At 33.1% G+C, this 143,256-nt stretch overlaps 3 protein-coding genes across 3 annotated transcripts; 2 read left to right on the forward strand and 1 right to left on the reverse strand.

The window, feature by feature from the left end:
* The first annotated feature begins 11,668 nt into the window (after positions 1 to 11,668).
* Positions 11,669 to 14,277, forward strand: LOC131841562 (zinc finger protein 782-like). The gene is made up of 2 exons (XM_059189881.1): positions 11,669 to 12,069; positions 12,726 to 14,277. Exons 1-2 carry the CDS (start codon positions 11,890 to 11,892, stop codon positions 14,112 to 14,114), a joined length of 1,569 nt encoding a protein of 522 aa, XP_059045864.1. The 5' UTR covers positions 11,669 to 11,889; the 3' UTR covers positions 14,115 to 14,277.
* A 409-nt stretch (positions 14,278 to 14,686) lies between these two features.
* On the forward strand, positions 14,687 to 21,360 carry LOC131841554 (Golgi pH regulator). Its single transcript, XM_059189872.1, has 9 exons — positions 14,687 to 14,813; positions 15,598 to 15,761; positions 16,282 to 16,388; positions 16,619 to 16,722; positions 17,259 to 17,380; positions 18,198 to 18,421; positions 19,105 to 19,286; positions 19,840 to 20,025; positions 20,631 to 21,360. The coding sequence occupies exons 1-9, from the start codon at positions 14,772 to 14,774 to the stop codon at positions 20,889 to 20,891; spliced, it is 1,392 nt and encodes a 463-aa protein (XP_059045855.1). The 5' UTR covers positions 14,687 to 14,771; the 3' UTR covers positions 20,892 to 21,360.
* A 2,587-nt stretch (positions 21,361 to 23,947) lies between these two features.
* On the reverse strand, positions 23,948 to 90,903 carry LOC131841603 (ryanodine receptor). The gene is made up of 83 exons (XM_059189924.1): positions 90,837 to 90,903; positions 90,436 to 90,548; positions 89,796 to 89,907; positions 89,558 to 89,694; positions 88,852 to 88,977; positions 88,164 to 88,275; positions 87,079 to 87,217; positions 85,789 to 85,967; positions 84,899 to 85,042; positions 84,100 to 84,271; positions 83,620 to 83,817; positions 83,225 to 83,330; positions 82,978 to 83,089; positions 82,255 to 82,395; positions 81,152 to 81,289; positions 80,473 to 80,625; positions 80,149 to 80,264; positions 79,578 to 79,752; positions 78,881 to 78,984; positions 77,825 to 77,958; positions 77,187 to 77,276; positions 76,170 to 76,294; positions 75,861 to 76,043; positions 75,603 to 75,650; positions 75,021 to 75,138; positions 74,631 to 74,845; positions 74,013 to 74,160; positions 73,126 to 73,320; positions 72,384 to 72,515; positions 71,542 to 71,671; positions 71,114 to 71,262; positions 69,629 to 69,777; positions 69,258 to 69,420; positions 68,665 to 68,857; positions 68,164 to 68,241; positions 67,596 to 67,719; positions 67,274 to 67,367; positions 66,610 to 66,747; positions 65,684 to 65,701; positions 63,929 to 64,085; positions 63,204 to 63,529; positions 61,364 to 61,518; positions 60,695 to 60,872; positions 60,105 to 60,240; positions 55,466 to 55,590; positions 54,850 to 54,970; positions 54,555 to 54,744; positions 53,681 to 53,930; positions 53,448 to 53,592; positions 52,862 to 52,974; positions 52,237 to 52,308; positions 51,589 to 51,747; positions 51,032 to 51,259; positions 50,580 to 50,692; positions 49,049 to 49,142; positions 48,101 to 48,229; positions 47,272 to 47,406; positions 46,098 to 46,277; positions 45,569 to 45,689; positions 44,968 to 45,078; positions 44,067 to 44,194; positions 43,382 to 43,512; positions 42,975 to 43,135; positions 42,461 to 42,662; positions 41,710 to 41,871; positions 41,073 to 41,229; positions 40,364 to 40,566; positions 39,783 to 39,986; positions 36,874 to 36,992; positions 33,803 to 33,902; positions 33,231 to 33,362; positions 32,498 to 32,591; positions 30,924 to 31,079; positions 30,405 to 30,501; positions 29,849 to 30,000; positions 29,509 to 29,639; positions 28,508 to 28,666; positions 28,109 to 28,316; positions 27,465 to 27,596; positions 26,694 to 26,850; positions 26,026 to 26,135; positions 25,143 to 25,245; positions 23,948 to 24,686 (listed from the first exon to the last, which is right to left on the reverse strand). The coding sequence occupies exons 2-83, from the start codon at positions 90,542 to 90,544 to the stop codon at positions 24,583 to 24,585; spliced, it is 11,637 nt and encodes a 3,878-aa protein (XP_059045907.1). The 5' UTR covers positions 90,545 to 90,548; positions 90,837 to 90,903; the 3' UTR covers positions 23,948 to 24,582.
* Positions 90,904 to 143,256: the final 52,353 nt, after the last annotated feature.

Consider the following 143,256-nt stretch of genomic DNA (forward strand, 5'->3'; position numbering starts at 1 on the left):
AACCGACTTAGTTATTAGATACCAACGATCCACCCGACTTCACACGGGTGTCCTTTTGTAGTTTGTATTATATATACACATAATTCAAATGCTACAATATAACAACAATTTTAAAAAATTTTAAATAGATACCTACTATACGAAGTAAAACAACCGATGTTAATGTAATATTATAAATGACATATGAATATTTTTACTTCGAAAACTATAACACTATATCCTATAAAGGATAATATTTTAATAAACTCTCGTGTTACTCATATAATACATGATTTTTTAGATTTTTTATAGGTTGGTTTTTTTTTTAATGAATGATAATGGAAAGGTCAGCCGTCTGCGCTGACGGTTTAGGCAGGCGGGACATCAGTGGAGGATGAAAAGATGAGAATGAGGTCAGGTCAGTTTGTCCATAGTGATTAAATAACCAGGAATTAACCACGATAATTTAAATGACAAGGGGAACCGCGGGGAAGTTGACCTAACATGGTATATTACTAGCAATGGGGACACTAGACCCCATTACTAACAATCCCCTTCCCCCTCAGGTTGGTACTATTGCTCTCATGTTACTCCTATACATGATGATTATTTTTTTAGGTTGGTACTATTGAATTTTGACCTATACCAACATCCCAATTAAACATGTATATATGTACTTTCGTTCGCGTCAATGTCCATCGCGACGACCGTATTTTACGTCATCACCATAATCATTCATTGATAATATTTCGATAGTAAAACCGTGCTCGCCCCCACCATATGATTGGGACATACTATAAATAAGTTGGATATTGGAAGCTTTTATATCTATCGTTGAGGACAAGTATAGTTTAGAATTGCATGACATATGAGATAGTGACGCATATAATATTTATATACAGTTACAAATAATAAAATTTGACTGGATTTGCTTTTATAAGATTAACCTTAAAAAATGTGAACCTAAACCTAAACACGGTTTAGAGTTTATAATAGCTAAATTAAGTTGAATGAATAATGAATTGAATGGAAAAAATATCTTACACTGTACATACTACACAAAAACTGTTTTCTTATGTATTCCTAACATAGCTTACTATTTGTGAAAGATTTTTAATTTAAGTAACTATTTTTAAGTTTATCCATTCTGTCGATCATCAACAATTTGTTCTTCTAAACTACGCAACAGATTTTAATGCAGTTTTTAGCAACAGATAGTGACTCAAAAGAAAGGTTTAATATGTATAATACATGTACCGTGCGCAGCCGGGGCGAGTAGCTAGTTATAAGTAATATGCGTTAAGACAGAGACAATATATTCTAAAATGTAGTCTCTGGTTAAGACAAAGTATTATAACGCGAAGGTCCCCTAGTATCCATGCACGGATGGCGCAATAAAGGTCGAAGGTCGAGATGAGACAATGTATGCATTTGCACTAAGACTGCGTATATCCGGATATAGGGTTGTATCAAAATATATAAATATTAAAGAAATATATTTTTATGTAACTGTCAAACAAGATGAAGTGTCAACAATTTTATATAAATGAGCAGTACCTCAGATATCACGAAATCGTGTGACGGCTCACGTGGTAGCCCTCATGTTTTGCCATATTGGAAGACTCAGATGTCATATCTACGCACACTGTAATTTTACTGCCATATCTCCCCTTTCAAACCGAAAAAGCTTGGACAAGAAAGAATTTAATCTTAAAAATTTTTAAATGGCGAGCATTTCTGACGGCCTTGATGGTCGCACATCGCTTTACTTCTGATGGTCACGAGTCCGATTCCTCGCACCGTTAAAGATTTGTGTTCATGAGTATAATTGTTTGCATTAGTCTGGGTATTTTCTTAAGTATGTATTTACTAAAAAAAAGTATATAAGTATAACAGTTGTCTAGTGCCCATAACACATGCTCTGCTTATCATAGGTTATGTGAACTGTCCAGAGGTATTAGAATAGAATAGAAAATAAACTTACATTGAAGCACTTTTGAATATTCATAACATTTTTTTCTTTCTACCGCTCATTCGGAAAGTTGTCTCATCACAAAAAGAATGACCAAGAAACGTGCGTGTTGCTCTTTAAAATAATTTTGTTGTTACATTTTTAAGTTGATGTGTGTGAATACAAACTTTGAACTAGCACGAATTCAATTAAATACTCAAATAGAGAAAATATTAAATATACAACCAACTGGTTGAGAACTATATGATAGTGAATTAGTCGAAGTGCAGACCAGTTCATACAAGCACGTATGTCGTTCACGAGTACGACTGTATTAAAAACATATATAGGTACAGTTTAATAAATTGATCTGGGTGTTTTCTATGTATATTATGTATATATTTACAAAATTGTATATACGTATATATAACATATGCTCTGTTTAGCATGGTTTTATGAATTGTACAGGGTTATGAAAAACATATATATATGTTTTAATAATATATTACCTATTTTATGTATAGCCTCAAACAGCTTCCTCCATAATAATTTGAAATTCTTCATAATGCACTTTTAATACATTCACAAACTACACTAACAAGAACGGCCAACGAATATGATAATACTAATCACCTGATGTTTGGCTAAAATCAGTCATAGTTATTGTATAAAAGGTTAAATGAGGATATAAATAGATGTATGTAGTATTGAATGGGATGGCACGTTGCGTGATGCGTCTTGCGTGACAAATTGACTCATTATTTACTAGCTGAAGCGAGATCATTAATAAATTAACCTAAGCAACCACTACCAATTTACACAGCGCCATCTAGTACTAAACTTAGCAGAGCTTATACTGATCAATTGATAGATATACTTAAATATAAACTTATAAATAAATAAATAGACTTGTGGGGGCTAGTCTGTTCTGATAACTATGACTGATTTTTTGTTATACAAGTAACTATTATACATTTACTTCTGTCAATCTTGCTATTTGGTAGTTTGTATTCATACAAAATCCTAAATATATGAACAATATTTATTTAAAATAACAACACGCAAGTATGTATTTTAATGTATTACAAAAAAAATATTCAGGGTATCAGTAACTCATTGCACATATTTTAGAAGGATGGAGTTTTTCAACCTAAATACCACACAAGGGAAAATAGTTTGGGAATAGTACTCTCGGGTGCCGATCCTATTTAATATTTTTATTTTTGTTTTTTAATGCAGGTTATTGAAATGGTAAACAAACTGACGCATGACGACCCCCTGATAAGTAGTAATAGATAACCATCGCCTACAAGAATAACACTACCCATGTGTTGCCATTCCGGAGGATATATAATATACATTTATATCACCATATTCACATATATATTCAAAAGTGCGTGTATTAAGTTTATTTTAATAAAGATTATTGATATTTTTATTTAGGTAATTTAATACAAAATATATATGTATTGATACATAAGGTAATAAGGTAATAAAAAAATATTACCAACAAATTAATTATTATTCTTTAGTTAATGTTTGTATAATTATAATGACCACATTGTCCTATAAATTGAATGATGTTTCCTGTCGCAAATAGTTCCATGAAATAACTTTTTATTACTAACAGTAGGATAAAAATAAAACACAGCTTATCTAAGCATATTTAAAAGAGAAACGTACAAATTTTTGGTGGTTCTTTTTGTGAAGAGACAGCTTTCGGAATGAGCAGTAGATAAGTATAAGATAAAAAACTATATGACCATTCAAAAGTGCTAAAATTTAAGATTTTTTTATTCTATTCTGAAAAAGTTAAGTGCTTAAATTTAAGTTAATTTGAATAAAGAATTTTCTACTTATAATTTACACGTATAATTCCCTGTCTTACAACAAACTTACTAAGGTTCATTTTTAAATAGGTCATCTGATCCTAGACTATGCTTAATTTTCATAAAATTTGAGATATTGTGTCGCCTATATCCATTTGTCTGTGATTTGCTACTTGTCTATGCCCTTTTGATTACGGGAATCAGCCCACCAAATTATTCAGTAAACAACATATCCAAATTGGTTAGAAGCCTTACTATTGTAGCATCGTATTCATTTCGGGGGTAACGAAATTTTGATTAGACTGATGCCAACCGGGCCAACTGAGGCCTAATTTTTTTTTTATAATGAGATGGTGTATGTAGTACCTGGCTGCTCCAACGGTATAGGCAGGATGATGCCCATCCAGAGCATCGTCCTACGTATGACCAGAGACTACATAGTAAGGTCAGGTGGCCCATCGTAGTGAATTCATTAGAAATTAACTTCAATGATTTCTAGAGGGATTGCGTGGAGGTCGAGGATGATCCATTTAAGGCCAATTATTTATTTAAAATAAGATGTAGTTATTTTTTTAGAAAAATCTTCTTCAAAGAGCATGGCCTTCTAGGAGCACTATCAAAATTTATTCGTGGTGTTTGGGTTCGAATCCGAAATTGCAGTATTATACCACTAAACCATGTAGGCTGAGTATCTGCATTTATCAATTGTGACTTAATACATAAACGTAACGTATCTAGTTATTTACGATCGATATCGGATCAGGTATAAAATGGATTAAATGAATTATGTTAACGATAATAAATACATAATGTAGCAATAAACCGTTGTACGAACTACTAGTTAGGAATGTTTAAAAAACATCAATGTTTTAACATTGTTATCAAGTATTCAATGTTAATAATCTGGACATTTATTGGCGATATTATTAACATGGATAGTTGGCGATCGACCATCACCTTATGTATTTTTTTTTGTTTTTTAATTATATTTATTATATTATTATTATTTATAATCTTAGATAAAAAAAAAAGAATTTGGTGATCAGACGCCACATCAATATTGCGATGTCATTGAATACCTACATGATATCCATGTTTATAAAAATCCTTCTAGTTTGTGTGGCTGCTTATTGTGTAATTCGATACATAAAATCATTTTATAATAAATTTATTTCATAATATTAGGCTATGCAAAATCAATTTTTGTCTGTTTGTCTGTGTGTTTGTGCGCGCTAATCTCATAAACGGCTTAAACTATTTGGGTGCGATTTTCACTTAAAATTTATTATTTATTTTATTCCAATCAAATATGATATACAAAGTGGCCAGTTCACTTAGTCTAAGATATTTCAGAAACTAATGTAGTAATTTCCACAGAATTCCAGACAATAATTAATCAATAAATCTAACCTTTGAATTATACTTAACGGATACAAAAAAACCGCCGACTCAAAGTTTGGTTAGATTAGATAATACTAATCTAAAGTATAATCACATCTACTAAAAAATCTTTAGAACGTTCATTTATTTATGTCTGTTCTTTTCTTTATACTTTATATCTAAACGAATTGATAAATATTAATAGCAAAGTCATTTGAATTGGTTGTTACAATCAAAGCAACAGGCAACAACAACCCTGGACATTTTACACAGCGCCATCTAGTACCAAGCTAGGAACAACTTGTGGTAAGCATAGTAGATAACTGTTATCCCTTTTTTTGTAAATACATAATAAACATAGAAAATACTAGATCCATACAAACAACTCTTTTTTTTAATGGTTGATAACGGTATGGTTCTCCCTCCCGCCTGCGCTATCAGTTTACGCTGGAGGGGCACTAGTGGAGGATGATAGGATGAACATGAGGTCAGGTCAGTTAGCGCATTGTTAGTTCACAAGGAATTTATCACGATAGTTTTACAGGGGGAACCGCGTGGAGGTCAACCTGATATGGTACATCACTAACAATCGCCTTTCCCCCTGAATGCAAATATTTGCACAGTTCAATAAATCGAACCCGCGGCCATCGGAAATAATGCGATGTGCTATTACCACCAAGGCCGTCAAGGTTAAGTCTATCTATACACCATATAATTGATCTATAGTTAACCACTTAAATAACTTTAATGGACTGCTATGTACTAACTGCATACTCTGTTTTTATGGCAAACTTAGGTCTATATACAACGAATATCTACAGATTTTGCCAAACTGAAGAGGAAACGCCACTACACATCCTATGTGGTTTTAGCCCACTCATGTATAAACGTAACATCTCCTTTGGAAAGTTTTCACAGGGCGAGCACAATAGATCTATGTAGGTCGCAGTGCTACAGGTCCAAGCACTAAACATTTGCTCAAACCCCCAATAAAAAAAATAACAGTATTCCTTTGAAGGTTAAATTATATCGGGAGCAAAACCACGATTTTCGGCTAGTGAACACATAAAATACCTAATCAGTATTAGTAGCAGATGTGTTTCCTACACACTTCCCCGGCCACACCTTTAATGACAAAGTCTCCGATCAATTTAATCAGTTGTTTACGTATTTACTACAAAGATATTTATTTATCAATTGTTTTCAAATGCAACTGAAATATATATACGGCTATAATCATAACAATCACCGTAATAAACCTAAAGAAAGATTAATTTCACAATTACTAGGAATTTCGGCTAAACCCACAATACTTAGAATACCGATAAAACAATAATAATGGACAAAACAATAATAAAATACTTAATTGTTAAGTATATTAATAACAGATAAAGTAACGAAATAACGGTACTCAATTATATTTTAAATAATGTTTCTTTAATTAAATATTTTTATATATCAAAAATATAAAGATAATAATCATAAGAAGTCAATTTTAATTAATAAAAAATGTCCTGAATTATATCAACTTACGTAAATGTAACAATACATTATAATAAGTATATAAAACTACTCCCACATATCAATAAGCATTTACACTCGTAATTAATTATCGTATGCCAAATTATATCTATTCCATATGTCACATTTACCTCCATTTTACATTTTAAACGCAGCTTTATAATATCACGCTCACCAGAAGGAGCCTATTATATAGAAATGTCGACGGCCCGAGCCGACGTTCGAACCCTTAGAAGTGCCCTCAGATTTAAGGACGGCCTTAAGGCCTAAAGCATCCTGACTTTGTACCCTGTAATCTGACAATCACATCTACCTTTCAACTGCTTTGTTTGACGACAGAAATGCGACTGAAGTGAGACGTGCTGCATTCTTTGGTAGTGGAACCATAATTTTTTAGTGAATTCAAATAAATTAAAATTTAAAAATCATTAATTCGTGTAGAGTATTTTAACCGCTTATGAACGTCAAGTTGTAAATGTAAATGTAAGTTGGACTGCATTTTCCGCAATAAGCCTTCGTTGTGCGTGTAGAACGTTAAGTTTTTTATAATTAATATTTTTTCTCTACCGTCCAATTCAGTATACAGACTGACTGACTGTCAGACTATTTGGTATATATCTATGTTATATATTATTGTATCTCTTAAGTATATATACGTATATTGTATATTTTTTTTGTTCTGTTTATATTTTGTTGCATTTTGTTTACGTTTATAATTTTGCACCAGGGACAACCAGGCACAATCACCAGTTTATAATTTTACCCTATCTGTATATTTTTATTTATTTTTTGTAATATTTTTGTTTTGGGGAAGAGCATTGTTAGTAATGTGGACTAATAACCCCATTGCTATCAATGTACCATGTCAGGTTGAACTCCACGTGGTGGTCCTGGAAAACATCGTGATAAATTCATGGTGAATTTACCACGATGGGCTAACTGACCTGACCGCTCATCTTGTTATCCTGCACTGGTGCCCCGCCAAGGTATTCCATTAACGCAGGCGGATGCATCATTTCATTATCATTATCATCCATAACAAAAATAGACAGAGATAGAAACAATGAAGTACGTTCATATATTAGAATAGATCATTCAACAAGTCATTGCATTCAAGACATTTTTGGCTCGCTCTTTGTGCGCCCATAATATAAACAAGTCTAACTTTAATATTATAAACAACTGACATTTATTTATGTGGACTTGTCTTGAATTTGTCTTCACATTAAGCCTTTTACGGATCACGGATTTTTTCACTTTGACTGACTTTGGTAAAACGAGTAAAAATGAGATGCATGAGTGGCCAAAACTATCTTATATGCTATAATAATTTTCACTTCGACTGGCTTTGGTAAAACGATTAAAAAGTATTTTTAAATACACATACATATGTATTGTACAGATGCGCCATGTTTACGATTATACTATATGCAAGATGACGACATTAAACAGAAACAAAATTGCATGACGGTGTGTCACATAAATTACAATGTAATAAACTTACATTTATATTGTTATAAAAATAAACATCGCAACAAATGTGCAACATATATTTTGATAATATTAGTAGATCGTCGTTCCTATAGAGCCATGATACTGGTCTTTCGGAATAGCAATGCATGAACGGTACTCGTGGCGTCGCATGATAACGTGATATCTGTGATGCTGATCTTGTATGTATGAGACAAGAGCTACCTCTACCTATCAGGTTCCCACGGAGCTATGACACTGGTCTTTCGGAATAGCAATGCATGAACGGTACCCCTGGTGTCGCATGATAACGTGATATCTGTGATGCTGATCTTGTATGTATGAGACAAGAGCTACCTCTACCTATCAGGTAAGCATCAATTATTTAGAATTTGGTTTCAGATCACTGATTAGAATATTTTCTTTCAATAAAAATGCATTATACATATGCTTGAGGTCTTTATTCTCCCTAATTAAATGAAATTAATGAATGTATTACTATAATTATGTACAAGCTCATTTGAAAATAATGAGCTAAGTTTCTTCTTAGCTCAAAAGCACGCCAAACTGCTTATAGATTTATGTCTAATATATATATAATATAAGAGTTACACAATTAAAGATAATTAGAGTTCCAATTAGCTATACATATTTTAAAACAAAATCCCCGGCCACATCTGTATGTACATATCTTCATGATAATGCCAAAAACTACTTGGATTTTCTGTTTTCATGCAACATATATATTGTTGAGAAAGGTACATTCATTAAAAATTTAATATTAATGCTAAACTTGGGCAGGATACTAATTTACCTTTAAAAAAATATAAACTATATATTGGCTTACCTACTATATTTTATAAAATAATAATTCATTTTTTATTTCAGATTATTTATCAATTTTATTTTTAATTGATAGATTTTATATATACAGTATACAGATTTTCAATAATTTACTAGTAAAGTAATACCTACCTAATCAACTTCTTAATTTGTTCAAAGTTAAAACTCAATTACAATAACACAGTCTGCAAGTGATTAAATTTTAATATAACAGTACTGGAACTGTTGGGGAGATTAAAATTTAATCTCCTTATCACTACATAATAAACTTACACAAATTAATTCTAAGTTTCTTCACTTATTGGTAGTGTCGTGGTAGTGGTCACTACACCGAGTGGTTTATTACTCTAACTTGCAGCCATAAGGTTATAAATACAAATTTGGCCATTAATTATAACTTTACATGTCAATTTGTAGCAATCTGGTGAGCCATTGTTGAGAAACTATTTTGATATTAATATATTCAAAGTTTATTTCTTTGTATTCTCTAATTAAAATTATAAAACATAATTATATGTATGTCAATATTAAAATATTTATAAATAGTACCCTTTATAAATAGTTTTACTACATATTTCTACAACAGCTATTCCATTTGAATGATATGCTAACATTATCTTATAAAATTTTCTAGATTAGCTGAAAGAAATCTCTTTTTATAAACTCATCCTTGTACTTTACATTTATCATACTACTGCATATTTTTACTGTGTTTACAATAAACAATAAAGAACATTGTGTGCTGGTGAAGCACCAGCTAAGGATGACAGAACAGGCACAAGAATATCTTTAAAAGTAGTACCACATTTTCATATTTATATATAAAGGATTGTTAGTATTTGAGATGAATTCTACCATCTACCAGTTCTAGAATTCTACCATATTCCATACTACATACTTGGAATAGATCATAGTTCATATCTGTTGATTATGCCACAATGGGCTTGAATTATCTGACTGTTGTCCTGCCAGCGTGTTTCTGTAGCACAAACGAGTGCACATGTATAAAAAATATTTAAAAAAAAGAAAACCCATTTTATACTCTAGTAGAAAATGTAGAAAATAACATATTAATTAATCTATACAGATTGCTATTGGTTGATTCATGTTTACAGATTATAATGTTAAATAATAAGTCACGAATATTTTAATAGTAGTAATTAATGAGGCCAAAGAATAAATGTGTGTGTGTAAAACAGCCGAGTAGATAATTCACATGTTAAACGCAATAAGTCGTTTCAGCTAATTGTAATTCATAAGGTTTAATTTATTAAAAACTATGTAAATTTATTTTTAAAACGAATTATTTACTTATTCGATGTTTAACGTAATATTTTTACTTACCTTGTAGCGATTTCTTGGCTTTTTATTCAGCACTCAATATTTTCTTATTATTAATTAACATTAACACAAATTCTTTGTTCTCTGTGAACTATAAAACTTTAAGTAGGCCAGTAACAAAAAGAAAACTTGTTACGTCTTTAGATTTAAATATTGCAAATTTCACAATTCAGAAAATATCATTAATACTCGTTTCAGTTTCGCACTGCAAGGTTTCCAGCTTTAAAAATATTTCCAAATTTTAGCCTTAAATTGAGCACATGTAAATAACCTGTAAAATAATGTGATTTAACTAATAAAAAAAACATTATAAGAACAAAAGAAAATTTATTGTATTTTGTTATAACAATTAACACCTACAAACTTTATTTTCACGCTTTGGTGTTTTAATCTGTTTCATAAGATTGCCATGCATTCATCATCAGCAATAATATATTTAAAATTTATTGATGACAAACGTCATTTTATTGACTCTATTATTAAACTTTCATAAATTTACACAATTTTAATAGATAATTTGAACCACTAATAATATAAATATATATGAATTTTAATTAGATATGAAACGGCTGTACTTATAATCTTTATAGAGATACTCTAATATTATAATATAAAAGTTAAAAAATATAATTTGTACTAAATAAAAAAAAATCTGCATGTTAAAAATTTATCTGGAATCCTATTGTAATAATTTTTCCATAGATAAGCGTATAAGTCCCTATGTTGGGAACCCTGTCACAAATACTACATTGAATCTTCGTCTGTCACGTGTGACTGTCAAACTATCTGTCAGTCAAGCTAATAGGTGTTGTCATTTAAATGCATATTGGACATTTATTTAAGGGTTAAATTGGTTTAGAAATTAAGATAGTACGAATGTATGATGTTAAATCGATCTTCTGTCTCATTCCAACAGAGATCAATATCATGATTTTGTTTAGAGCGGCGCTGTATGTCCTTCCGCGAATTGGAGTAACCTCTACATTCGCCCCATTTTACATCCGATGTCTCTGTAAATGCTGTAGTCGACAGCCAATTGTTCGAAAAACATTATGTAGGTATTTTAATTTTTCAAAAGAAATTATTAAAAAATGCCTAAGTAGAATCTACTTACCCCGTGTTTCTTTGCATATTTGTATGTTTAGTTTAGTAAAGTAAAAGGAAACATCCTTTTACTTTGTTGTCTTTAAAATACTTTTATGCTATCTAAAACTAAAAAATCTACAAATTCGTTATACAGATCTAGCAACTTTATTTTAAAATACTTGGTTTGACAACTGACTGACAAGTCGGTTTTCAATAAGTACAGTCAAAAGTCTGCAAATAAAGGTAGAATCTAATCCTAAACATTTCTTTTTTGAATAAATTTTTTCATTCTTGTTTTAGTTTTTTTTTGGCTTGGATATACAGATATTTTTTAGTTTACTATTTTTTTTCCCTCTATATAATATAAATTATTTTAAGTAAGGCCGAGGGCCATAAAGTGATAAAGATATTTCCCAAGTTTTATTTATATCAGATATCGCTTTAATTAATGTGTTTTTCATGATTTATACCATTTAATTTACAGTTAATATGACGTTAAACAATGCAATAAGAAAAATACTATCAAGGAGCAGCGACTTTTGTTGCCTTTGCTTTGAGACAATAAATGGTACGGCCTTTTCGCCTACCAATGAAGTTGTAGTTAATGTGAATCAAACCCAAAACAGCTTTTCAATGTCCGATGTATTATCTACTGTTGTAGGAAAAGAAGTAAGTGAATTCTATAGTATAACTTCCTTAAGCTACATAATTCCATATTAGACTCTAAATTGTATTGTTACACAAATATTACGTCTCAATGTACCTGAGCGTCACTAGTAACTTTTAGAACTATTATAAAATAAATAAGTATTACTATCAAATAATTTTCTTTATTTAAAAGAATATAACGAAACACTAGAATATATATAATATCAGTATGGTTTTAGTTTTATGTTTGAGATTTTATATTAGTAGAATGCAATTTATATATTTAAACAAAGTATAGTTAATAGCAGGGGCTGCTCCCTGCAGTGGGGAGGGATGGCTTGTTGGATAATAATAAAATATTAAATAGATAATTGTATAAGTAATTTTAAATTGCAAAATTATTTAATATTTTGTCTTAAACTATTTAAATATGTGATTGTGTAGGAGTCACCTACAGACTGTTAGTAATTGAGACTAGATCCAGGCTCCATATAGAAGCTTATTTGCTAGGAATTTAGTATTTCAGAAAAGCTGTTGAATTTACTATGGTGGTTTAACTGAACTATCTATTTAGCCATCTCAGTCTTTTAGCATGTTACCTACTATCATACAACACAATTACATTACCATCAATTAAAAAAATATAATTCACATGCCTCTACATAATTTTGTTACAGATATTGAACTATGTATCTACATTTGAAACCCTATGCACCAAATGCACACAATCTGCAATTAACAGTTACACATTTATGGTACAAAGTAAAGAGAATTCGGAGTTACTATGTAAGGTGTTGAACACACTCAAACAAAATATTGATGACACTATTGAAGAACAATTGAATTGCAAAACACTGTTTGTGTCTGTGAACACAGAAACATTTACTGGTAACCAACATTATGACAATAAAAGACCTGTGTATAATGCAAGTTCAGCTGTGCGGAGATATCGGTCCTTGATCAATAATAAACAAAAACTTATAATGGGTATGTTTTGCCCTCGGCGCATAAAGAAAGAAGTAAAGAAAGAAAAACTAAGACATACAGTTCCAATAGCAACTTCAGATATGTTGTACGATAAAAATGATCAACAAACTATAAAATGTAAAGAATGTCTCAAAATTTATCCTACAGTTTTGAAATTACGTACTCATTATATAAGAGTGCATGCTCCAAAAGTATTCAAATGCACAGAGTGTCCAAGAAAATATGGGTCTTTATCATTTTTACAGGCTCACAAAGAGGAAAGTCACTGTACTATTGTATGCAGTGAGTGTGGCAAGACTTTCCACAATCGGAATACACTAAGAATGCATGAAATGGGTCATCATATGCGATTTGTGTGTCAACACTGTGGCAGAATTTATAAAAATAAAAATACATTCAAGAAGCATATAGAACTTGATGTGTGCAGTAAAAAAACTAGAGCATCTCCGTCAGAAGCAAAGTTTACATGTGATTATTGTAATAAGAAATACACTCAGAAAGTCTCATTACGTGTTCATATACAATTTGAACATGGGAACTATAAGGTGCATGAATGTAAATGGTGTAAGAAGAGATTTTGGGCGCAAAGCAGACTTAAAGCTCATATAGTGAAACACACTCAGGAAAAGAACTTTCACTGTAGTACATGCAATAGAAATTTCGTCACAAAGGAGTCATTACTCTATCATACACGTATCCATACTGGAGAGAAGCCGTATGAGTGTTCAGAATGTGACTCCAGATTTTTATCTGCTTCTCGACGAGCTGAGCATGTCAAAAGACATCATAGAGGCGCGACAATTCAGTGTGATATATGCAATAGCAAATTTAACTCTATGAATTTTTTGCAAAAGCATAGACGGACACATTTCAAGAATGAAAAAAGTACACAACAAAGTTTACTCTTAAGTAAGGAGAAAAATCAATTAGGTGATGATGTAAAGTCATTTGTGATGACCCAAGAGGAATATCAGACGCACCAGTTACTTCCAGCAGTTTTTGATAACGACTTTGATAGCCGCATGCCATCTGATGAAGAAATATATCTTGAAATATCAAATCAGTACATTAATAAATGATGCAGTAGATCAGTACATTAATATATAGTAATAGATGTGAAGTAAGAATTAATAACTTATTAAATATTATGCATAAAATTATCAAATGTAATAAAAATATACCTATTTCATAATATATTCTTGATCTCATAATATATTCACAATGTAATCGAATGAAATAAAATCTAAGGTTTTTACAGGGTTTTGTTATTTTATTTAAAACTACCTTAAGTTTGAACAGACATTATTTGTCTTTGGAAATTATCAATAACAAGAATATGTTATACTACTCAAATATTATCATTAAAAAATCTAATAAGCTCTCATAGCTTATAGAATTCCAAATTATTTCTGTCAATTGTGTCTGAACATAATTACTTCAACTGAGCATTTTAACCCTGTAAAGATAAAAGTAAATGTGGACATGAGAATATTTCGCAAAATAAAGGACCATAGCACATAACAACGTGTAAATTTATTTCAGCTAGGCTGTATATACGTGTTTCTTTGCTGTGCCTGTTAGAATCACTGTCACGGACTATCACCGGTCACCGTCTGTCAATCTGTCAGTTGTTTACAATCAATGTGTTTAAACTGCCAGATGTTTATATTATTTTCTATTCAGTTTATAATATAAATTAAATTTGTATTTTGGTATCTTTTAATTCAAAATGCAATATGACTTTCCTGGAAGACACATCAATAATTCTTATATCTCAAGTAAGTAGATATTATTTATGATTAAAGAATAAAATAACCCAAAAGCCAATGAGTATTGAGTCTTACCAGTGTATTGCCGGAAGACCTCTAGGGTCTGAAAATGCTAGTTACTTATTTATAGTAATTCGTAGTGGATGACGATGTGAAAAATGTGAAAAACCATGTTACGTCGGTTTGAGCATGTGGAAAGGATATCGGGTATAAGATTAACGTAATAGAATACAATGCTAAAGTGGATGCTGGTACAGACAGGTACGGTTTACCCATTAGATAGATTTGGCAACTGCCTAGGTACTTCGCGATGCCTAGAGTGGTCAATGAAAAGCTCCTATATGGTTAATTCGACCCTAGGTATAGAGTGAGGCTTAAGCTAACCTACCTTGATCAGATTGATTGTGTTTGTCACTGGATGGACTATCTCTCTGATGTCTCCTAAACCTGAGTACTTGTATGAGAGATTTTATGAACATAAATGAAGCTAATTTATTAAAAGGCTAGTCAATGGCACTCATCATTCTCTGCCTACTCTGCAAGGCATCTGGTGTGATGATAATAATGGTTCCATTGTAAGAGTAGGATGGTTATTATGTAAAAAATGCAATATGCAATGGCTAAATAAAACTACCATAGTGTGTCAAAGTACATAATGTAGTAAGAAATTATCCAAGGTAGACTTTGTAAAAACTGTTCCTCTTCTTCTATTTTCTTATATGGCAATCGGTTGTTATTGTAAAAAGAAAAGAAAGAAATTGAAGTAACTGAGCAATCTTTTTTTTAATTTTAGATATTCTTTTTTGTGGGTGGCTGGATATTCTTTGTGAAACAGCTGTTCCGTGACTATGAAGTCCACCATACCCTTGTACAGCTGATATTCTCAGTAACATTTGCACTCAGCTGCACCATGTTTGAACTAATTATATTCGAGATCATAGGCTACTTGGATTCAAGGTATGTACGTATGTATGTAATCATTTGTAATTATATACCTTAAGTATATAGAAAATACCAATACAAACAATTATGTTAATGAATACAAATGTTTGCACAGTGTAAGAAAATAAACTCATAACCATTGGAAGTAAGGTAATATGCTAAACAGCTAGACCACAGAGAACATTAAAATAATTCAATGTCATATCTTCAATATTAATTGAATTGTCTTAATTAAAAAAAATCAGAGTCATAATGTTGTCCATTGTCCGTTGACCGTAACATCTGTCCCTCGCACAGATGTTACAGCCTATAAATTAATGACATTGTGTAAAAATTAATAAATATATTATTATTATTATAATAAACATTTTTTTTCTGCAATAAACAAAGTTATGTGGATTGATTTGTAATGTAAAACAGTTCAATTTCTAGAAGTTCCTTAGACATCATCATTACTTAAAGATGTTTCCATGATGATAAAGGTTCCTATAGTACATGTATAGGAGAAATAATTTATAAATTAATTATTTTTCAGCTCACGATACTTCCATTGGAACCTAGGATTGTATTCACTTCTTTTCATGGTGATAGCTCTTATACCATTCTATATAGCATACTTTTGTATAAGTAATGTAAGATTTGGTAAGTTTTTTTTTAAATAGCATGAAATATATTGAATTTATTCAAATATTAAATTCCTTTGCATTGGGCATACAATTTTTTTAATCTATTACTCATTGGGAAAGCTGTCTCATTACAAGAATAATATGCAAGAAACTTAATGTACTGAATGTGTGCATTATTGTATTATAATTTTATAAAATACAAACTGTATACAAAAAAATAATTTAATTATTTTACATCTCTTTCAGTATCGCAAAATGCAATAAGACCACTGACAATGTTTGTGTGGTTTATATACCTATATTTCTTCTGGAAGATTGGTGATCCCTTTCCTATATTAAGTCCCAAACAGGTGAGTGAGTATGTTGCATTAATTAATAATAATACAGTAATTGTACATAAGAACAGGTCATTAAATACTGATTTTAATACATGATTAGCATCATGTCTTGGCATTGATATGTCGTTAATTGTCTGTGCAAGTAACTGACTCTGGTTATCTTTTAAATCTGCACACCCCTAGGGTGAAGGTGAATGGGGGACTCGGGGTTAATCACTTTGCTCCGGCATCAGGTTTTTAGCCGGTAAGAATCTGGCAGTCCCTGTCGGTCTCTAAGTCAACGGAACTGTAAGAAGATTTTTCTGATGAAAAAAAAGGGACTATTAAAAGACAAAGATATTTTCAATTCTATTAAACTTATCTTAACTACAGAGCTAGTGCCATACTTGGGAACTGTTCTTTTTTTTGTTATCTATTGCTATCATTTGCTATCTATCTTTATGACACATTAGTGTATATGTATTGTGAAAGCTGAGCGAAATAATTATATTAACTTTATTAGATGTTACTCTACTAAATTTCACACTGTAAAATTTCTTTTTCCTTAGGGTATATTCTCAATTGAGCAGGGAGTGTCTCGAATAGGCGTCATAGGAGTGACAGTGATGGCTCTACTTTCCGGTTTTGGTGCAGTCAACTACCCATACACATCTATGGCTATTTTTATAAGGTACATTAAAATTAATTTATTTTTAAATATATTATTTATCTAATATATAAATATATATTATTGTATATCGCTATTTTTTAAATAAATAATATATAAAATTTCATTTATTACTCTATAACTAATATTTAATAAACTAATAATTATTAATTATTTTTGTAAATGTCTGTCTGTGTGTCTAACGGTATTCATTGGTTGTACTCCAGTGCAGGATAGAAAAATATAGAATGGTGTCTTCTTCACCTGCACAAACGGTATACATAAGTAGGACTCCAATGGTGGATAATAGGATATGATTTCAGTTAGGTCAGCCAGCCTAATATGACGAATACGTTAGGAATTAATCACGATAGTTTTCAGAGAGTACTATGTGTGGTGGATTGCTAGTAATGGGGCCTCTAGGTCCCATTAGGAACAATCCTCTCATTTCCCTATAACTAGCAGTCGTTAGTTCTCGTCATCTCATCTCTTCGAGAGCTAGCGACGTGATAGGAAGAGATTCCGGCGACCATGGATATTCTAGATTGTTTCGTTGTACAGTTTATACAGTTATGTTGTCCTCTCTTTTCTTCAAATTAACTTGTTATGCGTGGAAAAGTGAGGAGTATAGGAAATGCAATGTTAATATAATGAATGAACACACTTTTTTAATGTGAATGTGTCTTTAATGTTATTTTTATCTCTTTTCTATAACATAACCAAAATGTAGAAGAACATAGGCTACTTTTATCCTGGTAAATATCACATGCATTCAGATGAAGTTGTGGGTCAAAACTATATTTGTTATTATAGTCAATTTATATAAAACTTTTTTTTCTAGACCAGTAACTCAATCGGATGTATTATCGGTAGAGAAGAAATTGCTTCAAACAATGGATATGATTTTGGTGAAGAAGAAAAGGATAGCACTAGCTGAAGCCAACAGTGTGGGTGGTAGACAGCAGTATAACATGTTGGACCAATCAAACGTGAAGAATAGAGGATTTTGGACAAATATTTTGTCCAGTGTTGGAAGTATTGCCAATCCGCTAAGTGGATCAGAAAGTTAGTATAAATTATCTAGATCTGGTTGTCGTAATACGCAGATTCTGTGCATTGGTGTATTACACACGTATCCGAATATTTTTTTAAGAACTCAAAGTCCTATATGATAAAAGAAAATTCCGTTCTCTATCTGTACAATAGAAAAAGACTAGTAGCAGATTTTCTGATAGTAGTCTGTGTAGTTTCCTCTGTCTTACTAAATTCATAAATACGTAAATGTTTTTGTAAATGATTTTTTTTAACTTTGTATGCTTAATGAGGCATAACATAATGGGTTTTAATACTTATATTTAGTATTAACATAATAATAATTTACGGACAATTCACACAGCGCCATCTAGACCCAAACGAAGCTAGCTAAAGTTTGTGTTATGGGTACTAGATAACTGATACAAATATATAGAAATTTTATTTTTTCGTAATTACATATTATACATAGAAAACACCCAGACCGATACAAACAATCATACTCATGAATACAAATGTTTGTGCCGTGCGAGGAATCGAACCCGCGACCATCGGACGTAAAGCGGTGTGCTAGACCGCTAGATACAGCTATGGCAACGCATACGTGTGTCAAATGATAACTGTTGTTGTTTATATATACGAGGCCGATACAGCTTCCCACCAGATGGGCCACCAGCTAGTTTACTATTCGTAATACATAAAAAAACCTTTTTCAGATATAAACCAACTCAGGCAAGAAATATCCGGGTTGGAAGAGTTGAGTCGCCAACTGTTCCTGGAGGCGTACGACGCCAGGACAATGCGGGAGAAGATAGAGTGGTCCAAAACCTTCCAGGGGAAGTACTTCAACTTCCTGGGGTACTTTTTCTCCCTGTACTGCATATGGAAGATATTTATTGTGAGTATAGTAAATAATATTTTTTTTTTTATGCATAATTTTCTAACAATTATATATTCAATCAAGATTTTCTGTAAACTAAAACAGTTTATAATGTCGTATGTAATTCCGCCAGTGTATTATCTTTATAATGATTATGTTTATATACGGTATACTGTTTTAAGTATACATGAATTAAGAACTGAGCCCTAAGAACATCATGTCATCCGGTGAAGCCTGCGGTACTACTCATGCGTTGCCATTCCATGCGACTAAGGTGTCATACCCAAAGGATGCATGCCCTACACCTTGTAATTCCACTGAACTATCTCACCAACCGAAAAACTTTTTTAAAAATATATTTTCACTCAAATTTTATACGAAAGTAAACCTATATAACAAACCGCAAAACTGCTTAGCAGCTTTGTTTATCTTACACAACTGCTTATTAGCTAAAATAGATTCGAAAGGTACCCCTGACTTTGTACAAAGTCTACTTCAATAAGCTAACTCCGGAATAATACATAAATTCTGCGAAGAAACCCATTTTTGATCTAATATAATATTGTTCCAGTCAACAATTAATATAGTGTTTGACCGTGTGGGGAAGAAGGACCCTGTCACTCGAGGGTTGGAGCTGGTGGTGAACTGGCTGGGCTGGCACATAGACGTCAGTTTCTGGTCGCAGCATGTCTCCTTCATACTCGTTGGTTGCATCGTACTCACCAGTATTAGGGGCCTGCTGCTCACACTTACAAAGGCGAGTAATTCTTACCTTAGTAAGAGTCTTCATTAATCACGTGACGTTTTCTTAGCAATATCCTAATTTTTAAAGAGATTATTCCTTCTAAAATGGTTGGCAACGCTCTTGTAATTCCTCTCGTGTATGGATGCTCCTGGGCGGCAATAATCACTTACCATCAGGTGAGCCGTAAGCTCGTTTTTTTTACTATGTAGGTAGTAAACAAGCATACGGCACTATCTGTAAACGGTTACCATATCCTATGGACCAGGCGTGTGATGTGCGCGTTGCCGACCCTTAAAAAACCTTACTATAACCTTCTTGAAAAACCCTATGCTGTAGTCACTCGAGAAAACTTCAGCAGGTATTTATTCTAAGTGCACGGCTAGAAGTTTCTATTGTTTCTCCCCTATGCTATAAAAAAAAACTATACAATTTACTTTACAATTTACGCGATAAATAAATTTGATCGTGTATCGCTATATCGTATACAAGTGGCTACCTTAAGGTCGGTGAAAAGTTTGCTTTCAGCAATAGGGCCGCTTAATTGTAACGATACATGTATCCTTTAATATATTGTTTATGTCTTTTCTTTACTCTATGTTACTTAATTTAATTTACAGTTCTTCAACAAGATATCATCATCGAAATCATCGAACATCATCGTGTTGATTCTCGCTCAGATCATGGGTATGTACTTCTGCTCGTCCGTGCTGCTGATGCGCATGAACATGCCGCCGGAGTATCGCATCATCATCACCCAAGTGCTCGGTGATCTGCAGTTCAACTTCTATCACCGGTGGTTCGACGTGATATTCCTTGTGAGTGCCTTAACTAGTATATTCACATTGTATTTAGCACACAAGCAGCCGTCTGTCAGTTGATGTTTCGACTGTGATTTGTGTTAATTGGAGTCATTCTATGCATATATATATATAAATCTATATTTGTTTGTCTGTTCATATTTTGGGATCATTCGATTACGACAAAATTTTGTCAACGTATACCTCGCAATAGAATAAATAAATAAATAACCTCAGAACAATTAACACAGCACCATCTAGTACCACGGTACGCAGAGCTTGTGTTATGGATACTAGACAACTGATTTAAATATTTAAACATATATTTTTTTGTAAATACATACATAATATAACACCCAGACCAATACAAATAATCATACTCATGAATACAAATGTTTGTACCGTGCGAGGAATCGAACCCGCAACCATCGAAAGTAAAGCGGTGTGCTAAACCGCTAGACCACCGAGGCCGTCGAAATATTATTTATTCAAATAAACTTAATATAAGTATTTAAAAATAGTCATTTTTCATAAGCAGACTCGGTACAAGAATAAGTTGCGTTGTTCATCACATTTTTAAGATTTGAATGTGTTTAGTAAAAGGTGCACTGACAAAATAGCACTATATTTTATTAGTGATATATTTATGTATGTCATATTTTTATTTATTATATATTTACATGCTGAGATTATTTTATTTTTTTCTTTAGTATAGTGATATATTTAGCTTATATAACCTGAGATTTTTTTTTCTTTATTAATAATAGTTTCATTATTTATGTTCAAATAATCTCCTAGACATACGTGTAATTAATATACCACTGTTTTCTAAATCAAAATCTAAAATTAAACCTTTAAAATCGCTACAACGATATCTTATGGACTGCTTTTGAAAAGTCACTAACATGCTATATTTTTATGCATAAAAAAGAATAATTCGCAGTTTGAAAAAGGGTTTAAAGTTGTAACTCAACAATACAGGTCTAAAAGGGATATATGTATGTTTGTATATATGCAGTGCAATAAATATTTCGATGCAATTTCAAAATATATAGATTTTTAAATTATAAAAGTGGTACTTAAAAAATATCAAACGCACAATCAAAAACACTAGTGTAATGATAAATAAATTATTTTAAAGTTAAGTTTCATAAATTAGAGAAAATGTTATGAAAAATAAATTAGAGACAAAATATATTGTAAGGTGCCCGTTAAACGACCAAACTGTTTATTATTTAATAATTGTTTCTTATTGTAAACGTTGATATTTGAAATTCAACACGATGACAATGATGATGATGATGATGATGATGATAATATTCTATGATTTTACAATCAATTTGCGTTTATTATCAAGCCAGGATATGTAAACTATTGTAACTTACGAAAGCGATTGATCGTTTAAAGGACACCTCAGGATTGTTAGCTTTTCAAAAGACTGATGATCGGTATATATATTTAAGGATAAAATGAATGAATGATTTTAGAAATATAATAAAATGCTAGTCGAAAATGTGTCTACTTATGCCAATAATTGCAATAGATGTTTTTAAGGTTTAAATAGAAATAATCTTTATTTAATAGAAATTTAATTCAGGATATAAAAAATTTAATTCTTCTGAATGATAAAATAGCTTTTATTTGGTATATCTACATTTATAAATTAGTATTTTCCCTTAAATAATGAAATTCATTGAAGAATCCATGTGATTTAATTACTGGCACTTATGATAAGTTAAAAATAACATCAGTTCATAATACAGTATAAGAGAGAAATGCTCTTTTCAAATACGATTGTACATAATTATAATAATAGCTTAAGTATAGATGAATACATTACATACATACATTGAATAAAAAAAATCAGCAGCTATACTATACCAGTTTTACAAGCAGCGCCCGTTCACGAGTATGACGGCTAAAAAGTAATTTTGTTTACTTCATTTAGTTTGTACATTAAACATTCCATACTATCAACAACTCAGAAAAAAAATGTTTATGTAGAAAATTTGTATATTTTCTAACGCCCAATAAAATCTAAATATTATATAAGCGTTTTATTTTTACACTTGAAAAACAATATAATTAAATACTAGCGTGCCGTCCCTGCTTCGCACGAGAGGATATTTTCTAACACATTGGGGTTACATTAAGGAGTTTTAGTAGGATCTCTATTATATAGCCTATGTTACTCATGGATTCAATCTAATGGTGAAGGAATTTTTGAAATTTGGGTATCCAATGGGACAGATTTTTGTATAGTTTGAATCGTTTGCTTTCCTCTTTATATTATAGTACTAGTGTAGATGTAGACAAGTATTTAATGTGCCTAAAGCATAAGGCATAATTATAATAGTTACACGTCACAGGTGTATGCACTGATACCATGTCGACTTATTATAGTTGTCCATTTAACAATCATAAAAACAATAAATATAGCGTGAAGTATTGATATCTATACCAATATTATAATTACGAAGGTGAGCTTGTCTGCATTTGTTTCCTTTAACAGCTGATTTTAATGAAATTGGACGTAAATATAGATTGGGTATCACACACATAGACTGTTATAGTGTTGATATAAAAACTTAAAAGCTATATTCAGTCCGGGATAAACAAAGTGAACCGATATTAAACATAACCAGAAGGATATTTGAATTAAAAGAAATTTAATTAATTAAATAGATTTAATTAACAATTTATAATATCTTACATAAACTATATCGTAATAAATAGAAAAGTTTACTTGGAAAGGCCACCTTAATTTTTAATTACAGACAGAATCGAGATATGCGCCATCCGATGACGTCATTAAATATATTAAATATATCGAGTTTTAGTTGAAGCTAATAAGTAGTTTATTACCTACGGACTTCGAATTCAAAATTTATACTAAACAAAAGAATTTTTTTTATACATGTGGTACTAAAACATATTCTATTTGTTTTGGTACACAAAATAGTTTAGTACACTTTTGTACAACTTAGAAATTTGTCACAACATTTTAACTAGTGTTTTAGTTAGCCAGAACCTTTAAAATAGATTTGGAGTTAGGTTGAAACATTAATTTATAAAATATTTCAAACAATTTATAAAAATGCAAAATAAAATTCTGGTGTTAATCTGAATTCATAAAATCTGATATTTTTACTTAATGTTAAATTGATCATTTATCTATCTATCAGGTACCACTTATAGATATAAAGGTATAAGCAGTTAACGTGCATTTAATATCCACATTTTTGAAGTGGGTATACGCGTGCTCATATTGTATGAAATTAAACATTTTTATATTAAGTTTAATTTTTGCAAACGATTGGGTGCTATTTAATATTGGTGTTATATTTTGAGCAATACATAATTTTAATAAATTTGTAGCCCCTTTAGTTTATATATTTTGTACTTATTAATAATATATAGAAAACTACAACCGGATTTTAACTTAGCTACATTACCAATACATTGCATGGTAGTACATTATTCAAGTTTTACGAATTACTGTTTTAGTTATTTTAGTGTACTAGATTTTAGATGTAATAAAAAATGCAGTGTTATTTGTACACTTCGAAAACGACAGTTTAAAAATCCTATTGATAGAATAAATGGTAATACTTTGAACTTTCTATTAATATATTTAGATAAATAGTCATCAAATATTTTCCTAAACAATGTAGTATATTTGAAATATAAATCAATTTGAGATCTTATTTAGATATAAATAAAGTTCATTATATAACTTGGCTAACAAATTTCATAGATCTAGTATGTACATTTATTCTCCCATTACATCCTCGTATTGCTTTCTGAAGCAGTCACCGACGGGGAAGAAGTCCCAGCATCTCTGTGTATACATGTTCCACACGAACGTCTCTTGACCTGTATGATAAAAACATAATTTATCTTTAGTTTAAGATACTAAATTATATAATAATAAATAGTCAGAAAATTTTTTTTTCAAATAGATCGTACCGATAGTACTATGTATATTCACGTAAAAGTAAGATTGCTATATACTTGGCTCAGGCCCGTACATAGCATAAATAAAGCCGAGAAAAAAGTAATGACAACAATAAGCTGAGTTAATGAGACTACAGTAATAATGAAAAATAGTGAAAATAATAATAACAGTTCACATAACGCCATCTAGTCTCAAGCTAAGCACAGCTTGTGTTATGGGCACTAGACAACTGATATAAATACTAGGATACTTTTTTTTTTCGTAAATACATAACGTAAACAACTTATCAACTATGTTAGTAAAATAATCGCGATTTTTATTTTATTTAATGGTCCAAGTAGATTTTTTTTGACACAATCTGAAATATACCATACCTGTGTACTCCGTGTCCGGTTTATTGATGAGATGCATCAAGAAGAACATGTAGTTCGCCAGATTATGTTCTCTCTGTACGTGCGTGTCGAACCCGTGTGGTACCTGCAAATGTAATAATATAACAATAATATCCTTGGATAATCCACACAGCGTCACGTAGTCCCAAGTTAAGCAGAGCTTGTATTATGGGTACTAGACAACTGATATAAATACATAGATACTTTTTTTTGTACGTAGATAGAAAACACTGAGACCGACACAAACAATCTTCCTCATGAATACAAATGTTTGTACCGTGCGAGGAATGTAACCCGCGATCATCGGAAGTAAAGAGCGACTGTGCTAAACTGATAAAGCACCGAGGGCGTCAAAATGTAACATTTTATATTTACTTCTACCCGAGTATATGTCTGTTTGTTTACCATTGATTGGCATAAATCTATTTATGACTGATTAGCGGGACCGCTAGGCAATACAATACGGGGACAACCCGAGGAATAATGTTTTAAAAAAGATTGAAAAGGTGGTTAGTGTTATTTTATATTTGTGTCGAAAAAAGCAATTACGATGCCTAATATCACAGAATAAAAAATTCAATTGGACGTCTCACGTTGGGCGTCAATGCCAGGGCAAGCTCCAGTTTACGTGAATATAATTACCGGAAGTACGAAACTGTCACTGGAACTTGCGATATCGGTTGGCAACTTAGTGGTGCGTTTAGGGCTGCGCTTGTTATAAGCTATAGTTTTTAATATTTTTGGATCGCTTTGGCGCAGCAAGGCCCTTAACCATTTGCCTTCCCTTAGCCGTTTTTTATTAATGTTCGATCTGGCCCTATGTATGCTAATTTAAAAAAGTATTTTTAGGATTTGGGAACCGTACCTTATCAAAGTAGTCTTTATTAATGCCGCATATAAAGCAGTTGGACTCCATATCCTCCTTCACAGACTCCAGCTGGTCACGGAGTTCACCGAACGCGTCGATGATCAAACCTGAATTTCGAGGAATAATCAAAAATTATTTTAGATTTTAACCGTTTCTCATATCTATCACCAACCCCATTCCAGAGATCAAAATGACGACGGCGCTAGCCTTTGATCGAACTTCTAGCGTACTATCTCTAACCTGAGGTATACGACTGGAATATCTACAGTCGTATACCTCAGGCGAGCAGGATGACGATGATGAAGAAGAAGAAGGAGATGTCAAAGATGATGCCGGTTCACAAGTCCTTTCCCTGGTAAAATACCCTTAGCGCTCTATTTGTGTCCAGTGCAATTGTAAAAATCAGTTGCGATCAACAGCATTAGAAAAATTCTCAAAAAAGAAGAAAAAGTTATAAGTTCATACTCGGTCCTATTTCCTTGAGTGAAAATACTTATATCGGAGAATATATGTTTTAGCACTCTTTTGTTTTTTAAATCTTGTTTTCTAGATGCCATAAGAATCAACTACAGGAATTCAGTTATACAAAAAAAAAAATCTTCTAATTACATTTTAAGCAGGATTTTATGTACATGTTACTTTACTTAACTTTATTTAGTACTTACCCTGCAGGATAGCGAGCAGGATGACGATGATGAAGAAGAAGAAGGAGATGTCAAAGATGATGCGGTACACCTCGGAGTCATCACCGTCCGGTGGCTCCAGTTCATCACCAATGCCACCGCCCGCTCTTACGCCTTTGTACAGATTGAACACGAAGCACTGCGGATAATATACATTTATTTATTTTTTACTCTATTTTACCTGAAATAATATATATAAGAAACAAAATTTATAGTGAATGAAGGTACAAAAGGCAGTCTTAATGTTTAAGTAATCTCTTCCAGACTACCATTGGGTAGAGTAGAAAAGACAAGGTGATAGATAGCGCAAGAATGGAATGGAAGAATCGTAAGTAATAATAAAAATATCTAATATATAAATATACACATTATACACATACAGTACGAAACAGTGTTAAGCGGTGTCTTATAGTATTATCAAAGAGTGTAAGAATAGATATTTGTGACTCTTTCTTTCGTTTCTTGAACTATTTCCTCGACGTCTTTCCGTTATGAACATATTTGGAAACCTAGCGCTGCGCACAATTTCGGGGATTCCTTGGGTTGAAAAAAAAGAGCGCTAAACGAAACAACAATAAGCGGGTTTTAATGTAATATTAAAAATTAAAGGAAAATTGAATAAATGTTGAGCATGATACATGTTGAAAACTGATAAATGATGAAAATTGATTGAATATACATCGAGGTCAACCTTTTTAAACAAAGCAGACGAAGTCGCGAGTAGCAGTTAGTATATATACTTTGGTTTCTCACCGTGAGCATGTCGTGGCAGTTCCTATTGACCTCGTCGTCCTCCTCTTGGACGTAGAACTTGCGGAAGAAGTTGAACGCGATCACCGTGTATATATATACTATTATAGTCAACAGCATCACAGTCAACACCAGCTGCAAATGAAATACTCGTATTTATATCTATATTGTTTGCTTGCCGCAGTCTTATTTTGTAGGTACAGTCAACTTCATATATATTTACTTATTATTATATTAATACGTGAAAAAAAATTTGTATCCCTTTTTAGGAAAATGCTGCGGACGGATGAGTATGAAATTTCGCACACTTATAGTTTATATAGAGAAGGAGTGAAGAATGCTATTGCATGCTGCATTGGTATATGCATAAAAATCTGTTAAATCAATAAATACACTACCATGTATTTGACACACACACATATATATACTCTATTTTATTATTTTGCTTTGTAAGTTCGTGGTCAAATTAAGAATAGATTAATATTGTTTGTCTTTAATATCATGTCTCTATTCTTACTGAATATTAATTATTTATGGTCGAATTTCGTTTACTGTCGCCCAATAGTTGAAATTCGACTGTAATTAATTTAACTAATATATAATAATGAATACAGTAATAATACTAATATATATAAATATATATGTACCTGTTTCCCGTTGTGCGTGACGGACTGCAGAATGGTCCTCAGTGTCTTGAAGCCAACGGCGACGTCCAGCAGATGCGCGGCGAAGAAGAAGTTGTTGAAGTTGCCCATGACGGAGAAGGAGAAGTACCACAGAGAGTACAGGAACGAGTTGTCGGTGATCGTGACGCCCGCCTTCCACACCTGGTAGCGCCAGTCGATGTTGATGATGCTTTACGAGTAAACAGGAAAAATCATTTAATCAATTTTCTATATATATGACAGCGTCAAGGGTCTAGTGGTTTAGCACGTTTTACTTCCGATGGTCGCGGGTTCGATTCCTCGCACGGTACAAACATTTGTATTCATGAGTGTGACGAAAAAAAAATATAACTATGTATTTGTATAGAATTCAATACTCACTAGTGGAATAGTCCTTTGCTGCCTTCCTCCTCTTGTGCGGAGAATGATGTCTTCTCCATGCCCAACATGTTTGATATGCTGTCGAAGTCATAAGTTTCTGAATACTTGGCACGAACTTTCTTCTTCACGAACTTGTCCCAATAGTTCACGGGGAAGGATCTGGAATTAAAAATGTTAAAGTATTGTTAGTAATAAGAATTAGTACTTCCATTGGTTGCTACGATACATCGCTAGCATTTGGGCGACTAAATCAGTCCGGTCGACCTCCACGCGGTAGTACCACAAGTGGTCGACTAATTAAACCCACTACCATATATGCCTTAATAAATTTTATATATGCCTTAATAAACTTTACAATTGCTGTCTTTTCGTAATTAAATTACTGTAATAAATAATTTCTTGTATTGTACACGTGTGTATTTTAATTTCTCATTTCAGTATTTTGTTTTATATAAGAATAATATAATACTGCATATTTTTTAACATTATTTATTATTATATAATTATACTAGGGACCCAAGGATACATTATAAATATTTGAATTACTCTGCTTGTTCTGTATTAAAACACGCATATCTTATATATAAAATTCTCGTGTCACAGTTTTCGTTCCCATACTTCTCCGAAATGGCTTGACCGATTCTCTTGAAATTTTGTGAGCATATTGAGTAGGTCTGAGAATCGACCAACATCTATTTCATCCCCCTAAATGTTAAGAGTAGTCCACCCCATCATTTTATTTTAAGGCAAAACAGCGTTTGCCGGGACAGCTAGTATTATATAAACCTTCCTCTTAAATCACTCAATATTGCTGAAGACTGCATTAAAACCTGTTGCGTAATTTAAAATATATAAGTGAACAGAGGTGGCGACATTCTTTGTAAAGATTTTAAAAGAATTAACGAACATGACTATGTGGTTAATTTATAAGCGGTCGAAATAGGAGGTAGAGGTATACCAGCGAAATCAACTATTACAGAAATATGTGAATTGTAACTCACTTGGCAGATATGACGAGTTTGTCCCAATGACTCTTGAGATCGTCATCCTCGGGTTGCTCCGCGATGTACAGACCGTCGAACTCAAGTTTACGAGCTATTTCCTTCTCACGTTTGAAGATAGCTAGTGGCACCTGACAACAATCAATGTGGGTTTCTCGAGAACATCATTCATATCTATAGGACATTTTTAGCTACTAACTATATATAGGACATTTCTTGCTACATTCCGTGAATTTGTGCTCGTGGTATTTGTAACAATACTCACAACTTATTTATTTGGAATATAAAACAAATCCTTAATTTCTAATTACCTACACAAAAAAAGCTAGATCCTATTTACCTTAAGATGATAGTATCCTATAAGTATAGCGAGCGACACGATGGAGTGGAGTACAGCGGCGGCTTTGATCACGTGCTCCATGTAGAAGAAGTCTTCATCTATATGCACCACTTCTAGACTGTCATCATCTTCACCTGATTCACCGCTGCCACCTGAGAGGAACACATACCGTCACTACTGTTATACCGCAACTTTTGACACATAAAGCACTGTGGTTCGTTCACTATTAAAGGAGTTTTTCAATGACTTCGAAAAGTGCTAAAAAACGTCAACTGCAATGGGGAGTAAAAGTTTTTTAATCAGACTTATCACGGATGGGGTAATCAAAGGCATTATCATGTAAATTCAACGTGGTAAAACTATGTTTTTACAAAAAATAAAACAAGTATTATAGTCTGCTTAGCATTAGGATAATTCATTCTACAAAACACGTGCAAATTTTAAATTAAATTAAATTACAAGTTGTTCGGATTCCATCACAGGGTGACTACTAATAATAAATAACGTTTCGCCATTTTATACTACCCACGTCGGTAGAATTTTATATAAAACTTACCATCACCACTTCCGGAGCCCTGTCCAGACCCTGAACCGGCAATGATGTCAGCCAGGCCAGAACCTTCTCCGTCCTCTTCAGAGTCAAGCGTCGATACCTGAAACACAAAACATTTGCTCCTTTTAGATTAGTCCCAACGATTTTAGTGCAACCTTAGCCTTTTTTAAATTATTATGCACGCTCCCCCCTATGTAACACACTTTATAACATTAAACAATTTTATTGTTCACTTAAGAAATTTAAATAATAGATTTTAAGAAGAAATTACTAGGAAATTGTTAATGAAACAGTAAGTAAATTTTCAAAACATAATGAAAAATAATGGTGTCGTTTCCTCTTTATCTTGGCAAAAAAAGAAATATCAGAAGCAAAAGGCATGTATTATATACATATTTAAATTTTGTAATGGACACGCATCATAAAGAAAGGTAACACATGTATTTCACGATAACATTAATGATAGTTCATATATATAATGATTGTCATTTGAGTTATAAAAGAAGTATTAAAAAAACTGACCTTATAGAAGAGCAGCACGAAGTTGATGCAGAAAGCCAAGACGAGAGCGACGTACTTCAGGTTGTAGAAGTTACGGGCGAGGAAGGAAACCGCGCGGCGAGTATACTGCGAAAGGTCCACCTGCGATAGGGCTGATGGGGCCGGCCCTTGCACTGCCTACAATGAAATACAGTTTTAATTTTTAAGATAGTTTACAATTGTATATATTATATAAGATTTACCTTCAAATACAGGACAATAAATAATTAAATCTAGAATTCACCGGAGATTTGAAACCCGTAAGTAGGCATCGATATATTTCGACACATATTATAAGGGGAAAATGGGGCCGACAAAGTGTGACTTTATAATAATAATAATAATAAACTCAATTAATATTATTTAGCTTTCATAAAACAACTGAATATTATATATGTATAAATCATATATGTACATACAATTGTGTTACTTAGTGCGCCGTAGATTAGTTAGGTTTGCCTCCTGACGTCGACTCCAAAAGCCGCGTGTTCAAATTTGGCCGAAACACCAAAAACCGAGTTGTAAGCTCGAATGTTGTTAATTAATAAATAAAAACTTTCGCGTTATAATATTAATAATATAATAAGTATCTACAATGACATGTTATAAGCACTTACTTTCCTGCGATAGTATCCTCGCTGCATTAAAACGTTATGAATTATGAATCAAGCTTGATTGATAAACAACGCATGTTTAGCTCTACAAATGGCATAATAATACTTACAAGTATAAGCTTATAACTATAAAATTAGATACATATTAAAAGCGAAAATGTTTCTGTTTGTTTATAGCACTATTCTAAACCCATTGGCTGTATCTGGTACCTTTACAACTTCAACGAACGATATGCGAGGGTAGAAGGTATTCGACGTCCGTGGAAGGATTTCTAGAGCGGTAGAAGACCAATTCCGGTCACTAAAAGTACGAACTTCGGCTCAGTGTCGTAATTTGCATGCCTTTTTCAATTGGCCAGGCTGTTGATTAAAGGGGGGTGGGGGGGGGGGGGGGGGGGGGGAGTGTGAAGCAGGTCTATCTGTTAGTCTATTTGCTATTTTTTCAGTACTGGCTGAATATGAATATGACTGACCGCATCATAATGAAATGTGAATATAGATTGTATGCAGTACTGAATAGTACCTAAGGTCCGAATAGTCTTGAGGCGATATATCAGTTAGTAACATTATTTAATAACTTGTCCCTTTTAACTTAGCTAATTATAGTTTAATCTCGTTTCAATGAGATTAAAGATATTTGTATAACAACTATTATTATTACAATAATGTCTATAAATATAAGGTTGTCTGGAAGAAATCCCTCATTTGGGATAATTTCGCCATTGTACATACAGTACATACAATTTAAATGTATTATTTATTGTGCAATAAAGTGTTACAAACAAAACAAACACTAATGACTTTACATTATTTTCATATGTCAAATATGAAAATTCACTTTCTAATTTACTATTTTGTTCTAGACTATGTACAAGATAACATGCTTTAAATGTATTTTGTTTCAGTTGAATTAACAATTAAATAAAATGATAGTGGCCTAACCTTCTTGCTCTCAGCTTCGATGGCAGACATGGCAGCTTGTTGGGCAGCCTGCGCCTCCATTCTTTCTTGTGCCTGTTTCTTTGCCTGCTCACCACTGGTCAAAATGAAATGGGTATATTGAAACAGTTAAATTATATTGAAATGTAAGTAAAAAATGACAGAGTATATTTTACGTAATGAATAAGCTGCCGGTGTTATATGGCAATGGCAACCGTCTAAGCGTTGCCATTCCAAAGGACTGAGATGTCATATATCTTATTCTGTATTTTCATTACCTAATCTCAAACTTCGTACATCCGAAACACATGTTACAAAGCAAGCTGCTTAATAGGTGAGACTGAGGTATCGACTGTAGACAACTTTTTACATTCTACCTCTGGTCTTATCTAAATAAAATTGGAGTGTCTGTTTGTAATTTTGAAATAACCGTTTCTTACTACTGGCATATGAACATAAATACGGTACATACACCAAAATAACATTTTTTACAATTTTTGTCTATCTGTCTGACTGTCTGTTTGTTCCGGCTAATCTCTGACCGATTTTGACGGGACTTTTTTTTGGCAGGTAGCTTATTAATAAGGAGTAACTTATGCTATCTTTATTTTAGAAAAATAAAGTTAAATTCCACGCGAACGAAGTGGCGTGTACAGCTAGTCATAAATATAAAAAGTTGACGACAAAGCAATACGACACGATAGTCAATGGAAAGATTATAAAGACAGGTACATACCCCAGTAGGTCGATCAGTGATGGTGGTCGTTGTTCCTCAGCATGTTCCGCCCCTTCGTCCAGGGACGCGTCTGCTTCTTCGCCTGAAGATGGTGTGGAGGTGCTTGGAGACTCGTGCGGTTTCACTTGGATTCTGCAAAGAACATGTTATTCATCAATCAAAGAACATTATAGTATTCGACCACATTTTCAGGGTTCTTTTCATTTCAAATCGAAATAGCAAACAACGGTGGCCCACCAGATGGAAAATAGTAACCGTTGCCTCTATTTATTGAAATAGAGTTTGTACAAATTTATCTACGTAGGATTCTCTGTTAATTCAGATGTTTAGTGATGCTCAAGATATTTTCCAAGCGTTGCTAAATTGTTCCAGACTAAATTGTTACAAGTAACTTTATATCCCATGTAATTTCATATGGATAGATGAGACAGAGCAACACACGGAGACGACTTTGTATAGTCTCCCTATATATTAAGAAATAAATTGTAGTCATAAGCTAAAGACTAGTCTACGAGTAACCTTTCCCGAGTATGACGGATGACGTTTATCATTTCAAGTAATACGATACTCACTGCCCATTGTCTTCTTTTGTGATATCCAGACCAAATGCCTGAACTTGCATTTGTCCAGTATCGTCAGCTGGTGGCAATGCTGGCAGATGTCTTGTTGGACCTGCATAGAAGATCAGCTTAGAAAATAGGCATCGAATATTTGTAAACAATACCTTCCGGATAGTCAGTCATGAAAGCTGAGAGTATCATTGTTAGCAAAGTACCCAATGAGGTTTGCCTTTGGAAACCAAACAAAACTATAAAATGTACCGTCACGGTTCTAAATAGGATACATTATTTATATTATTAACCGGATCTTAACACTAATAAATAAAGAGAAACTATTTAGATAGGGTAGTCAAAATAGCTAGCAATGTTCAGTCAGCGAAAACTGTAGCATTCATCAGGTTCTCTTAGGAAACTAAACAAAACAACAAACGTCGCCGCGATTGTTATTTATGGGGTAGTCAGAGGTATTTCGACTGTTGTTTCGTTAAACGCAACACTTGAAATGCTCATATTTCGTTCGGTATATTTGAATCCAACCCTTGGAGAACATAGCGGTTAATTGCTAGTGAATTGGCCAAACAGTCTTCGAGATGAACTGAACTGAACTGAACTAATGATGAACCAGATATCATTCATTTTGGCAAATCGGGAGCTTATTTGTGTAACGCTATTAATAACGATTAAATCGTAACAGATTAAAATTCTAGAGTCGCTATTTTTACCCGATTACGAAGCAAAAGGAACAGTTCTGATTTTAAGGTAATATTAAATATTTTACTTTAACTTCAAATCATATACACATACCTGTTTATATATATATAAATATATATATAAACAGGTCTTTGTAGGTATGTTACTTCATCTGTACCATCATAATTACTTATCAGAATTTGTGGTATTTTATTATTATTTGGTATCACTAGAAGAGTTTTGATTGTCGGTTGTTGTAGGCAATGTGAGGTCATGTTAAATTGACCAGGGCGCCCTCAAGAGAACATTTTTTGTTTTATCATAAGTAGTTAGATATTATAATGTATAGGCACGTAAAATTTACAGATATAAGCTAAGTTGCAGGTTTCATCATTGCAACTGAAATGATCCATACATAATTGATAATAGAAATTTTAATCTGATGATAATTGTTAATAACAGAGTCACATAATTAAGCCCCGGTGGTCTCTGTATATTAAAAATTTACTTCTTTGAATATAATATATTACCATCAGTTCTCTTACAGAATAGGCAGAGAGATACTGAAGTGTCATGATAAGGATTTCCAAAACTATAGAATATATCTCGAAAGTAGTATATTAAATGGATATTTCAATATATATTATATAAACGACAACACCAACGTGTTAAATTTATATACATAATTATGTTGACTTTATTTCCATACGTGCTTTGTTACTAGTACATAACAGCACATGTTTTTATGTATTTTAGTGTGTATAGAAAATTTAAGCTGTTTACACATTTAACTGGATTACTTGTGCTAAATTTATGCCAAGTGCGTATGTGTAAATCGCTTAAGAGGCCGTCTTCGACATGTATCACGACATTATATAATGTTTAAAATGTAAATATACAAAATATATATAGCACATTTTTAATTGTGTATTCTTTTAAAGGATTTTATTATCTAACAGTTTTATATAGGATATTATTTCTACATACATATTATTACAGTAAAAATTAAGACTAACGATTTCAGTAATCAACACTGTGCCTAGAATCTAATGTTCGCAAATTCGTTTTCGGTACAATACATGCGTTTGTATTCCCAAGTGTGTTTGGGTGTGTTTTTATACATATATGTATAAAAGAGAAATATAAAATAATTATATATCTAAAATAATTATATTCTATCAGTCGTCTTACTATTCATAGGTTTTAACTTTGCAATATTCGGGACTCGATTTTTAACCATTGATAATCATCATTCAATCATTCATTCAATCATTGATAATCATTCAGGGTTGATAATCATCCTATTAAAAAATCGAAAAATATATGTTATATATTTTTCGAAAAATTATATATAATAAGTCGTGATAATATGCGTTTCTGAGCACGACGGCCTCTTAATGTTACCTGCGATATTAACATCCAAAAGCAGATTTATGTTACAACAGTGTTACGAATGTTACATATTAAATGTTACAGTTCACTTACAATTATTGTAATTTGGAAAATAAACATCAAATGTTACATTGTTAAACCTGCGTTTGGCGGTTTAGTTTATGTTGAAGTTGTGATTGCGTTTGGTCACTTCAATGGACATTCTATGAGACTTGCTGTATAAGGCACTTACATACGGCTAACAGAATACGAATAGCTTGAAACGAAATCGTTCGGGGTACAATGCACGTTACCTACCCTTACATTATACTGTATTATTTAACGTATGCTATATAACTCAGTATAATATATATACACGTAATAATGTTCATAACATAAAAGTTACAATTGTTATTTGCTACTAGCTGTACCCGAGGATTCGTCCGCGTGGATTTAACTTTATTTTTCTAAAATAAAAGTAGCCTAAGTTACTCCTTATGCTACATGAGCTACCTGCGAAAAAAAGTCGCGTCAAAATCGGTCCAGCCATTTCAGAGATTAGACGGAACATACAAACAGACAGACAGACAAAAATTGTAAAAAATGTTATTTTGGTGTATGTACTGTATTTATATTTATATGCATGTAGTAAAAACGGTTATTTCAATATTACAAATGACACTCCCATTTTATTTATACGAATAGATAAGGTAGGCCATATAAAATTATAGTAAGTCCTGCAGCTGATGTAAATAGGTATCAATAAAATTGTTATTATGTTTATTGCTATAACTTAATAGTTTGCTAAATATAGTTCGTTAATAAGTACTTATTTTATGTTACATTAATTTATATATTAAACGTGTCTCTGTAAAATGAAATCTGTTGAAATATAGAACAAAATTTTAAAAGAAACTTAAAAGAAGAATTTCTACAAAGTCTTTTAGAAATATGATGTCCAGTGACCAAACGCAATAGCCGAAGCTTCACACGTCGATACCTGTGGGTGTGGTGTGCCTTACTTTGACTTGCGAGCAACCTGTGCTTCAACTGACCGATTTTCTCTTCCTCAGTCGGCTCCGGAGGCACCTCCTCCGTCTGAGGACCCCTCATCAACCCAAGGAGCACGCCGAATATGTACCTTTATGGTAAATATATGGTAATTAATATATTTAGTAAAGTATAACCATTTCAAAGCTAGGATTTAGAGCTACACATTATTTTTATACGTTTATTATATTAAGAATTTCATTATTATGTACGTTACGTTATTATTATGTATGGGAATTCGATGAACTTTTTGTTTTCCTCAAGATGCTGTGACGAATGTACCGTATTCATCCTAAAGAAACACTCCGGATAAACACGGAAAAAAAACTTTACTAAGTTTTTGTACAAGAATAAATATTTTGATGTATTAATGGTATGCGCTGGATTTGTCTGCTTACATATTGTTATATTAATTGATTATGATTTCCAGCATAAGTATTGTTATTTTCATGATATAGGCATGTTAAATGGCGGTAAAATTATAATAATATTATTGAATTGGATATTAATCCAACCAATAATGTTGGGTTTTTTGGTATCATTTGATATATGTAGATATATGTAATTATTGCATGATCATTCTACAATATGTAAATTAGAATAACTTTACGTCGGTATTGAAAGTATTTTAGGACAAAATTTTAATTATAGTTTTTATTAGCAAGTTGCATAATAGAAACAAGACATTCGAATGTTTTATTACTCGAATGATTCAATCATGTGAACGTTTTATTTGAATGATTATCGACGTATTTCAATATGTTTAATTAGTGTATGGAAAGATTTCGATGAAAATAACGTTATTATTATGATTTTTATGGTATTTCAATATCAATTTATCATTCATATTCTGTCATATTTATACGAATACGAAAGCTTATATTTTTATTAATTTATATTAAGCAGGGATACTAATTCATGCAGCACTATTACTATTTATTTTATTTTATACTAGTATTAGTATAAATATAGAAATACAACTAAATTATTGTAGCATAATAAAATTATTGGCATACCCATATCCATATCTATATACTTATTTTGATTGGTTTGGTTGGTTTGTTAACTTTGAAATGTTACTCCAGGACAATGTTATTCCAGGTAGTTTAAAGATAAATATAATTAAATTTACTTTACTTTAAAATAGTAGAGCGATTATTCAGACGAAATTTGAATCAAGTGGAAACTATACTTACCTATATTATTTACAACTATATATTAAACTAAAAAAACTGTGTTGGACAGACAGAATAGTGAAAAGAAATAATAGAAAAATAGCTATTTAAGTTGACTATTGCATTTTTTTATTGTTCGGTATTAAAATTAATTACTCTTTCATCAATCAAATCGAATCAAAATATCTTTATTCATGTAGGTCTATTACCGACTCTTATGTTATGCCAAATGTACCATCAGTTCGGAATGCTTTCGATATGAAAAGAAGGGACAAGAAACTCAGCTCGTATTCTTTTCAAATATGGTTGTAAATGTTTACAATAATACAGATTCATTTTTAAATTTGGGAGAATAGAGTGAACACCAGCATATACTATAGCAATTTTGTCAAAGGCAAATGTAATCAGTGTTCGGTTCATTTTTAAATTATTTTATATAGTATATTTATTGATTAATACAAATTATTATTTTTATTACTACATATCATCACTCCGTACTGCTTGTAGGGTAGGCAGAAAGAACAGAGAGTTGAACTTATTGAGTCTTGTTACATTCACTATTATAACTAATTTACGCAAACACACTGGATCTAATGTTACCTCATATTGTATATTTGTACAACTCTCATTATCTATTACTCGTAATATAATTAGATGTATAAATATAAATATTAGTATTAATTAAATGTAAATTGATCAATAAAAGTATAAGAGTTGAATACAAAAGGTGCATAAATTACACAGTGGCTATAAAACACGGGTAAAATAATTAAATACGTACACAATACAAATATAAATCTAATTAAAATAATAAAAGACGGTATTATTTAAAAAGAAAATCATTTAAAATACAGAAATGACATGAAACAAATGTAAAGTGGAGTCATTACCAATGACTGTGCACCATAGTTATGTTGCATGAAATAGAATAATTCAATGATATAGGTACATATATAAACTCGATATATGATTATCTTTTATATATAATTCCTTTATATGATATAAATTATTGATTACTGAACTGGCTATGGTCATATATAAAGAAGAAATGGTAGATAATACGAAATATTAGAAATGATGTACAAAAGACAAGTTTAATTACATTTTCAAGTTCTCTACTAGTAGTAAATAATTTATTATGCATCATTTCTATATCATAGTATGAAATGAGTCCCTTCCGCTGTCTGTACGTTAAGATCTTTTCAATTACGCAACGGATCTTAATGCAGTTTTTAGCGGTAGATAGAGTGTTTTAAGAGGAAGGTTTATATGTATAATACATGTACACCCGTGCGAAGCAGGGGCGGGTAGATATATAAATCTGAATTTATTGTCCTAAAAAGCCTTAAAAATGTGATAATGAAACAAATGAATAGGTCCTTCTGACAATATTAAATAATCTATTAATTTGGTAGAAGAATGTTGAAATGAGTAAGCAAAGTTTTTATGGGACTCGAACCGATATATTTTGTTTGCCAATTCAGAGTTAAAAATTTCCTACATTATCTACCAGTAATAAATAGTATTAAAAAAAAAATGCTTCACACGTATACAATAAAGTTGAAACTCACCTCAATTCAAAGTTAAAAATTTCGTAAATAATCTACCAACATGAAACAAATGTAAAGTGGAGTCATTACCGTATTAAATTAATTTAGCATTCAATCGTATTAAAAAAATGGTTTATACGTATGGTTGAAACTCACCTGATGACGACCAACACACCGTATCCCAAGTAGTAGAACATGTAGAAGAACATTTTAAAGAATCCAACAGCCAGTTCAGCGGGAGGCATCTGGTGTAGGTCCGCGATTTTAGCCTTTATGTTGGACGGTGATAGAGACGAAAATGCCGTGCTGAAGCCGTCCTTAACAGATTGGAGGCCACGTCGGAATGGGTCTTTGCCGGTTCTGAAAGGATATTTTTTATAAATTAATATTTTAGCATAAAGATATTCATAGCTAAAAAAGAAAGTTATGAAAATAGTTTGATATTTTAAGAACATGTATTTCTCTATAGGAAAATAAACGTTTTAATTATCTATTTTTTTAATCTGTGTAAAAAATAATAATGTGTACATTATTATTTGTTATTTTTGGAAGAATTTTACTAACATTCATCAAATCTCTGCCTGAAAGTAGTGAAGATACGAGTTTGAACTTTATTGCTCGCACATTTTCGGTCCTAATTTCTATTGTAATTTAAAAAGTATATAAAAGATAATAGTTAATAGAAGTGTTATATAGTGTTATATAAATACTTCCAAATAAATTGGCAGTAAAAATACCTTTCGTCATCGTCATCTCCCATGTACATATAACTAGCTTCTCTATTCTTGGGTCCACCTGCAGCCTCCTCAGAAGCAGCCATAAGACTGGACGCATGTGTCATTTCAAAGATGGCGTCCTCGCAGAAGTTCACGAACGCTTCTAACTTCTCTTTATCACCACCTTCTGTTACTATGCTATAGAAGAACGCACGTTTCGATTCCTAAAATAGATTTGTTATATTTAGTATTTTATAGGAGCTAGTTAAAGTGGACTCGGTACGAAGTTGCCTGTATGGGCACCTCATTCGTTTCAGACAAATGGAAAGCAGTTTCTTTGTAAATCGTGTTTCGGTTACAGAGAGTGCAATCCTGTCATAACATTTTAGTTATATATATATATACACTCCTTCTAGGAGCACAACCATGTCAGAGAATCAATTACCTGATGATTATAAACGCGAAAGTTTGTGCATATGGATGGATGTTTGTTACTCTTTCACGCAAAAACTAATGAACGGATTTTAATGAAACTATACCGTAATAACAGAAATAACATATAGGCTATAAATTTCCCGCGAGTGAAGGCGACGGTTGCCAGTTACCATCAGGGGACCGTCAAATTTATTGCCATTTTAATTTCGAAAAAAAAGCGTACTCTGTAAGCATAAGTCTGTGGTAAGCGGTCAGGAAAGACAAGTAAAAGTACTTTAGACAACTGTATAAGCACCTTGATCTGAGGTTTCTCCCACTGTTCGATGTTCGACTCCTTGATCTCGAAGTAGACCCTCTCAATTCTCTTGGAGCCGCCCATGATCTCAATTCGGCCGAGGAATGGCTCAAAGTAGTTTAGCACAGAGCCGGCAGTTTCGAGGAAACGCGCCAACCTGACGACAATTTACTACGACTTAGCGCTCTCACACACTCCCGATATTAGTCGGACTGGTCGTTAGACAATTTCGATTGGCGCATTGCTTGCTATGCCTTACAGTTTTTGGGAATGCACCAATCGCAATGTGTCATTGGTACGGATCGCGTATGCGAAACCTAATAGTGTGAGCCCAGGTTTAGTAAGGTCACAATATATTTCGTTTTAATTCGTTTTGTCTTATAAGATTGTAATCATACCATATTCTGATGATTAATAAGTTATTATTATTTATTCGTCACTTTTGTTCAATTAGTGTTATTTGTTGCTACGCCCTGCCCTCCTTGGAAATGCCAATCGACATAAAACAATCAAAATTTCATAAAAACTGCGGCTGACACGAGTGATAAATTTAGGATGGAAATTTCAATATATATTCTCAAATTTCGTCTTTATTATTATATGCATAAGATATATATATACCAACACTCAAACAAACCTGGGTTCATTGGGCATATGTTCTGAGAGGTTGGTGAGTAGTACGGCGAGATTGAAGCCGATCTCTTTAGCTGGCTCGTGGAAACGGTCGCAGAACCCGATGTAGTCCAGTTTGCCGTCGTGGTTTGTCTCGCAACAAGCCAAGAGGAACTCTATCTCTTCGCTGTAAGATTAAAAATAGCGAGACTTAATTTAATGTTCTTTTATTTGCTCAAAACAATGTCATTTGACAAGATGACAATTTAGAAATAAGAACATGTGTTTTGAAATTTTGGCTAGTAATAATCTGTTAGGATATCTGGATTTCTAGCAAACATGTCATAAGCTTTGTTAAATAAATTTAAATTTTATTTTCATATATAAAGCAATGGAAGGCAAGTATTACACAAACTCTGCTTAGTTTGGGACTAGATGGCGCTTTGTGAGTTATACGTTTAGTTATATATTTAGTTTAATTAATTTTAAAAATTCTTTATTTAGGTAACACAATTTTGCCAAAATTCTATACAGTTGTTAAGTAAGTGTAAGTTTAAGAATAAAATGCCTGTACCAGAAGGCTCCATTCTACCATAGCTTATATAATAAGTTTTGAAAAAATATTTTTAATTTATTGTATTTATATTTTTTATTTATACAATTTAATTTTAAATGCTATAATATATGCTATAATAAATATATTATAGGAGTATGACTGAGAATATGCGCTACTTGAAATGAGACGGCAGCATGTGTGTGTTAAAATTCACACTTACGGTGTATAACTCTTCTGTTGTTCCATCTTCTCCTTGAAGTCTTTGGGCAGCACCCAACCGTCATTGTTGGCGTCTATCTCTTGGAAACTAGCGCTGGAAGTCAGGTCTTTGAGTTTGAGGAACATGTCAAAGTACTTAAGGATCAGTTCCACATTTGATGCAGACTCTACCAGCGTGTCTACCATCTGTTTACCGATAGTACCTGTAATAAACATTAATGATAAAAAATGATATTACTCGACATGGTGCCTACGGCTACTTTTTACCATCGCACCGCTGGCCGACAGGGAATTCATCCTCACACGCTGGAACCTAAGTGGTCTCGGACAGTGCGGTTTCAACATTCACATTGTAGAATGAACTATCACTTACCATTTTTACTATAGATACACTTAATCCATTACGTGGGGTTCCATATGGTTTTTCATTCGCTTACCTATAATTCCAATTACAGAAATAATAAAGAACTAATATAGTAAATAGTATAAATTAACAAAGAAATATGTCTTCATACCGTTCACGACGTTTCCTTCAAGCATAGACAGCATCATGGTGATCATGTCCTTCTGAAGGTTGAGCAGTTCCTTCAGCAGGTCGACTTGTGAGGAGTGCTTCGACAGTTTGTCCTGCATGTGAGAGAACAGGAACAGGAAACCACCCACAGCGTCCCATAACCTAAAAAAAAATATGTTTTTAATAATATATTTTATTTTTCCAAATATTCTAATGTTAACAGCATCGCAACTGGCTTCACCAAATGATATATATGTATTTATAGCAGTTGTTTAGTATCCATGACACAAACTCCGCTTACTGTGGGACTAGATGGCGTTGTGTGAATTGTCCAGGGGTATTATTATAGTGTTGGTGTTAGTTTACCCCGTCAACGACCTGTGTGAAGGTACATCATATTGACATTACCTGGAGTGTGCGAGTGCTTGCTGATTCTGTGTACAGGGTCCTTGGATGACTTCAGTGAGGGTGTTGAATACTTGAGACGCTACGCCGATAGCTTTGAAGAAGTTCGCCTTACCAGCCGGGTCGATGAGCTCCTGAATATGGAAATTAATATGTGAATAGAGAGACGGAATTTGCAGAAATATAGACAGACAAATTTGTGAAATGTCTTCCTTAAATTTTAGAGATCTAGGAAGATCAGATTTGCACTTTTTGTAACGATTTTTCTCCGAAACGGCTTGAGCGCTTAATCGAGAGACAACTTTCATCTAAGTTCGATTTCATCGAACGGAGGACGTTTATTCTTAAAAACTCGATTTTGACTGATCAGATAATTTCGAGTGGTAAACGAGAGCCTCCATCGTTTACCACTCAAAAAATAAACGTCCTCCGCTCAACATGTAAAGAAAAAATCCTGATGTATAAACAACACACCGGCAACAAACCTAGTTTACACTTTGAATAAGTTACATTCCGTATTAATTAATAATTACTTTCGAGTTGTTTCAGTGTATTCCTTGGAACTTGTGTTTGATCTTTTCAATAACAGTTTCTGTGTTATCGATTTATGAAAACAGAAACAAGTAACGAATTTGCCTCAGGTGTCTTGAGATACTTCCATAAAACTAGAGTAATTACATATGCCGACCTTGCTGGAGTAATGCCAGTAGAAGTCCATGATAGACTCCTGGAGCCGCAGCAGGTAGTCGACGGTGCAGATGACCACGTTCACCGTCGTCGTGTTACCGGCCTGGGTACGCAGGTAGTTCTGCCATTCTGTTTACATATCACAAAGATATAAACGATAAAAAAAAACATACTGTGTACGTATGTTTTTTTGTGACATATAACAAACATAATGTACTCAATCAAATCAAAATTTATTCCTGTAGATCTATTACAGACCCTTATGATATATCAAATCTACCGTTTGAATGACGTGATATGACAACAAACATTAACATTTATGACATCTTCCTAGTATTCTCACAACAATACACATACATATTGTTTTATATCATACACCACACAGACGACCTCGGTGGTCTAGCGGTCTAGTACACCGCTTTACGACCGATGGTCGCGGTCTCGATTCCTCGCACGGCACAAACATTTGTATTCACGAGTATGATTGTTTGTCTGGGTGTTTTCTATGTATAATATATATGTATTTACAATAAAAAAAAATATCTATGTATATGTATCTAGTACCCATATCATAAGCTTTTGCTAGCTTAATTTGGGTCTAGATGGCGCTATGTGAATTGTCAAAGAAAAAAAAACATTAGCAAGACATCCATACTAGATATACAAAAGCACTGTCATCCCATCATTCATCTATTATTCTAATTGCGAAAGTTTTGCCTGGATGTTTTATACATTTTCACAACTAAATGGCTCTTAATTAAAGATATATATGAGGATAAATGCTATTATGGGGATAGTCTTATATTTTAGCCCGAAAAATATCTGCTAAGTGATGAATTAAAGGATGAAAGTTAATGCAGACGAAGTCTCGGTTAATAGTTAACAATAAATTATATAATTACCCAAGTTATGGCCTTCACAGGTGAGTTGAATGAATCTGAACAAGGCGCAAGTGAATTCCGCATCGTGCATGTTCTTTTCACCAGCGGCGCCCTCGAGACCCACGCCCAAACCTAAAATTTATTTACATATTTGTATTATAATAATTAATATAGTTATTTATATAACTAATGTTAAGCCACCATCAAGTATTTCTGCACTTCCTGAAGGTTGACTGTTAGAGAATGCCTACAGCATTAACTCCGCCCTTTGTACCATAATGTATTGGTCAATAAAGTTTTAAATAAATAAATAAATAATAATAATAATAAATAACCCTGGATAATTAACACGGCGCCATAATTTTTGGAGGTAAAAAATGATTATTTTATGTTTATTTTTAATTATCTACACGGTAAATTAAGTTTAATTATATGTACATTTTATTTGCTCTTTTTTTCGTTTGTTGTTTATATTGTATTTTTTACATTGCACTGAATAAAATATTTTTCTTTCTTTCTTTCATCTCTCATTCTGCAGTTCAATATAGATTGTCGATCCGCGTGTAATTTTTTATAAGGCATTTTTTTTAATTACTTCAACTTGTCAATAACTATTACTTACCTTCAGCCTTCGTGTTCCTTTCAAAAGCATCTAGATCGAGCACCGAACAAGAATTCATAAGACCGGCAATCGACGTGAAGAAGCCCACATCCTTTTTGTCTTTCAGGTGGTTCAGCATACCCTGGTGAAGAATAAGAGTGTGTAAAGTAATATGAAATGAATCCTATATCTATTAATATTATAAAAATCGCTGTTGTCTTCTGTTTATATCTCCACTTCCTTATTTGAACAATATACGGGTTCTACTGTTATTTTAAGATGCTATCTATAGAGTGGAGTTGTGAAACCAGAGTGAGAATATATGCTTCTATAAATTTGTTGCTTTTGATAAGTGATTCACAATTATTTGAGATATATACCGTGCAGCAACAATGAGAATAATTGCTCGTTTAAATTTATTGCTATTGGTTTCATTATTATTATGAGAACTAAATTATGAGAATATTTGTTGTTTTTAATTAAGTATAGCTATATGTATAGAACTAGTGGGTTTTGTAATTATTTATTTATAGCCTGTGTAAGTACTTACCATCTGTATATCAATGTTGCCTCCCCTCAGTATAGAGATGCCTAGCTGCAAGGTCTTCATGACCATGTCACTAGGTAGACCCTTGGATGCCGATATATGCAGTAGTACCATTTCGGCTACACCACGATCGGCTAATCGGGACTGGTGGAACAGGAGCTTCTGCTTCTCCATTTCTTGTTCCTGAAAAAATTGCTCTTGAAACCATATGCTCAAAATACAAAAATATTTTTTATATTCGTTATTGTACAAAATCACGTATACTAAAGACGAGCTGAATGCAATATGGCATTCTCAAGGTTATGTGGTAGATTTTTTAAATATTTTTTAACTATATCAAATATAATGTTGATATTATATTAATAATAAATAGCTAGACTTATTGTCTGTTAGTATTAGCAATGTTATTCCTTTCTTGTATGTATATGGAAAAGTTTTGTGTAATCTTACTTCATACTAATATTATAAACGCGGAAGTTTCAGACTGTCACAACTTTGAACTTGAAATTTTACAATAGTACAGCTTATACAGCAGAATAGCACATAGACTATAAAATTCAAGGGGGTGAAACAGCTAGTAAGATATAAACGTAAGTTGGTTGTATATAGATATCAATTAGTGGACACATATAATAAATTTAACAGTTAATGTTTATAGTATATTAGTTATATACATACCATAAATGTTTCCATTGTTTTCTGCATGTAACATATTATATAAAGAGATTTTTTTATTCATTTCATTCATATCATAAATTTAAAGAGCCGTTTCGGCAAACGTTTCTTTGCCAAAATAAATTAATTCTAATAAATAAACTTCAGGATAGGATTACACTTATCACCTAGGGATATTTTGATAACAGACCTGTGACGGTATATATAAAATATATACCGATGTAAATAATTCAAATGATGAAACTACATTTGGCGGTCTGGTGATATTTCCACTAGTAAACCATTAGTACCAATATACATAATACCCCTAGACAGTTTACACAACGCCATCTAGTACCAACGTAAGCAGAGCATGTGATATGGGTACTAGATAACTGAAAGACAATAACACATAGACTATAAATTTACGCGGGTTAAACCGCGGGCACAGTAAGTCATACATATTGTACAAGGTACCGCCATTACGAATAGATACGGGATAAAGACTAGAATTGAAACTTACGTGAATACTAGCACGACCTTCTTCTTCACCCTCGGCTTCACCGCCCCCTTCCTCCTCTTCGTCACCACCTTCTTCCTCTTCTTCACCGCATGACTTGGCTATTATATGAGCGTATGACATATAAAGAGGGTCTTCCTGAAAAGAGTTAATAGCATTTTCAATATTTGTTATTTTTGGGATAATTTGCACATCAATAATTTTGCCGTAAATTTCTTTTTCTGGAATAATAATATTGTAAACAAAACAATTTCGTATTGTACTGAATATCCCTACAAATAATGCTGTAACTGTAGGAACAGGCCGACCAATTTGGGGCACTCACAAGCACCAGCCCGCTTGTTATTTATAAAAATTGCAACTGTACCAATAGGTTACAGTAGGTTTCTTACTGTTATTTAAGACATACGCAATTTGGTCGACTTAAAGGTGCCAGTCAGGTTTCGTATTTTTTAAGGAATAAAATAGTTTTATTCCGTTATTAAGTCATACCATAGAACCCTAAGATTCTCACGCCCATAAATTCCAATTCATTGAACAAAGTAAGAAAAATGCCAATGTCTTCTTAAAGTTGTCGATAATTGCAAATATGGAATTTTAATTTGTTATCGGTATTTTTTTTATGATGATTTTTACATCAACAGATATACACACATACACATTTTATAAGATAATATAAATTACAAAAAAAACAGAGTATATTAAAAAAGAAGAAACAGATATAATATATAAGTCTCAACATAACAATATGTCACTGCTGGTATGGAGATTCACTCTAAGTTTTTTGTTGTTCAGCTAGAACTCACGATTATAGATACAGTTACATTGGTACCTGTAAAGCGCCAGAACGTTCCGTCATGGCTCCTCTGCAAAAGGTTGTAACGAGTTGTGTGAGAGGATCCGGCTTGCCTTCTTCTTCTACCACATCACTCTTTTTTAACTCCGCATCTTCAAACGATTGCTAGAAATCATAATTTGTTTATTTATAATAATTTCATTAAGACGAAATTAAATTAAAGGAACAAAAAGTATAAAATAAGAGAAACAATGATCGAAATAAGAGATTTAGACCATAGAATATTGCATGAACAACGCACAAAATGTTTCTATGTCGTCAGTTTATCATTTCGTAGTTTTTACCGACCTTTTCTCTATGTATCTTTAACGCATTTACGGGGAAGCAGAATGAACAAAACACTTTGTAATTATTCATAAGTAACATTATCACAATGATAGTTCTTAATGATTTCCTAAAAAATCGACCTTAACATGAAGACGAATGAAATCTCTTTCTTAGCACTGTCCAATGTATAGTATGCTCTCCTAATTTTGCGGCGCCAAGACAAACTGTCCTGGATTGTCGAGTCGGGCAATTTTTGCATCGCGATAAGATTATCCATATGCTGGTCTACCAGGTACTAGGTAGGTGGACGACATATTTGTTTTCAAACTATTATATGGCCGCAGTTGGCCTTCACCGGACGATAGAGGGCCAGTGCAAATGGCACTCCAAATCCGCGGAATGACTTATGGAGCGGCTGAAGGCCAACTCCTGCCGGATACGACTTTAGTCTTTAGTTAGGGCACCGCTAGGGGTTTTAACCTAGGCTCAGGTGTCGTAATTTCGACCCCCGTGGACGGTTTCTATTTCTTTCATGTCGGGCCGTCGTAAGCTTTTTTGTCCACGTCTTCCTCGTTACTTCGCAATACATGAAGACGAATGAAATATAAAAAAAATAAGGAAGTTCAAAGTTAATTAACTGAAAAATCATTGCATTACCGTCAAATCTTCTATCATAACTTCTTGACCTATGTTCTCCTCTTCCAACCAAAGCTCGTAGTATGTCCGCGCAAATATATTGCACGCGCGATGTCTGTAAGGAATAAACTATAAATTAGTCCCCAATGATTTTTCTTCCTTGTCCCTGTTGCTATATTCCCTATCTTTGTGCAAGGACTGAAAAATTTAATTTATATTGAAATAAAACTAAAACTGTTAATATAAACAAGATAATAGTACAATAGACAAAATAAAGAAGTAATCATGAGGTGCTTTATTTCTAAATATCAAGTAGGCTTTGGACAGAGGTACAACTTCTCTTCATCAAGGTTTCAGGCTATGAAGAAAGATAGAGAAGGAAAGAGATATAGGTAGAAGAGAAATATAAATAGTAATTGTAATATGCTTTTTAAATATTTATGTAGTATATTAAATCAATGACGATCTATCGCCGAGTGAATTATTGAGAGATGACAATAAAATAAACATAATTTGGAAATGTAATCCGACAAATATCTCATCTCAATATTATTTATTTATTAGACGTATGTTTTATTTAAGATACCCTCATATCAAAGGCTACGTTCTAACATAATGTACATTACCTGCTCATTTTATAAAGGTGTATACTTCTTAAGCAAGCTACGGCTGCACGCTTTCTAGCAGCGCATAGTACTCGCTTCCAGTTCGTAGACCGTTGGGCCGGTTTAGTTGCCTAGTAAGTCCAATGCAGCATGCGAGCATTGAAATATTCGTGTTAAGTACACAACAACAATGCAAGTTAGTTCTATTGTACACGACCTTAGTGGTCCAGCTGTTAAGCACACGGCTTTAAATTCTAATGGTTACGGGTTCGATATTCACACACTATTCGGCGACAAAAATGCAAACAGTCAACACTACTAGGCTTCCAAGTTATAAGCAAGCTTTTATTCATTGCCTGATGATGCTTCTTTTTACGGCGAAACACATGATTCAATATGAGTGCAGACTCATATTGAATCATGTAACGGTCGGAATTTGATGAGACAGACATTAAGAGAAGATTAGAATTAGAAGGTCGTAACGCTTCCAGAAGTGCTTTTCTGCACTGAATACTTGTGGTCTTACACAGGCTAATGTTAGCGAAATTAAACAAAATAATATAAATTATAAGTGATGAAATGGACTTCCGAAAAAGAATACCTAATTATATAAAAGATACTCATAATTTGTATATAAATATATCTGTTTGTATTGGCTTAGGTGTTCTGTATATGTTATAGAAATGTATTTATAAAAGTAATTAATCGGCTTAGCACATAGTTTTCGTATTTTTTTATAATGAATCAATATCATCCAATAAAATAAAAACACTACCATAGTGATTTTTTTTATTGGAAGATCTTCCCCATTGTTTCCATATTAGATTCAAGTCAATTTAAAAATATTAATATCACAGAATACAATCAAGCACTACTTAGTAGACGTTAGTAGTACACGACAAAACCACTCTTATATCAAACAGTACACAGCACACAATCTTTTGGACCTTGGCAGTGAGTGGATGGAGGTCTGCCTGAAGCAGGCTATGACTGCTCGCTTCCTTTGTATCGATACCACTGAACGGTATACGTTCTTACTCATTTGTTGGGGATGGTCGATCTACAGTTATAAGAATAGAATAAATAGATTTTACAAATTCAAATTTATTAGATTCATTTCAACACCTAATGCTATACTCAGACTGTACTCTTTAGATTTTTTAGTTAAGAAACCAAATAACAATTCCTTTTACTTTTCCTATCCCTAAAAATGAGTTAGATTTTGGTTATTAAACATTCAAATTTTTTTCGAGAGATTCGCTTAATTTTTAGTTATTAAGCCTTTATTTCGATCGTAGAGTATTTTCTTAATGTTTATATATTGTTGGCCTTATCTCTATAACTCCGTTATTAATTAGAACGAACGTGACAAAACAGTATTTTTAAATGTGGAGCTTACCATATGCAATCCGAACAGCACTTTGCTCATAGCTACAATCCTCTCAACGGTGTCGTCAATGATCTTGGCCTTGTTCTCTGCAGTTTCCACGGTGATGTTCGTCTTACTCTTGGACCCCAGTTTGCTGTACAGGTAATGTTGCCAGGACATCTCATCAGCCGGGTCTATCTTGTCGGGAAGTGTTAGTTGGGTCTTGGCAAACTCTGCTACATCTTGTTCGGACATTTTCTGTAAAGAGTTACGTTGGATATTGTAAACACCATATGTTTTTCTTCTATAGTATAGAGAGAAACGAGCTTGCGGCTCACCTGATGGTAAGTGATTATCGCTATGAATGCTTGTAGCACCAGGGGAATTACAAGTGAATCGCCAGCCTTTTATGAAAGATTAAGCTCTTTTATTGAAGGTGTCAATATCGTAAGGAATACTAGAAGATAATTCCACAAAGTGGTCGTGCGTGGCAAAAAGTTTCTGGAAAAGCCACGGTGGAGGACCGCAATTCATCCAGATGATTGTAATATGTGACATGTTAGAAAGTGACAGAAAACAATTCTTACCTTGAGGAATCTATCTTTACAGTGCTGGACTAACTCTTGTTCTCTGCCAGCGAACAGGTTGAGGCCGACCGGCAGTAATCTCTTCAGGCAGGCCACCATCAACGATGCTTGCACTTCCTTATCTTTATCGCGTTTCTTATCGCGATGTTTCTTCTTTTTCTGTTTTATTAAAGTTAAAAGTAAATAAGTAATAATAATAGTATATCTTTGTACACAGACGTAGACGCCGTTGAATTCAATGTGGGGCAGTAGTTTAAAATATTATGTAACTAACAGATTATACCCGCTGTCTTACCCCGATAAATTTGGATACAAAACAGTTACAAGTTATATTATCTTTTCAACATTTACAACTGTTGATATTACCAACATTGATTGTTGGATAAGGGTACCTAAATGGGGTAGACCGAATGATTGTCAATTGTTGAATTGTCGTTTTTGCTGGGGATATTTGAATCCAACGTTGCAGGGAAGCGAATTGACCGCCAGATTACCAAAGAATCGGTCAGAAATATAAATTGATATTGATTAGTAAAAAACAGAATTCTACATTACAATACAAATATACAAAGAATTATTTCTTGACGATAGAATTTATTAATGGCACTACTAAAGATATGTCACTTGAAATGACATATGATACTGTACCTTTCCACCACCTTGGGGCGCCCCATCGGTGACTGTGGTCGCTCTTCTTGTAGCAGTTGGCATAATCAGCACCTAGATGAGTCACGAGATAGAATGAGACAATATAACAAATGAAAAGGACAAAATCAAGACTGAGTGCACACCTCTTTCTCACTTATTTCTACTGTCAAACATCTTGCTTTATAAATTATGTTTGTTTTATAGAGATAATAATGAAATGGTGCATTCGCCTGCGCTAACGTTTACGCTGGCCAGTGCCCCGGAGAATGATAAGATTAATTTATCGCGATGGATTCCAGGGGAAACCGCAATCCCCTGGAATCCATCGTGGTAAATTCAACCGAAATTTATCACGATTGACTTTGTTCTGATGTTCATCTTCAAGGAGGTCAACCTTAGACCTCAGGAATGCCAATACATCAGTGAGACTAATGATGTTATGCGATAATGTAGGTATCAATAGTGCTGTTCATGTATATACCGGTTACCGCTTACCATCAGGTGAGCTGCTCGTTTGCCATTCCAAATATATGAAAAAACATAAACAGCAATGTGGACCTCACTTTATCATATAAACCCAGTGTTACAGCGCTTGGGTTGCTATTAATAAAATACTTAGACTTACCATGTTATCGATTTCATTGGCGGATATGAAGTTCTGTTCTTCCTTCAGGAAGTACTGACTCTTTGACCAAATGTTGAATATCTCTGCTACATGGTTATATAGTTCTTCGGCCTCTGAAAATTGATAAACAAATGAATGACCCCGGACAATTCATGCAGCGCCATCTAGTCCCAAGCTTGTATTATGGGTACTAAATAATTTAAAAATATATATATTTGTTATAATGATTATACATAGAAAACACCAATACAGAATAATAGAAATAATCGAACCCGTGACCATGATTGGAAGAAAGACAGTGTGTTAAACAACAGTGTGCTAAACACTTAACAATCACGAGTTTTCGACATACATATATACATATATTTATATTTACACAAACATTTTAGATATTTAAAGTCTATATCGCTGTCCTCATAAAACAATAAACATATCATTTATGCCATATCAATTTCGTTTATATAAATGAAATTGAATGTGAAGTAAAAGAATATTCTTTTAGCTGTTCATTCGTTAAAATATAACAAACAGACAGACATCCTTTCGCATTTCTATATTAGTTTAGTAAGGAAGTATGGATTCAAACCTGGAACGTTATTCCTGAGCCAATGATTCCTCTGCAGATCGACGTACTTGATAAGAAGCGGGTAGAACGAGTATATATCCCTTACGAGGAGTTGCCAGTCCTCCTGAATTTGCGACTCTACTTGCGAAGTATCGTCTGTTGAAGACTGAGGAACAATAACACAAGGTTAATTAAAGAAAAAAACTGATTCATATAGGCAATATTACCCTATAACATGTTTATATATTACTCACTTTGATGAATCCTCTCAAACTCTCCTCTTTATGGAACATGTTGTCAGTCCTCTTTCTGACTCTCTCCGCTAGCGGCAGGAACGAGTCCCTCAGCAGTTCCTCAGAGCTGTTTATGATGATTTGTTGGGTGTAGGTGGCGATGCGCGTCATCCACGGCGCACTCTCATTGCCTATGTTCTTCTTGATTAACTTCAGCACATTCTTCAACAGTTGGTTCATGTGCTCCGCTGTCACCATCGTGACGTGGTTCCTGATGATGAAGATTATTACGTTTAGTTAACAGATTGCATGTTGATGATTGTTCTTTTATATTTTACGAATTTATATATATTTTAGCCATCATTGCCTTACTACATTTATATCGAAATCGTAAGAAAAATAGCGCTTATAATTTCAGAGCGTAATACAGTGGCGCCCCCTAAAACACAATACCTATAGCCTATTTGTACCATGACTTGTATAAACTAGATATATAGACTTAACGATCTACCTTTACATGTATCTATTTTTTTTTTCAATAAATGAAACAGTCAACGAGCTGTCGGCATATTTGACAGTAAGTGGTGTTTGTCGCCTATATATATGAATAGCACTACGAATATTACGTTATCATTTTAGTAGATTTACAAGTCAAGCCTCCAATCTCTGCCTATCTCTCATCATTTAACATTTTGTTATAACATGTAAGTGCTGTCTCAACATGTTATTGGTGTTTTCATCAGACGAGAGTTAATGAGACACATTAACGTTTAAATAGAATAATCATATATCGTATCAAGTATATTCTATGATTAGGATATATTCTAAGCATAGAATATACTTGAATGAATAAAACACAAATGTAAAGACAGTTTTAGAATATAGGTATAGTTACCCAGCAGTAGGTGTCACGTTGTCAGGCCCTTGCGCCCACCAGAATGGAAGGTAGGAGCACAATAATGGCAGCACTACATCTATAATGTGCGGTGCTTCGTTGTACGTCTTATCTGACTCCACGAATTGGTCTACCTCGCTTAGTATCGTTTCTAGCGTTGGCATAGATTGCTCCATTTTCGCCATTATGTCTATGGAAATAAGGAAGATTTTTATCATTCGATTCGTTCGATTATTGGTGAAATGCTGAAGTACATTATATGTATATTTATAATTATATGTTTATGTTCTTTTACCTTGTGCTTCGAGGGAATGGTCTGCAATGCGATTGAGCAGAGAGAACTGGTTGTGTTTATTTAGATGAGGCTCCAGGAATGCGACCGGGAAGGTCGAGCTGAATGCTCCCAAACATGAACCCTGATGATAATAAAAAAAAAATACATAAGATAATGCTTACAATATTACCATCTAGACTCGAACTTTTTGATTTCTACGGGACTAACTTGCAAGCAAATCGCTTCAAATAAAGAATTTGCTTTTCTTTTTTCTCTCTGCGTTACTTTTAAAAAGCACATAATGATGTTATAAAATAAATAAATATGAAAAAAAATTATTAAAGTCTATTTTAATATAGCGCATAGTAGTGTAAATCTTATTGAAAATTAAAGTAAAAAATTACAACTCCATCTGGTTCAATTTTTATACTGATATACGTATAAGATTCTTTGTGGCATTTGTATTATAAAGTACATCACTGTTATAAAAAAAAATGTGTACGAAACAGGATCTGTAGATCTGTATCATATATGAAGATTTTAATGTATATTACTAATTGTTTACATCAATTGCTCATATTTCTTCTATTGACTCATTTTTAAGATTAGAACTGAATTATTAATTTTAATAACTTACCAACGCTGGTTTGTTCCTCTCTATCTCTGTCTTGAGATACTTCCTGTCGTGTGTGAGCGACGCATCAGTGCCGAGAGCGTACAGCGACCCCAGCATCTTATACGACGCCACTTGAATCTCATCCACTGAAATGGACATTGTATTTATCAACTTCAAGACAAGAATTATATTTCTACTACTATTTTTATACACCTAATTGAAAAAAAAACAACAAACAATTACTGTAGATTTAAATAACAGATTATTGTTATCTAAATCAAGATAAAGATTGCATATTTCCTTTTCGTAAAAAAGTGTTCAGTTGTTGCCTTTTATTTTCTCATTTCATTTACATTTTTTCTCCTTTTATCTACTACCAACCATCATATTTATATAGCATAGATTTCCCATAAACTGCTACTTTTTTTTGTCACCCCATTCATGGAATAGTCTATTCGATATTAAATATATTACGAAAATTTTCATTCCAGTAAAAAAACTGATTTCCATAATACTTTTCCTTTCATAGTATATTTTATTTCAAAAGGCGATTTATTTATATCGCTGTATCCATTGGATAGGAATATAGTAAGCAATAAAATATCAATAACAATTATAATAACATATAATAACATAAAAGTACAAAAGGCATGCAATAAACATCGATATATTTGATCTGGAAATTCAATAACTGTGAACATTGTGTGAATTCAAATTTCAGATGTGGCTTTATATTTTTTATAGTCAAGTATTTTTTCACGTAACACGTAGTATTTTGGTAATAATAAGTTTTACACATAAATTAACAATTATAGAATAAATTAATGTAGTTCAAAGTTTTAATAATGATAGTAAGAAGTCGACGTATTTTCTTTGTTATAGAAATAGTCATTTTCGAAACAGATTTGATATATTAATGCGCAATTCTAATGCATACAATTATAAATATGACAAGAATAAAATTTCTAATTGTGTGTTGAAATATAATGAGTGAAAGATAAACAATTGATGCACCAAAGATGAAATTAAGTGTTTTAGATGGAGAACATACTAGTAGACAACTATGTAGCCAATTTGTGTGTTCTTCTTAGAAAAAATAATTGTTAGATGAAATCGCGAGCGAGTTATATGGGTAGTTCAAAGATTTTTATACACTTATGAGCCGATAGTTATTATTGTTATAGTACGCTTTAGAACCATAGTATCTCAAGCTAACAAATTAATTAATGTAATATATGTTTTGCATCCAAAGGCCAATAATAATGGAGATCAACATATTCAACAGCAGTCGAATGAAATGGTATTTACTGACGTAGTCAAAAATATATCAAGAGTTAACAGTGTTTTACAGGAGTTAATAAGAAATTATGAGCAATTAAAAAAAATATACAAAACCCAGAGCCTTGAGGTTGATTATTCGTCAGATTCTGAAATCGATGAAGTATATAAAACCGTATCTAAGAGAGGCAAAGTACAAACTAAAACTACAAAAAAACAAAATGAAGTATTTTTTGCAACACGAATGATATTGTCTGAAGAGAAAAAATCTGATAAATCAGAACAATCAGACAAATTAGTCGAAGACAAAAATGTTAAGATTGACACAAAGAGAATCCCAAAAACTGAAAAATTACGATTGAAAAAGCCTGATATAAAACCAAACATTCAAGTATCCTCTACATCTGATACTGATGAAACAATATCAGAAGAGATAGAAATTCAAAACAATGCTGAGAAAATCACAAAGGAACCTATTCGATCAGAACTAATATATATTGATACACAGAGTGTCCCTGTTGTAGATACAACAGCTAATGAACACAAGTCGACTGAACCGAAAGAAATGGAGGATTATAAATTAATAAAGAAAGTTAAAACAAGATACAAAAATGTAGTAAAATCTGATTTAGATGAAGATACAGATAGAGACAGTAAACATCATCAAGCTGGAAATAACAATTACAAATTCAATTCCATGAAACTTGGCACAGATATAGAACCCAGGAACAGAAGTAAACATATAAAAAAAGTAGTACACACTGAGACATTTGCTCGAGAACATATGTGGGATGACATAAAGAAAAACAAACCAATACAGTTAAAAGCACACAAAGAGGATACATTAGGACATAAACAACAGAAAAATAAAGCAGCATACTTTAGAAGTAATCATAAAACTGCATTAATGATAGTTACCCCGAATAAGGTAATTAATAAGCAGTAACAATTATTACAATTTACAGCAAGAGCGAATTACACTTTGTTCACTTAATTTATTATTTTGTGTGTCAACAAATACAAAAGTTGGAGCAGTATTTACAATAATTTACCGTTTCATTTTTCATTATAGAATAAAGATAAGACAGAAGAGGCGACCTCGCAGTCTTTGGAGCAAGAAGATGCCAATATATTAAAAGAAATATTTAAAACAGAGATACTTCGAGAGGCGTACGGAGATTCTTGCTTAAAACTCGTTCTGAGAAAATGCTTCAAGGTATAGTTTTTTTTTATTAACAGGTGTATTCCAAAATATTAAGACGAATTACTTACGCTATACTTTAATACTATTTATGAGCTCCTAATATTTCGATGTTGTTACAAACACTAACCCATGACACAGATAACGGCGTCGAAATATCAGGAGTTCATAAGTATGCATTAATAAAATTATAAAAATTATTGAAGGCATGCAAAGAAGTAAATAAGATAGTATGCAGACTTCGTAAGTGTAAAGGTAGATCAAAAGAAAAATTTAAAGAATTTGCCAAAAAAGGATGCATAAGAGAGTTCGGATACAATGTCACTGCGAAGATGGAGAGAAAGGGTAGTAAGTACAGAATACTATTTGTAAGTGTTTATTTATTTTATAATTCATAACAATCAAGTATTGAATGTACTGATACTAGAAGCAATTACGTAAAATAATCGGTACTTGCACGTGATGACAGTAGAAAACTAAATTTGGAAGCCATTTTATTATAAGAAAAGTAGTATACTCTAATACTAATATTATTTAGTTTAATAACATATACGTAATTAATAACATTTAATAACATATATATAATTAATTATTGTTTTATTTTTTGAAGATTTTACGGATATAACAAGACAGGGATTTTGGGCTGAGGCATGTTTGCCAATGGTACAAGCGGATATGAAGGTAAATCATAGAACATTGAAACATACAACATTCAGTACTGTGTTACTAAATAGAGAATTGGTTAAAAGGAGTTAGATAGTATGTTATAAGCTAGTAGTATATTTTAATTTCTTTCTGTGAAGCAATATTTTTGATGTTTCGTTACAGTCCAAATTTTTAAGAAATCAGACATCGGGCATGATCGTAGAAACCAAGGAGGACATTAAAGTAAATATACTTAGAGATAGCTATGAACGGGCTTGTCAAAGAGCGTCAGCAAGGAAATGCAATAATGCTTGCAAGTTTTCATATGAAAACACTTGTCAAATTTATGAATGCGATAGAGGTATATCATTACTATTTATTTAGCTGTACAGTAATTAGCATTGTCCTGCAATTTCGCTTCTCATTTAACATAAAGGAAAAGTCAGGAACCTTCGTCCTTCTATCTTACATTGCATCCCGTGTAAATTTAATAGCATTATGTGTGATTTTGGTTAATAAATATTAGGTAGTCGAATATTAGATGATATAACATTATTTATTACATTACAGAGAAAAAAAAGAAATATAATAAGTACTGCAAACAACAATGTAAGGTTGCTTACAAGTCAAGCAAAGGCAAGGTTTCCAGATCTACCAGTAATTCTGAAACATATAGCAGTTCTAAAAGTCATAGTGACTTGAGTGATGATAGTACTTTTCTATTTTCAGACGATTAATGATTATGCCAAAATTACAGAAAAAAATCAAATAGAATCCATAAGAATACATTTTAAGCCCCTTGAAATATATGGACATGTAATGAAAACATACGGAATATAATGCGAACGCATTTTGTGTAAAACATGCGTACGTATTATATTCCGTAAAGAAGAGTAAAAATTCTTAACGCATAGATGGAACTGCGTGAAAGACTATATGGTATAGAGTTGGTTGAATGTCAATATTAAATGAGGTACAACTGACACTTTATCCACAATGTATCTTAATCTCGTGTTAAATACATGCATATTGCGGTATATGTATTCAATGCAATATAAAAACGCAAGATAAGAAGAATCTGGATGAAATATTATTTGAAGAAACGGAATAACTCAATATTAAATGAGGTACAACTGACACTTTATAAAAAATTCGTGCATGCATATTGCATGTGCTATGGTTTCTCAGTCATGTGTCAGAAGAAGGCGCAATATGAACATGAAACCGTACTGGTGTAGACATAGTTATGATACGCCAAACACCTAATAAAGTCAAGGTTACGAGGAAGGTGCTAAATCAAACATAATACTAAATTGTAAATACTCCTTTAATAGAAAAGACAATAGTAGATTGCGTGCTAGATCCAGTTTACGATATTGGGATTTAGGGTTCAAAAAGTGTTACCACATCAAAGATATAGATGTTCATTATGCATAAATGAGTATTATTAAAATGAACTACAGGAGTAATTTTTAAATTTAAGTGAACATAGATTTCATATAGTCTATTATAACAAGTCCATATAAATAAACTCACGTAATAAATCAGCTCCGTACTCGCAGTTCGCCAAGTGATCGAACATAGCTGTTAATATAGGCAGTAGTACTCCATTGATGTAGCCAAGAGACGTAGATGTTTTCAAGTGGGTGCCTCGTAGATGTGCATATTTCCCCTGGTAAAAATAATACAATTTAAACTTAAAAATTATAAATCTAGAATATCATTTACATTAGATTTGTAAAAGTCTTTAAAATTTTGATAGATCTTTCGTATTTCATTACCAAATAAGATATTAAATGGTATGTTGGACCTATTTTCTGCATTTACTTCTTATGTGGGCCCTTATGCGTGTGCTATTAAACGGTAGTGCTTAACCAAAATATCTTTTGCGTTTCAATTATAAGAGAGCTGTCAGTTAGGCTCTATTGATTATGAAATTTGACCAGATAATTTTAACAGGTATTATAGTATTCTAAATTAATAACTTCAAATTACCCTTAGTCTCCTACTAGGTTGCCCGAGATGACTACAATTCTAAATCTGTTGCTTCATTTATATTCAAAGGTAGGTGTTACTAGATAATTAAATAAATGAAACAAAAAGTAGGTCACGAAAAAAAGTCTTACCTCTTGCAAGTTGAGTATAGTATGTCCTAGATCATCAGCTACATTGTTAAAGAAGGTCAACATTGACGTCCTGATGAATTCGGGGCAGTTCTTGACTAAGGATTTGGCATCAATGCCCTTCACCAGAACTTGGAGACAGCGAACTGTGATTCGCACATCAGGACCGAAGGCCGCCAGTCTACAAATTTAATACATATTTCAAATTTTCTAATTAATTTAATGAAATCATCATCAAGTTTAGTCTACCATTATATTGGAACCAAGAAGAACTAATAAGATAATTACTGATAATAATTCGGCTGTTGCTCTTTTCAAATAATTGCAAAAATACAGATTTGTATAATATAACGAGTTTGCAGCACACCAGTTGATAAGTGGTTACTTGTAGGCCGTAAAATTTTGTAAAACCTCAGTCTAACTTATTTCAACCGCCAAGCTATAACTTACTTTATAACATATGTTTCGGTTAAAGAGTACGATAAGAAATTGAAATTGCAGGATATGGAGGCATAATATCTTAGTCCTCCGGAAGTCCGTAGTGTTTAGGGATCATGTAAAGGGATCGTCAGTATGTTTACCATTCCGATTACACAAAAAAGGACTTATATGAGGAAATTAGTACAATAATATGCTAATAAAAATATCGTTATTTATTTTTTTCTTACGTACCGCGACCGTAGCAAACTAGCTAACTTGCAGAACAGAGCTGCAACCATTTCCTTCTCCTTTAAACTGGCCGCACCGACATTGTTAGTTGCTGTTGCAACTGCTATGAAGTAATTGCGATGAGTTGAGAAGTATTTTTCCATTAGAGGCAGCACCACCTAAAGGAAAATCAACATTATTATCAAGGAATTTGGTATATTTTTCGTCGATGGCTGAAGTTCATGCATGCAGTATATATACATGAAAGCATTGTTGTATAATTATGGGCTTGGCTATAGCATTATCACATATGTATCTATACCTGTAAATTCATTTCTAAAAGACTATAAACGCATTATGAATTTCTAAAAATCAACTTTATGACATCGCGCGTGCAAAGCCGCGGGCAATTTCTAGTTACATATATGAATATAGCAATACAATAAACGTTAAAATGGCTGATAGTCTCGACAAGACCCATATACTATTTGCTCGACCACAAGCGTGTACATAAGGCGATATAATAATAGCATTCTAATTACAACCCTAAATACCAACACAGAGTTGTAACAATAATAGTAATAACATATCTTCACGACCTTTTTTCCCACACGGGGTAGTCAGATATAAAGTCAACTGTCGTCGTCATGGGACATTTTGCTTAGTAGGTATATTTGAATCAGACGTAACAGTGGACGAGTCAACCGACATCGCTCAGATTAATTTAGTTCGCTAAGGGTGTATCACCGGACAGTCAGTCCGAAATATAAATTGATACACGAGTTTTTTTTTGTAGTTGGCAAGATTAAGTAAAAAAGACCAAGTAGTAATAGCTTTATTATAAAACCTTAATAATCTTCGTATATAGTAATCCTAATATAATGTATGGTGATTATAAAGTTTAGACTTATCCTGCGATTATTAATATGTACTAAGTTGTTTCTCGTTTTTATTTAGTCACGTGTCTGCCATCGCTTTTGGGATTACAGTCAAAAGCCGTATTACTCTTTTTATTAATCGAAAGCATTGAAAAATTAATGTTTAGTGAAAAAGTAATGTTGACTTAGAATAGTTTTGGTATAATTATACTTTTTAATTCGTAATGATGAGTCAAAAAATGTTGAAAGTGCTTAAGATATAGTAAATAATATAAGTATAGGATTCGTATGTTATTTGTTCATGTTATTAAGTATATATATGACATTGATTATGATTTTTATGCGTTCAAGCGATGCAGTAGGTACCTTCTTGAAATATTTTACTTCCGACTTGTATTGCTTGCAACATTAGAAGAAAATACATAAATATTGAAATTAACACAAAAACCTTGAACGTAGTACCTATGTAGTTGGGACTTTTTTAAATTGTTAGTGTTTTGCGACACTGTTTTATTATTTATAATATAATATTGAAGGAATATAAATACTGTAGTGAACATTTGTTTTAATTGAATAAGTAAATGATTATAAGGTAATGTAGTTTCATTAAATACATATATAATGATATGTATAATTAAATTATTATGACAAAATAATGCAACATTATGATAATATCTAATAAATTCAAGCATTCTTTTGTCTGTTTTATTAATTTTATTAGATAGTAATGTGCCAAAATATACAAAGCTAATGCTATAATAGATTTGATATATTTTTTTCTGAATGTGAAATCAGTATAGAATGTCACAGATATAGAATTTTAGGATTTACTATAAACAATATAAAAAATATTCTGTATATTATACTAAAAATTATTATACACATACATTTAATATGTAAAATATATGTATGATATACGATATGATACGATCATATATAAATTTAAAAATTGTTTTGCGTCTGTAACAAACTATTCTGCAACTCACCTTAGAGAAGAACTTGATGTCTCGTGTGCTGGTTTTGAAACTGATGCGTCTACTGAAAGTCGTTGAAGGTTTCAAAAGCTTCATGTTTATAGTCGCCCTGTCTATATACTGTATCAGTTTCTCCAGTAACGAGTATGCGAATCTGAGCTCTATTGCCACACCCGTAGTGGTCTGTTCTGTGTCACTCTGGGTGGCTTTGCTAGGTCTGTGCAGCTTGTAACCTTGGTATTGGAGATATTTGAGGAACTCTTGGGATCTTTCGCGGTCCTTCTTCTTTTCTTTGTCGGTGAGAAGGTCGTACGGAACCAACTGTGGGTGGATGCCACCTACAAAGTATAATAATATCTTAATTATTACCGAAATATAAGTATGTATTGGTTGAAAGGCGAGATATAGCAGTGAAGTTAAAGGGTATAAGAGATGCTTCGGAACGACAGTTCAGTTTCAGTTGTAATTAATATTTTTATTCTACTGTGCGAAAGAGTATCAAACAATCTATCCATACTCACAAACTTTCGGGATTCTAATATTACAAGCTGTGTTCGCGGTTTCACTCGCATAAAATTTATAGTCTATGTATTTTCTAGTATATAGGCATTATTACTGAAAGTTTCATCAAAATCCGTTGAGTAGTTTCTGCGTGAAAGAGTAACAAACATGCATCCATCTATTTATCCATCCATACTCATGAACTTTTACGTTTAGAATATTAATAAGATTCTCACCTCCATTAGTAACAAGTTCTTCCTTCTTCTTCTTCGCCCAAATGTCATGAGCGTTCTCAGCCAGCCTCTCCGCCATGTTTTGCATTTCTCTTGATAGTGTCAAGTTGGTCATATCCACAGGGTGTGGATTGTAGTTGAACGGTGTGGCTGAGTCTGTCTGTGGGATTATTAGAGTTCCATGAAATAAATATAAAATAGAAAATTTTATGTTTAAAGTAACCGAACCCGTAGATTAACACTAGTGTAAATGTTTTGTTACAACATTTTAAGTGAAGCTTAATTTAATATATGTAACATATCAGTTAAAACTACATCCAAAATTACGGAAGCGCCCAAGCGTAACATATAATTAGTATCACAACAATCGCAGTATTGTGTTCTATCAAGTTGATAAGGAACTCAAATAACAAGGTTTTCTCATAAGTCTTCCGTATACAGGCAGCGATCTGTTAAATTTTTATTATATGTACTTATAGTTAAGATGTTTGAAAAATAGCTTCACATTTACTGTATAATACCAATAAATTTCATTCAAGTCCATTTATTTTTCTTTGAAAAGATTGCGCTCAGCTATAAGACCGCCTTATAGTAATTATACAAGTGTACCTTAATGTATTAAGTGTCTTTTCTTTACTGCATAACTACATAGAATCTACTTTATGTACTATAGTATCTAAATTTAATTTAATTAAGTAATGTATAATTATCCCCATGTAGAACAATACTATTGTTCAAAATTACTCGTTATGTGTTAAAAAATTGCTGCTTTTGTCTTACGAGCGTTAAGTATGTAAACGCTAGAAAGATAGGCATCAAGACGTGCAATAAGCAAATATAAGTATAGAAATATATACGAAAGTTAGTGACAAAAAAAATAGTAATAATGACAACACATAAAAATAGGGTACACAGCCCTTTTATCTACTGTGACGTCATGAGATAGCACACTTAGAGTAGTGTGCTATCTCATGACGTCACAGTGTACGTAATAATTATTAATCATTAGCTCATTATTAAAAGATTTAGATCTTTCATCATGTGAAAAATTTCCCCATCAAGAAAAACATTATTCTCAAAAATATTCACACTATATATATATATTTAGCATATCAAAAGACTGTAATAAGTGGTTATAGACATATATATTTATTTATTCATAATTTCATAATATTCGAAGATTTAACTTTGCTTAAGGAAATATATATAGGACTTTATAATTATACTCATGTATAGAAATGTTCGCATGGTGCGAGCAATCGAATCCGAGACCATCGTAAGTAAGGGGGCGTGCTAAACCGCTAAACAACCGAGCCATTATAAGTGTAATATTTATATTACACTTATTGAAGCATTCAATAATAAGCATAAGTAATACATTTTTATCCTTTACAATTGGGGTTAGGTCACATTAATAATGAGGCCATGATTAAAATAGCAATTAACCATTGTCACATTTTAACTTTAGGACTTGCTAATTACTCTGCGTAAATCGCATATACAAATGTTAATTTGAAATTTTGAAGGTTGTTACCAATATCGAAGTTCCATATTCGTTAATTTAATTCTCTATTTTGACCTATAAGTTATAATGTAACAAATATAGCCACTATTTTAATTGGGATTGCATGCCTTAGAGCTATATATTTTTTATTGATATGTTTTACGGCTCTGGATACAAGTCCTTTTTAGCCCAACTTAATAAGTAACTCGAAGTTCTACAAGGAATTAAAATGTTGCCATTATTAACAAACTTACCACAACATCGGGTGGTCGCTGGACGGGTGCAGGGATATGAAAACAACATTAAAATTTAACACATCCAATACGTGGGTAGGTAGGAAGTGCGGATACCATGCGCATACGAAAATACGAGTAGGTGCAGTGTAAAAAAATTAGGGAAACGATACCGGTTTTTCGGTTTCTTCGTCCTGTTTGCGTGGAATTTACACATTTCATGTGAATGGAATGGTTATTAATTCGTACTAATTTTTATTATGACTTCCACATATGACACAAATCAATTGTATATGAGTAATGTTAATATATTCTTTGATGGCAGGCATATAAAACTTATATTTAAATTTAAATTTTAGTTTCGTTTGTATCTTGATTATCCTATCTGATATAGATATAATATCTTAAATGCGCATGTATCCTAAATAAACATCAATATTTGTTCTAATTTTATGCACTGCTATATTGTACTGTGCGAGGAATCGCCACCTTTGGAAATTAAATATGCGACCATCGAGGCCATCAAATCTCTTCTTTAAAATGTCAACATTTACTAATTTCTGAATTTATTAGTGTGACATAAATATCTCAGATATAGCCAATTGAAAAAAAATTGAAAACCTAATACAGACAAAGGGGGGATGGGGGTTGTTAGTAATGTGGACTAATGACCCCATTGCTAGCAATGTACCATGTCAAGTTGACGTCCACAGATTGACCTCCACGCTGTTCTTCCTGGAAACCATCGTGATAAAGTCTTAGTGAATTTATCACGATGGCCCAAGTGACCTAAACTTATGCTCATCTTATCATCCTCCACTGATGTCCCGCTACCGTAAACCGTTAGTGCAAACGAGTGTACTATTCCATTATCATCCATTAAAAAGAATATAAACGAAATAATTCCTACCGGATATGGAAATAAAGAAAAAGAAATAAATACTTACGCCACCAGACTTGGACTGTCTTCGCATTGAGCTACGGTTGGTACTCGGGATGTCTACTTCGGAATGTTCCACCGACCAGCCAATAGCCAGCAACGCTTTCAGGGATTCACGTACTGGTTCCTTGTAGCGCTCCTTCTCCTGTTAATTTAATAGAAACCAATGGAGATCCAACAAATTGAATACTAAGGTTTTCTAACGACATACTTTCGAAACGATGAATGTGTATTTTCATAATCATGTACAGGCTCATTTGAAAAGGATACGAGCTGAATTTCTCGTCAGTTCTTCTTAGTTCGAAAGCACTCCGAACTGATGGTAGATTTGATATATCATAATAGTCTGTGATTACAGACAACAACAACAAACAATATGTTTAATTTTATACGGTTATCGAAAGAACTAAACGTGAGTAGGTACAGTATTTAAAAAATAGTTTATATTCTTTCTCTCATTTATTTCAGTAGATAAGCAGCTTGTAAACCATTTTGGCTGAAGGGTGAGATAAGGCAGTGAAATTACAGAATAAAAGGCATAATATCTTAGTCTTCTGGATCGGGCGCGCATAAGAGGTATCACATGATAACGTGATGTCCGTAGTGCATATATATTTGACGGTTAGTACTTACCTTGTTTGCCATTTCAATTAAACACAAAAAATACTTACATAATCATTGAGCATATTATATGGTTTCAGACGAGGATGTGACTTCTGATGATCCGACCATGATTCGCCATAAACCCAACCATTCTCAATTTTTCTGAAATGAAAACATTTCACAAATTAGAAATATACAATAGATAATGAGAAAAGAGGTATAAATGAGACGGCTAGCTTACTATGAGTCTAGAAAAATAATTTCTAAATTTTTTCTAAGTTTGGTATTTACTTGTAATTCATTGCAATAAGCATTGCTTATTACTAAAATGTTATTTCAAGTTATTTGAAGTTATTAATCGTGGACTGTAACATTATATTCTGTACTTACCTGGACGCCCACGCGTCATGATAGTGTTCAGAGAACTTCTGTACGATGGTGTTGAGATCATTGTTCAGTGCCACTGATGATGTGTTGATCGGCTGTGGATCGTATTGTGGATTGTCTGGACCACCTGTTCATAATAATAATAATAACTCAGTATTGAAGTTCGTAATCTCAATATATACAAAAAGAAAATTGTAATTTAATTGTTATATAGTCTCGGTTGTTTACGAGAGAGAGAGAATAAAATTTTACAACTTTACACCGTCTAGCTTATTTCTCTAATACTTAGAACAATTCACACAGCGTCATCTAATCCCTAACTAAGCAGAGCCTGTTTTATTGGTACTAGACAACTATGAATACATAGATACATTTTTTTTTGTAAATACATACATAATATACATAGAAAAACACGTAGACCAACAGTTATACTCATAAATAAAAAGGTTTGTACAGTGCAAGGATTCTAAGTACGACGGTGTGTTAAACAGCTTGGAGTTATCAACAAAGACGTATCAATATAAAAAAAGATATAAAAAGAAAATTACACAGTCACACTGACAATACTTACCAGTTGATTGTGTTTCTTTGCCGTAGAACTCGTCATCATAGTTCTTGGAGAGTGAGTAATCGGGCGGTAAAGCACAACCTGAAAAATAGAATTGATATATAATAAAAATATCAATATGTTCTTTTGCAAACTATTAATACATAATTACATTAATAAATTTTCAATCATGAAGTCTTAAATATTACGCATTATTAGGCATTTGAAATTATGAAATCGATTATTAATTATTATTGATTAGCATTGTAATCGATTAAAGTGACTTAATTAAATAAGAGATTTGTCTAAAATAATCGACTTTTGCCTAGATTGGACTGTCAGTGTTCTTGTTTTTTAACTTGGTCTAACTTTTTGAGAATACTTGATCGGATGAAGAAATTTTATTGTCAGTGAAAAATAATCGAATATAAATTAATTAATGTTTGGAATATCAAAATCGATTGTTAAAGTTGCTTTTTGATGAATACTCCATAATCGAATGTTTTACTTGACTATTCTACGTACCGATTGCAATGAGACACGGCAACGCCTTCCCAAACAGTTCGGGCTCGTAGTCCATCTTGCTGAGGGAATCGAAGATGTTGGAGAATAGCATCATGGTGAGACGCTTTTCCTCATCTGATGATGCACCGTACAACCCCTGACCCCCAGTGCTACCGTAGTACTTTGCACAGCGTTCGTAATGCAACGTCAGTAACTGTGAACAAATTATTCATTTTTAAAATATATAGTACTTTACAGAATAGAGACTTTCAAATAATAGAGTTTTTCTAATAAATGAAATAATGGACTCTTACAATGGACATTACGCCATCTATTCCTAGTTCTCTCTGTTTCTTTGCCCAAATATGATATGCGTTCTCAGGCAGTCTTTCTGCCATGTTTCAATACTTACCATCAGATGAGCAGCCAGCTTAAGTCATGTTGGTGGTGCCCAACATGGGACACTAATATCTTGCAAATTAATTGTAATATTGGTGCCAATATTACAATTTATTGGTGACCAAATGTCAATATTTTTGACATTACTGTCGCCTACTCGAAGTATAGTTACTCTGAAACCCGAGTGAAACCCTTGGGAGTGAACCAACACTTACCCTCAAAGCAACCGTGGTATATTCTGATAGTCTGGACACATCCACTGTAAGCTTCCTGAGAAGTTTCAGCAACATGGACGGTTGCATAGCCGATGTTAGTGCTACAAGGAAATCTGAGACGGCTTCACGTTGTCCTTTGGTTAACATTCGATTCTTAGATAACCTGAAAAGTAGATTAAATTAAAAATTGTTAAATTACCAGGGGTAAGACGTATGTGGTAAGGGTATATTTTTTAATTATTATATTAAATATCCGTCCGTACGTCTGCGTGATTTATCTTCTTTGTTGGCCTATTTATAGAAATATTGGAAATAGAGATATGGTGCTATTAATAATAAAGTAAATAAATAAAGTAGCAATAAATACGTACCTATAAACGGTGTGTAGAGTTGCGTCCAACAAACTAGCGTAATTCTCTGCTTCGTTGTAGAAGTTGGCGTGCTTGATCAGAAGAGGTAGAATCGAGTTACCGATATAACGATTCATGGAGAGAGCCATGTCCGACTCGCAGCCGTCGTTCTGTTGAGGTTATTGTTAACTTTAGCCATTTTGTTTCCAATTATACCTTTTACTGTCTCTATTCGTTTATGTTATTAATAATAGTAATAATATCTCAGGACAAACTAAGTCGAGCTCGTATTATGGATACTAGACAACAGATATAAATATATAGATACATTTTTTTAAAATATGTAATAATAAAACACCCAGACCGATACAAATAGTCATACTTATGAAATATAAAAACTGGTACCTACTCATACGGTACCAACATTTTATATTTATTACATCGAACCCGCAACCATAAGTAAAGGTCTGCTGCTGTAAAACGCTAGAAGGCCGAGTCCGTCAGTCATTTTAGCGCCCAACGTGAGAAATGTCTCACGTTGGGCGCCAACAATAATTATTAAATTAAGAGATTAATTAATCTCTTATAAGGAAGGAAACTTATTTTTAATACTACTCCTACCTACATTTAATCTACTCACTTATATCAAGTTGGTGACTGGCCTGGGATAGGAATCTCTTTCAAGGTCAATTATGTCATAATTGCGCCTAAGTCATTTCTAATACAACATTTATTTACTTTTTATTTTCTACTCTGAGATTATACGGTAAGATGAAAGATATCTCGGTATTATACGGTAAGATGAAAGATTATACGGTAAGATGAAAGATGAAAGATGATAGATGATAGTCTCTCGAATGACAACCAATGAGTTTTATCATCGGTGTGATATGATAACGTGATGTCTGTAGTATTATATATATAGGCAACGGTTATCGCTTACCATCAGGTGAGTAGCCAAATTATTTGCCATTCCAATTACATAGAAAAAACTACTCGCTTACGTCATGTTGGCGGCGCCCACCGTGGGACAGTATCTTGCAAAATCAATTGTTATATTGCTCACCAATAATCACCAATCATGGTGATCAATGGTCAGCTTATTTCTAACACTATTATCGCCGACTTTTAAGCATACTCACCCATGACATGTTGGCGCCTAACGTGGGTAAAATTTTAAATACTGACTAATTACGGAATAAGAGGCATGATATCTTAGTCCGCTAGAATGGCAATGAATGAGTCGTAAGGGAAATCTACGGTTGTTATTAGCATGTGTTGCCCGTAGAGCTAATGGTAAGTAGTAACTGTCACTTATATACATAATATAGGTGACGGTAACTACTTGATGTTAGGTGAGCCTATGAGCTTGTACGCCATTTCAATTATATAAATAAATAGAAATAATGTTTAAAGCTACATCCAGTAGCAAAAGTTATATTTGCTTTTTTTTTTGGAAGGAGCTTTTATAAATACTATAGAAATGGAAATACTCAAAATACATACCCTATCCAACATAGTAGCGGCGCGCAAATCTGGCAAGAAAGCTTCTTCCAGCAGCCTGTAGAAAAGTTCCTGAGTTTCGATGCCATATACACGCTCCAAAAACAAGCCCACACTTTGCTTGTGGCCAGGGATGAGTCCGGAAGGCATATCTGTAGAGGCATATGGATTATATTATATAGAGTTTTGTGTTATTTCGTGGAAGTCCATTTCATCTTTTAATGGAGACAAGACAGTGTTAGAGATTTTTTTAAGTTTCTGTGAAGAGCATGTACAGGCAAATATAAATAATATGTACCCACCAATTAAAATAGGTATCAAATATTATGGCAGTCTTATAGGATGGCTGGTAGGCTGTACATTCATACAAACTCATAAACGTCTTAAGTCGATTTAACTCTATTTATGTGTTAAGCAGTTTACAATGTTACCTGATTTAGGTCTTTCTTCCCCTGCAGCTGGGTTGTTGAGAGTAAATCTCAAGCTGAGGACACCTTGCAGGTCTTCCAGAGGCACCAGTGAACGCAGAATGGCTCGAGCTCGAAGCGATTCATTTTTGCCCTGATATTTAAATGGAAATAGTTAATAATTACGTTGGAGATAGGTTGAGAATTTTTAAAGGAACTGGAATTGCAGGATATTGCTGTTCATTGCTCGGTGTCCCGGTTGCAGAGTGCAAATTAGTTAATGCAATTATAGGATAAGAGACATGATATCTTAGTCCTTTGGAATGGCAACACATAAGTAGTGCCATAGTAACGTAAATATCCTGTTCATGTAGGTATCATTATTTGCCATTCAAAATAGATAAAAGACAATATAATTGTGCACCTATTTTTATGATTCGTTATGCTATGTACAGGGTTTATTCCCATATTTATTTCGTCATGGTCAAAGTCGAGTTTTTAGTGGAAAGATTAATTTATGATAGAAAGAGTAATTTAAGATAAATTATTTGTATTGAGTATTTTCTAAGTATATTATATGTATGAATTTGAGTATTCATATCAGTTGTCTAGTATACATAATACGAGTTCTGTTTAGCTTGGGATTAGATGGCGCTATTAATTGTCTTAAGTCATTGTTATTATTATTCATTCAAAATAAACATACAACATATATAATTTACAACAACACCAATAGTCCTTGGTCATCTACATATGAAATTGTCTAAATATTCTGTGACATAGACTGCTTGTACCTATCTGTTTCTAAATCTATAAATTTCTACCTATCTATTTATAAATTCTTATTTATCTATCTATATACTCACCAGAGCTATAACACTAGCATCAGGGGCACACCTTCCAAGCAGATCCACCAGAGTACAGTAGAAGTTGAGTATGGCTGCACCAGTGTCAATGTAGTCCTCATCATCATCAGATTCTGGTAACGGGTGGCTGAACTGTAAGAATAAATTTTAGACGTCCTGTATAATTGTGTAAAATATTTAAAGGCTAAAATGATGTTATTAAAAATATGAAGACATGGTATTCATATAATAAAAAAGGTAATAAAAATGTGTGAAAGATGATATGGTAAGAAAGGAAGTAAATAACGCGATGACTGCGAACAGGGATGAATGGAAGCGAAAAACATATTACGACGACCCCAAATAAATGGGATAAGGAAGAAGCAGATGACGATGATGATGATGGTATTCATATAATGTACTACCTACTTTTGAACTATTCGAACTTTATATATAACTAGAGCTTGCGTGTATGGGCGGTCCTCTAGAGAGAGTTTCGTTTCAAATCGTCTTGGTCGGAAAAGTCTTATCTGTTTTGATACGATATCATTCAGGTGAATTCATATTGTAAGAGTTAATAAACGAAATCTAATCTAATCCACATTTCTTGATGAAATTTTGTCAAAAGGAAATGTATAATCAGTGCTCGTAAACAGAACAGACCAGTTCTTATTATCTAGTACCGCTGAGTTTGGGACTAGACTATTCTAATTCTCTTAAAACAGTTTCATTCTTGCATGAATGAATGAAACTACACACTCACGTTGACATCTCCCTCCTGCTCCATCTCCCTCAGCTTGCGTCTGTCGGCGATCCTCTCGCTCATCTTGTTGGCGTCCACGATGGCCTTCAGTAGGCCTTCGCCCTCGCCCCTCAGCGCAGGTCCGAGGCACTCCGGCCGACGGATTAGCAGACGGATTACTAAATTGGCGTTTTCTTCTACGCTTTCTCCATTGACCTATGTATTTATAGAAGGAATTAATATATATTTGTATGAATATAAAAGAGAATTTTGTTATCGCTGTAAATATATATTACTAGCTGTGTCCGCGGTTCTAGTCGCATGAAATTTATAGCCTATACATTATGTTGATATATAAGCTATGTTACTGTAAAGTTTCATCAAAATCCGTTCAGTAGTTCTTGCGTAAAATAGTAACAAACGTCCATCCATACTCACATATTTTCACGTTTTTATGCAACTGAAATTAGTACCTCATAAAAAGTACCTCGCTGTGCTAATAAGATGAAGGAACTGGTATCTAATATACAGGTTTACACCTAGTTTAGAAACGAGAGAAGAATGTGGAATGTGCAAAAAACAACTGAACATAGGAAGTGGTAATCTATATATGTACATATATATTATTTTTTATTTATACGTATAATTAGGAAACAATTTACCCATGATCATGACTGCTGAAACACTGCCGAAATATCGTGAACTCAATGAAAATAAAAGAAAGATGGTAAGATCCCATAATTTTTCCTAATTATACCTATAAATAACGACCACGTAAAATTTAAAATAGTATATATTTTTATTGTTTACTACTTATCATCAAATGCGCTCTTAATGTATTAGCAACACTAATTTAGAAATTTAAGTGTATCTGTGTATTTTTTATTGAATATCATGAAAATACGTACCCATACACAGAAACGCAAGAAGTCAAGATAACGTTCGCCTTCCACTGGATCCCAGCCCAGATCTGGGTAACCTTTCTCCACCAGCTCAGAGTTGCTCTGCAGCCCGCAGCGAGAGAGGTATACTGCTATTTTCTCCAAGTAATGTTCCCTGTTCACCAAAAACAAAATTGTTCACATTTTTAACCAACTTCAAAGATGATTCCATATATTCGGTAGCTTTTTTATTTAGACAATTAAGTAATTTGACAGATATTTTTATTTGGTTATAAAAATCGGCTCAGCAGTTTGGGTTTTAATGAAAATAACATGTATGACATGTGCGTCTAGGTGTTAACGATCAAATAAATGAATAAATGAATATGTAATCTAATATGTAATAATAGTATTGGCCATTTAGAAAGAAAGAAAAGTTTTTTTTTCTTAACACAAAAATAACAACCATAAATATTATATATATTCATTTAGTTTTAAGCTGTTTACCATAAGAATATTTTTAATGAAATAGCTGCCTTTCAACCTTATCACCAGATGTTAAAAAAATAAGTATAGTACGTATGTATAACTTTAAAAGATATGTTATACTTTAAGAAAACAACAGAAATTCCTTGTCAAATATACCTCAAAGCCAAAGCCAGTTCAGTGTTCTCCATGAGACTTGAATAGGCCACGTCCAAAGGAGTAGAGCCACGCAGTGACGGACGGGAGAGAAGAATATTTGAGTTCTCCAGCAGGAAGTCGAAGTGGTCGAACATAGCCTTCTGGTTCTGTCTGCCCGTGCGGCAAAAGTAGCAGAGGAATCGGCAGCAGGCTACCACCATCTCGTGAGATGTGTCCTATGGAAATAAATTGTAATACATGTACTTATATTAAGACTTCTTTTATGTAACTATAACTGTAAATACATATAATAATGTTATTTATGAAAATATGCATTTGTATTTTAGATATGGCGTTATGTGACTTCAATCTAAGTCCTATCTATATGTAATTTACATGAAAATGCGTTACCTTCTCTTTGTCTTCAGGAGTGGGAGGCGAGGCCGGTGCAGCATCAGACTGTGCCTGCGCGCGACGGCCCAGCGTGTTCATCATCACAGCCATTACGTTCTCGTGGATACGCAATACTCTGCATATTAAAAATTCATATTTATTACTTTGAATATAGAGATCACATTAATATTTGCCAATCATTTCTTATGAAATGAAACGAAATAAATTTGCGAAACATTAGTACAATAAATATGATGTTACATAAAATATTTACCATTATATATTATAATAAATAAAAAATGTACTTCCATTATATCTGTATATATTTAAATATTTGAAAATAATTAATTGAAATGTATATGATGGTAAACCGACACCAGAAATTATACGTGCTACTGTTTTGTTTACAACTGTACGGCTCGACAGCTCGATCGCTACTGATCCCCTCCCCAACCGACGGCCATTCCTATAGCAAACAAATGGGTGCATCTACCCATAACTAAACAAATAAATTTAATTTATTCTAAATGTAATAAATTTTTATGATAATAATTTAAGTATTATTTTATTCCTAAAAATTCTAATTTTAAATCCACTCACCTTATTAAATCTGGATGTTGGAAGAATGTATGATTATTAACAAGTTTCCTGAAAAATAAGTGTTAATTAAAATCAACGCAATCATTTATACTAATATTGATAAAAACATGTGAATATTAAAATCACGTAATGACACCTAATATTAAAATCAAAGTTAATTGAATATATATTGTTTTAAAAACAGTAATTATTTATACGTATAATTTGGAAAAATCTTTTTATTTATTTTTATTGAGTTACTATGATAATGATAAATACCAGAGTCTCTTCCTCATCAGCTCCTCCTCTTCCTGGCTCATCTGGACCGGCAGTAGTGCTCTGATCTGACTCAGCCCCACCCACATCTCAGCCACATCTAGCTTCGTCTTGGCGTTGATGACATAAGTCTTCTCCAGGGCTCTGATTAGCTCACCGACAGCGTCATATTGACGGACAAGCAGACTGGAAGAATTTATATTTATTTATTTTATTACTCGCACTGTATAAACATTTGTATATACTGTGTAATATATTTACAATGAAAATATTTTAAATTATATTTACCAGTTTGTGTAATAAAATTAATACCTGAACATTTCTCTAACTAATTTAGGCGTCTCGATTTGTGACTCCTCTGCCCAGTTCACGATTGTCTGAATTAGGACTTTACGGAATTTCTCTTCTGGAGTTTTCTTTGGTGGTTCTTCAATAGCCTGAAAGTTATGTTATTTTTAATACAATTGCATTTCAGCCAAGTAAAAAAGACAATTTGTAAATATAAGATATGTCAATAATACAAATAAGGTAACAAACAGCAAGTAAACATATTAAATAATAATTAAATTAAGCATATAATTTATTTCGTGTTTTAACACAAAATTGTAGTATTCAAAAATAGTGGTTCTAAAAACGATTCTTTTTTTGTATTTTATGTAGTAAAAAGAAATTAAAAAAGGCGGGAAAACAGTTTTGAATTTCGAACGCGAGCAAGCAGTTTGTTGATACTATGTAAAAATAAATGTTTGGAATTTACGGCTAGTGTCTTGTCTTAAAATTTTTAAATCGACTTTAGAATGATATGATTAAAGTCGATTTTGTAATGGAATAAGAGGATATTTATTTGCCATAAAATGTTAAATACGAATTTTGAAATATCAGATTTAAAGTCGATTTACGAATAATAATTTCGAATTCTATACATTAGGAAATCGAAAAGGAATAACCGTTTCAATTTACAATTTTCGATTTTATAGTGGAAGGGTTAAAGTCAATTTTCAAAGGTATGGAATTCGTTAAATTATATAAATAGTTTTTAGATAGATCTCACATATTTTTTTCGGGTCTTGTACGAGAGATTCCGTACTGCTATAACGTAGCAATTATTTGCTACAAAAAATTCAAGAGCAAACTTTATATTTCAATATCTTAATCATCTTCTAAGATACAAACGAACTAAAAATAGCGTTCTTAATTTTTGTATTGAGTAATAAAATTTGGGGGTAGGATTTCTTATAGTTTGTATCTAAGTTTTTCCGATGGAAAATCGAATCCAAAGCCCTTTTAATGGTGTTTACCATTTTTATATTTAAAACGTTTAGTGCTCACCTTCTGTTCTTCCTCTAATTCTTTGACGGTATTTATAATGTTATACAATTTCCCGATCGCTCCCGGCTTGGTTTCTGGTTCTGCAGACTCCTGTAGATAAAAAACCGTTGCTTTTAACTCATTTTTTTATATAACTGGAATAGCAACCTAGCTCCCACTAGACGGACCACCACCAGATAACCGTCGCTTGTATATATTAATAACTCTATAGACTACAGGTTATCATGTGATATCCGTGGTATTAGTTAAGCGTCGTTGCCACACTAGTCCTCCTTTCACTTGTGAGTGAACCACATATCCAGTCGATATTTTTTGGGAAAGTAAGTTTTTTATTTATAACCTATCATCTAATCAATACCTACTGCTGAATAGCTAGTTACTTAGTACAAAAACTTACATATACATGTTTTTACGTAAGGGGGAAAGAGATTACATTAAGATTGTATATTGAAGTCTCTTGTTTCTGTGTGTCGCATTTGTAAATGTTAACTAATAAATTTAATTTTTCTATTTATTTGAATGTATTTTCTTCAGGAATTCAAACAAAACCATGAGTCACTTTATATTTCTGATAGATTTTCCGGTAATGGAAAACATATCAAATATATAGGTTTGTGAATGCGTGTGTGACAACTGACCGTAGGTTCCGGTTCCTGCAGCGCGTTGAGAGATACGTGCGCCATGAGGCTGTCGTGGAACTCCATCATCTGCGCGATCAGCTCCTCACCACACGGACAGTTCTCCTTATCCTCTTCCTCCATGTGTTTGAAGCCTGCAATTAGATACCATATATGTAATTTCTACCATAAGGAAAATTTTATATACTAATAAATGGTAAAGAATATTTAAAAGCATTTTTTTATAATACAGAAATAAGTCAAAATTTTCATTTTCATATTAGCTTAAATAAGTGGGACAAGTGTATACCACACTAAGTTTAACACTTAAGAGACTGAATTCACACCATGTCGACACCAAAAATCTATGTGTTTATATCCATCACCAATATTAAATAAAAAAAAATCTGGGAGATGACTGTCATCTCAAGCATGTCAAAATCGTCTCTAAATGTCGTTCGCTCTGTTTTGGTGGAAGCGTTTACCATAACATCGACAGTTAATAAAAAAAAAGACAATGCACCTGAGTTTTTAAGTAGGTACCTTAGGCACTAATTAATGACGACTTAGGCTTTGAAGCCAGCTACTGCAAGGGAAACCCCAAGTAGCGCCCGTGACTAGTGACACGGGTGTAGGTTTAAAAGGCCCTTTTAGAATGCATTAACACTCACCTTCACTACTTGCAGCTTCCTCTCAGGCTCAAATAAGACCGGGATAAACCGATTCCTAATACAATTCACTTTAGTATCCAAAATACAACTGGCACGCTCTGCGCTCGTCGACTGAATGCCGCGGCTCACCCAACGAAAGAGGATTATTCACCTACCGACCTCCGCAATTTACAATATTTGTAATAACCTTTCCATTGGGTACTTCATTAGTACTAAACACAAACTATCTTCTTTAAATTTCTTTTTAAAATATTGAATTTTTTTCTATAATATTGATGTGAACTCTAACTAGTTTGAATTACCCGACTGAATAGAGTATATCGTATCGAGTATAATCGAATAAAGGTATTGTAATATCATAAGTATATAATTATAATTAGTTAGTATGTAGTTATTGTTCACTCACTAAGTATAGCGTTCATCTGTTCCCGCGGCGGACAACGGAACTCCCTCGTTTTCTTGGCGGCTACCGCGCTTGGCAAGTCCGACTGTTTGATTTCTGTATAACGCCTGAAAATTACACATTTATTTATTTGTAACATTTTATTGCATAATTAATAGTACCTGGGAGATCTGCTAGATGGTGCTGATTATAGAAAGCAAGCTATGTATGGTATGTTTTTTTATCTATAATCGCATTTAAGAAGGAAAATAACATCAATCATCAACAGCCCATTGTAGTCCATTGTTTTGACATAGGCCTTTCCCAAGACACGGTCTTCGGTCCTTCTGTTCCAGTTATTGCCCCCAACCCGACATATGTGATCGCTGCGGGGCATCCTACGCTGTTTTTATATTTTTGAGGTACCCAGACGACAGAATTTGTGCAAAGTCTACCACGATTTTTTTTTATTTCAGTCACCTTTCATATTTAAGCAATTACCTTTCACCTTTACCAGCAATAAGTTCTATATTGGACGTATATCTAAAGCAGCACAAGCAGGCTCCTGCCATGGAGAGAAGCTCGAGCGGTGAAGGTGAGGGTGGAGCCAATTAAAATCTACACCGGGTCACAAGTCCCGGGAACTGATCGCAGTTTCCCTCTCTACAGGATGGACCCAGCTCCTGCACGTTGAATGGCAAGAAATTCGTCTCATTCATACCTCAATTGATCAGTCTGCAGGTCACCAACGAAATCGTGAGCAAACGCAATGATAGCTTCCACTCTGTGCCGCAGTTGTATGTCGTTCAGATGTTGAAGCAAGTAGCACATCTGCAGTTTTGCACCTTCCGCCATCTTCATGTGTAATAAGCCTTTTCTATGTTCGTCTTTTGCTTCTGTATGTTTGGTAAAATTGTTTTTTTATATTATTGGAATAGCTATATTTATTTTATCATATTATTATCATTACGACTAAAATAGCCTTAAATTAATTTATATTCTTAATAAAAATTATGTAATGTTTTTGGGCACACCACACCTATTTAGAGTTTTATTAAATTTTTATAAAATACTTTTCTTATATTCTTAATTATTGTTCTCTTGTCTGTCACTTTTTTCGAAACACACGTCTTTACTAATAGGGACCATAATTTTTCTTTAACAGTCCTTACGAACCCTTAGTGGGTACTTACCCTTAAAAGTGTTATCTGTATACACGTGATTGTGTGTGTGTAGGTGGGTGAGTGTGTGTTACAGGGTGTTGCAATTTTAATAACAATTTTAGTAATCACCTTTGTCAAATGTGGGATCCCAGGTTTCGGGGTTAATCATGATAAGTAGTTTCTCTACATCTTCATCACGCATCATGCCCACCAATAGAAGACGATCTACCAATTTTATAAGTGGTCTGAAACAATACATAATCTCATTCATTAGCTGACTTTATGATACGTTAAGACAATGGTAGTAAATCATTGCACTTAATCATATTATGGGCCATTTATACGTTACACGTTAAGGGGGTAGAAGATCGAAAAAGTGTGAATATAACAATATGTTGAGTTTTAATAAAAGAACAACTTTACATTTTATTTTATTACAAAGATAATACTAACAAGAACAAGTTTTCGTTGCTTCCACCGACGGGATCTCGATTGTGGACCTGATTGGTTTCCACAGCTTCGGCCAGCGCTTGCATCACGAACTCCCTGACCACCTCCAAGGGGAAGTAGGGGGAGTAGAGGTTGCTAATGTCGTGTATGCTATCACTGAAATGAAAAAGGAAAGTTTATATAAAGATGTTTTTCAAATTGGCAACTAGAATTCTTACATGATAGCAAATGTCAATTGTCGCATATAGGATTATTCAAAAAGGGTATATTAACGTTTCTTAAGGATGGGCAACGCGCACGTGACACCTTGTGTTTCAGGCGCCAATAGGCTACTGTAACCGTTTAAGATCAGATGGGCCGTAAAGTCGTAGTTAAAAATAAATATAAACATGTACAGCACTATGAACATATCATCATGATGTCCATTCTTTCTTTCCTTTCCCTCACGCGTTGCTATTTCTGAGAACTGTCTTATGCATCCGACCTTTGAAATTTTACTGCAATATCTCATCTTTCATACTCTAATCCAGTTTACAAAGCACATTGCTTGGCGGAAGAAGCAGGTGGGACATAGATACCTATTCAGACGATTGGTGTTGTAACATTGAAATGAATAAATAAATAAATAAAAATAAATAGATTTTGTAAAAGGCTAGAATCATGTTGTATAAGGAATACTAACGTGATATCAGTCATCTTCATCTGGGGGCGTACGCTTTCAGTCTGCAGCGATCGCAACGAGTGTCCCATTTCCGGATCCTCGTACAAGGACTTCAGTTCCGGTCCCAGTGGAATCACGAACTCGTTTTTGCATGTCTCCCTGTATAAAAACGAACCAAATGCTACAAAGAATATACTTTTCAAATAGATGTATATTATAGAGGAGATAAAAAAAGGTTTGCAGTAGTCGCTTATGAACATCTGAGTTGAGCTGATGCAGTACCGAATACTGCACTAATACTATATTTTGTGTTGTTAAAGGACGCATAGGAAATACAGTTCAGTACAGCACAGTACACATTTTTAAAAACAATGTTTATATGAATGAACGTATACAACCACAAAAGTTTGTGCCTCCCAGGTCGTATCTTGATGCTGTAACTTGTTTGTATACTCCTAAGGGGTCAGGACTCGCCGATTGATCCCCGGTTCATTTCAAACGGGTACGAAATGAACCTGAGTCGATGTTCGAACCTCTAGTGGTGCCCTCAGATTAAAGTCCCAACAAGGGGGAGTGGGCCTTGGGCCGCTCCATAAAGCCTTACTTTTGATTGGAATGCCATTTGTACTTGCGACCTATCGCTTTGTGAAGCTATAAAGGGCAGCTATGACCAAAAGCATTAGAGTATGTTTTGACAATCTTGAAAATATATATTTACTTCAGATTTCAGATTATTAACCATGGTGTTACAATTTCTGAGGGTACCGCTAGGGGTTTGAATCTCGGCTCAGACCATCGTAATTTCGATCCATGTTTGAATTGAGCAGAGGATCGGATGCGCTACGTAATCGATGTCAGGATCTCCATATACATTAAGGTTTATTGCGAACTCACTCATATAATTGGTACACAGAAAAAAATTTTTATTTGTGTCTACAATTGCTGCTTATAATAAAATTAAGAGGTAATAATCGAGACGAAACGGCCTACAACTAGAGGAGGCCAACCGTCTCTGCTATTCTGTTATAGCCTTTATTAGTAAATGAATACAATACACAATCAACGACATTTAATCCCAAAACTGTCCTCTATTAACAAAGTAAACATACAAATGATGTACTCACATGGTGGTGGCGTGTGATTCCAAGTGCAGTGCGATGAGGAGGTCGTAGAAGCCCTGCCTCAGCGGGCCCGACATGTACTGGGACTGAATTGCGTACAACAGTTGTTTCTGGTCCACGTGTTGGCATAACGCGTGCGCAGCTCTGTAATTACAAAACTTTACTAATATACACGTACATATCGTGTAGTATCAACATATAAAGAGGATGATGAAAGATCGCGGAAAGTGGCAAGAGCTCCATCAAGAAGAGAGTGGTTCTTAAATTGTGAATAAATGAATACACTTAAGACATGCCTTCTGGAATGGCAACGCATGAGTGGTATCACGAATGTCACATGATAACGTAATATCCAGTGATATGAGATGCTTATAATCAGTTGGACCGTGCTTATGATGCTTATAATCAGCTTGTTTGTCATTATACGCTATAACTACAAAATAAAATCACAAAACGCGATTCAGTCCCAAGCTAAGCAGAGCTTGTGATATGAGTACTAGACAGCTGATAGAAATACTTAAATATATATTTTGTAAATACATACATAATATACATGGAAACCAATGCTCACAATAAAAATGTTTGTATTGTGCGAGGAATCGTAACCGTGAGCGTCAGTACAGTACAGATCGTGTACAGTAAAGGGTTTAACTAAATCGTTAAACCATCGAAATCGTAATAATTAAGTAATTTTGCCCATTGCTGGGCGTCTGAGTACAAACTTACCTGTAATTACTTTGGTAGCATAATGCAGCATACAGTGTGAGTGTATGCGAGTGGAAACTGAGCAGTTTGTCCATTTCAATGAGTTCTAATATGTCTATACAGCGATCTTCCTCTGAAATTAAAATTACCGATTAGTTACCGTAATTACCGTAGATTTGACATATCATAAGAGTCTGCAATAGACCCACACTAATAATATTTAAATTTGATTTGATTTGATTTGAACAAAAAATATTTAATTACTTACCTGGTATATGAAGAGCTAGCATGGAGATAGCGTCTTCACAGAGCATAGACCAGCCGCGGATATCTGATAACTTCAGAGCATGCACTTGGAGGGATAAGTTTGGTACCTGCAGAAAATAATAAGATATAAAAAATTATAGAATTTAAAATTAAAAAGAATACTCCAAATAAAAAAAAAAGAAATTAGGGCTAAAAACTATCGCAAACACGTCAACATTCAAACAGAAACAAACTACTACATAGTAGGTCCATTCGTTTAAATTTGTACGGTTTTTACCTACTAAAAACTATACGGTATGCCATATACCAGAATCATAGCGGTGCGACCGTATTTCACGTCTACCATAATTTTGACGGCAGCATCCTACACTGTATATGTATAATAAGTTGACTTACCCTAGCCCATTGATGAGGTTTGAGGCACTGGATCTTCAACCTCGGTGGGAACTGAGGTATGACGTGTTTGTCACTAGTTGGTAGCACAGCTGCACTGAGAGGTAGACTAGTGCTCGATCTTCCCAGTTCAATTTGGAGGATCTCTTTGGACGTTGCTTCCACGAATATGGCTGGAAATAGCTTGGTTTCTGGTTCCATCTGTGGAAATAATCGTTTAGGTTAGCAGATAATTGAATTATGGTGTTTTTATAGTATGGGGATAAACAATCCACAATTCCAATAAGTGTACGGATACCGTGAGTGCTGTATGTTAGGATCTTTCGTTCTGCTGGCTCCTACCGACTTTGACATTGCTGTTATAGTCAGCTCGTGACCACGGCTAGTGCAACAAAGTAGAAATGTTGAGAGAGCTAAATACCTTTATTTACCACAAAATTATTCGTGGTAAGGATTCCACAAATAACGGAAAATGAAAATCACCTTAAACTTGATGCTGGTCTCTTTCCCCTCGCACGTGAAGGAGACAGTCCCTGTGGAGGTGTCGACGGAGCACCCCACAAACATCCCCTGAGCACCCTTGCCAGTCGCTTCTGCCATTACTTCGTTATATAATTCATCAGCTCTCACCATATAACATGACTGGCGATTCACACTGCAACAAAAAAATGTCTTTGTAGAGAATTATCTGCGTGGTTACCTCAGTAAAATAAAAAAATAAAAATATCTTTTTTCATAGACACTTTCAATTCACATATTCTTATGATATGTTAAGTTCGCAGTGCTTTCGAGCTAACAACAATTAACGAGAAACTCAGTTCTAATTAAAAGAAAAACATTATCCTGAGGAGATAAAAACCATCGCTTCTAAGAATATCCATCAATTCTTGTTCCTGACGGGTCTAGGTAGCGAACTTTGAAATTGGGTGCACAATGGATCTATGTTGGTCGCAGCGCTACAGATTTAAACACCTGACAATAGTCTAGACCCCTTAATAAAAAAAAAGAACAACTCAAACGAAACTCGGCTAATAACCATGGTAGTTTTTATTTCAACTGTAAAAATATTTATGGTTTTACAATAACTCAATATTCCTATTTATAATTATTAGTAATTTCATCACAATGGGCTAACTGACATTGTTTAAATCTCATCGTATCTCCACTGGTGCCTTGCCAGCGCAACCCGTTTGCGCAGGCGGGTGCACCATTGCCAACAGTAATAGAGAAAAAGCTCTCTTAGATTATTTTTAATTGAATAATTCACAAATTGATAACAGACCTCTCAATGACCCTGTCGTAATCATCGGTGATGATGACAGATGATTTCATCACCTTGCCTTGATTGAAGTCTTTTGAATGTAAGTGGTACTGTGTTGTCACCCAACCAATGTACACGTGAGTTGGATCTTGGCCGGGGAATATTCTGGAAAAAAAAATATTTATACGAAAATGTATAAAAGAAATGACACTGTAAATGTTGTTATGATGAATATATTTATTGGAATATTTGCCATTCATCCGTTTATTTTCAATGTTTGTATTACACCGTATTATAAATCTGGGGGTTTGAATAAGAAGGGGGGATTAAGGATTGTTAGCAGTGGAGCTAATTGGACTTAGTTGTTAGTACCTATTTGTTAACAAAGTTGGAAACTTTCGTCGGTAACTTCTAGAGAATTCGTCGCGATAGGCTAAATGACCTCAAGCTCGTAGTATCATTCTCCATTGGAGAGGACGCGACAGAATATACCGTCATCATAAACGGGTCTGCCAATCCACTAGCAGCCATTATACATATCTTAAACTTAGTAATATTATAAATGCGAAAGTTTGTGAGTATGGATGTTTGTTAATCTTTCACACAAAAACTACTGAACGGATTTTGATTAAACTTTACAGTAATATAGCTATATATCAGAATAACATATAGGCTATATTTTTTTATTGAAATTTAACGTGGCCGAAATCGTGGGCACTACTAGTATACACATATATACGAAAAAAATTAAATCGTGACGAACTTAATTTGATTACAGGAAAGTAATTAGTTTCCAAAATCAGAAAAGGACTCGGAAAGAAATCGGTTAAAATTTTCTATCTTTTCTATGGTATAACTGATAATGCTCGTTTTTAAGCCCAATAAAGTTACGTTTCTATATTGAAACTTACCTGACACCGTAAAAGTATTCGTTGATTAATTTCAGACATTCAGCATCGAAGATCTCATTGCCCACTGTTTCAGTCGTCGCCGCGGAGAGGGCGCTAGTTGTCATCTGTTTACGATCTTGCGTTGGTGTTGCCATTGTCAAGTTAGTCTGAAGTGCAAAAACCAAACAATATGAATCATACTAATATTATAAATCTATAGAAATATTTTGTTTGGTTGTAATAATCTGTCATGCGATAATCTTGGGAACTACTGGTAGGAATTGAAAAAAAATTATTTTAAATTGATTCTTGTAGGTATTATTAAAAAAAAAAAATAGTAGTCTTCCCAGAATAATGTATATGTATGTAATATATAATATTATAATTTATTATTATAATAATTAGTACACAAATAAAGTAAGCCATTTCAGTCAGTTAAAATATAATAAATGTATGTATATACAATGTACTTACTATGGAACATTTCCAATACTAATAAACATTATACCTTAAATTCACTAATGAATTTGTCAGAATTGTAATAAATTACATAGCAGATATAGCTGTATAAATTCCTATATATCGCTGCATATAAAGTATAACACTACGAGTCAGTGTTCAGAATAGAGAATTTATATATATTTATTAACATTCTCATATATTAAATAAGAATTAGCTTTAATCAATTTAAATAGTATTTGTAAGTCAGTAAGTAATTTAATTTAAAGTTCCTAAATAAAATTAAAATATAATGAATATTATTTTCGACCACATTTTTAGAACTTACATTGAGTACGCCATTGCTTCCATATAAGTAGGGCTTGCTAGTCCTGGGTAGCATGTTGTTATACCTTTGATTTGCCTTTTTGTAAAAAAATCAAACAAAACTAAAACAGAAACTCATATACAAAATGGAACTCAACACATTACCAAATAGAAATATTTAATATTCTTAAAACTATAACGTTTGTAATATTGAATATTCCTACTTAAAAAGAAATTAATAAAAAATCGCAAAATATTTCATGCATTCTGTAAAATATTGGTAGTAGGAATTAACTTGATAAAAAAACAAAAGAAATTTCAGTTATTTTTAAACTACGAAAGTTTAAAAATAACTGTTTAATATACATTATTTATATTATTAACCGGGTCATAACATGAATAATTTTATGGTAAATAAATACGGTTAACATTATAAAAAAAAAGAAAAAACAAGTTCATAAATTCATGAACGATTTTTATGTACAAAAATAAACAAAACCATTTCAAACTCTTTCCCATATCACATACTAATCTGCTACTACTTACTTGTGAAACTCTGATCTGTGGGTTGGGTCTGCGCATGCCTCTTTCAGGCGAGACCTCCGTATCACTAAATGGATCTGGTGTTTTTGATTTCCGAGATTTCGATCTATCGCCACTTTCACCACGTTTGCTCTTGAAGAACCTGAATCCAAAGGATTCTTTTATTTTATTTCAATTAGGATAGCAATTAGGGGAGATCTTTTTAGATAATGTATAGATAACTTATTTATTTATTTATTGACATTATACTAAGCGACCTTTACAGTTTCCCAATATGCTCACTTAGGAAGATATGTCATCATCATTGCCTTGCCTTTATCCCATTATTTGGGGTCGGCGCAGTATGTCATTCTCTTCCACTGCTCTCTATCATTCGTCATATTTGAGCATACTCTTTTTTTATTCATATTATCTTTCACACAATCCATCCATCTTTTCTTAGGGCGTCCTCTCCCTTTACATCCATCCACATTCATATTATACACTTTCCATAAGACATGATCCTCGTTCCTCCTCAAAACATGCCTATACCAGCTCAATCTGTTACCTCGCAACTTTTCTATAACCGGCAAAACTTTCAAACTTCCTCGTATATATACATTCCTTATTCTGTCATTCCTGGTGACCCCACACATCCATCTCAACATTCGCATTTCTGCAACATGCACACGCCTTCCGTCCGTCTCCTTTACGGCCCAACATTCAGATCCATACAAAATGACAGGTCTTACGATAGATTTATAAACAGCATTAGGAAGATATGTATATATAATTAAAATGTACACAAAAATTATAATTAAAACAATCTCTGATATTCTATCTAAATGCCATCTACTGCCATCCTACCATAATTACTAGTTAATTTATGATGTCAATTGTATTCATTGTGTATCTACATTTTGTTAAAACACAATATTGAAATGAATAGTCACAATATTGTTAAACAGATAAAATTTTAACAGTCGTTGTTTTGAGTTATTCTTCATATGCATATTTTCATGTACAATTTGCTATGGTTCTCTTTCTTACTTTCATAAGAAACCTGGGGTGATTTTACAAAGATAATTATAATAATATGGTCCACTTACTTGAACGGCGACCGTCCACGCTTATCTTTTTTGTCCTCAGTATTTTGAACACCCAATTCATATTTGGCCATCTCTGCTTCACTTGTAGTGCGATGCATACCGTTGACTTGACCTAAAATCACAAATATGTACATTATTCTATAAGAGTTAAGGTTACATTTCAACTGTTAAATAGCGCGAAACAGGAAAGTTAAAATTGTTTGAGAAAAGTACAGTGGAGAAAATTTGCAACTGGCAATAGTTTTAAATTATTTTGTTGCTGAAAATAGTTATGATTGAAATAAGTTTTTAATGAAGAATATGAAACTCTTTTATAATGTTACTGAATTTTACTAGATAAAACTAGTTCTATTATCTCTGTTTATGGAAGACGTAAGAGTTAGATGCAATGCAATGCAATGCAAATGTATATGTATGTATATGTACAAAAATTGTTATATCGTAGTTGTATAACTACATAAGTTATGATAATAATGAAATATTAATATTGTAACATTTAAATTAAAAAATGTAAATCATCAAAAGAAGAAATATAAAGATATATCTATATTGAAAGCTAGAAAAATAAACCTATAGATAGAAATTAGTTGTCAGCTCTCTGTCTATAAAGATTATGAATATACAATATTGAAGACGAATGCAAAGTCGAAATGACATGGCAGACAAAGCTTAAAACGCATCAATAGACCTGGTTGCAAATTGTAATTCTGTATAGTAACGCCTCTAGTCACGGAACCCTTCCTCGGTGGTCTCGACGGTTGCCTCTTCAATTTGGAACTGGGCACTTCTTCTTGGTTCTCGTCGTAGTGGAGGCCTTTGGTTTTGTGGGGAGTAAAAAATAATAATAAGCACAATGGATGGGCGTCAGTTGTGGTACCGCAAAATAAAAAGGTTTATAATAAAGATTTTAAATTCAAAAGGTATGTGTAGGTTTGAAGGTCAATTATGGGCTTGGGCCAAACTTTTTGTCAAGCTAAACATTTTATTTTATTATTTTGGAGAGTTTTATTTGGGAGAGAGAGAGAAACATTTTTTTTTATTAAAATATAAGCAGAATGAATGGGCGTCAGTTGTGTTAAAGCGAAATAAAAAGGTTTATAATAAACATTTTAAATTAAGTAGGTATGTCCAATTTTGGCGGTCAGTTATGAGCTTGGGCCAAACTTTTGTTTTATTACTGTGGGGAGAAAAAAAAATAAGCACAATGGATCGTCAGTTGTGGCACATATGGTATATATGAATTTAAATTCAATAGGTATGTGTAGGTTTGTCAGTCAATTTCATAATTGAGCTAAACTTAATGTCAAGCCAAACTTTTTTGTCTTATTAGATGTTTGGTGCAATAAAGAGATTAGGTATATAAAAAAATATATAAATGCTATGCATGATAGTACCTTTGATATCGTTCATGGTGAATCCACTCCTCATGATCTGATCTATGTGTGCTGGCATCTGGGCTTCGGTGGCCTCCTTCATCAGGATCTGCTGTCTATCTTTGATCTCTACCCAGCGACGAGCTTTTTCTGCCTCACTGCAATACATTTCTTTTGATTAATAATAATCTAGGACAATTCACACAGCGCCATCTAGTCCCTACGTAAGCAGACGTTGTTAAGACGATCGTATACTTACTCAATAAATTGTGAATGACAAATAACGGGGAGAGATAACCGTAGGAACTCCCAGTTAGCCTTCTCCATCGTTTCAAATGTATTGTGAGAGATCTTCAGACAAGGTGGAGTATCTGAAAGTATAAATAACAGCTATCTATAATACAAAGACAACATAATTGGGGGAAGGAAATTGTTAGTAATAGGAACCAACAGCGTAATTGCCATGTACCATGTTAGATCTCCACGCGGTACCCCTGAAAACCATCGTAGTTAATTTATGGTGAATTCTATATGATAGGCTATGACTTAAGGTCATGCAGATATTTTTACATATATGATTTTAGAATAATATATATGTTATGATAGGATGATTCTATGAGTATGATATATGATATAGTATATGGTTTGGTTAGTCTTCTTCCATTAGGATACGATAACCGTTTACTATCATACATAACGTAACCGTGGTGAGGAGATATTTTATTACTTTTGTATATATGTTGATGGAACGCTGCCGATTTTTTCTATACCACGATAGCGGCAATCAAGCATACAGTCCATCTGATCGTAAACGGTGTCCGTAGCCTATGGACGCCTGAACCACCAGATGTCAAGTGCGTGTTGCTGACCTTAAATGTTAATTTTATATATGTACTCACCCGAGCCAGCTGGTATCCTGGTGACGTCAATTCTGGTGTCAGCCATTTCATCCGTGTTCTCAAATATGGGCTGGTCCTTGGTGTACCAATGGGTGACATCTCTCTTCATGTTACTATAAAACATATATATTATATGTTTTTCTATCAGTTACTATAAATATAAAAGCTTCCTAAATACTCCTTTCTGTGATGACTCGATTGATCTCGACTACGAGAGTATTTTTTATGATGTTACCTCAGAATTTATTTCTACGTCAACTGATACTGACGATTTCTTGCTACGAAGCTATTGCTTCTTATATATGGTCGAAACAAGATACTTACTTTTATAGGTCCTAATTTTTAATAGGATAACTTATACGAATATCTAATTTACAGAAATATTACTTTTTAATACTTACACACAGAAAGGCTCATAACCTTCCTGAAGTCCACACGTCGTGAAGTATTTTAGTGAATTCACATCTTGACCATATGTGAGTCTGAAAATAAGTAAACGAATGTAAAATAATACAGTGTGTGCAAATAAGATTTCACTAATAGAAGAAGAAACTGTATTTCGGTTAAAGGGTGAGATAAGGCAGTGACATTATAGGGTAAGACGCATGACATCTTAGTCCTCCGCATTGGTATCATCTCGATACCATTCAAGTACCAATGATATCATCATATCATTGGTACATGAATGGTATCGGGGGCGTCACACTTTCGTCGGGCGGACATCGGTAGTGCTGTTTATATATTGCAGCGGTTACAACTTACCATCATATGAGTCAGCTTATTTGCTATTTGAATTACATCATACACAAAGGCTATTATTTACTTGTAAAAAATTCTTCCGCTTTGTGTTATTTATAATAAATATATACTAAAACACAAAAATAAATAAAATAGACTTTGGAAAATTCACTCGAAAGTTTTAATTTTGAAATTGAATTAAAAAAAAAAATTCCAGCATCTATGAGTATAATATCAGGTTAACTTCTGCATGGTCATCACTAAAAAATATTGGGATTAATTCTGTCTATTCGTTATGATGGGTTTAACAGAACAGACTTTATGCGTATACAATACAATCTTTTCTACAATCTTTAACTGATGCCCCGTCAGCATATACCGTAATTGCAAACAGGAGCACCATACCATACTCACGCATTAAAATTCTGCTTTAAAATATAATTTCTAGTTATTTATTTATCTCAAATCTTTCGTTAATTCTCTTAAATTTTGTTACAGGCTTTCTCTACAAATATTCAGTAGATATAATGTATTGGATTATAAGCAGCTACTTTTCTATTAGATAAATAAATAGTTTTTTTATATAACTGCAATGTGAAATCTGCATTTGTAAGACTTACCTTGCTTTCTGTCCAACACCTAATGTACATGCTGGCACAAAATTGTCTCCTTGTACGTCAGCGAAGGTGGTCTCACCACCCAAAGCGTCCATCAGTAATTCCCCATTTAACGAAAAACCTGATATACGTAACATAATTAAAATCTGATGACTCAGTTATTTAAGAACAATATATTGAAAGATATTTTGTATTTTGACTGGAAAAAAAGAATTATCGTAAGTTTTTTTGGCAAAATAACTGTTATGTAGCATATGCACAAAAATAATGTTTAATAAATAAAGACCTTCTCCTTTAGTTTGTCGATTAAAAGGTAAATTATGTAGAGTATAATTAAATAATATTTTAATTGTTGTTGTTGATAGTAAAATGTATTGTATTTTACTAACTAATAAGATTCAATCGACAATTTCATTAATCATTCTTAAATACAAAAGCTATTTAATATTATATAACAAAAAAAATCACTAACAAAGTAGTATGTTAGTCACAAACAAGCAAGAAGCGATGCTTTTAGTTGAAACGGGAATCGGAATTTTAGTTTTGTAGTATAATGTCATCTATTTCTATTATATAACTAACTACAATATAATATAACAACTGTAAGTCATAATAAATATATTTTAATCAGTCTGACTACCTTTTATCCTAGCCATGCTATTTTTTATTACTAATTATATACTTTATCAAGTGATATTCAAGTTATTTCAATTGCCAACAATAAATAAAGACTAAATGATTGAAAATCGTGAACTCATTTCAGGAATCCTGATTTAATTTGTGCTTTTTCCTAAATTTCGCATGTCAATCCCATAATAACAAAATCCTATTCCTCTAAATAGATCCATGTGAAAAAGAATTGTAAATTTTTTAAGTTTCTTTCTTCATAAAAAATATCTAACTTGCACTCTATGTACAATATGCTTAATGTATATTTACTATTTTATTTTTGTTCTTATACCGTAACTGGTGCAATAAAGAGTATAAAAAATAAGCTTAGGTGAGCCATAGTGGAGAATTTAGAAGCACGTCGGTATACAAGACTCTATATGCCATGTCGGCGTTGAGTCCATTAGGTCTTTTAGTCGAGGTCCAAGTCTACTCGTGTCTGGTTTCAGGAGGTCTTATTACTAGCGACATATTAAAGTATGGTATATCGACGAATACAATCTAATGCGATATGATGCGATTGCTAATTTGTCTAATTTAAAAGCATGAGAACAGAGTTTTTTTTATTTATTCAAATAAACTTAAATTAGGCTCAAATCTTAAATTCCAATAAATTAAAATAGAATTAAGGTATTATATATAGAAATATCTATAATGTTAGTCATAAACGGCATACCAAACCGTAGCCAGACGTACGTACTTATACCGCTTTCATTAAGAAACAAATTGGATTAAAACAAATTTTGTACTATTCATGTTACAGTACATATATATGAAAGCTTTAAAAACTATTTCTTCTCTACAATTTACTTCTTCGTACAAGATGTTCAATTTCGTATTGTACTATTACTAACTTCAGGTTTGGTATATGCTTTAATAACTATTCTATATAAACGTTGCTAAGTAACTAATAAATTTTAGTGACATATAGCACCGCAGCTCACCGCAGCCCATCGCGGTGTATCGCACCATATCGCAAGTATTCAAAATGAAAATATCTTTATTAATGTAGATCAAATTACAGATTCTTATGATATGTCAAATCTACCGACAGTTCGTAGTGCTTACGGGCCAAGAAGAACTGACAAAAAACTCGGCTCTTATTCTTTTCAAGTGAGCTTGTATTTGTATTCAATAATACAGATTAATTTTATCCACAAAAATTTGGTGTCATATTTAAATGCCATCTTTATAGTATTATAAATAGAGGCATTCGCTATAACATTAAATAGTCTAATATTTCCAAAGGATGAGATGGGATAGAGTTAAAATAAGTAGATTATAAGTCTCGACCCTTAGACGAATCTGACCGGGATATTCAATTGAATGTTCTAATTTAATAACAATACAAATAATTTTAAACTGTAGTATAATAATATTAGAGCACTGTTTCGAATAAAGCTAAAACGAAATCAGAATAAAGAGAATGGTTTCAGGATGCCTGATTTTATTCATACTGTATTTTATAGCAAGCTCCTACTAAATAGGTACACGGCAATTGAAATAACAAGAACTATTAATGAAGTAAAACTTCTCAATGGTGTCTAAATTGGGTTCGAAATACCCAATGCTCATGTGAATTTAGTGCAAAACTTCGGAATTCAAGCAAAGCGATGCGGTGGCTGTATTAGATTGGAAGCAAAAATGTTCATTATGAATTTATGCTAGCCTCGATTTATCGGTATTCAATGCTTTTAGCAGTGTGGCAGGAACATTTTCATATTCATAATAGATACTTAGTAATAGGGTTTAATTTAGTTAGTAGGTAAAACCCTACAACATTCACGATAGTATACATACACGTAAAACAGATAAAATATTTAGTTCAGATTGACTCCATAAATACATACAAATCTTCATCGATTGTTATCCTAGATAGGATTAGTCGGACGCATAGTCAGTAATCGTGACGCTTCATATTCGCACAGTGGTTAGGCGTCCGTACTGAATATTTGTAGTATCACACATGCCAATGGTAGAGGAATTAAACAAAGTAATATAAATCCATTAAGTAATTAAATGGACTTCTGCAAATTAACACCTAATTCGATAAAATAAGAAATTTTGTTGTGAATATTTGAATCGAATTTGGTAAAGAGCTATAGCAGTTCTTCAGATTAATTTAGTCTGCTATCGAAAAGTTAGGAAGTTAAAATACCCAAAGTTATAGTGTAGGTTTGTTTATATCTCATGATCTTTGAGATTTATAATACGTAAAGATAGTTATAAAGTAACTTTTCGTACAGAAGTATAAGTATAAATGTCATTTGAATACATGTTATTGATTTTGGAGTCGGTGTCTAATACAAAATAATTAATATTTATTTAAGAGCTTCTTTTGCTTTATTTGAATATAGTGGATGTATTGAGATGACTGATTAATTAGACTGCAATGGGACACTAATAAGAGCGTACATTTTGAATCTGTCAATCTGTCCTTTGTTACATTTTTAAGACTCAATGATTCCTAAATTTTAAGATCAAATACATTTTTATATGAATAGAGATTGTAATACGAGGTACAAGTAGAAAATAGACTATCTCCTGTCTCAAAAAAGAAGACGAAGTCCCTACTAATCAGCTATTAAATTATAATGTATAAACTAAGCTTTAGCAGATCAATGAGTTGTTTGTCTTTTAATTTTTTCGTGATTCTAATATGACATGTCATTTATGTAATATGAATGTAAAAATGTAAAAAGTAGTATCAACGTGGGAATCTAAATTTACGTATCTCACACAAGTAGGAAGAAAGAGAAAGAAAGTTTAGATAATGTTCCTGCCATAAATATATTTGCCAGCACAAGCTATCCAAAACCAGAAATCGTTTGATATTTACTTATCGTTTTATCGATCAGATCAAGGAATACTCCGACAACGTCACCGACCGCCCATTGCTTGCCGAATGACTCTGTGCTACCGCTGAACACTTTTTCCTCCTTGAAAAGTTGGTAAAATCGTTTCAAGATTTCATTTTGAACGTGCCTATTTTTTTTCTAATTAATATTAGATAAAACAACACTTCTATAAATTTATAATTTCCTTTTTTTCTGACTCTACTAATACGTACGACTTTTGGTTAAATTTAGGAATCATACGGGCTCTGACATAGTTATACTGGCTCTCTACTTCATGAGAAGTGATCAGCTTAGGCTGCAAATATAAAGACTGCAAATATGTAGTCGTCAGGTTACGCAAATATGGTTGGCGAATTTAGTTGCTGCGCACTTCATATTTAAAGAGGGTGCGACGTTGTAATTAACGACGTTGTGTTAACCTTATGACTAACTGAGTGTATATTAGCAACCTTAGAGTAATGATAAAAAAATAATGATTCGATGACTTCTTTGATTATAAAATCAAAAGTGACTATTGGCGACTATCAATAAAAATAATTTCATTTGAGTTAGTCACTGAGCATATATAAAAAAATAATGATGTCCATTGGTGGACAGTGATATGTGAAGATCACGTTAAACTGCCAGATGAAATGATTTGTAGATAGACAAATATATACATCCCGTATTTCAATATTGAGCATGTTGGGATTCGATCTATTATAAAGAGCGAATGTTGCTCTGATAGTTTTTATAATGAAAAACAATATAAATGTTACACAAATATTCCTAACTAATTATTAATAATGATTAAAACATGTATGTCAACCTACAGAAATGTGATTGAAATAATAAATTTATAGAAGAGTAAAAATGTTTTATCATCAGGTGAATATATTTTAGTATACGCCAACATCGATTTTTTGTAATGTCCTAACTTTTTATATGATAGAAAATAGATGTAGGTACTAAATAACTACACATATAGGTACTAATGGTAATGTGATCACTGTCTTATTTGCTTGTAAAGTAACTATTCATTAGATTAACATTTGAGGCGAATCATAATTACATCGAGAAAATATTAATTGTATTCTCTCTGTCAGTTACAATGCTTGTAACGAACAAAATAATGGTTAATAATTTAAAAAATAATAAATGTTTTGATATTATTGTTACCATCTTGAATAGTAACTATACATACAAATATCTAGATAAAAAACCATTTTACACGAATAATACTACGATACATTTTGTATAACCCGCTAAGTTTAAAAAGTATCTCATGATGAAAGGTTTAATATACACTGCGGAGTAAAGTTGTAGAGGCAGGTTATATAAAATAAACCCTACTATTATTAATGTAAAGCGGGTTTTTTAACCAGTTTCACATTTACAATTGTCAAGTAATTGTTTTAACATGATCTATTCGTATATAGTGATTGCGGAGTTATACACATATAAGTACAAGAATTTATAGTGGGGACTACACAATAAGAGAGGATAAGTTATGTATTTTTATTACATATTAGGTAGTCTGTTACCACGAGTAAACCACAAATACTTAAGTACACATACACACTGGGTTTTTACTAGTGACGTAATTTCTCATTATTAATTTTAATCTGATTTGAAGTTTTTTTTATTTCGATCATGAGAAATTACATCAGGCACGTATCCCAGCAGTGCTCGACTGCGGCAACTCACTAATTGTCTTGTCGCAAACATCTAGGAAGCATCCCACTATATCGCCCACTTTGAATTGCTGTCCAAAATTGTCACTCGAACCACCGTGCACTTTTAGGCACTAAATTGGTGTTGAAATTACAGATTTAATACCTATTGCTTAAGTTTAAAACTCAAATTATAGTACGTAAATATATTACTTTCATATATTTGGTCGCATTATCAGTCAGACTGAACGACTCTTTATAGTCGGTCTAAGTAACCGTTTAGGCACTATGTATTCTGTGATACTTCTAAGGAGTATTATATTGATCATATTGATTGTATGCCCGAATTCGTTAGTAACCGATCGGAATTTTATCTGCAATATTCTCTAACTTTATCAATAAAATAAGTATTGTCTTATAAACTTTATATATTGTAAATAAAGCTAGATTTTGATTAACACTTACATTGTAACCATCAAATGCCCATGAGTTCTCGTCTTGGCCCAACATCATACCAGGTGGCATATCGGCGTGCGCCCAACCAACCTGCAAAACAATATTATCTGCAGAATAGTATATGTTTACATCGTTAATTTTATACGTGACAACCAGTCATTATTTAACAAAAAAAAATTACGAATTATGTATTGGTATGTAATATTATGTTATATGTGGTATTGGACACAGTGCAATTTAGGCATATCATTTTGTAGATGAAATAACTTTTAGGCAATCACAATGTTTAAACATGAACATGAGCCAATCTGCTTCTTAGATAATTGACGTATGCTAATACTACTATACTACCTATGACAACAGTGTCATGTTACATTTTAGACACCGATCATAACCACTGAGTAGCATGATACATTTTAGACACAGCGCTCATAACCCCTGAGTGGCATGTTACATTTTAGACTCCGCTCATAACCACTGAGTGGTACTGTCCACGTGGAATAAAGCGTAGTAGTTATGTTACTCACGTTATACTTTTTAAGTATTTACATATCTTTTACGAGCAATTTTACAAAAAAATAGTTGCAGTAATATATTAAAATCATACAATTAATTTGAATTATTTAATATGATTTTCAATTCAATAGTTTGGACAAGTACTATTAAATAATATTATTTATTATTCAATTTCCAGAAACTGGTTATTAAATTATGTGTATTTCGATTAACTTACCCTCATAGGTCCAGCAGTTAATATCTCGAACTCGAAGTACCATTTTCCGGAGCTGACAGCGTAATTCTTTTCAGCTCTGTACGTTCTAAAGTCGGCTTGTTTTTGTTTCGAAGCCTCTGCCAGTAACGCTGTAAACACAATTTAGTTATACATAGTTATTCATCTAAATCTCTATTTTCTGCCTGGCCTCTTTCCATTTTACTTGGGGTCAAACATTTTAAATAAATTCTTATATTATTAAAATGTTCTAAACTTCATAGGTTTGACAAAAATCAAAACAACTTTTGTTATTAGTGAAATCCGGTGAAAATATCCAGCATGAGGACGTGTCTAGAATATGGTATCTCTCTATTATAATTTTATTACAATACGTCCAGTAGTTTTTGGGTGAAAAAGTCACAAACATCTGAATATACATCCATTATTGCAAATTTACGGTTTTACAATATTAGTAGATTTATAACTTCAGATCTTAACATAAGACCTTCATTAGTGGCACGTTTATTTTTCATATTGCTTGAGATATTGCGTCGTCTATCTCAAACATTATAAAAACTGAAGTATATTAATACAATTATTGGTGGATTTCTATTTTTTGTAAATATGCTATCTTTGTGTACTTGCACTAATTTTTGCACCTATTTATAGATGCCCTTGTTTATTTAAAGTAGCAGCACACAAGTTTCTTGCTCATTCTTCTTGTGATGAGTCTGCATTCAGAGCGGTATAATAAAAAAATATGACTATGCAAAAGAGCTTATATTAAGTTTATTTGAATAAAGATTATTTCTACTACTATTTCTTATGTGTATAAAGCGAACCTGATTTTCAGCATATATTTTAGCTTTAATTGCAAATATCTTCTGTTACCTATATAGTAAATATAATTTACCTTCATGCTGTTCTCCTGTAGGTGGATCCAAATTATATCCATACACAAGAAGAGTCCGTACTGTTTCCGAAGCGGTATCGCGATTAGCCTTCTTGATAGCTTCGTCTACTTTTGCATATGGAACTAAATGTGGTGATCGATGCATATCGGGATCCTAAAATTATATTGTATGGTATTATGCAAGATTTGTAGTCCCTGGCTTATAACATGGTATTGATGATATCTAATTAACTAACTAGGCAGGACATCACAGTTCTCTGGAATAGCTACGCATGAGCGATATCATTGGTGTCACGTGTAACGTGATGTCTGTAGTCCAATCATGTTTATAGGCGATGGTTACCTCTTACCATCAGGTGGATCGTCTGCTTTTTTGCCAATTTAATAAAAAAAAATGTTATCTATGTAATTAACTACTATAACATTTAATAACAAAGATAAAATAAAAAGGAAAGTATTTTCTACGCTATAAAATAATCTTAATGATACATATAACTTTATATACATTAAAATGAAAGAAAACATAAATAAAAAAATATTGTTGCCGCCACAATAAATCTTCTTTCTTGTAGATGAAATTATTATAGCAGACACAACATGCTGTGACCCTCACACCTAATAATACTTGATCGATACTAAGTGTGAGAGTCACAGCAGTTGGATCTGATATTATAGGAGTTGGAGGTTGAATTCTAAAATACAACACAAAATTAAATAATACATATATAAGTACAATAACATACAATACAGAGTAAGAAATTATTGGAAAGTAATAAAAAATAATTAAATGTAAACAAAACCTGATATTCACTTAGTCTTTTAAGAAAAAGATTTACGTATTCGTAAGGATTTTGAAAGCATCTCTTTGAGACAAACTAGCCCACATACCTACTGCGTATACTATATAGTAACCTATTATACATATCTTTATTATTTTCAACTTATTTTCAGTTAATATATTAAGACAGATAATAAATATATATTGGCGGAACTACTCACATAATAACAAAATAATTCATTAAAGTAAAAATTTGTAAACTCAAAACATATTCTTTAAAAACAATAGTTGTAAACATTGGGAATTACCTCATTCAGACCGTAAGTCCATCCTTGTTGAATGCGCTCTCGAGCCCAAAGATTGTGTGTGTTCTCAGCGAGCTGATCAACTAGCTCGTCCATTTTTGGTGTTAGGGTGACAGCACTCAAGTCTAATGGTGCTGGTTTATAACCGTTGGACTGGAAAATTAAAAAAAGAATATTGCAACGTAGATTTTAAAATAGCATATTATCAAATATACATGATACACTGATATTATGTAAATATTAACATTGAATGTATTTAGCGTATATTATTTATATGTTATTACTTCTATATCACTAATAAAATAAAGTGCATTAATTTGAATTATATTGGCAACATGAATTCAATAAAGTAAAACACAATCTCCACACATACGAGTATATGGATGATTTTCGTAAACATGAATTACCTGCATAAAGGGTTCGTTTGGAAGACGGACATTACGGATACGCGCTGGTGGTTTGTCTAAGCTGATATAGTAGCCAAGTGCAAGAATGGTCCTGGAAAATGCAAAATAGAAATGTGAGAAAATGGAAATCATTAAATAGCACTCGTTTTGCTATTACTGCAAACAAGTTTTTTTTTATAGCATAGTGCACAAATGAGTCTGCGCTTCGCCTGATGGTAAGAGATTACCTCTGCTCATGAGCATTCGTTAAACTAGGAGAATAGTACGTGCGTTGCCGGCCTTTTAAGAAGGAATACAATTAAAATGCGCTGCTTTGCTGCTAAAAATTAACCTCTGTAACTCACCTATAAAGGTGATAATTTTGAATAAAACTTATTTATCTTAAGAATTATATTTTAATTTAATTTTTATATGAATACATACTTGAGAGTTTGAACAGCGAGTTGGATATCGTATCTCTTCTCAGCTGGTGGTAGACGTTCAAATGGTACAAGACAGGGATGAATTTTATGTAAGTCCTCACGCTGATCTCCAAACATCCAACCAGCTTCAATCTAACAAATAAAATCCACGTTACGGTATTGCAGTACACAGATGGTTGTAATTAAACAATTATGTTAAACTTACCTTATTCATTGCCCACATTTCGTGAATATTTTCAGCTAATTTATCTCTAATTTGTTCAACGTATGTAGGTAATGTGATCTGAAAATAGCACAGTATTTATAAATAACAAAAATCTTTTTTATATTAATAATTTAGTTATTAACACACAAATCAGGTTACAAATCAGTTTGAGTTTTTTCTAGGATCGTGCGACTGGTACGAAATTGCATTGTAATCCAACACTATGTAACGCTTAGAAGCTAAATTCTACAAATGCAAATGTACGCCAGATAAAATATAATTACACCACAAAAATGATCGATTCAAATTATTGTCATGAGATTAAAGTTCATCAATTTAACATCTTTGATTGTAAGTATGAGAAGATTGTTAGTAACTCGATTGCTAACGATATACCTGTCAGATAATATATGTGATTATCGCTAGAAACCATTATGTTAATTTATAATGAGTTTGCTAAGATAAACTAATTGACTTATTTTAATCGTCAATCTAACATCTTCTACGTTATATGATCATCCATTGGTACTTTGCCTATTTACAACATTATTTTTGCATTGCATACAGAATCATATATTCCAGTGTTACCAACTAAAAGAAACTTACTGATAAAGTATCGACTGGGGTTGGCACAAATGCAGTATCATCTTGAACCAACGGTGGACCAGCCAATGCTCGTTTAGCCAAGTTTCCGAAATAGAAGCATGGCTCCAAATTAAGAACTTGTTGGGGAAGGAGACTTTCGACTAATGGAGAATAACCTTCCGGTGCCGCGTATCGGAGTCGGCCATGTTCACCACCGAGCAGAAACCGGCAACTGATGAAAGAAAATAAAATAATAATTTTATGTTCTATTCCAAATTAATTGTATGTAATAAAATCTTATGTACCAGATGTTATATGAAATGCAAGTATAAAGTAGATAAATTTAAGTTAATTATGTAAATACCTTAGTTTACTGGAGCAGCTGATAACAGGGAAGAACATTCCCTCTAAATTGAAGTTTGTAAACGAACCGGTGACTCTTACGCCGTTGAACATAAAGTTGATTATTGGGACTGTTAAATCTAATGCGCAGCCGATGACATCACCTAAAGAAGAATTTTAGTTTTACAATAATGACTTTGTAATTTAATATGTTTGGATTCGGCATCAATGTTATCCCAAAAGTGTCTTCTTGATTTCTTTTTTTTTTTCACACCCGTGGAGAGGTCTGAATTGTCTCAGACTATTTCGGATCCACCTGTTAATATAGAATGACCTGGTTAAAGTGTTAAATTGAGATTTACTCTTACCTTTCCGTATGTATGGTTCTTCAGTGTGGAGAGCACCGGCGGCGTGAACTGGGGTTCTACGGCCGCCGGCCCACAGGAAGGAACCGTCGAACCCGAACGAGTAGAGATCGTCGCCTACGCCGTTACCTCCCCACTTCTCACCGCCGCCAGGAAATGGCACATAGCTACGGAGTAATGAGTGATTCTAGTTATTTAACTCATTGTGCCATCGAATTCGTCTACATGACAGTTAAAATATAGAATATTTTACTTTATTTCAAATACTACGTGTATGTTAAATTTCATTAACAAATGTATAATTAAGTTTGTTTAAAATTTTATTATAAAATAAAGTTGTGCGGCATGCACATGAATAATGAAGAGTTTTTTTTAAAAAGCCATTCTAAATTTTGGTATATGTCCAATTAACACATACCCGGCAGTATTAGCCCATCCGATTCGAAGATGAGGCATCATGTGTGTGGTCTTCTCTATATGGTCCATCGTCACTTCGAAATACCACTTCTGATAAACAGCTGATCCTTCTACACGACCCACAAAGATGTTTGGACGGACGCTGTAATCAAAAAAATTATTAGACATTTCCGGCCCCTACTGGGGACCATCCCCAGAGGGTCTTACGAGAAAGTGTGCATTGAAGGTAGTGAGAATTTAAAGAAAAACTTTTATAAATTACAATCTACTCTTACCTTGATACGTGGTCGACCAATTGAGTTTGCAATAGCAAGTTCTTTCCTGGTAACAGGTAATCACAGATGTTATTCTGTGAAGACCTTACCGCGACGCCATTACCGACGCACAGTGAACACAATACGTCAAGAACTTTGGGATCACGACCATGTTTCTCTAGTAGAGATATAATAACTTTAATGTGCTCGTCCTGCAATAAATAATGATTTGAGAATATACCTTTACGACTGTTATCTCAAATGAGATTGTCGGAGGATTGGTAACTGTAGATGTCGTGGTGAATGCAACACTTGATATACCAACTTTATACTGGGGTCATTTTGAATCCAACGCAACGGGAGACATACCTACGTTAAATTTCGATCCAATCAATTTTGTTTCTCATTGGTATTTCTATTATTGGAGAGACAGTCAGATACATAAATAGATACATTTATTTGATATTGGTCATATTCGTAATCACGAGCTTTGGGGTATACACATATAGTCTGGTAATACGACAATTACCAATAAGCTGTGCAGAGCGACTCTCTATTAATAACGAAATATGAAGTGGTTCTAATTATATATCGAAAGACGAAAACTATTTCTAAAAACAACATTAAGAATTGGAATTAAAATTGATTTAGAGACAATAGAGCAAGAAGAGGAGATGATCTACATACCCTCATCATGTTCAGAGCTTCTGGTGAGTCTATAAGGACACAATGCAACACATCCAACATGCCTGTGCCCTCGCCTGACGCCTGAGAGCCAAGTCTTGAGAATAGCCAGTTCAAGCGATTGGAGTTGGCAAATTGGGCGCAATTGGTGTGGTTGCCTTTGATGATTGCAGCTGAAATAAGGAATTTAATTATTTCAGTCCAATGGTAAGAGATTTTTATGTAGGTATTTATATTTTTCTCTAAAGCTAAGAATTTGATTACTTTCTGATTGGAGTGTTTTGTCACATTCTTTCAAATTAAGAAATTAGTCATAAAGACATTCAATATCTTGGAATATTATAAATTTGATACTTTTATGAATAAAGACTACCTTTTTAATAGTTTAGTTGTATCTTAAAAATACTAACAAAATGTGTCATTTTTTTACCTAGCAACTGGTACAGATATCCCGAGATCATATCCCAGCTTTGTCCAGACTCATCTCCAGCCAGAAAGCCAGCTAGGAATCCTTGAGATGTGATGACGTTGATTTTGTCAATTGCTTCCAATATCAGGTTAAGGATGCCTTCCTCTTGGAAGAGATCCTGCCGATTACGAAGTGCGCGAAATTTGTTTTGCTTCTCTTCGTGTTCTGTTCCAAAACAAAGACAAATTAATACATCCATCACACAGCGCCATTTAGACTTGAACTACAAAGTATACTAGACAACTGATAGAAATACTAAAACATATTTTTTTGGAATACGTATTATATACAGTGGCTTAGGCTACATTTTTCTACTTTACTTTTTGCTACTCTGCAATTGGCGAAACTACAAATCATTAACTGTACTATAAATTACTATACTTTGTTTATAGGATCGAGTACTAAACAGAAAGAGAATGAGAACAAAAAGAGTATCTTTAAAAAGAATTAAAGGTACTACGAACCAAACGTTTTGATTAGATTTACCCTTATATTTAGAACATTACACGATATCATCAACCCATCGTTTGCAAACTTTATACGACATCGGTATGATGTTTTAAAAAGTTTCTATAGTCACAAAAACAGAAATCAATTATAAATTGACGTTGTTTTTACATAATGATTATATTTACCCATATCCTCATCAGGTTGTGCGAAGTAGTTAATCAAATCTTCAAGACACATGACCATTTCACCCAGATTGACTGAAGCGAAGAACATTGAGTGACGTCGGTTCTCTTGAAGAGTTTCAAGGCCACTGTAACAAATTTTATAAGTTTTTTTATCCTTATTTAAGTCTTTATATAAGTGCAAAAGTGAGGACTGCTGATATCTATGAACAGCAGTGTTTTGGAGACGATAGCTATGTATAGTCAAGAACAAAAAAAGTGAGGTATTTAAATATTAATATTTTTCTACAAAAATGTCTTTATTTTAACATTTTTTTAATGTAGAAAGATATATCGTGCGCAATAAATACATGCGCATTCGTTGAATCTGGATATTGCATAGATTCTTAATTCATGTATCTATATTCTCTCACTAAAAATAATAATAAATAATCATAAAAACTTTATTGATCTATCAAACATTATTTAATATCAATATAGAAAGAGTCTACAAGAAAAGATCTTAATTTCAGCCTTTATTGCATTAGTCAAAGATACAATATTTTATCAAAAACTTTACTTACTTTATGAATTTGGTAAACAACGACGAACATTTTCTAATAACTCTGGCTGTTCTAGATTCTTCCTCTTGAGATCTGGAGAAGTCTAGACCGTCGTCCATCTTGCCTTCCTCGTGTAATATAGCTTGCTTCTCTTCTACTTTGCCCACGCCTTTCTTTTTGGTCTCATACGACTAAAGAAATTAAAGAACAGACTAAATATACAGGTTGATATAAATTACATTATATGCTTACGGCCGCCCTGATGCAAAAAAAAGAACCGCCAAAGTAGTTAGTAGAAATTTCTCCATAATTTTTAATTATTACCTTATAAGATAGCCACAGGCCCGTCTCTGAATGCTGCACGATGACCGTAGAGTCACCATACTTTATAATTGGTGCTCCGATAACCTCCAGATCTTTATCTTCGAGTACCACTTTCTGGTCATCTTTCTCTTGACGGAGACAGAAGGCGCACGATGCTGTGGTAGCTTCTTCTCTGTTATATTTTATATCAACGATTATAACAGTGGTAGCCACGAATAAAATTGACCTATGGTTAATAATTATATTGGCTGTAATCAACAACCATGGTTCAAGAACGCTTGTAGTATTAGGAGTAACATACGCAAGTAGTAAATTTGGCTACCTTGTTTATTTCGTAGTATAGAATATTTGCACTGTGGACAAATATCCTATACTTTAAAACTCGAAACACAAACGAGTCTAAATTTAAAAAATAAATAAACAATAAGATGCTACAGTTAAATAAGTCTTAATAAAGTCTTTTAGTAAAATTTCAGCACAAAACTTCTTTCAGAATTCCAATGAAATCTTTCAAAGAAACTATGTTTTTCTGTTTAGTGCTACTAACCTGCTAACTAAATACAATTCGTTCTGGTCGTTGACTCCCAAGTATCTGCCGGTGGTGATGTGTCTGATCCTCATAGGGTGGTACCAGTTGATGAAGCCCCCCGCCCATTTGGTGCGAGCTAACTCCAAACGCCATAGTGATCGTGCTTGCGACATCACTGACCCGCCTTCGTAGACCACGATGCTGTCAAGAGATTTTTGTTATGTAATTTGAATGGTAAACAAGCTGACGATCCACTTGATACTGAGTGGTAACCGTCGCCTATATACATTGTAGTTACTACATACATTGTAGTTACTACAATGTATATTGAAGACGTTTAATACAAACACTTACACTACAATGTAGTGTATGTGTAACACTGATAACACTGAGACCGGGTCTGATCTGATCAATCCGGGAGACTCTTGTAAATATTCAGTGAAGAATGTAAAGTAAAATAAATGTTGTTTTAAGTAAATACACATTAACAAGGAGGAGGCATGCGACAATCAACATGGAAACCGCTCGCACTCATTCTTGGTACAATCAAATAATATTGTCACTTTATGAATTTTACTTTTTTTTTCTACAAAACCATTATGATCATTTAAAAGGAAATACTAGTCAAAAGTTTATTTATTTAATTGTATTTAATTTTGATGTGTGTATTTGTAAGAACATTATTTCTATTCCTGTACAATAATTGCACCCATGCGAAGCCGGGGCGAGGTGCTACTGAAATAGACAATAAAATTACTATAATATATGTATTTTACTCACTTCAGCCCTCCTTCCTTCGTCCAAGTACTGGGTATAGTGAGACATTCGTCTCCGCCGTGGAAAAACCGTAGAACGTCACCGCCAAATACATAGCCCACGTACTTCATACGCGATATACCGGTGCCATACGGCTGGACTGACCAGTGGGTCACGTGGAACGAAGCGTTCACAATTGACACCTCATTCTCTTTTGTGGTGTGCTGATTAACAATAAATTAGTATTAATATGATTCGTTTTTTATTCTCATTTTTGTTCATGTAATTTAATTGTTTATTTGGTTATATAAAAATAAATTATGGAATACGTTTATTTTTACATATGTATAATATACTAGGTACTCATAAATAATCGTGATCCATAAACATAACTGATTATCAAGAGCTAGTATTTTATATATTAAGAAAAGTATTAAATGAAGGAAAACAAATATTTACCAAGTATCGCTCTGTCGCCACGGATACCAGAATCAAGTCGTCACCGACACGAACCTTCTCACCCTCGGACCTGTGGAAAAGGTGTAGATAGATAAGATTTTTTTAGTATACAATACAGAATATTTAAACCAATGCAATAGAATTTGGGTAAACCTGCATGTGTTTTTTTTTGGACTACTCTAATGCGGTCAACATTGCAGCTGGCCTTTACAGCTTCACCGGGCGTTAGGGGCCGAGTGCAGATTGCGCTACAAACCCGCGGAAAGAATTATAGAGCGGCTCAAGATTAACTCTAGCCTGACGGATACGATCTTAGTCTGAGGGCACCGTTAGGGGTTCAAACCTCGGGTCAGGCCATCGTAATTTCGGTCTCCGTTAGAATTGGACGGGGGATCGATCGGAGGGGTGTATATTTCTATCCAACTTGGCAAGAGCAAGCCTACCGCCGTCTTTTGGATTAATTTAAATCATCGAAATTTCAGTCATGAAATTCCAATCAGAGTTCTTTACCATTACAAATTGACAGAAAATTTAAACCCATTTAGATTGGGACTAAATCGGGTTATGAACCTAATATTATGTAACGCAGGGCTGATTGTCGTGGAGATCTTTGGGGGAGGCCTTTGTTCAGGAGTGAACGTCTTTCGGGCTGAAATGATGATGAAAACTAGCAGCAAGAGTTTATATTGTACCTTTGTTTGCTGGCTGGATGCAAGGTCCACCAACATGCTTCGCCCTGCGAATGTTCTTGCAGACCGACATCGAACGCCAGTTTGTCTTGTGATGATGACGTAGACAAACAGGCCAGGTACTGCCAAGATATTAACTCTTATTAGTTTTATACTAATTAAATATTAAAGGAAATAAAGGGATCCTATCACGTTTTAGTTATAGTCACAGACACTCGGTCACTGATAACACTATTGGGAGCAAGTGGAGTGTCAGTGATATGGATTAATCCATAATTTTACTACGATATATCACTAACAGCTGTGCCCGTGGATTCATCCGCATGTTTATAGCTTATTATATGTTATTTTGTTGTGTGCATTGTAAAGTTTCATTAAAATCTTTTTGCGTGAAAGAGTAACAAACATCCATCGCAAGTAATGTGTGTTACTTTATCCTTAGTAAGATTCCACTCGATACATATAATACCTATACAATTACTTATATCTATATTTCTCAGGGCTCTCCTTATTATTTCCCCCTATCTTATAGTACAAAAGCAAGCGAGTCCTTTCATGTCATTGAAAAGGTCTTCAAACTCGTTCGTCCTTGGCATAACGTAACGATAAGACACTATTAGGCTTTACATCTTTAATTAACAAATTAATTTCTGCAATAACAGAAGAGGACAGAAGTGAAATTAATTAAAAATTACCCGAATGTCATCTATAGGATATGTGTATTTTATTATTATTCAACCATAAATGATATTAAATTAGCCACATTTAAAAAAATCTCACCATATCACTGTTCAGATGACGTAAAAGTATAGCATTGCCGTACAACAACGTTCTATGTCCGGATCCCGTTCCTTTGCCCTGAAAAAAAAAATAGAGCAATAAAATATTCTTAATTTAAAAAAAATGTATTTTCTTGCGTACATTTGATTTGATCAAGATATTCGTCTTTAGATTGTGACATAGAATTTTCACCTTTTATAGTACTTTTATAAATAACACAAGTGATTAATATAAATATTTTTTTACCCTAATATTAATATTTTATTTCTTGGTAGACAACAGAATTAAACAATTAATTAGAATATACTAGACTAATGTAGTTAATTAACATTTCAATATGAAAATAAGAAATACAATAAAATTTATAATGTGAACGTTATTTTAATAGCTTTGGTCTAGCATACTTCAGGAATTTATGTATTGTATAAAAATCTTTAATTATAAAATACAGAAAAATTAATTTAGTTTTTCCGCCATTACAATTTTGATCAGCGGACTATTGATAAATTGCAAAATATATTCAAATAAGGCAAGAGGCATGAAAATTTTAAACTTGCTCAGGCAACTGAAATAATTCTAAATACTTTTGATGTCAAACTGTTTATGCAGATAACATTATGAACCATGTTTTTTAGTTAGTTTGTTCCAAATGAGTACTAAACTAATAGTAGGCAAGCATACACAATATAATTTTGAAGAATAACCATTCGATGCGAATTTAGTAAGAGAAAAGTAACAGACGATGATACTGATGTGTCAGATCGTTAGATATTCGTTACATTTGACAAAAACCCAAAATAAAGATGTATTTTCGGTGACGTCACCATTTTATTTATACTCGAAACCAAAAAGAGAGGATATGGGATTTTCGATGTATTAAATATGTTAGACACTAGCTAAGTGCTATGTTAAAAGACTGATTAACATATGTCGTTTGAGTTGAGAGCTAGATCTCAACCTAAGTAGTCAAACGAAGTAGACGAAAGCAAAGAGTAATTTTTTTTTTATTTTGACTTGACAAAACATCTTCTTTTTTTGGATTGTTTTGGTACGATATTTATCGTTTTTGATTTGTTGATGTAATTATACGGCACTACCTTGTACAGTTAAACAAGTAAGTAGAATTTTTACTTGGAGTCTAAACAATTTATGTACATGAGACATACAATATATGGTAATGTTAACAACATACAACATAAAAATATATCAACATGTGTAATAGTATACATTTTGTAATATTTTGTTTATAAATATGTTTGTTACATATGGAATACATATGGAAAAGTAATACAAACAAATATAGGTATAGATATAGGTACTAATAAATACATGTTCGTGTTGTACCAAACTTTTGAATCAGCAAACATTTCAAAATAATACACCATCTATCACCAAGGCCATTAGACAAATGCTGAGACACTCAAATGTAGATGAATATGACCTTTTAAAGATTCAGGTCACAAAATCCGTGAGCTATAATATTTTTGGCAGCCCATCAATTATCAACATAATGAAGTGCTTTTAGTACTAGGGGACATTAAATAGATATAAATTACATATAAGTGATTGATAAATAAGATAAAATCATTGGGTTTTTGCCAAATGTAGTCGCAGCAGAATTTAATTTTGGTAAAATTTTGATAACAAAATGTAATGATCAATCGATAAATACCAATGAATAATTACATGCAAATTACCGGTTAACCGGATGTACTTACTAAGTTTTCTTTGCCCTGTAAAATTTAAACACGATAGCGAAACTTATTATGGGTAATATTATTCACAAATATGAAACAGAGAAGGTTAACCACAATGTGTAGTTACAGATTTGATCTTTAAAATCTTTTGAATTAATACAAATATAAAAATTTATAGTGTATGTTTAGTTATATTTGAAAATTATAGGTGAACAAGATATATTTATTAAATAAACTTAAGAAAAGGTATTGACTGTTAATTTTACAGATAACATATAATATAGATTCGCATTTGAAGATTTATATATATACTTACAGTTTCAGATCCTGCAGCTGTTACTAATTCCTGGAGAGCTCTTACTGACAATGCCTGTAAATTATAAAAAATAGCTACAATATACATACATATTAACTTTTATATATTTCATGATTTATTGCCTTTCGGGCTAAGTTAAAAATATTTTTTTTTATCCTGAACAATTCACAAAGCGCCATCCAGCCCGAAACTAGGCAGAGCTTGTGTTATGGCTACTACTGAATTTTAGAAATACCTAAACACCGTTTAAATACATACATGATATACATATAAAACACCCAGACCATCACAATCAACCGTATTCGCGAATGATTGTGTCAAGCGAGGAATTGAACTCACAATCATCAGTGTATATTACTACACAATTTTTGATCACGTAACTTGCAAAACTAGATATTTTCAGTAAAAAGCTATTTATCCAAATTAATAATAATAACCATGGACAATTCACAGAGCGCCATCTAATACGAAGTTACGCCGAGCTTGTGTCATAGGTACTAGATAACTCATAGAAATACGTACGTTTTTTGTAGATAACTAATAAAACAAACAAAAAGGTATCGAATCTGCGACCATCGGAATAAAGACGGTGTGCTAAATTGCTAGCTCATCAATTTACTTAAATAAAAATTAACTCCACTTTAAATATAAAAATCGATAAAAGTAATTCTGACATAAAAAGTTTAATCATGAAAGATAACTAACAGAAAATCTGCCTCTCACACAGACATACCCTCGCATCTATATCATTAACAATATATATGTGTATACTGACCTGTTCAATAACAAACACGCATTGCGACAGATCAGGTGGGATGTTTTTGTCCGCAATGTTCTCCAGGAAACAATGCCGGTTACCGAAGCCCTCGGCAGCCAGACAGACACGCTCGCCGGTCGCTGTACACGACAGGCACACCATGTCTTCCTATAAACACAAGAGAATTGTACTTAATGGATTTATATTATTTCGTTTAATTCTGCTACAATTAGCATTAGATGTTCAGTTGAAGGCAAATGGCTGTGGTGGACTTCAGGATGTGTGGGGAAGTTTCACGCATGGAGGTGTGGCCCGATATGTCGGGATTTCTATACGGCGAGTTCTTCTGTTCAGGGGACTTTTTGGGATGTGCCAAGGTGAGTGGCGTATTCAAGAACTATTAAGAAAGTCAAGAATATTTTTTGCACTGTACAATTCAAGACGTATAAAATAAACTAAGAAAATTAATAACATCAAAAACATGCAGACATGTCTGAGGGCGCATTTCCTTTGACCTTTCTGTTAAAGGATAAACAGAACAAAAATATGAGAGGTAACGTTCTCGGGGTCCATCACCAACAGGATGGGCTGATGGGCTTTGTAAAAACGGCTACGGTACAATGTTCTCGTACAGCCAAAAACCAGATTGAGACAAATTGCGAGGAGCTTTGTCACCAAGGAGGACAACGAAGAGATACTTTCATGAAAGCCACTACCACTCTGTAAGAGTAGGCGACTAAACAAGAAAACAATAAGCATATGTGAGATCGCAAATATTCCGTGCGGAAACTTGACTACCTTTATGACCTTTTCTAATGGTGATCAAATTTCACTGGTATTGAGTCTACACCCATTTTGCGATTTTTGAAATGGACTTTCTCAAAATAAGATTTAAGACAATAAAGTATATACAATAGTATTGTTTTAAAACGGGTACTTTATGATGCTGCCACATGGCGGGTTGAATTTTGTTGCTTTCTATCTGTATAAAAACGAATCCTTATTTCCTTTGGTCACGCCATGCCTGGTACTCTTAACCGATTTTGTGTTATTTGTTCTAATATCTTCGTTACCTGTACTTCACAAATAAAGAAAATTAATTATTTTTTACGATGTTATATTACCTACTACGTAGAATGTTCTTAAAAATAAATAATTTGCGCAGAAAATACAAAACGCATACCAGGGAACGTTAACTGTGGTTGACAAATGATTGATATGCAGTAGAAACAGTTTTGGGGGGAGAGAGAGATAGAGCTCTGCGGGACGGCAGCGTTGATGTTATCAAAACAACTACTGTCGACCACGGTTTTGATGCACCTGCCAGACGAAAACCTCGTGACCCACTTGCATAATCTCTCTGGTATTATACGGTTTTCATCCCTGCATTGAATTGCAAGACAACAGGGAAACCACGGGCAACGTTTCGGTATTGTACGGTTTTCAGTCCTACTAGAAAGGCAAAACATCATCATGGAACGCCATAGGCGACGTTACGACGTGATGTTTATGACTTTGGTCATGTATAATTATGCGATATATAAATAAGAAGAATAAGAATAACTTTTATTTCGAAAATTTAACTAATGCACAGATTGTCTATGACCCCATACTGGGCGATACATGCCTGTATCATGGATGTCAAAGGAAGTGTTTTCGAGATTACATACATAAATGTTATGATGTTTGCGACTTTCCTTCAGGTTACTGACGTCTCTGTTATAAGTCTAAAAATAAATACAGGATATTTTATTATTGTATTTGGCAGATTTTACTTCATCATTCGTGAACATGAATAAATATAATTGATTTTAATTTTATTACAATTTTGCTACAATAATAATTTGTTTCTATATTATACAATTTAGTTATTCATACAGAATTAAAAATATATAAATATGTTTAGCTTATTCCTCCACATATTAAACTTCAGAACAATGAACACTTATTTCTATGTATTGAAGATCAATCAATCAATCCATTATGTAGTATATATTTGTATATATAGGTTTATATATTTTTTAAATAGCGGTGGCATGTGTGTGTGTATAGCTACATTTTTTTATATATGGCAGTTGAACTATTGCTGCTATATAAACTTCAAAACATTTAAGAACTTTAGATCTCAATTAAATTAATTACAGAGCATTCAAACAGCGTAAATATTGACACCGTACGTCAAATATAGATAAAAAATATATATAAATTCGTTGTAATTTATTATTTCTCTATTCCAGATATAGCTTTGACGTACATTATAATGTGGGAATCTAATATTAGTAAACAGATGTTTTAAAAGCAGCTGGTCACGGTCATCGCGTCATAGGTACCTAGATATATAAATTAGGTATGTGTATATATGTATATAGTAATACATATATATTGAGTATTGCTTTGCCAAGCTGCTTGCCTGCTAAAATATATTAGACAGATGACTCTATACATCTGTAAGAAATTAAATTCAAAATATGTAAAAACTGTATCTTTTTAGAAGGAAGTACTATAAACCTACGTATCTACATCGAAGGCAAGCGCTACCGCCAACAGGTGGGTCTGGAATCCAATTACCGCAGCCATTCAGGTGGTAAACGCTATTCATTTCAGCATTTTCACGGGGAAACTGAAGATTTCATTCAATAGGTAAATAATGGCGCTATAGGAATATTTAATGGATCCATTACCCAACTGGGGACTGTTTATTAAACAACGTCAATCCATAAAGGTACATCCTGTTTTATTTATAATTATCAGGAGAACATACATTTGTCGCAGTTAGAAAAGTCCAGTCCTTGAATGTAGTACCTTTTCACAAATATGTTGTACTAGACTGCCAATATTGCGATTAATGTAATATATAGTTAATTTTAATGAATACTTTTTACTATAAAGCATGGAGACTACAATAATTACAAGTATCAAATACTATATGTTATATCAAAACAACTAAACCATTTTTTATGCTTTGAAACCGTACTTTATACATCAAGAGAACTCTGATTTCAACTGACCTTAACAGGACAGATACAAATCGAGTAAGTATGTTTTTCAATGACTTCTTGATTAATTTCTATGATTTTTTTTAATTGACAATCTAAGTTACTATCAGACTTTCATTAAAATGCTTTCAACTAAATAGCTGCAGTTGACATGCCCAAATTTTGATGGGAATAAGTTGCGGTGGTTGCGATTTCTTATGTATTTTTGCCGCTTTAAATGAATTGTATTCGTTCGTTTATTTTTATTCATATTGGTCTATTACATATATTAACTATTACTATCGAGGTAAAACTTTCTTTTCGCACAGTCTCGTTGCCAAAAATACAGACTTTTATGAGACTGAGCGTTCACATGCGGACAGCGTTTGGCCGGAATGTATAAATAACGGCGCCGACCTGCAGACTGTTCGTCTGCCAAGTGGAATACTCGATAATGAATCATTTGTCTATAGAACAAGGTAGATCAGGAGTCATGTAAAAATGACGAAGTGACGACTACATTTTTATTTTACATATTTCTTTTATTGTAAAATAACAAATGACTTTGAGTAACACACACAGTCCTAAACTAAGCTATTATTCTAGTCCTATTGCTACTAGACTATTGAATCTTGTTTTTTTATAAATACTCATTCTTTTTTTAACCCAAATAGCAAAAAAGCTGATGGCCCACCTAGAAGTAACTGGTAACGATCGTCAATATACATACGTCAAATTTTATATTAAATGCACTATGGAGAATTTGTTATCATATAACACACGTCGTACCTCTGATGTATTGCTATTCCGGACGGCTTATTCTGTAATTTCGCTGCTATATTTTATCCTCCAAGAGAAACAATGCTTTGCGGCTGGCTGAAATTGGTGGATGAAAGTTACCCACGCAGATAGCTTTGTACGAATGTACAACGTCTCCCTCTGGAGATTGCTACTAATGTGAACTGATCATCCCATTGTTAGCAATGTACCATGTCAGGTTGACCTCCACGCGGTTCTACCTATAAACTATCCTGTTAAATTCCTGGTGAATTAATCACTGGGGGCTATGGCCACTTGATCTGACCTCATTTTTATCTTATCGTCCTCCACTGGTGCCCTTGCGTATACCGTTAGCGCAGACAGGTGCACCATTCCATTATCATCCATATAGAAAACGTTGACTAATTGTAAACAAAAATGATCATATAGCTTTGGAGTTTGAATCCGTATCCATGGGAAACTATAGCAGTATGCTAAAGCAAAACCGCTAAACTACCAAATGTGTCAACGATTTCCATAGTACAATAGTAGCAATATTAGGTTCAGACAGATAGACATACAGACAGATAAGATACAGATATAGATAGATAGAAGTACTTACCGTTCGTAAGAATGAAACATCATCTTGCTCACTCGCCCCTCCCTCCGCTTCAGCCATGTTTGAGCGTTACTCCGTCACTCTACAGTCTGTAAGCGTGATTCTTGAAATGCATAACTGAAACAAAACAACATCAATATGTAAATTGATAGTTCAATTTTACGACAAGGACAGATATAGATAGGCAGTTATAGATTCTGGTAGTCGTCCAATGGTCGAAATTCGACCACAATTCATTTAAATTGTAAGTATGAAAATTTTAAGGTTTTCAAAGACTATACTTCTATGCATATTGTATTCACTATAATTTAAAAAAAAAATGTTGTTCTGCACTTCTTCTCGTTATAAACTATAAGTGTGCGAAATTATATACTCAGCCGTTCGCGCAATTTTCGTAGAAATGGAACAAAGTTTTTGCTTTACGTATTAATGTAATGATTATAAAAATGTTACTGCTCAGTACCTGTATTATACATTTACTATTAGAAGATTATGCAATGCAATAAAACCCACAGGTATGATTGTTAGAACTCTTGTCTGTATCTATGCGAGAAAACCTCAGATACGGCTTGACCAACTTGGTTGCGGGTTTCGCTAATGTATAATATAATATAGTGGTAAACTTTACTTAAAATTTGGTGTGTCTTATTAAATCGGTTTACAATGAAATAGTTATAGCTATTAAGTTAAGTAATCTATTATTGTTCTAAATACCATGAGGAAAGTCACGCGCTGGGCTAGTAGTTATTATAATATACCTTACGTGAGAAAATCTTTGTCAAAGGTGACGCCCAAATAAAACTTTCTTCCACGGAATTTACCTTCTGACCCGCATTCCGTGCGTATACGAGATTTGCAAGATTTTCACTTTGGGACCAATCAGCTTCCTTCATACCTCTTGGCACGGAACTATTTAATTTCTAAATTAAGTACAAATACTCGTCCTTTATTGGTCTATTATATTTTCTTGTTTATACAGATAAAGAATAAGAAAAGAGTATATACATATATAATTGCCGATGTCGTTGATTACTTTTTTATTCACACTCGTGCTCATACTAAACTATATCATAGATTAAGTTGCAAAACTGCGTAGCAGATTGTCTGGAGCAAAAGATTCATATCATGCAATAAAATTAATATCCGAAATTTATATGCATATAAATTTAAAAATGTAGGTACATATATATATATGTTATACTACAATAGTGGCAAACAAGCATATATGTGATGATATTTAAATTTGTTAAACCCGTTTATTCCAAATTAATGAAGAAATCTTTAGAAAGTTTGCCTTTTTAGTATTTAGAATATAAAAACGAAGTTATTAGTTGTTACCAGCGATTTTGTCTAGTTTTTAACACAAAATTTCACGGACATACGTATCTGTGACGTTCTGTAAATTATAATTAAAATTTGTTTTGTTTGAGTTTGAAAAGGTAAAAATAGAAAGAACAAACAGGTTGTGTTTATAATATAAATTTATATCTTTGTAAAGAAGTGTTTTATTTTAATCTTAGACAAATACAAATTTAAAAAAGACAAATCTCTTCACCATAGCGGCGACAGTAGACAATACCCCTGCTCCATCTCCGATATATATTTAGGGTTTTGGACTATTGTCAGATGCTAAGACCTGTACCTGCACTGCGACCTGAATAGATCTATTGTGCTGGCCCTTTTTCAATACAATAGCTATATATATAAATAATCATATAGGTATTTATATATTTATAGTATATTGTATTGAAAAAGGGCCAGCACAATAGTAAGTAAGGTTAGTTTTTGAAATTAAGAATTTCAGTGAAAATATTAAATCATGACGACTTGAATATCCCTTGTTTTTTAGTACAGTTTGATAATTAAATTTGCTACAGGCGGAAGTTTCCGAACAAAATATAAAGTTCCTGACAATTGTTGTCTTGTTGGGAAAAGGCGTTAAAATTGGCATTTTCGTAATAATGAATATAATAGTCAATTCGCCATGTATCAATATATATATAAATATATAATCACTTCGGAATGGTTATTTCTTGATTCCACCGCTAACTCGGAATCGGGATTCAACACAAGAAGAATGAGCAAGAATATGCGTTTTGCTATTTCAAGAAAAGTTGTTCAACTTTACATTATTAAGATCTTGTATGAATATAAAGTAGGACTGGACAATTGATGCAAATTTATATATTTTAAGATGATGTTTTTAAGTTTGTTTATTTTAACATTGTTTATTTCTTATACGTTATGTTAAGTTGTGTTACTAATACTGTGTAAAATATATCACGAGCAACAGCAATATCCATAACATCTCGTATGTCGACATGTCAGTACCTCAACGGATTTCTTAAATTTAGTGCGTAAAAGTACCTTAACAAATACTGATAGCAAACCAAGTTAACGCAAGACTGTGGAAACCTAATCCCTACCACGTCGGATAATAAAGAACCTTCCAAATTAATACAATACATACACTACATGTTGTGTTCACCACGCCGCGGACAGTTAACAATGATGTCACATCTAATCTAGAATCGTAGCCACGAGAATATTGTTGTTGATCATCTCTTTTTGTTAGGGTTTCATCTAGTATCTTTTCCACATGCCCGAACTGACGTATAAAGAAACTATAGTATATCATACATATATATATATATATACAGACATATATGCAGACACTGGACAAAGGGTAAGGAACTATGTGATAAGGGTTCTATATTTGAATTGTTGTTATAAGGGATGGATATTCGTATCTCATACCGACTATACCTATCTTATCTGTATACTAGAGGCATCAAAATAGAGCGTCGTGTCCTTAGTTTACTACCGAACTTAGACCGACAGGTCGCGACTTCAAATCTGGAGGATAACAAAAATTCTGTGGCAATATGTATTCCTGACTGACTTACATCTGTTCATGGAAATACCAATAACCAACACTATACTGTTAAAATGCACTGAATATATATTTTTTTCTTTCTTTCTCTCTTTCTAAACTATGTAATATGAGAGATTGTAGTAGTCTCGTTGTGAGTCTACAGCCTTGTTTGGTTTAAGAGTTGTGAAGGAATGAATAAATAAAGTAGTAATACTTGAAACACCTCTTTCTTGGAACGCTTTTATTGGCCGACAGTGTTAGATCATATTACAAAAAGTATAATACTAGTATAACTACCTACTTAAGGAAATTATATATAATATGTAATAAAAGAGTTTATATGTAAAAACTATGTAAAAGAAACTCCTTTTGATAACTGTAAATCTATTCGACTTAATAATAAATAATCTTTTTGTCGTAGTATCGTACAAAAAGGCTTCTAGAATATTCATTTATCTCTGTATTTTTTAAACTAAGACACAACAATAGACCTGCCCTTTTGTAGTCAAATAACTACCTTTTGAATTATCCGTCGTTTTATTTTATGTACTAGCATTTATCTTAAGAGTTACACTTACAAATTATTGAACCAGATAAATGAAGAAAATTACTGAGGTATTAAGAAAATAGCAAAGCGCGAGAGTACCACAGTTTTCCGATTAATTCAGACAATACACAATTTTCTTAAGTTATTAATGAATGAAGAGAATGAGAATAAAACATAATAGCTCGTTTTCGCGTCATAACATAAATAACTACTGTGTTTAAGGCGGTTAATGACGGGTCAAAGTTTATGACAATATTGCAGTACTGTAATACAGTAAACTTGATGTTAACGTAAGCGTAGCCGTGACCCGGTTACCGGAACTATCCCTTGAATAATTTCACGGACCACAACGTTGTACAACGCATAATAATTGTGCACCAGGAACAGTTTAAAAAATAATACAAGCCTGATAACCTTTACCAAAATAAAAAAAGATAACAGGGCCTAGGAAGTACATAGTACGTGCTATAAATGTTTGTATTTTGTGAAGATCGAACTGGTCTTTCTAATCAGGCGACCCTGCTTGTTTGTCAGTCCCAGTTAGTCAATATACGAGTATATGAATTGGGTTCTACAAGAAGAACCTAATTAAAAAAGGAAGACTTATTCTTTTTGTGAGCACATGAAACCTCTTTAAGCCTTTACGCTCTAAAGAAATTTTTGTAATTAAAAAGAAATAAATTATTTTTTTCTATTTATTAAGGAGGCCTATCATTTAATATTAATATTAATACACAAAAATAGGTGACAAAAACCAGTACAAACATAAATATATTTATTTTTATAGACTATACCTACTCTTTCCCGCAAAAACGAATTAACGGATTTTGATAAAAGTTAAGTTACAGTAGCTTTTAGTTTTTAATTATAGCCTAGTTTTACTCTGATGTATTTGGCGAAATATATATATATATATATAATAGCGTGATACGTAACTTCGTCTGCATCACACTTGGGTCAGCTAGTATAATATAATAGTACACTCGCTTCAAGTCGAGCTCAACATTGAATTGCACGTGTCGTAGAGATCCAATTTACCCCAGCTCTGTGACACTATACTATATTTCTATACGAAGAAAATATTTCCCTTTTTATATTACAGAAACGTGAATTGCGTGGATATACTAGTGAATATACTGGGGATTCCTGTGGAGTTTCTCTTTGAATTCTAATATAATTTCTGAATGGCATCTCTAATGTGAATATATATTTTAAGAGGTTTTTTTATACTATATACAATGGCAAGTGTGCATAGGACCTACATAATTTGATCTTGCTTTATCCTTTTTATCATCGAATTACACAACCAAAACTAGGACTTCATCCTTACGTAGTGGAAATCCCACATATTCGCACTGAGCGGTTCCCGCCGTCTTTTTTAATACGCACCACCAAAGAGTGGAACACACTTCCGGCTTTCGTGTTCCCAGAGAAATACAACCCTTGACACTTAAAGTCAATAGGGAATAAATTTCTTCTGGGTAAGCACGTTACATACTAGGTCTCGCCATTATTTTCCACTGCAGTACTTTAAAAAAAAAGTATTTACATTTAATAGTAGAAAGTGGCAAGAGCTCCACCGACAAGAGCGTGACTTTTAAATTATGAATACCTAAGTTACCGTCATCAAAAAATTCAGCTAATCTCAGAAATGTCTTCACTAATCTATTCTGCTAAAGTTCTTTTAATTTTCAATATTTATTTCATACAATTCTGTCGATTATGAACCATTGTCATTACAACTCCTTGTCATTTTGAATAATTGTTTCACACAATTCTGTCTGTTATGAACAATTGTTATTACAGAACGAAGTCGGAGGCTTAGTTAGTAGATCAATAATTTTAGCAACCCTTGGAAATATGATGGATGACGACAATATCTTCAGACACACAGACGTACTTGTAGTAAATACTCCGCGAGAAATTCCATCGCATCCGTATATATAAATGCACCTAACTGGAACGCGACTCCGGATTGTACAAATGTTTAGGACCGTACAGTCAGCTTAATATTTAACTTTGTTTTTAATGTGATATCGACCTGATGTGTGGATTAACTTGAATTTCAAATGACAGGGATAGTTGTTATGGTATGGTACGTTATTTAAATAGAAATAATTTATATTAAAATAACATTACCATAAATATTATTTTATAGTATTTTTTTATTTAACTTCTCATTCAGAATGCACATGGAATGAGCCAAATTTGCCAATTAGACATTTATGCAAATATATTCCATGTAATTGTGTACTACAAGAGATACGAAAAGTAGAAGAGGAAGACCGTACAGAAGATGGATATATGATATTAAAGTGGTGGCAGGTGGTACTAGAGCAAGAAGTGCTACCAGTAGAGACCACTGGAGACAGTTGGAGAAGGCCTATGCTAGTTAGCAAACAGATATAGATGTATACGTGATAGGAAATGTAAAATTAAATATAATAATAACTGAATAAAGGTTTTATTATTATTATTCTAATGCAATTTGTTGACCCATAATTAACAATATATTTTATTGAAAATTACAAATAATTTCTCCAACGGTTTTATTCTTAAAACCGCAACACATAACACTCTTAACAGAGTAAATCGTGATGGTTTACTATTTTATAATATCTAAAGATAAAAACAATAGCCAATTTTTTCTAAAAGATAAAACAGTCATGTCCGGTTAATGTAGCCGACTGTACCGCAGCCGAAATCACGTCTGCGCCATAAAATGAGATGAAAAGGGAGCTTCTGAGAAAAGATGCTGGTCTGTTTTCCTTAACACTTAACCTCATGTACATAAACTTGTTACAGTAACTTTAGTGTGCGTCGCCGAATTAAATTTATAGGAGTCAGTTTAAAACTGTTCTTTTTTGAATAATAAATTATACCGATAAAAAAAAACAGATTATATTTACGTGATTTGAATGACATTCAAGTTGACTGCCCATATGATGGTAAGAGGTAATCATCCGCCGATGTGCTACGGACTTCATGATATCATGCGACAAATATGTTACCACTCATGCGTTGCCATTTCAGAGAACTAATATGCCATGCCTCTTATCCTGTAATTTCAGTTCTTCACACCCAACAATCGAAACATAGCTCACAAAGCAGACAAATATAGGTGAGAATGAGGTACAGATGCCGATCATTTTTTATAATCTACCTCTGCTAAAACAAGATAGCTTTCATTTCTGCCGAGCCCTTTGCTATTGATATTTCTATTTTACATTGATATTTCTATTCTATAGTCCGCGACGAATGGCGCCGTATTACCAAAAACCTCACTCATCGTGATTCAAAATGTTGACCATGACCACTCTGACAAGAGTGTACCGACTAAGAAGAAGAATTTCTATTTTATTCATTAAATAGTATTATTTGTGGTGTTTCAGTCGTCCGTAGGCTACGGTAACCATTTACCATCAGATGGACCTTTCGGTTGTTTACTACCATCAGTATTAAACAACGAATGCAGGTTTAAACAATCATGCTCAAATTCAAATTAAAAAATAATTTATTCGTGTGCATTTTAGCCGCTTATGAACATCAATTTTTTGTATTATAATTTTTTCCCTATCATCCAATTCAGTATATAGATCTAATTGAGAAGAATTGGCAAGAAACTCAATTGATTTTTTTTTAAAAGACAGTTTATTTATAATGTATATTGATATAAGTGTCTATGTCTAATATTAAATGAAAATCCCGTGCACGAACTACTATTGCCATGCACACTCGTCATTCAAGTATTCGTTTAGTGAGTAATAGTGGCTTTGTTCAGTAAATATGATTTAACAGATATTTTTAATTTATGTGTGCATGTTTAAGTGATGCATTTAAGGATAGTATATTCTTTGTTATCTTATTGTAAATTTTTATACCTGTTCCCACAAAAGACCTATTGATTTTTTCTAAACGAATGAATATCATGAATATACGTAAATATTTTATTGTGCGAGAATCAAACCCTTGATACGTACGTACGTAGTACTTGTAATTTCTCTGTGGAATACATGAGGCGCACAACAAAGCTTGTTTATGGGAAAATGTGAAATATAGCAAGGGCTTTTATAGCCCATTGACTTTTAAGCTTACGTTCATGTAAATTGTTATTTACTGCTTGCTTTCCTTTTCAATGTATAAAACATTGAAAATCCATTTGTTATTATTAACCTATGGTCATCTATTGTGCCGTCTATATTGTAGTCAGACATGTTATTTATGTCTACAGGTGATTGTTATGACTTTCCATTACGTTATTAGCCTTCAGTCTTAAAAAACGTAAATACTTAATCACATAAAGAGCTTTTGAGAATAATTACATATTTCATTATTTTTTAACCGACTTCAAAAAGAGGTCATTTAATTTAATAGTTTATTAAATGAGTGAGTTACTTCAGAACTTTTTGCTACGTAAAACGCTTTTGATAACTCTTTTGCTGGTGTTCTTGTGTAGTTCCATAGTTTGATTAAGTTCTGGACAGTAGTTTTCCAAGTATTTATCCCTAGAAGTTTTGCCTATTATTGCAAATGATGTAATTTTTTTTGTGGCCAATTTGTGGTATTATGTTTTTCCATATTAAATTTTCTTAAGAACAGTACATCTATTTAGTTGTGAAAAGATAACAAACATACAGATATATTGTCACGTTTCTGATATTGGTATAGATACATTGCAAACACTCAAAAGAGGTATAGTAAAAAAAAATAAACGACATTCTAAAAGTCTAAAACATTGAGTAATGTAGTGAGAAATATAGGCGCGTTCAACCCCCACCCTTGCTGCCAAAGATAGACTGTATATTGTCGATCTTACTCCCCTAAAACCTGTAAAGAAGATTGGCTCGTGATTTGAGATAAAGTTATCTGTGTGCGAACAAGGTTACTCATAAAGAAAAACTAAGTATGTACAGTCTGCTTCATAAAACTGTAAAGCTCGCTTAGTGTGACGTAAATAAATAAAAATGCTATACTAGCCGACTCATACAACTTTTTCTGCTTCGCACTTTCAGAGTTTTCATTACAACTCCACTCTTAGACCAATACCATCATGTTTTATAGCCTATGACACTCACAAATAACGTGGATTTCTATTATTAAAACAATTTTCAAAATCGGTTATATACATTCAGAGATTACATCCTAGAATCTCACAAATCTTACCTCTTTCTAATTTTAGTATAGACTAGTTGTTACTCGCGACTTTTCATATGTGCGAAATTACGCACACATGTAGGACTGTAGAATGCGAATATATGTTCAATATTATGCACAAAAAATACATTAAATCAATATAATATATTACACACTAACATATATTTGACACACACACGCATATACACTGTTTTATTTAATATTTATTGCTAGTTCAACGCATTTTTAACAAGATTATATTATTTATTATGGTCGGATATGGAATTTCGATCACTAGCCGACCACTAGTAACAATAAATACCTAATCTGTTAAGTTGAAATCCTTTTTAATATATCTATATTTCTTCCTTTATTTTGATAGACATAACTATAGAAAAACATCGCAAGATGTTTCGGCGAGAAATCAGAATAATAGATACTTTATTTATACGATCCTCGGGTATTTGTTTTCAACAAAATTGCTGAGATACCAATAAATCTGAGTTAGTTATTAGTTATTTACCTACTTTGCATATTTATAAGGAGCAAGCTTTATTCGTTTATGAACTACGCCTTTACCTGGATATAAAATTAATTTATCGTCGAGTTTCATGTAAAGCTGACTATCATATGACTATCATAAAATTAGTGTAATACTGGCAAAGGACCGACGATCTGGTCAAGATGGAAGGCGTTGGATGCGAGCAGCGCAGGGTCGATCGTCGTGGAGATTTTTGGGAGAGGCCTTTGTTCAGTAGTGAACGTCTTCTGGGCTGAAACGATGACTTGCGATGGTAGGAAACGCTATCGATTACAGCAAAGGAAACATCAAAATCGATCGAACAATTATCAAAACAATATCTATTGCTATGTTCCTTGACAATAGAATATTAGCCGATAATAGTAACTACAATATTACTATCAGTACATAGTAATGTAATAAATAAATGAATATACTTTCGCCTGAAATTCCTAATGTGATAGTCAGAGGTATTTCCAACTGTCCACATCACGGCAAACACAATATTTAACATGTCTACATTTCTATGACATAATAAGTTTTGATGTTACTGTCTCCATCGCCAGAGAGCAAGTTAGAGATGTAAATTCATGTAGTTTAAGATGTTGGTAAGATTCGGACTAAGTGCTAATCAAAGTACTAACTACTGTACTGAATATAGTATCTATATATGAATATTACTATAATATAATTCATCATCATCATCTCAGCCCGGAAGACGTCCACTGCTGGACATAGGCCAAAGATGTCCACGACGATCGGTCCTGCGCTGCTCGCATCCAATGCCTTCCAGCGATCTTGACCAGATCGTCGGTTCACCTTGCTGGAGGCCTTCCCACGCTGCGTTTTCCAGTCCGTGGTCGCCACTCGAGGACTTTACTGCCCTAACGGCCATAATATAATTATTATAATAGAATTATTTGTATCGCTACACTACCCTACTTTGTAAAATATTATTTTTGAGTTACAAAAAAGAAAAAAATAAATAATTATAATATTGATTGAGAGTGTATAATATACTATGATAATTAATAAATACTACATATATATTTTATTCTCAGGAGTTTTCGGTTGCGATCCTTGAACGTGGTCTGATTACACAATGAGGTAAAATACGGCATTATATTAAATTTATACGAGTTTGCGCCATTTATGCCCCGGGTTTTTGCAAGGGAAGTGGATATACTGCGGAGATAGGGTGTTTACAATTTAGGACAATGTAACACATAACATAATGTAACAAACAACTAGCTGTTTACCGTGACATCATCTGCTTTTATTTACTACTTAATAGGTTTATTTTATTTTGTTTAACTCTGCTAAATTATCATGTGTGAGATCACAAATAAACAGCGTGGAAACTTTAGTACGCTTACCACCTTCTGTAATGACTTTCAAATTCCGACCGTTATTGAGTCTAGGTTTATATTGTAATAAAGGTATGCAAGTTTCCACTGATTATTTGTGATCTCACACATACTAATGTAGCGGAATTAAACAAAATAATGTAGTAGTCAACTGGACTGCCTAAAAATAACACCTAATTCGATTAAACATAAGCTTTTAGTTAAAAGAAAGACCATATCCCTCTTCATAGTACCATCTATCATCAGATCAGACTAAAGATATTTTCAATATGTCCATAGACAAACAAAAATGTCCAAGTTAAGGGTTGTAAACTGTCGCTATGGTTGTGTATAACGGTTTCCACCTTACTATGGGAGTTAGGGATATGAACTTTAAAGTAGGGTTCTTTTAAAGGAAAACAAGCTAAAACACCTTTCAACCCGGCAGACCTTTCCATTATAATTCGTTTAGCCTTGAAACGATAAAGAAATTTCTTACTATTCCATTATTTGGAATCGGTAGAGAAATCATTCTTATATTGGAACCTATGTAATAAGGGACAGAGTGCTTCTGAGAAGTTTTCTCCCGCTCATACTCTGATTGTGGAATGAACTATCTACTGAGGTTTTCTCTGGAGACTACAGCATGGCCTGTATAAGCATACCAGTTTGCCTAACATCATTGTGGTTTAAAAACAACAACAAACAGAGAGACAGATCCACTTTCGTGTTTATAATTTTAGTATGGATTCATATGAGTTTGCCCTATTTAGGTCCCGGGATTTTGCATAGAAAGTGGATATACTGCGGAGATTGGGTGTTTACAATTTAGAATAATGTAACACTTTTTATGAATGATGTTGTTGCGTAGGCTGGACATTAGTGTAGGATGAAAGGATGGAGGTAAAATCAGGCCACTCCCATCATTAGAAATTCATTAGGAATTAATCACGACGGTTCCCAGGGGAATAGCATGGAGGTCGACCTGACAGGATAATGGGGTCGTTATTTCCTATTATCACAGATAACGTAATAGTATATAAATTGGGAACACTGATTAGGCTTTTTGCTTTTGCAATAGCATATGCTGTTGGTGGCACTCTATTCTCCCAAAAATGAATTTAAAATGAATCTGTATTATTGTAATAACACATATACAAGGACAATTCATGCAGCGCTATCTCATACACAGGCTAAGCAGAGTTTATGTTATGGGTACTAAATAATTGATATATATATAGAATAGATGATTTTTTCGTAAATACATACATATTATACATAGAAAATACCCAGACCGACACAAACAATCACACTTATAAATACAAATGTTTGTACTGTGCGAGTCCACGACTATCAGGAATATCAAGAGTATCAAACCCACGACTATCAGGAAGCAAGGCGGTATGCTAAACTGCTAGACCACTGAGGTCGTCATTGTCGAGGTTGTCATTATTGTAAACTTGTACATTATTACTTTGAAAAGAATACGATCTGAGTTTCTTGTCAGTTCTTCTCATTTCGAATCTGATTATTTCAAACTGACGGTAGATTTGACATATCACAAGAGTTTGTAATAGACCTACATGAATAAAGATATTTTGAATTTGAATTGTATAATTACTATCAATGCGAAATTCAACATGTATTAATGTTTGTTTGTGTATGATGTTGGAATAATGATTCAGTCTCCGCTAACGATATACCTACGTCGACGGGGCATCATAGAAGATTATCGGATGACGTCAGTAAAATTTAGACCATCGGGGCAATTTCATTAGGAATTCACTACGATGGCTGGAGATTTAACTAATCCTACATTGTTAGCGATGAAATTGTAAATATTAGCGATATTTTGCAGCGATACTTAGTTTTATGTTTAATAATTTTGAACGACCGCTTGTAATTTTGTCATGTATATTTATTAGATACTAGCTGTACCCGCGGCTTTGTCCGCGTGGAATTATACTTTAATTTTTTGAAATAAAATAATGCTTCTGAAGTAAAAGTAGCCTAAGTTACTACTTATTACATTAGCTACCTGCCAAAAAAAGTCCCGTCAAAATCGGCCCAGCCATTTCAGAGATTAGCTAGAACAAACAGACAGACAGACAGAAATTTTAAAAAGTGTTTTTTTGGTATATTTACTGTATATATATTCATATACATGCAGTAAAAGACGGTTATTTCAATATTATAAACAGACACTACAATTTTATTTATATGTATAGATGTAATTTTGTTCATGTCCTTTCAATGTTGGTGCAATAATATTATTAAAAAATCACTAAACCATAAAGTGACGCGTTAAAATAAGGAACTAAATTCATGCGAGGCATCTACTTTGTTAATGGTGCTTTGCGTGACAGTTTGTTAGGGCGGCAACTCACTCAGAAGGCTAGTGTAATCCAATTATACTAACTATCGTGAACAATAGTTGCACGCTATCTAATATGTATCTACAGCGATTTGAAGTAGTCAGGTAAGTTCCCGAGATCGATCTAAATAAGTAATAAGTAAAGTCTAAATTTGGTTGAAAGCCAAACAGGTTAATCACAAGAAGGCAAGCTGTAGTAAACAATTTTGTTTCCAAAAATACAAATTGCGCAACACTATGCCACTGTATCAACCGATGACACTATTTAAAAAACTGGCTGGCGAATAATCCTGACAATGTTTACACATTCAAGACTAAGCTAACAGTAAGTAGTTTTGTTGAAGAGATATTTACCCCTCCGATCGATCTCCCGTTTTTCATACGGAGATCGAAATTACGACGGCGTGAACCAAGGTTCGAACTAAACCCTCAGACTAAAGTCGTATCCGTCAGGCGGGAGTTGGCCTTCAGCCGCTTCATAAGTTCTTCCGCGGGTTTAGAATGCCTGAGTGAATTCATAAATACGATTGTTTGTATTGGTCTTGGATCCTATTTATATTATGTGCATGTATTTACAAAAAAAGTTTTTAATTATTTATATCAGTTATCTAGTACCCTATATCTTGTATTATAGCGTTTTTATAAATATCTCAACTGTACCAATAGTATAGTACTAGTGTTAGTATAGTTAGTAATAGTACTAGTGTATTCCTTGCAGTTAGTTAACACACACGCAGTTCGATCGGCATAAAGTTTTTTGTAGTTTACCAAATAAAACAGCTTTCGATAAGAGGGCCTTTAACTCGCACCATAAAAAACCCTGAGATCCTCAGATCCATAAAGATTTAATACATGATGAGATATGTAATATTAATATTAAATGTAGGATCCACTAATTATGATGACGACTTAGGTCGGATTTCACCAAAGAAACTGATCACGTTTAGTTCGTACTGAACGCCATTAAAATGTTTTAACGTGTTCAAAGCTTCATTTTGCATTTCACCACTACACACTGTTTTTTGATTGAATAATTATTTTTTTCATTTAAAAATAGATCGCTATAAAGAAGTAAAAACAAATAGATTCAATCTTCAACAATTATCTATGACAAAGAATTATATATCTATTAGTAAAATAAAAAAGTTGAGTGAAACATTAGAAAAAAATATTATTCAATCAAAAAACAACATTGACTATATCTATCTATAAAAAGATGATCGCTATAAAACACTATGCTTAGCTTGAGACTAGATGGCGCGGTGTGAATTGTCCTGGGTTGTCATTATTATATAATTCATAACACAATTGTAAATAGAATAAAGGAATATGAATATATATTCTTATAAAAATGAAATGTGGTGGGGTGCGGTGCGCTATTTCCCTAATGTTAAAAGCTTTAGTGAAATGAAGTAAAACACTATATGTTATTCTAATATAACATGCAGTTTTATTTTGAAACTTATTCTAATGCACTGGGGCACAGCTGGGCTATGTAATGTACTAAACAACTTAGAGAAATACTTAACTACAATATTCGAAATATCCAAACCAATACTACAAAGAATCATAAGCATAAAGACAAGTGTATGCCTCGTGCAAGGAATCGAACCCACAACTAGAAGTATGGTGTGCTAAACCGTTAGACCACCCAGGTTATCAAATAAAACAAAAATGCATTCGGTATTTGAGTTTGATTTATATAGACAAAGTTATCGTTTGACCTTTTTGAATTTACTAACATAACTGGAACTGTGTAGCAAAGCGAATTTGCATACAGAAACATCCACATAGACACTGCAACTCGTTAGTCTCCCGTGTAAACCGTATTGCAGTCGTTCATTACGGTTATACGAAACTTGCATTTCATTATATTAATGGGTTAGTCACTTTGTCATATCTATATTTATATTTATATTTATATTATACTAGCTGACCCTGCCGACTCTGTTCCATCTCAGAATTCAATAATGTAATGGATTTTTTAGAAGTTTAGTAAAGCAATAAATTTCTGAACGAACCCTGTTTGACAGCTATGAACAGTTTGTATGGGAAAATAAATTTGTCGTTTTTATAATTTTCTATGCAATTTCTTTATACTTTACCGCCATTTAAACCTTCCACGAAGTCATAATATACGAAATAGTGGGAAAGGGTTTGTTATTTGTTTTTTGCTAGTGCTAGCAATGGGGACGCTAGACACCATTAATAAGTGAAGGTCGACCTAACATGGTACATTTACCATGTTAGGACCTCCACGCGGTTCCCCCATTAAACCAAAGTGGTTAATTTCAGATTATTTATTCACGATGAGCAAATTGATCTGAACTCATGCTCATCTTATCATCTTCCATTAGGGCCCCACTAGAGTAGGTACCTCCAGTGGAGGCTGGAGCACCGTTTCATGATCAGTCATTAATAAAGTGTAGGTACGTAGTGATATTTTTTAAAATTAACTTTAAATATTTCTTGTTGGTTCTTCATAGACAAAAACTATGAATCTATATGTATGAAAATGATTCCCTATTTACCTTGGTCACGGCATCACGCGTAAATGGCTGAACCGATTTCGCTAATTCCTTTTTTGTTGTGTTCGTTATTGGCAGAAGAAGGTTCTTATGAAAGAAAAAAACAACAGAGTTAATGGAACGTTAGAAAAAATAATTATTCAATAAAAAAACAACAGTCATTTAAAAATAGATCGCTATAAAGAAGTAAAAACATAAGATTCAATCTTCAACAATTATCTACGACAAAGAATTATATATCTATTAGTAAAATAAGAAAGTTGAGTGAAACATTAGAAAAAAATATTATTCAATCAAAAAACAACAGTGATGCTATAAAAGATGATATGAAGATAAAGAGATGATCGCTATAAAAAACTAAAAACAAAGAGGTACAATCTTCAACAACTATATATAAAAAAGAATTATGTATTAGTTGTACATTTAATTATAACCATATAGTTTGTTTATGTCCTGTTAACAATAGCCGCACCATTAAGGCGAAACGGGCTCGGTACGTACCTAATTAATTTGACCTGTATTCGAGGACACGAACCCAGTATTTATATACTTGAAATCTTATGCCTTCACGTCCAAGGTGGAAATTTATATGGCACGAATTATTTATATTAATGTGCATTTCTTTATAGGTAACAACATGGCCTTAATTAAAATTGTTCAGGTTTTTTTCGAATAATAATCCCTAAACAATATGTGAATACATTCCCATTCAATCTCCCCTCGTCCTTATTCTCCCAGATAATGAGAATGAGGCTGAAATCAGTTCTTTTTGTGATGGATGATAATGGAATGATGCCCTCGCCTGCGCTATCGGTTCACGCTGGCGGGACATGTGAGTGGAGTATGCTGAGATGAGCATGAGGTCAGGTTACTAACCTGACCTCATGCTCATCTTGACAAATTCACCGAGAATTTATCATGATGGTTCTTAGGGGAACCGCGTGGAGGTCAACTTGACCTGGTACAGTAATGTGACTTAAGAAGTCCACATTACTAACAATCTTCTTTCCCCTCGGTGAAATCAGTTCATTTATCCCATTAATGCCAATTCGCCAGGAAGTAGCTATTGGAGTGATCGATAACTCGATATGGACTACGTTGTGGTGTATCAGAAGATTATATATAGGCCACGCCTAGTATTTAACTAATCCGTAGTAGTATCCGGCAGTAGTTGATAATAGTAGCCTTAAAGTAAAAAAGTGGAATACAATAAAATAGACTTACTAATATCACAGATAACATAATATTACATACTAATATTATAAACGCGAAAGTTTGTAAGTAAGGATGTCTGTTACTCTTTCACGCAAAAACTACTGAACGGATTTTGATGAAACTACAGTAATATAGATTAAGCATCAGAATGACATATAGGCTATATTTTTTATTGAAGTTTAAAGCGAGTGAAATCGCGGGTACAGCTAGTAATAAATAAAAACTAGCGTTTCGCCCCATTTCAAAAATTATAAAGTTACGAATAACGTGGCCCAGTTTGTACCGGCGTTATTATTGCATATTTAAACAGGAAAAGTAGTTAACATATTATCACTGTATTTTGTTGTCATCTATAGAGGTTTGGAAAGACTATTGTACATTACTTTGCTCTATTGTCAATAATTCTCGCAGCATACATGATGTAAGGATATATTTCCCGCGTTGTATTATCGAAATAAACTAACTTTTTTGAAAATATTCTATCGCCTACGTTCATATTATCGTTAATCTAAGATACTGTAGGATTCTAATAGTAAAATATTTTTCAAATGGGTCCAGTATCGGTGCCTATATAATGCAAATAAACAAATAAACACTCAAATCAAATAAAAGTATTTGAAGTTGGCAGCGCAGCTGTATATACGTATCTAATTTATTATATACTAAGAATACACCTTTTATTATTTCTGACTGTGTGAATATTGCGTGATTAAAAATTTATTAAAAATAAATTATATGAACCTTCAATGGTTAAATAAACAAAAAAACCTTTTTTTGTAAACAAACTTTTATTATTTGTTAATAACTCGTTAAGACGAATCAAGCGAGCCCAAACTCGATGGGGTTGCGTCTTTTAATTACGGATTTCCTACCTTTCCATCATCAGATCAGCTCTATGCCATAATAATATTGCATTGTCATCCGATTTATACATGCATGCAAAATTTCGGCTCAATCGGAAGCCGAGAAGTGGATCAAATTTAACTTGCAAGATTTGATTACAAACAGATAACGAGACAAGTGATACTAAATAAAAGCTTGTAATAATATTTATTTAAGGCGTTTAAAAATTGTCCGCGTTTACAACTAAAAAACAAATCTTTCGTACCCATGAAAATTAGTTTAAATAATATAACAATCCTCATTTAAATGTACCATGAAATAATATTAAAACAGCCTTGAATTTTCATCAAAGAACCCAATGAATATTACGGAACATTTGTCGACGCTAGAAACATTTGCTAGTCATAAAGACGGTCCTGTGAACTTGGCACACGATATTCAAAAATCGACTTTTTTTTTTAGAGTTCCGACATCCTTTTGAATAGTTCTAGAGTTCTTTATAATTATTTTAAATAGTTCCGATGTTTAAATTAAAAAAAAACTAATTTTAAAAAATCGTGCGCAAAGTTCACGCAGCGCACGAAATCACGAAAATCACAAATTTCTTCGGAGTTCTAGCTTGCTTTACAATAGTTCTACAGTTCTCTATCAGTTATATCAATAGTTCTAGCGATTAAAACTAAAAAATCGATTTTTGAAGTTTCGCCGCGTCCAAATTATAATTCATATAAGAAAAGATCAATTTCCGACGCGAGTTCTAGCCGATATGATAATAGTTCTGGGCAGGATTCTCCGAGTTCTACAGAAAAGCTTCATAAATTTTTCCTGGAAAATAATTATTTTGCAAGTTATTGCAAAAAATATATATCGACAAAAAAAAAAAATTACGAGTTCCAGCTGATCTGATCGGAGTTCTGGGTAGCGCTACCTGAGTTCTATCGAAAAGTCTAGTAACTTTTTCCTGTGAAATAATTATTTTCCAAATTATCGCCATTTTTAACTTTTCATGACTGACTTATAGGAGAATTTTTTTACGAGTTCTAGTCGATCTCATCGGAGTTCTGGGTAGCGCTACCTGAGTTCTATCGAAAAGTCTAGTAACTTTTTCCTGTGAAATAATTATTTTCCAAATTATCGTCATTTTTAACTTTTCAAGGCTGACTTACAGGAGATTTTTTTTACGAGTTCTAGCCGATCTGATCGGAGTTCTGGGTAGCGCTACCTGAGTTCTATCGAAAAGTCTAGTAACTTTTTCCTGTGAAATAATTATTTTCCAAATTATCGCCATTTTTAACTTTTCATGACTGACTTATAGGAGATTTTTTTTTACGAGTTCTAGTCGATCTCATCGGAGTTCTGGGTAGCGCTACCTGAGTTCTATCGAAAAGTCTAGTAACTTTTTCCTGTAAAATCATTATTTTCCAAATTATCGCCATTTTTAACTTTTTAAGGCTGACTTATAGGAGATTTTTTTTTACGAGTTCTAGCTGATCTGATAGGAGTTCTGGGTAGCGCTACCTAGTTCTATCGAAAAGTCTTAACTTTTTCCTGTAAAATCATTATTTTCCAAATTATCGCCATTTTTAACTTTTTAAGGCTGACTTATAGGAGATATTTTTACGAGTTCCGCGATCTGATCGGAGTTCTGGGTAGCGCTACCTGAGTTCTATCGAAAAGTCTAGTAACTTTTTCCTGTGAAATAATTATTTTCCATATTATCGTCATTTTTAACTTTTCAAAGCTGACTTATAGACTTTTTTTTACGAGTTCTAGCCGATCTGATCGGAGTTCTGGGTAGCGCTACCTGAGTTCTATCGAAAAGTCTAGTAACTTTTTCCTGTGAAATAATTATTTTCCAAATTATCGCCATTTTTTACTTTTCAAGACTGACTTGTAGGAGAATTTTTCTTTTGACGAGTTCAGACTTGAGTTGAGACTCAGGTAGCGCTACCCAGAACTACGATCAGATCGGATAGAACTCATAAAAAAAAATCCTATAAGTCAGTCTTGAAAAGTTAAAAATGGCGATAATATGGAAAATAATTATTTTACAGGAAAAGTTACTAGACTTTTCGATAGAACTCAGATAGCGCTACCCAGAACTCCGATCAGATCGACTAGAACTCGTAAAAAAAAATTCTCCTGTAAGTCAGTCATGAAAAGTTAAAAATGGCGATAATTTGGAAAATAATTATTTTACAGAAAAAAGTTACTAGACTTTTCGAACTCAGGTAGCGCTACCCAGAACTCCGATCAGATCAGCTAGAACTCGTAAAAAAAATCTCCTATAAGTCAGCCTTAAAAAGTTAAAAATGGCGATAATTTGGAAAATAATGATTTTACAGGAAAAAGTTACTAGACTTTTCGATAGAACTTAGGTAGCGCTACCCAGAACTCCGATGAGATCGACTAGAACTCGTAAAAAAATTCTCCTATAAGTCAGTCATGAAAAGTTAAAAATGGCGATAATTTGGAAAATAATTATTTCACAGGAAAAAGTTACTAGACTTTTCGATAGAACTCAGGTAGCGCTACCCAGAATTCCGATCAGATCAGCTGGAACTCGTAATTTTTTTTTTGTAGATTTATATTTTTTGCAATAACTTGCAAAATAATTATTTTCCAGGAAAAATTTATGAAGCTTTTCTGTAGAACTCGGAGAATCCTGCCCAGAACTATTATCATATCGGCTAGAACTCGCGTCGGAAATTGATCTTTTCTTATATGAATTATAATTTGGACGCGGCGAAACTTCAAAAATCGATTTTTTCGTTTTAATCGCTAGAACTATTGATATAACTGATAGAGAACTGTAGAACTATTGTAAAGCAAGCTAGAACTCCGAAGAAATTTGTGATTTTCGTGATTTCGTGCGCTGCGTGAACTTAGCGCACGATTTTTTAAAATTTTTTTTTTAATTTAAACATCGGAACTATTTAAAATAATTATAAAGAACTCTAGAACTATTCAAAAGGATGTCAGAACTCTAAAAAAAAAAAGTCGATTTTTGAATATCGTGTGCCAAGTTCACAGGAGTCATAAAGACTCGTGAAATAAAACGTCTTGTACCAACAAACTGTTGTCTTATGTAACAAATGCAAACTGCTACAACTTTTATTGCCTTTCTCCGTGAACTGTCGTAGTGCAATAATAATAATATTTATTTATTTCAGGCTTTATCGTTGACTTTTTATATTTATGAGATATAAAAAGTCGGTGATAAAGCCTGATTATGATGTATATAAGACCTAGGAATGTTGGACGACATACCTTTCATATTTCTTTTCTTATTCTGAATTGTTTTTTATATACAAAATTTGACTTTTATATTTTTATTTCATTCTACTACTATAGCTTAGCTTTGTAAAGGATTGGTGAGTTAGTTATTTATTTATTTCATCATAAAATAAGATATTCTGCCTTTCCAAGCCGTATTAAGTAGACTGTAAAAAGTCGTCTGCAGCGGTACCTGAATTTCATCTATATCAGCCGCCTAGTAGCTTGCTTTGTGAGCTGTGTTTCTGTAGGGTATTTGGCTGTGAAATTGAGTGTAAGAGGCACGAGATCTTAGTCCTCTGGAATAGCAACGCTTGAGTAGCATGTAATATGATAACATGATCTCCGTAGGTACTGTTCATGTCGTCAGCTTGCTTACCATTCCAATTACATAAAAAAGTATCAATATAAAGATGTATAGGATATATCTTTAGGAGATACAGATAAATTAATAGAATACACGCATACCTTGCATGTTGATGAACACATATAAAGAAAGAGGAACTCTTTTTGTATATGTGTACCACAGTGATACACGAAGGCAGTAACTTAGTGTATTGTTTGCTGCTCAATGCTTAGGGAGATAAACCACCGATAGCCAAACCTACATACAAAGGCGCTCGTAATAACAACAGGTTATCTACGTCCTCGGATATAGCAATAGGATTATTGTACCAATAAAGATCTGTATTTGCAGCACGGGCGTTATCTAGCGCCTACTGCTCATTTACATCGATGACAGTTACCACTTACCATTAGGTGAGTCAGAAATAAAAATATCTACTATTGATACGGTCACAATAATTGAATAGTCAACAATTTATAATCAAGTTGGACAGGTGCTTTCATACACATGAACTAAAATAACTGACTTGGTTTTATAATGATTTACAACTCTTTCTAGTGTATATATGCGTGCGAGCGAGACCTGCCAAACCACTTTAAAAAAAGAAGACATTCTCTATTCAATTATATATGGAAATATTTGGAAATGTGGACCGATTTAATAATAATTCTTATTTATTTGAATGCAAGTAAGAACTTGATTTGGTCGTTCCAAATCAAGTTCAGGAGAGAGTTACTAGGCTTAAAATTGAATACAGGTGCTCTCCAAGTGGTACAATATTTAATTGTAGTTAATTAGTTAAGAGTTATCTTTCGTAATAAGATTTAAGTTTTTCATGCGTATGTCTATTTAAACGTACGGTAATAGTACCGTTCCATAAACTGAAATCGTATTATGGAAAACTTCAGTGTGTGCTTTAAACGTCAATCGTGAATAATCAAATTGTATAATGTTGATGGGACTTCTTAAAAAGTTTTATAGATTGTTTTTAATTATAAAAATAGACAAATAGTCCAACTCTATCAACGAATGTTCGCAATCTATCTACATAAGATAGTTCGCTATAAATTCTACGATTGTACTAGAGATAGTTTACGTACGGTGACCCATTTCGTTGTCCGTTAAAAATAACACTCTTCCCTCGAAATAAGACGTAGTAAAGTTTTATAGTCATACATATATTGCGGCTTGTCTGTCTATCGGTTATTTAGTGTATTCAGTAATACTACTAATGGAAATATATATGTCTGTATGTTTGTTACACAATCACGCATAAATGGCTGGATAGACTCCAAAAACATAAATAGAAGCATATTATAACTAACGTAACTTCGTCTGTGTCACATTTTCCGCAATTTTGCAACATTTTTATTCTAGCTCCGCTTCTAATGGTCGTAACGTGATCTTATATAGCCGATAGCCTTCCTCAATAAATGGGCTATCCTACACTATAAGAATTTACAAAAGTGGATCAGTAGTACAACCTTCCTTTACACAGAGAAGATAATATTACACTTTTACTTACCAGAATAAAATATTTTTGTTTTATACACGTATTTTAATCACCGGAATCATGAACAAGCTAAATTACATTTGGAAACAAACTCGCAATTCAGAAAAATAGAGATTTACATATTTTTTAAAATTGAAAGTAAAAAACAATAAAGAATAAAAATTTTGATCTTCGTTTTCTTTATTTTAGCTTCGTAAGAAAATTCAATTAACAAATGGAAATGAAAGATTAATTAAGAATGTGTACTACACAATTTATTTTACTAGTACCTACGTAGGTATATATGTATTACTACCTGTCCTTGTGTGTTGGCCCTCGGCTAACTAATAGTATATTCTATTATATACTCGCATTTGTTACCACATGAACACGAGGGCGTGAAAAATATTGTATATTCAGGGTGCTTCTATTAATTATGCACAATATACTAAACATTTCAGATTGTTGCGTGCCTACATTGAAAAAATTATTTTGGTTTTTGCTATTCCCCCTGATAATTGTAGGTAAAAGTCACAAATAAAATATGTATAACGTTTAATTAAAATATTCGTTCCATCTGGAATGGTAAACCAACTGACAACGGGGGGGTAAGGGAATTGTTAGTAAGGAGGACTATTGACTCCATTGCTAGCAATGTACCATGTCAGGTTGACCTCCTCGCGGTTCCCCCTGGAAACCATCGCGATAAATTCCTCATTAATTTGTCACGATGGGCTAACTGACCTGAACTCATGCTCATCTTATCATCCTTCACTGGTGCCCCGCCGGTGTAAACCGTTAGCGCCGGCGGGTGCACCATTCCATTTTTATGCCTAAAAAAAAACCAACTGACAACGGGGGGAAGATTGTTAGTAATGGGACTAATAACTCCATTGTTAGCAATGTACCATGTCAGGTTGACCTCCACAGTTCCACCTGGAAACCATCGTTAAAAATATTGGTGATTTTGCCACGGTGAGCTAACTGACATTACTTCATGCTCATCTTATCATACTCCACTGTTGTCCCGCAAGCGTATTCCGTTAGCGCAGGCGGTGCACCATTCTAGTATCATCCATAAGAAAAAAAACCAGCTGATGGGGGGGGGGGGATTGTTAGTAATGTGTTAAACTAATAACTCCATTGCTTCGCTAGCAATGGATATCATCATAGTAAATTGCCATTTGCCAAGATAAGAACTGACTTAACTTCATGCTCATTTTGTCATCCTTCACTAGTGCCCCGCCAGCGTAAACCGTTAGCGCAGGCAGGTGCTTTGTCATCCCTTAAAAAAACTAAAGGCCTACCTGGTGGTAAGTGGCAACCGTCGTCATACGGTCCTACACAAACATACAATAATTAATTTCACAAGAATGAAATAGCAAGTTTTGATCCTAATCAAGATTTTTTCGTCATGTAGAGCGCAAATTCAACAATCCCTTTTAACAAAACTAACAAACAACAAATTTATTTACATATATTTATATATATAGATAATGTCGAAGACAAAGAGAACATTAATGAAGACGCGACGTAATTAATTCATTACTTTCGATTGAAATTCTATAAATACGTAATAACTACATTTGAACTGAGTACCGAGTCATAAAGGTTCATTTTCCTGTATTAGAATCGATAGAAATATTCTTTGTTTAGGAACTAGACTTGAGAACAGGGGCTAGACTACGTAACCTTGATACAAATGTTTCTTATTTATATATTACTAGCTGACTCGTGCAACTTCGTCTACAACATACTTACAAATATTTATCATTATATTTTGCCCAATTTACATAATAACGTTTAAAATGCCTATGTGTTATTCTGATGTATAAGCTATATTACTGCAAAGATTAATCAAAACCCGTTCAGTAGTTTATGTTTGAAAGAGTAACAAACATCCATACTCACAAACTTTCGCGTTTATGATATTACTAGCTGTGCCCGCAGTTTCACCCGCGTTAAATTTTATAAAAAATGTGTTATTCTGATGCATAAGCTATGTTAAGTTTTATCAAAACCTGTTCAGCAGTTTTTGCATGAAAGAGTAAACATCCATCCATACTCAGAAACCTTCGCGTTATAATATTCGTAAGATTAAGATTAGATGAACTTCATATTATATCATGGGTTCGCTGTGTGGGTGCCGGATCCAATGTGTGACAAAGAGGGAAACTCCGGGCAGTGCCCAGGACTTGTGACCCGGGTGTCGGTTTAAATGACCCTTTTGCCGACGTAGATACGTCAACACTCACCTTTACCGCTACTGTTCTTTTTCCAGCCTCATTAAATCTTATAGGAGCCTGCTAGTGTTGCTATAGATACACGTTCTAGTAACACGTTTCGTGTCAAAGAACGATAGCTGCGACTCAACGTGCTTAAATTAAGTTTATTTGAATAAATGATTTCTATTCTATTCTATAGAACTTACTGCAATTCTAGACAGGTCTGGATCTTTAAGAACATTATACAGATTTCGGTCTTTTCGAAGTACACCTCTCGCTCCCACTTCGGCTGCATATAAATTAACATAGCGATTTTTCATTTATTTGTTTGTTCGAGACAATCACGAAACTACGAGTTTTGATATATCAACACGGAAATTCCTGACGTGTGCTTGCAATATAATCGAGGTGAATCGCTAGTTGTAATTTATTAAAAGAATCCTTACAATCATTACATTTGTAAGGGAAATCGTGGCAAATTATTTGTTTATTTATTTATTATTATATATTATTATTATACTAGCTATTCGCCCCAGCTTCGCACGGGTGTTCATGTATTATATATATAAACCTACCTCTTGAATCATTCTATCTATAAAAAAAACCGCTTTAAAATCCGTCCGGACGGACGGACAGCGACAGCGACTTTGTTTTATACTATGCAATAATGATTTACATTAGTATGTAACTTTTTTTTGAGATATATGTATATAAGATCGTCTAGTCGGTTAGTAGTATAACAGTAACGAATATACAAATAGACATAGACATTTGCGTATAGAATATTAATATGGATTTATTATTTCTTGAAATTTCATAGTTATTTAGCAGGTTTTATGTATGTACGTTTGTTTATTAGTAAGCAGTGAAAGTACCGCAAGCCGGTAATATCGTAACTTTGTTGAATTATACATGTCGCTTTGCAGTACTTTTAATATAGGTACATATATAATAGGCCTGGGTGGTTTAGCGATGTAGCACACCGCTTTACTTCCGACGGTCGCGTGTTCGATTTCGCGAAACATTTGTATTCATGAGTAAGATTGTTGATATTGGTCTGAGTGTTCTCTATGTATACTAAGTATATTATATATACCATACTATGTATAAGAAATATCTAAGTATATCTATCAGTTGTCTAGTACCCATTGAGACTGGATGGCATTGTGTGAATTGTCCAGAGATATTACTATTACTCATAACCACTAAGCTAATAGCTTTAATATTTTATTTTTGAATTATTATGATTATTTTTAACTTATTTTCGTTATAATCTGATTTTAACCTTAATAACATTATTTTCCAAAATATAATCCAAAAAATGTGTCTTATCAAGAAGTTAAACGCATAGTTATAAGGTTATAATACATACCAAAAAAGTGAAATTTATTAGGTGTTTGAGCCTATAGTAAACTGAGGGCTAGTCGCCAGTAATGGAAAAGTGAGTTTGTTTGTTACGCTCTCACGCCTTCGCAGCTTAATCAATCATCATGAAAATGGGATGAAGGACAAGTGGGATGCAGGCTTCTTTTTATCCTTTTTACCCAATACCGGTCACGCGGACAAAGGCACGGCCAGAAGGTGTATAGGCAAATGGTTTTATGTTAATATAATCTTATTAATTTTTTAACCAGTTGTTGTGTATTTAATATTTTCTCTATTTGATTATTTAATTGAATGAGTGCTAATCGGTAGTTTGAATTCACACACTTAAACTTAAATTGTAAAGTAAGAATACAATTATTTAAAAGAGCAACACAAGTTTCTTGCTCGTTATTCTTGTGATGACAGCTTTCCAAATGAGCGGTAGATTAAAAAAAAAAGTGATGACTATTCAAAAGTGCTTCAATGTAAGTTTATTTGAAAAAATGATTTTCTATTCTATTCTATTCTATAATTGTACCGTCACGACTATTAACCCGGATGGGGTAATCAGAGACATTCTCGACGTCATAGTGAACGCAATGCTTAACATGCCCACTTTTTGCTGGGAAATTTTGGTGGCAGAGGAAGAGCCTAATACTATTTCTAGGATTAAATTTAGATTTGATATCGGTGTTTCCTTCGGTGGAGTGCCATTTAAAAATATAAATTGGCACTAATTTTTTTCCCCGTTCACCAAGATTTGATCTCACGACCTTATGCCTGTTATCCGTGGTAGTAAACTACTTTTAATAATGTACATTAATATTGATAAAAATATGAGGTTTCGTTAGCTTGCGTGCTTATACGTGAAGCAAACATTGCGTATAAAATTCTTTCTCATTTTTTTATTGAAAATATTACTTCATGATATAACAATTGATTTAATTAATTACTCCACATGCACATAAGCTATATATTAGGTATATTGTTGGACTGGGCCGTTCGTCAACCAAATTATAATTTGAATGTTACATTGTTTGTAATGGCTTTGAAG

The sequence above is a fragment of the Achroia grisella genome, unplaced genomic scaffold (assembly GCF_030625045.1).
Source record: "Achroia grisella isolate CSIRO2021 unplaced genomic scaffold, CSIRO_AGI_Agris_v1 utg1847, whole genome shotgun sequence".
Lineage (NCBI taxonomy): Eukaryota > Metazoa > Arthropoda > Insecta > Lepidoptera > Pyralidae > Achroia > Achroia grisella.

Bases quoted from the DNA above. Each gene is read 5' to 3' on its own strand.
- LOC131841562 (XM_059189881.1), top strand. From the start codon at position 11,890: ATGACGTTAAACAATGCAATAAGAAAAATACTATCAAGGAGCAGCGAC. The intron at 12,070-12,725 runs GTAAGTGAATTC...ATTTTGTTACAG, and splicing joins CTACTGTTGTAGGAAAAGAA to ATATTGAACTATGTATCTAC.
- LOC131841554 (XM_059189872.1), top strand. From the start codon at position 14,772: ATGACTTTCCTGGAAGACACATCAATAATTCTTATATCTCAA. The intron at 17,381-18,197 runs GTACATTAAAAT...TTTTTTTTCTAG, and splicing joins TCTATGGCTATTTTTATAAG to ACCAGTAACTCAATCGGATG. The intron at 19,287-19,839 runs GTGAGTATAGTA...ATATTGTTCCAG, and splicing joins GCATATGGAAGATATTTATT to TCAACAATTAATATAGTGTT.
- LOC131841603 (XM_059189924.1), bottom strand. From the start codon at position 90,544: ATGAAGAGAGATGTCACCCATTGGTACACCAAGGACCAGCCCATATTT. The intron at 47,407-48,100 runs GTACCAATGTAA...AACTCTTTTCAG, and splicing joins AACGTTCTGGCGCTTTACAG to GAAGACCCTCTTTATATGTC. The intron at 45,079-45,568 runs GTAAGTAATAGT...AATAAATTTTAG, and splicing joins AAGGAACACGAAGGCTGAAG to GTTTGGGCGTGGGTCTCGAG.